Genomic DNA, 144,179 nt, shown 5'->3' with positions numbered 1-144,179 from the left:
CTCCTTGTATGTCCTTCTGAGCCCCAAAATGAACATTTTAGTGTTCTAAAGAGGGTGAAAGAAAAAGTATTTTAGAGCACCTGTGCTTAGCATGGGAGGAAAAATATTTTGAGAAGTACATCAAGGTTGAATTTGCTGCGACTGTTACTCAATCTCACAGAAATAAGTTTGACTTAACACAGTAGAAAGTCAAGATTCAGGAAGACTGAGGGTCTTCAGAGACACTAAGCAGCCTTGGTGATCACAGCAGATGAACTTCAAATCTGGAAAGGACAATGATGGTCTATGGAAAAAGAGAAAAGTTGGAGTTACTTCATGACTCTTCCACAATCCCAGGGAAACGTGTCTTCGTTAAAATTTCCTGGAAAATATACTCAGCACTCAAACTTCAGCTCAGTTTTTAAAGTTCTTAATAAAATTATCTGAGTTAGGAGCTGATCTGAAGAACAGCCTTCCAGGGAGTTTGACTACAATAAGGTTTTTATAAACCAGACTGAGATTTTAAAAATAAATTGGTTAATTTAAATCTGACTGGGACCAGCCTTTTGCCAGCCTCAGCAGTTCTGCCACACCTCAGGACCTTTTATCAAATCTTTGCCTCAGCAAATTTAAACGCTAGTTTAACTGCTGTTGTTAGTTAAATGACAGTTAATTACATCCTTGTAGCTCAGATTATTCGTTTTAGCATATGAGTAGCTTACATATTGGACAGGATGTATCTGAAATGTCTCTGGAAAAGCTGAGTCAGAGCAGCAGCTTTCTCTCACTGTGAAACCACCTTTGTGCCCCACCAAGGGCAAACCTGAGCACCCGTCAGCCCTCCAGTGCCATCCTCAGGTACAGGAGGTGTCAGCTGGGCTGGTCAGTGCCTTCTCAGGGAAGGATTGAGAAGAGCCCCACGGCACGCTGAACTGCAAAAGCACCGGAACAAGTTCCCTGAGGATGGATGTCACATCCCTTGGAACGCTCAAGGTTAGGTTGGATGGAGCTCTGAGCACCTGGTCTAGATGAAGATGTCCTTGATCATTGCAGAGTGTTGGACTAGATGACCTCTAAAGGTCCCTTCTGACCCAAACCATGCTGTGATTCTATAGGATTGGAGACTAAAAAAATTGCTAAAGTAGAATGCTCACATTAAATGGGTGGGGGTTTTCTTTGCTGCTATTATTAACACCATTACGATTGTGTCAGTTCTTCTCACAAGTACCAGACAGGAAGAAACCCCAAGTTGTCCCAATCCCTGTGTAAATTCCAATCCACATCTTAGAAACTGCCACTTAAACTTTATACTTAAATTACATTGAGTGATTGCTATTTAATTTGAGAGTAATGGTTTAAAGTAATTGCACTGCAAAACCATCTATGCAAAATATTAATTCATATTCTTATTTATTTCATGTGTCAGTTGGTTTTGCTGCCTTCCCTTCATCCAGTTTCATCAATAGTCTGGCGACCCTCAAAGACCATTTGAGAAGTGGTACAGCCTTGGCAAGGGCTAAATCCTAGCAGAAGACTCTCTGAAACTCACTGTAAAGCTCTCCCATTCTGTTGCTCCACAGACCCTGCTTCACCATCTGCCTCGCGAATTAGATTTTTTTGTTGCTGTATTTCACAGATTTAAAAATATGGTTATTATGATCCATAAACCAGCTTTCACAGAGATTATTAATTAAGTCCCAAATATTGTACTGACGTGCTTTGTGAAATATGTCTCCAACGTCAGAGCACTGCTGCTGTTATGACCCATCTGCATAATATTATCTCAGAGTGCTTAAAGGCCCCAAGTTTTGTGTTTGCTGCAGGGGATGGGGAGTTTTGTTTTGTTATCCCTTGTAGCAGTTCAAGAAGTAAAGCCTGGAGCCTTAAAGTCAGGTGGGTGAGATAAATTGAAACGGATCTTATTGCTCCCAAACACTCTCCTGGAAACAATGGCATCTTGACATTTTATCAGTCACTCATGCGGTCATTCTCAGCGGTATCAGCCAGAGCTTGAAGGATAGAGCCGTAAAGAAAGGATTGTCAGCCATAAACATTCCTCAAAACCATGAAAGCCACAAATGAAAGCTTAAGTAATGGAGGACGGAATACCCTTGATATTTCAACAATTACCTGCAACAACAGGCTTTGTTCAGAGCCCAGGCCATTTTTTTAAAAGCCTTTAGTTGTCATGGCCAGAATAGGATAGGGAGGGGGGAAGGAAAAAAAAAAAAAAAAGAAAAAAAAAGGAAAAAAAAAAGAAAAAAAAAAATGGAAAAAATAAAAAGAAAGAATAAGAAGGCTAAAAAGAGAAGGATTAAAAGCTCTACTGTGAAAAGATAAACTTGAGTGGCTGCATATTTGAGGAAGTTTATGGAAATTTTTCATTTTTTAAAAATTCAAGAGTTATTGCCAGGTATTAGAATTATTAGGCTGGTAGTAAGATACTTCTTTTTTTTTCTTTTTTCTCTGAGTGATCATTAGAAAAACTTTCATGCTGCTGAGCTGTTACTTGTCTGGTCATTTGTGATGTCAAATTACAGAAGAAAAAAATTACACTTGCAAGCATATGGCAATTTGAAGGAGCTTCAGTAACAGGCAGAAGCGAGCAAGTGGAAAAACAAAAGTGAATTCAACTTCATTAAATTTCAGGAAAATACCATATTTATGGGCAGGATTAAAAAAAAAAAAACAGTTTTAAATATTCTTTGTGTCACTATTTTAGCAACTTAGAGCTCATAGAAACAAAGCAAAATGTAGTGTTTGGTATCTAAGTCAATCCAAACTCTGGAGGCAGCAAACATGAAAGGTTAAATGCTCTAGAAATTGCATTTGTAGAGTTTCTCAACTTAGGAGATTAATAGTTACTCAAAGCAATGGATAAATATTAGTAAAGGACCATTAGCAGGGAAAAACACATCAGTGAATCAGAGCTCTCCAGCTTATCAGATCAATTTTAAACAGGTTTATCTTTTCCAGCACCTTAATGAGGAACAAATTGGTTTTTTACCTCTTTTTGTTTCCTGAGATTTTGTTGATTTTTTTGTTGTTTGGTATATCCAACCATTAATACAACTGGGTCAGTGGCATTAGAGTGCTAATTCCCTCTCCTTGCAAGTTCCTGAACACCATAATTTTACAAAAGTTTCCTTTCATTACTCTGCTCATGGTCACCAAAAATTTAAGAACAAATGGGTTACTATTGTTTCATGTTTCCTACAAAGGAAGAAGAGATCAAGTAACAAAATGTAAACAAACCCAGACATGAGAGACTAGCTATTTTTGCTTTATATATATATATATATATATATACATATATATACATAGACAATAGGAACAGCTGAGCTGAAAACTTGTACACTAGCATGACTAAGCCTGTGGCCAGTAAAAAAAGAATCATACCCAGTGCTTACAAGCAAATATTGAACCAGGCAATTGAATAGGAAAGCTCTGTTTTAACTTTTAGATCTCCATGAGCTTTTAGAAAACAAACAAAAAAAACCCAAAAAAACCAAAATAAGAAAAAAAAACCCCAAAAAAACCAAAAAAAAAAAAAAAACAAGCCAGCCAAACAAAAACCACAAAAACAAATTTTAGAAAAGCAGCGTGATGGAGAGTGATATTTAAAATATAATCCTTGCTAAAGCAACAGAATTCATTCATTATACTTTATTAATGGCAGAGCAGAGAGTATAGCAGGCACTCTCTGTTTAACTGCTCACTTGCTCATGTAGAAACCTGAGTTCATTCAAAATGCTCCAGGACATGCCTGTGGCCCGTCACTGTCATTCCAAAAAAAATGCAGGTCCCCATAAATCCTAGACCATTTCTGACATGGTGATGTGGATCTCTTAAACACCCATGATTGTCTCAGATGATTCAAAATACCCAGGGGAAAGAAAGTGGAATTAACTTGGAGAGCTAAACCATCTAAGACACACAGACATCTGCCTCTGGGACAAGCATCTCGTTGACTATTGACTTCTGTGGGCTTCAAATGACATTTGGCACCTAAGTGCTTCTGTGGAGCTGACTACAGGATCTTTTTCCCTGGGGTACCTCTGTCTGGAGTTCATAACATTGCTCTGCAATCTGAGGGCTGGGTTTTGCTCCTGACCAGCTGAGTAAATCTTGATGATCCAATACCCACCTCTGCTTTCATTTGGCATTGTATGAGTTTGGTGTATTTAAACTGCTGCCTGCAAGGCTGAATTTCTCTATGCCACTGTAAACGGAGTCCAGTCTCTTTTGGACACTGTCAAAGGCTGAGATAACAGATTCATTTCCACAGCCTTTGAATATAGTTTGTCATTTTGGAAGGGTGCTGGAAGCTGTTTATGTCCTGAGGGTTCTGTGAGATGGAAAGTAGTTACCTTGTGGACCTGTAAAATCTCATGGAGAAACTTGCCCTCAGCTCCACTTGAGACACTTGTATGTCTCCTGGAGGAGTAAAATCATGCAAGTCACTTCTACCCATGGACTTCAGAGACCAGGGACAGCTGCTCATTCTCCTCCTTGGCCATATAAACCTGTCAGGATCCTGCAAAAGTCTTAGTTTACATAAAGCATAACTTTTCGCCAAAAAATCCTAACATGTTTTCATATCAGCAGTTTATTTTATACATAATTTTGACATAGAAGGTCTAACAAGATAGTTCAGAAATCTGTTTATACCAATTTCAGCTGACAAAAAGATGAAGCTGCCCTTGTACATTTTTTCTTATAATCGGCATTGTCTGAGTTCTGCAAAGAATGATGTTAGGAAGTTTAGAAGTTTTCTAAACTGGATTTCTTTCAGATTCATATATTCATCCCATTTTCATGACAAAAAACATTCTTTTTGTGTGGAAACTTCATGTTTTTATAAGGATAAAAACAGAACTACCATGAGGTTAAATGTTGCAGTAGAGGTCTGAGCAAGTTGAAATACAAAGCAGCACTTCTACTTCCTCCAATGAAATATGCATTTCATCTTCCATGAAGACTTGTTTCTTGCTAGTCTCTGTCAGCAGGAGCCATCAACATAACAGTGTTTTGCTGACCTGTGAAAGAGCTTCTGGTAACCACTACTCAAGAGCTCCATTAGAATGGAATCATTTAAGCTGATTCTGTAACAATGCGAAACTTTTGTAAAATGAGGTTAGGAGGTTGATGCATTTTATATAACCAAATGCAACCATTTTGGGCCTGAACTTGTGAGCTGCTGAATAGTCTCAGCTTCCATTAACGTCACAGACATGCTCAGCATTTTATGAGATCAATATCAATGAAATCTAAAATCTTAAGATAATGTTTTAGTTACAGTAATAGCAGTGAAAGTGCATAGGAATTTGAAGGCATTTCCAAAATAAAAGAAACAAAACCTACAGCATGTTCACTTGTTACTGATGACAGTTTCTAGTTAAATCTTTGTTTTGTTTTGCGTTGCCCTGCCTTACCTTCCTTCTGCTTTAATCTGGACTACCTCCTAGAATACATAGTAAAGCTAACCTAATTCATGACTTAATATATTTTTTGCCACTGTTCCTCAACCAATCACCAAGTACATTAATTTATTAATAATTACTTGGACAGTTTTAGTTTTTAATGAGTACAACATAACACAGTCAGCCCATTAAATGTAAATGAAAGGGCCAGTAAACAGTGTAGATGAATCAGATCAGAAGTCTAGCCTGAAAAGAATCAAATCCAGTTCTCTGGGGTTTTTCTCAGGAAAGTTTATAATTTAGTCACAGATATAAATGCACTAAACCCTGTTGCAAACCTTGTTGAGTTCAGTTGCCTCGAACTGGAGACAAGTTCCACAGCCATATTCCTCTAACAGATACAAATTTTATCATGTTCTCCAGGTTAAATATATTAATTTCTAGTTTATCCTTATAAAAAAGATTGTGGGGATACTGTTAATGCTTATGGCATCTGAACCCATAAAAGTTTTAAGCTTTTTCTGGAAGATGTTCAAGATTGTTCATTCCCATTGACTGCAGCAGGCCCGAACAGAGTCCTCCAGGAAGATCAGAGCTAGGATACTTCCAAAAATTTCATCAGTGCAAGCAGAAAAAGCACTGCTAGGAAGCAGGTAAAATTATAGTTTGTGGGAAGTTATAAACCATTTCCCAAAAATATCCTTTCATCTTGAAACTTCTAATACTTGAACAGAGAGATCCCTCCTCTTTCTCAGGCTATTTATCATTTTTAGAGGCTATAAATTATACACACCGAGCACCAATTTTATACACCAACAACCATAACAATGCAGTTGCAAAACAGAACACTCTGAAGGGTATGTTCCCCTTTCAAAAAGGATAAGGAAGAATAATAATGCAATGCCTAGGTCTGCAGTAACGCTTTCTGTTCAAGGATCTCAAACTGTTATAAGGGAGCCATTAACCTCATTAAACACCTGTGAGACAGGAATCTAGCCATTATCTTCACTGCTTTCCATGAAGAGGAAGAGTGGGGAGGGTATCCTAACATTTGTGCACCTTAAGGGTAAGTTTTGCAAATGTTTTCCACTTTTGCTATGACTGGTTCAACTCCATCAGTTTTAAGCAAATTCAGGAGCAATATATTGATTGTTCCGAGCCAAGACAGATTACATGATATATAACATGCTGACAACAATGCTGGATAGATCAGGCTCCTAACACCAACTGACTGACTGTTGTTAGTATTGACATTAAGTTAATTCATTGGGAGGAAAAGTTGTACTACAGAAATCAAAAGTGCACATCACCACCTTTTCTCAAGCCAGGGATTAACTGATGGAATTTGGGATCTCCCATCACCTGGAAAGGAGCATGTTTGTCTCTCAGGAGAGCTTGCCACAGATTGGAAGTGGGGAGTCACCTCCCTGCCAAGGGGGACATCCTGAGTGAGGAGGGCTGAGTGGCATAACCAGGGCTGGCAGGATGCTGCACCTCTTTTCCTCCTGGATAGCTCTTAGCAATCACCATTTAGCTGAGTTCTGGATCACAGATCAGAGCTAACCTCCCCCTAGTCACTGAAGAGTGAGTGTGAAAGATCAGGCTTACACTCTTGTCTATCTGGAGAAGCCTAGAGCTGAGCTTGGCAGCCTGAGCTTTTATTACGTTCAGCAGCAATTCAGCAGCTTACGGAGCACTATTCCACCCACCCAAAAGACAGTACTGCAGTCTGAATGTAGAGCTGAATCCCACCCTGTTTTACATTGCTGCTGTCAGGCATCCTATTTTTCAGATACTGAGATGCCAGAGCTGGCCGTCTCAGTCTTTACCCTTTACAGTGTTTATAGTCTGTGTGACATTTTGACTCCTGCTTTTGCTTTATTAACAGTATTTTTTACAAAGTTTCCTGGAGAAACATGGCCAGAGAGGCTCAACTGCTTACCTGGGGTCATCAGCACAGAAACAGAATCCATATAATCTGTATCTTCTGCCCTCAGATCACCAGGCATCAACTCCACACATGGAAGAGCAGTTTTCCACCAACAGTTAGCTTATTTTCCGGATAGTCTCCTCTGAAATGCCTCCATGGCTGCCACCAGAGTCACATTATCTCAATTTGAAAATCACTCAGCTCCATTCTGACACAGCCACTGGCACAGGAAGGTCCTGCTATGTTGCTTATCTTCCAGCTTTGCTGCCTTTTCGCTTTTTAATATTACATCTAAATTCTTAGGAGATTACAGATGTTATACATTCACACAGAAATACATAAAATAATAAGACATTTCTTGGATAACTGAACAATTAAGAAATTTCAGATAGTACTCAGGAAGAAATTTCCAATTTTTGCTCTGCTTCTTAACCATTATGAAGGTCAGTCTTTGCTCACCCTTGCTACCAAGTATATTTCATGAAAAATGCCGAAATTGCCGCTTACACAAAATGTCTTTTACTTTACTTTTTTCACCAGCTTTTAGTTCACCAGCCTTTTTTCACCAGCTTTCAGTGAGGATATTTAGGGAATCTGAGGTTGACATCAGTTCCCCAAACTCCAGCACAGCCATTGTGGTAAGAGCTGAACATGCCATGAGTCAGAGCATCCCTGAAGTGTGGAACAGTCAGGTGAGACAGAAAAGTAAAGAAATGAGTAAGGAAATGTCCACAGAAGCACCTGGCCAAAGTTATAGGAGAGGTCAAGGGGAGAATGAAACATGGATCACAAAGCTCTTGTCTTCTACCAAGTGCTCTTCCCACAAGGTGAAAAGGACTTGTTAATTTAGCCTTTCTATTTCAGTACCTGTCATCCCATGAGACGGTCCTACCTGTTTTCCTGACTCATTAAATCGTTTTAAAATTCTTGAGGTTTCATCTGGGCTCTCAGAAGTCAGAATGAGATGTAACACAAAATGAGTCATGAGAAGGAAAACCCAATTGCTTTACCCTTTCTGCAATGATGTTCACAGGAAACAGGTGTCACCTGATGATTTTCTGGGAAAGACTAAATCATAGTTTTGCACTGTGCTTTTAGACAAAAATCCTTCTCTCCTTCCCACCCTCCAAGTGCATATAAAACTCAGAAGTGTGTAGTCTTTGCTCTTTGTAAATATGCCTACCTGGAATATGAATTCAAGTTTGAGCATGTGCTTTGCTTGATCTGGAACTCACTTTGCCAAGAGGATGCAAACAAGAACATATAAGTGCTGACAGTTCTCCAATGCCATTTTCACAAATCCTCCTCCAGAGACAGATAAATAATGAAAAGACTGAATGGGAAACAACACTAAAGCATCTCAGCCTACAGAACCACAGGATATGCACCAGACACACATGGATGAATGCTGAAATGCTGAGAACATTTAGTAACACAGATAGGACTTTGGGAATCCTCATGCTTGTCTAGGCTAACTGAAGCATAAATCTGGAGTAAATGGAGCAACAGTGATGCAAACTGTCATAACAGATTGAGAAACAGACTCAGAGTTCCTACTATCTACTTACATGATAGGAAAAATCTTCATCATCTCTATATCAAGGCAAATTTCTTGATATTCCTCTTTTGAATGCCTACTCTGCTATTATAGCAGTGCTAAAATGCAAAATATTCATCTTACATTTTCCACAGCTGACTCCCATTCTGTTAATTCAGTTATGCAAGGCTTGACCCAAATGATCCCTCTCTTGTTTGTTTGTGGTTTTTTATTACTTTGCTGATATTGGTAGGCAGTCTTTATGTCCAAGGCTGTCAGTGAACTGAGTTTGATCAGGCAAATCTTTACTCCCAAGACTGTGCTGCTGAATTAGAACGGTGGCGTATACTCTCCATTAAGTGCATTAAGCAAAACAGCATAACAGCATGCAGCATTTTAGACTTGTAGCCTACAATTTCCCCTCCTGCCCATATCAGGGAGATCTATTATCCTGCAAGCATAGGATTTTTCCATTCAGTGATCACTTCCTTTCCTATTCATTGCTAACATGCTATTAACTATTTCAGCCACTGCTAAGAATTGAGCTGATGTTTGCAGAGCATCTAAAATTACTTGAAGACTGTCTTCCTGATACTGTTAAATATTTCCTAAACTTCTTTATGGAATAGGGTTGTTTTTCCCTTATTTAGCAGGTAGATTTAGTTCCCTCTAACTGTAAGGGGACCATATACCACTGGAAATCCACATATGAACTCTGGAATATCTCAGATACATCAGGGTCTCCAAGTTTAAGAAATTAATGCTTGTTATTGAAAAGATTTACTTCAGCTTTCTCTAAGCAAAATCAGCTGAAGGTCCTACAGTCTTGTGCTGCAGTCATTAGGCTGTGTCATCCTCCTCTCCCCACTTAAAAGCTGCTTGGTTTCTCTTCTCTTCTCAGCCAGAGTGGTACTCTCATTCAAGACAATGACATCAATGGCCCAAGTTTCTGCTGTGGGTTTCAGACATAACACATCTCTTTCAGTAACCCAGTACCATCTTTTCGCTATCAAGCAATCCAAAGTTTTCTTTCCAATATGATACATGTTGTTCTATGAGAATTTTTCTGATTTTTATGAGAGACAGCCCACTTGGACACACCTTTAACAACAAGAGGCAGGAAAGGGTCTTAAGCCCCTTAAAACCAGCTTAAAAGGGAAATGCTTTTCAAAGAGCAGCTCTTCAGTTTTCAAATGATTCTTGTTCATTGTGCTTTGATTCTATTGACGCTGAATGCTCTCTTGCTATACCTCAGTGTGATATAATGGAAGGAACACCATGTGGTAGTCTGCAGAAAAGTCGATTAAACTAGCAGACATAAAACTGCAAACAGCTTTTACGCGTCACTAATGGACTGGGACCGCTTGGCTTTCACGATAGCTCAGAAAACCTTACACACCTGAGGTGCTGTAAAAATGAGTAACAGTTAAAAACAGGAAGAAATGTAAAGGACAAGGTGCAAAGATAGATGGCTTTTGGCATGAGCTGTTCAACAGTGTCAGACCATGGTCTGTTTACAGGTACAAACAAAATAATCTCTTCTTCTCACAGGAGAGCTGCCTTTATCCCAAACGTACCCTGGAAACTTGGTGATCAAAAATTTGACTATTATCAGAGTCCTTTTCCATCTGTTAAAAAGAGGCAATGGCTTTGGTCAACAGGGACATTTAAATTGCCGGTTCAATATTTGGCTAACTAAGGATGAGACTTGGGACTTCTCTAAGACTTCACAGAAACAATGGCCATTAAGTATGTTCCCACATCATGTTTAGCTCTGGCCAGTGCTGCCTGTCTTTCACTTCCAGACCCTCAAGGCTTTTTGCCTTGTCACTGTTGCCTGCCACATGTAATATCTACATGGTGTTGTCTCTCCTTTTAGATCTCAGGACTCAGAAGGACAAAAGTTCTGCATAATCCTTTTCTCCTCTCCTCAATATGTAGACATATGGGCTAATTCTCCAAGACAAATTTAACAAAGCAGTATCAGAGAAATGACAAATTTCTATAAATAATGCTGAATACTGCAAATGATATGCCTGAAAAATCACTCGATCATTAAACAAGAGAAGATGCCTTCTGTAAAATAAATAAACCATGAAAAGAGAAGGCAAACTTGCAATTTAATATTCATAAGGTCTGAACTGCTCAGGAAGATCTTGGCCAAATGTGAAGACACTCTGTGTGTCATGCACTTTTGACAGATGCCGTCCCCAAAGAAAAGCTGAAGCCAGGTCTGACACCTGACTCATACGAACAGGGAAGACAGAGAAATCTCCAATGTTGGCTCAACTAGGCAGGAGACAGCAGGGTTTTTTATGGCAAAATCTTTTGACTGTCATAAATTTTCATGCTCTGTACCTCGATAACATGATGAAAGGCGATGGATTAGATCCATTTGTCATTATTAAGAATCTTGCTCATGGTTGGAGGAAAAAAGTTAACTTGTAGACAGTATAGCTCAATTAAGTGGAAACTACACATCCTAAAGAAAACCAACCCTAATTGCAGAGCTTTGACCTAAAATGAATCAGGTTTGGTCTTAACTGACTGAGCACCAAAATGTATATTCTATTATTTTTTATCTTGCCATAGTAATTAATGTAAGAAATGTTTCATGCCAAGTTAACTTCGCCTGTAATGTCCTCAGCTTAAAGAAATTGGAAATAGCATCTCTGTCAGAGTGGTTGCACAGTGTTCTCATCCCCTGAAGGAAACCCGAGCTCTGCTGATTAAGAAGACTTCAGCTTTTGATCATGAGTTATTGGATATCGACCCATCATTCAGTCAGGGCTGCAGACTGACTGTCCTGAACTGAAAGGCTTGGAATCAGATCACATCCAGGGGGAACAGCTCTCCAAGCAAAACTTCCTTCTCATCTAAATCAAGTCTACAAATAGCAACTCACGTTTGTCAGACATTCATCAAATGTGACATGCTTCATGGAGCCAGGCCACAAAAACACAGGAACCTGTCATAATAACCTCATGCAAGACAGTAGATGGTCCTGATGCTGTATGACATGCCAGGGAGCAGATATCGTGTGCTTCCCGACCAGGTGAATGTAAAACTCAATCTTACAGAAAGAGAATTTGTCACTCATAAATGGAGGGGGGGGGGGGGGGGGATGAGGGGGTGAGGGTGGGGTGGGGAGGCGGGGAAGAAGACTATCTGATCCAATTAAAGTGTACATTGATTACTGTCAGGTTGCAGAAATGCTGACACACAAGGATTGATCCTGCTTGAAGATGGTGCATGAAGCAGCAAGCCCCAAAACTGGGGGCTATTGGACTTTCCAAACCCACAAGTAGCTGCTAAACCCAGGCACAAAAGCTCTCCAGAGTTAGATATCTCAGCCTATTTCTTAAAGCCATTACTGATTTGGGCAACAATTATCACTACTTTTGTTACTGTCCAATACAGAATGCTGCAATTTAGATCATCCTGCAGCAAGGAGCTGCCTGCAAGTCTCCAGGCTGTGCAAGGACCAGCTCCAAAGAAACACAGCAAACAAGATATGATGAGAAAGGCCAGTCAGTGTCTATCCAAGCCCAGCTAGCTTCAACAGGTCAGCAGGACTGCATCAAGGGGTAGCATAAGGGGAATGTTTTGAAATACAGCTGAAATCAACAGTGAGAGAAAGTAAAGTAAAACAAAGATCTTCAAAACAAAAAAAAAAAGAGATAAACTTTAAAAAAAACTGCCTCCTTTTCAAAATCAGGGAGTGAGAGAAAGTAGGTTTAGATTGAAAGAAGTTTCTGGCTGTGAGGGTGGGCAGGCCCTGGCACAGGTTGCCCAGAGAAGCTCTGGCTGCCCCATCCCTGGAAGTATCCAAGGCCAGGTTGGACAGGACTTGGAGCAGCCTAGGATAGTGGAATCCCCATGGCAGGGAGTTGGAACAACATGAGCTTTAACATTCATTCCAACCCAAGCCATTTTGTGAAAAATTCCATTCTATAAAACTCTTTTGACACCTAATGATTTGTTCCTTCTGAAAATTTTCCCTTTTTTAAGAGGACATTTCTTCCCTTCACCATTCTTCCTTTATATCCCTTCCTTTCTATTTCCAACCCCCTACTATCACATTTTTCCATAATGAAAGCAGAGATAAAATTAGGAAAATAAAATTAGGGATTAACGCTTTCAACAAAATTTTCACAACAAAATTCTCAAATAAGCAAATACTAATCTGTTTTGGAAATACAAATAAAAATTAAAACAAACAAAACAAAACAAAACTTAAAAATATTTACTAGAAAAATCCCATAACCAGTAATAAATTCATGTATTTTCTTGTCCTAAAAGAAAAGAAAGATGGATGGGTTTGGTTCACCCAGTGAGTGGTCCAAGGGCCCACTGTGTCCAGTTGTGTCACACCCAGACACATCCACAATACTCAAATGTGGAAATTTCTGTGCCATAGACAGTATAAAGTGATACCTACATTTATACTACTAAAGGTGTATCCACTTGGGTTAAATGACATCAATTTTCCTTGTGTCAGTTCATTCACCTTCAAAAAGGGAACTAATATGTCTTGCGAACACTTCAAAAATTCTATTTAATCCATTGACAAAATTATAGACAGAAAATATTAAAATACATGGACCTATCTATCTAATGTATTGATACATTTTCGATCAGTAGATGAAGTGATGCTATCACCAGAGAAATATTCCAATTGAGTGACCAGAAGGAATGTAAAACTCAGCCTTCCCGTGGAAGAATTCATGACTGCTGAACTTTGACTTACGTCCTTTAGCAAAATAGGTAATTGCTGTAGTAGATAAATGCTTATAGCTGACTTTTTAATGTAAAACACTAGATGTCCATAGATTGCAGATAGAAATTCTTTCCCTTTTGAGGTCAAGTTCTAAGTTAATGTGACAGACATTTCATTGACAGCCTGTGATGGTCAGAGCTGGGTAACAGTGCCCATCCAGTTTATGTACTGGATGTTGCTGTCTGTGAGCTTGAACTAACAAAAACCTCCCAAAACTGCAAGGCACCTTGGAAAAATCTGCACATAGAACTTCACACAGACACGTCTCTTCCTAATACAACACATAAGAGATCTTTTATACCGTGACAAAAAAGTGATAATAATGCCCCCTTGGATGGTTGAGAATTTGCAGCTGGAATGAGGTACTTCATGATTGATGCACTGCGAGGATGATGCTGTAAACAAAACATTTTTTTGTATTGCAAATAAATGGGTCTGCTAAGTGCTGTCTAAATCCCTCCAGGTACCTGTGGTCCACAGCTCTGAGAAAAATGGATTTGCAGAGCACTTAGTGTCAAGAAAGCCCATCTCTTGCTGCCAAAGGGTTAAGAGTCTCTCCAAATCAGAGGATAAACTCATTAAAATGGGCCATTACTGGAGAAAGAAGAAGCCCCAAGACTCCTTCCCCATTTCTGCGCCAGGTTAGCAGGAGGAACCAAAGGGCATAATACAGGTTTGAGTGCACATAAAATAATAGTAAACTCCATAAGGAATGAGGATTCCAAAGTAAATAGAATACTGAAAGTCAGCAGAGGCAAAAGTTAACTTAATATAAAATACTTGACTCTCAGGTAAGGCATTAAGAGGCTGTTTTGGCAGCCAGAACTAATAGCAGGCTTGCTGAAAGGGTATTGGCTTCAGAAAGAAGACAAATACAATCCTAATCCCTTTTTCCTGCCACACACTGGAGATGAGTGAAACCCAAGGGGGAAATTCTTATTACAGCAAATAGGTGCAAGTCCACAGGAAAAGTTAAGTCAACTTGACAATTTACAAATTTCCTTTCAAGCATGAAAGGTGGATGAAAACAGAAGGTTATTTTTAAATCCAAACAACAGCATTTTGTATGTGTTAATATCATTGCCAAAGAATAAGGGACATAGGAAAAGAGTCCATAATAAACCCAAGCTTCGTTTCACTGGCACAAAGCCAGGACAAAAGAACTTTTGTTAGACAAGCAGTATTAGAAAATCTAATGGCAGGAAGAGATATTTTTCCTTCTTCCCGTCAGGGACAGTGAGATCTGGCAGTTTATCCACAGCTTTCCAGGTGAAGATGCAAACCAAGGTAAAATCTGCTTATCCCTGACTTTGCTAGCTAAGGAATATACAGCACAATGTTCCTCAGTTTAAAAAAAAAAAAAAAAATTCCTTTACTGTGTGCTTCACATTCCTTCTGATTTATTCCTCTGCAGACAAAAGAGGATTAGGGATAATCAAAGTTTGCCATCAGCATACCTCTACCATTCCACAAATGAAAGACCTTGAGCTTTGTGGAAAATACCCATACTGTTAGGTGGGCATCTGCTTAACTCTTATGGACCTTTAACACGTGTTTTGAAATGCTCATGCATGCCAGGACCTAGCAGTATTAAATCTTGCTTTTGTAGGTGGAAAAAATTGCAATCCATGCTCTGTTACAGTGAATTGACCGTACAGATCAAATTATATCCTACCCACTACATGGAGACAGATACACTCCTGAATCTTGGGCTCAAATGCTCCCAGCTCCCTTCTGGCATCCAGCAAGGTGCACTTCCACTGTTCATTTTGGGGATGGAAAATAAATACCTCCCTCTCCAAATGCATTGGGGTTTGGGTGTACAGCAACAGAAGTATGAGAGAGACAATGAAGATTGCACCTGGGACAAAAATAGCTAGTTTGGGGATGAAATGCTAAATGTTAAAATAAGATCTTTCTTTGATGTTCCAAAAAGTGGTTGCTCGGCTTCTTTTCCCCCACTGTAGATCCAGAGGTCTCTTCCTGTTGAGTGAGGAAATCAAAGCAGACCACTCTGTCCAAGTTGCTGTATGAGCTCTAAGCACATGTGGCTGCTATGAAAGCATGCTTGACAAGGAGAAAGGATCTGATGCCGAGTAGACAGATTCTGGGGGAAAAGAAACTGCATCTCAGACACTGGAAGAAAGAATTTTACCCTTATAGACCATAGAGAAGTCAAAGGTATGTGGTACATGAGAGAATTGGTTTGGAAATTTGCTCTGTTGCTTCTCACAGAGGTCACATGGGTGGAGAAACATGTCCAGTCCTAAAGGCACTCTGTGAACTTAAGGTGGAAGCTGTGCAGACATAATTCCCTGGAGGGAAGAACATAATTAAAATTCTGAAATGGAAAACATCACACAAGTTCATAACCAGACAACACTTAAATGTCTCTGCCAGCAGATTCTCTGTATTATTATGAGCTACCTCAGAGAGCAAAAGAATTTCCAGCCAATAAATACAAGAAAAATGCTCAATCACAACAAAATGCTACAGGAAATTTCCACACCAAGGGAGGAGTCTAGCAGTACTTTTCTATTATTTTGCTCCATATGACTTATAACTTAATATATGTACCTTAGCTAGTATGATTGGGTCCAGTGTGATATAGAATAAGTTAATTACATAACTGCTACCATGAATTGCACTGCAATGCTATTGGGACCTAAGCTCCTACCCCATGAAACTTACCCCAAATCCCTAGTTAATTCTTTTTGTAATACTGCTCTTTGACAGCACCTAATTAGAGGATTGTTTGGAGAGAGATCTATATCTGTTGCATATATAAATATTCAGATAAATAAACACATAAGTATCTATAGATGAATATATCAATATCTTTACATGGAGGCATTTGAGCCAACATAAAAACATATCTTCTTTCCAGAAGTGTCAACAAACACTATGGAACTTCCCCATCAAACAAGATGGGGACTTCTGAAAATTTCAGTTGGTTTAAGATTCTTAAGATTCTTCAGATTCACCCTCACTAATTTTATCAATTTAGTTATTTGCTGTAATTTAGGTTTTGGTCACCCTTGCATTTCTCAACAGTTGAAAGAGAGAAGGAGATGTTCTTTGAGAAGACGACTCTGCTCTTTTTTTGGGTTGAATCCCCCTCTGGAGGTGCCTATTTCATCCCTGCCTAAGCAGCCAATATAGGATTACTTCTTACTTAGCATGCTGGGTTAAAAAATTGAAGTTGAATTTGGTGCCTAGTTCCAAATTCCTTGATCAGCCAAATAAAACAATGTTTCCCCTTACTAGGGGCAGATCAGTAGAAAGGTGTTTGAAGGCAGTGAGCTAATCCTGGTTGGTTCAGTGGTTGACCTCATCTTGGAACAGGCATCTGGAACCAGTGGCATCAATCCTAGAGGTGTCAGCCCAACATGACTGATGTCACATGGTTATGTTGCAACTTTTTGACAGCTGAAGTCCCATGGGGTGCTCCACTTGCTCTTCTTTTATAAATATAAGCATGTTTCCTCTCATCAGGGTGAATCTCAGATCTCTTAAAATTCAAACCCAGAAAGTATGAAACATTGTGGTTTGGGTTTTTTTTTTTTTGTTTGTTTGTTTTTGGTTTGTTTGGTTTTTGGTGGGTTTTTTTCAATCTCTTACAAGTCTGTACCTATCATTTAGGACAGAAAATTATTAAAGTCTGAGCTACACAACCAGGCTCCATCACAAATAATAGAAAGAGGCAAGTATGTTCAGAGGACAATTAATGCCCAGGGCCAGTCTTGATTTTGGTAAAGTGAAAGTCATTTTGGTGAGGGTATGAAATGTAGGAATGTCCTTCAACAGTGATAAATAGAAGGAGAGGTGTTATGAGACAAGAAGAATGAAGGCAACAGTACAGCTGCTAAACATCTGAGCTAAGGGTGTACATGCTGGAATTCATCTCATACAACTTCATCCACTAAAAAGATCATTGCCAGGTTCAAGTTAATCTAGGCTCTTTTCTAGCTGATGGAGAGAGCATGACTAGAGGGCCACCTGGTATCTCCACTACTGGCAGCCAAAACACTCATGGCATGTGCCAGCACTTGTCATCAGCTTTAGCAAAACCCTGATAAATAGGTGGGTGGCTTACTTTTAGTCAACTTAAATGAGGTGAAATGGATTCCATACCAGATATTTCCTGTGGAGGCAAATTCTCTTTATTTAAATGTTGAGTTGAGAACATAGTCCTGCAAAAAATTCTTCTGTGCTAGTGGCTCAGGAAGTGTAAAGCCTGGAAAAAGAGTATTAGCTGACCAGTATAACCACTTGGATATCATCAGCTATTTACTGCAATACAACTACAACTGCACTAAACCCAGTCAATGCTTTTGCTTAAACTTAATCTGTACTTGGCTACATTTACTTTTCGGTGTTGGACTGAAGACATCAAAAGCAAGAGAATTTCTCTCATCTCTGTAGTTTGTTCTGAGAGTTAATTCCCTTCTCCACTATAAATGTGCACCTTTTTTCCCCATTTGAATTTGCCTGGCTTCCAGCCACTGACTCTTGTTAAGACTTTATCTTGAAGATTCAAGATCCTTTTACAACCCAGTATATTTCCCTTAGGAGGTAACTTACACATGGTCAGAGAGGAAATATATAACAGAGCAAGGAACCAAACCTTACACTCTGAAATCTCTGGATAATGCCGAGATCATCATCTCATCCACGCTGCTGACAGCACTTTGGAGAATGGGGATGGATAATGGTTATTAATGCAGCATGCAGAAAGGGTTTTTACAGGTAAGACTGTGAGAAAGGACAGTGTTACCTCTGTCTTGTCCAGTGATACACACTGCATGCGGCAGCTGGGACACCACAGAAGAGAGCTGGTTATACAGGACACAAAGGTCTCAGGGAGACAGCAATGTATGGCTCTGGCCTCTCTTGAGACAGACTGTTTCCCACATTTCTGCTTCGAACTGTTTCTAACCTAATAACAAATGTCTGCCTTGACTGTACTCTGACTTTCATGAACCAGACAAGGTTCTTTGCAACACTGCAAGTAGCAGGTGCTCCTGAGCCTGACATCCCTCATCGTCTTCCTCCAGCTGCCCCTCCTGGTAATCTGAGGTTTTTGTGGCCAAGACACATGAAAGGGCACACAAGTTTTATGGGAATTGGCAAAATTCACATATGAGAAAGCACCTTCTCCTTCCCTGGAGCTTCACCTTGATGTTGTGAACTGAAGCTCTGCTCTCTGTCTGCTGCAGCCCCATATAAAAAGAAAATTGTTTCTCATAAATTACTTCAGAAGTGCACATTGCATGTTAATTGTAAAATAAGGAGTTTAAATTCATTTCATTGAGCACAACATCAGAAAGAAAATGAGCCAACTGCAGTAGATTATTTTTGTTGGATAGGTTTCAATCATCTTTACTGATGCCCTTCATTCTTCTCCTGATTACTATCACTAAAAACCCCCATAGCAAATTTCATCTGAGTATCTAAAAATAGAGATATTTACAACTTAGCTGTTTTTGTGTCACAGTTTGCCTCCCCCTTTCCTCCTTGCATTTTTGATCAGACTTATTTCAGAAATATGTAAAACATCCATGCAAAAACTATGTACGGAGAGGAATCTGGGAACATCAGCACCTTCTTTTTCATCTGTACCATAGCTGGCCAAAATTCAGCTTATTCCCATTTGCTCTGCCCAGTGTTGTCCCTTGAGACTTTTTTCTTTCAATTGCTTATATGAACAGTGCCTATTGACATTTAGATCTAGCCAGGTTAGCAAAGAGTTCCTAATTAAATGGGTTAAACAAACTTAGTTTGTTTTCACACACACACACACACACACACACACAAAAAAAAAAAAAAAAAAGAAAAAAAAAAAAGAAAAAAGCAGACAACACAAATAGTCCATTCCTCAGGCCTGCAGAAGCAAAGACAATAGATGGGGCAAGACAGAAGGCAACATCTTCCTCAGCGAGTTGCACTACTTCCAGTAGATGAGTGATCAAGGCAATAGTGAAAATTCTCATTCAGAATGAATGAGCTCTACTTAGTTCACACCATGGAGAAGTCAGCTGATAAGCTGGATGCAAAACCAGCAAGTTCAACAAGTCTCAGAGATGGGTGTATGCCACCCCTGTGTGTTTGATCTTTTGTTTGACATCTCAAAAATTAAGCAATTCATATTGAAGTCAGAAGTCTACATGCTGGGCCTACATGATCACTCTATAGGTTGCAAGTCATACCTTAAGGCACAAGATAACTTGAAACTTAGCCCAGGCTTGTTTAAAATTCAACTCAGGTTCACAGAACTACAACCTCAGTTAACCCTATGAACTTGGCTCAGTTTTAGGGTTTGAACAGTCCGGTCTAAACACATTTAACACACTTTTTCATTTTTTCAAAAGCAGCCTGGGCAACAACTGAAAGCCTTGGGAAAAGTTCCTGTGCATAGGAAAATAGCTAATGCATCAAGTTATGGTTTCTTAATGGCATTCAATTAACACATCACCGTTGTTAGTTGATTAAAAATTAACTGTGAATACACATTTAACATTTAGTACTTACAAATGTTCCTTGATTTATTAAAATTGTCAGGAGTTAAGGAGTCTTGGGATAAGCAGAGAATATTTTCTTTGCCTATTTTGGTAACTCTGTAATGAACCAAGCAGCTTTTAATAGAGAATTCAGACTTGTTGAAAACTTTTCTGTAAAGTACCTTATAAATCATTCTTCAGATATTAAACACTCACTTTGCTGTGTTCATGCTATTTGTGAAAGTGTGTATTGATGAGCTGCTGTTGCACTGGAAGTAACCCCCTACTTTAGAATTGCAAAAGAAGGGACTGGTTTTGGAAAAAAGTGCAGATGAGTTTCCTCTCATCTTGTGTCTGCCAATGAGAAATCTCCATGCTCACTTTTTGGGTTGCAGTATGGGAACAAATGCCACCACGGGCCTTTTGGCGCATGGTATCCCAGTGCCACAGCTACACCAACAAGGCAAGAGGTGACATTCCCAGTTGGGAATGGTGGTTAGGAGCAAGCAGATGGAAAGCCATGCTCAGGAGAAGTACAGCCAGTGCTGGACATGACGCGCATCGTCCACACAGAGGGTTTCCAATGACTGCCAATCCCACCCCACCTCTGATGGGACTTACAGGACCACTTCTGGCAGACCCATCGATGCAGCCAGCCTGTGTTCCTTGTCATCTCACTCTGGTGTAGCTCCTCCATGTGGGATCTCCCTAAATTTGGACATGTCAATACTGATAATGTATACTGGGCTGGCTCTGACTGCAACATGCAGTTACTGCAATCACATGTTCAAACAGACATTTAAGCCTCTGAAGAAATATTTGTACTCTCAGATGTGGTTAATGTGTTTATTGAACCAGGTCCAGGCAATGACAGGCATGAGGACACTGCAGAAATAGAAACAGTCCAACCAAGAAGCAGCAACAGTAGTGCAAAGACCTCAACATTTCAGCTAAAAAATTCAGGGAAAAGAGGGCTTTCCTCCTACCTGAGCACTGACATTTCAGGTCTGCCTGCTTTAGTCCATGATCATGCCTCTCTGATAAAGTGACATATGGATGCAGATCACAAAAACAAGACCCCTACAATGTGAACATTTGGTCACCCTGCTCATGAGATGCTGACAAAAATCTCTTAAACACAAAAGCTTACTTCAAACACTAATTTTCTGTCTTTGCTCTTCCACATTGATCTACTCCAGTATAAAACAAGAGGGGGGGAAAAATGAAAAGAAAGAAATGAAAAAAATGAAAAAAGCAAGCTTGGGAGCACTTTTTATCACATTCCCCTCTGACTAGCTCCTTGGGAACACAGCAGTGTTTTTCCCTAGTTCTGAACCTAATGAAACTCTTGTCATGATGCAGGGATTAATCTGATTATTTATTATTTGCATTAGGATGATACCATCTGCCCTTCCTTCCCCTCTCTTCTTTTCCTCCCAGAATGATTAGGGATCTGTGGTGTTGAGCAAGATGGGCATTGTGTGAAGAAAAAGCAGTTACCCCTGTTTCAAGGAAGGGAAGTGAGGTGGGGAGAATTTAGTGATCTAGCTGGGGTTTGCTGAAGCACAGTCAAAAGCATCCTATCCATTTCTGTGGGCTGTATATCAGGTCCTATGCACAAGCCTGCTCTGCACAGAATATCACTGTGAGACAGAGATTTAAATTGGCTCCAAAATAGTCGAATGTCTGCACTGCAGCATCACCACCTGAGGAGAGGCTAGTTCTGGCTGCTCAAGCAGACTGGTCATCCCAGCTTGGTGCTGGTAAACTGAGGTCCTGCAGCCTCCTCACTCAGAGCTGGCTCAATGTACAGCACAGAAGGCTGTATCAAACACAAATAATCAGGATAACCTCCCTCAACTAGCACAGGAAGCAGTAAAATGAGAAAATAGTGTTTTCAATCATAATAAGTGCTCTACCACCATCCTGCCTCAAAGTGTATCTGCCATGCTGACAAAACAGGGTTCAGGATGAATGGTAAATAAGAACATTATTTTCATATTTTTCTGCTCTCAAATATTCTGCTATATTGAGTCTCTTACCAGGTCTAAAATTCTAGTTTACGAGAGACATCCGAGAGAGGACCTCATCAATGTCATTCAGTGTCTGTCAGGAGGTGTCAGGGGATGGACCAGGCTTTGCTCAGTGGTGTTCAGCAACCAGACAAGGAACAATGGGCACAAACTCATACACAGGAAGTTTCACTTGAACATAAGGAAGACCTTTAATCTAAGCATATTTGAAAATCTGTGTCTTGTGTGCACTTAAAAGTGAAGTGTCTGTGCATATCTGACACCCTTAACAGCTGAAGTTACTTCTTGGGGTATTATAGACACTGATGCCCCAAGAAAAATCTAGCACTAATAACAACCCTTTTTGCCCAGTGGGGATGCTGACTTTCACGTGGTTAGAAATCCATGAGCTGATGATTAGTCTCCACAGACATACCCTACTCTACTTAGTAGACTGGTCTTGTTTTGCCACTTGCTTACATGAACCACATGCTGCTGTTACCAGCATTTACTGCTTAAGTCTGAGCCTGACATTCTTCAAGGAAATGAAGGGAAAGGGCTTACTCACCCCAATGCTCTTCATGTAACAAGTATGACAGAGCTTATATGCCTCAGAGACAAAGAAGGATCTACCCAGGCAACAAGAAAATTCTGTCAGAAAGCAGGTATTTGTCAGCCTGTGAAATAAAAGTCTAATCTCTACACACACAGAGAAGCTCAGAGCATAATAATGGTGAAGGAGGGGTGCCCAAATAACTTCAGGGAAGAAATGAGCCTCTGCCATGTCCCTAAGCAGCATCACCCCACCCTGGTGAATAACAGGAACTGGTCTCTGAAGCACCTCAGAGACAGAGAGGGGTCGGTACCCAAGGGCACATTATGAGGTGCACCAAAAGATGCTTTTGGAATAAGATGGAACTCATTGAAAATTTGGGAGAGGTAAGAAAACTAAAAACATAGGAAATGGAGGATCAAAGCAGTTTGGGACAGCCAAATATGGGGAAACCGAAGGAAAAGGGAATAAAACCAGTCAGCTATGTGTAAATAGTTACATAGCATAACCATAGCTAGTGCTCTTGTCTGGATCCTCTGGGGGGCGAGGGGGTGTTTGTGATGGTGTGTGCAAGGTCTGTACCACCCTGGGCTGCAGCCTCCTATGTCCAAGTGTCAGCAACATGAGGGAGACTGGGATTCACTGGTAGCTACTGGTCAGATTGAGTGTCTGAGCCCAGCTGCTGATGGATCCACATTTTATCCATGAGTGTTTATTTTGCACAGACTTTCATCCTGACCAGCCAGAGAGGAGACATGATGGGGTTTGGGTGCTGACTGTGTGTGTGCAGAGTGTCTTTGAGGAGTGTGGATCTGGATGCATCTCTATATAAATACATATGTGTACCTGCAGGGAATACACACTCTGTCTCCATACTCATGGGACCTCTGGTGTGGATCTGTAGCAGTCTCAGCTCTCCCAGGCTGCTCAATTTGGTGTTTCCCTAGCATTATTTTAAGCCACTAGAAATGTAGGTGTGCCCTATGCAACAAATCTCAGTATTCAGAGTCAGACTTTTTGGAGGTTTGGATAAGCTACTATATCGTAATGCACTGTTTGATAAGCTTTGCCAGCCAGATCTGAGGAAAGGAAGGAGAAAAGGAGGTACCTTTGGACAGTCCTGCCAGGCAGATGGACAGGGGAGCTTTTCTTTTCAGTTGAATGATCCCAAGCACAATTGCAGGGAACAGTTTATGGTGCAAAAGGAAAGATAATAAGAATATAATGTGGAGGAAATTTTCAGATTAACAACTGTCTTCTCACTCTCTCCACAGGCTGATATTGCTTGGTGCTTTCATTTTCTGTTACACTTTACATCCAAGCAGACTATGATGTCTCTTGATGAAGGCATGAGACAAAGAGCAGTTGGGTGCCTAAATATCTCTGAATATCTCTATGGACATAGCTCTGAAGACCCTGAGCATTCAAAATTCAAAATGGGGTTAGATTCCTCCAGCTGCAGAACAATAACTTTTATAGCCCTTTTCCCCAGACAGTCTCAAAGCCGAGAGTTTGAGACTATAATGAGAAGTTTAGAGCAATTGAAGTCTCTTATTTCATATTCATCTGAATGAGGACAGCCTGGAACCTGGGATATCTCACTTTTTCGTTTAAATAGCTAGACCTTTTTTATCCATGAAAGGGGCCTTGAGTAAAGTGAGGCCTTGTGCTGAACTTGAAGACATCAGGGATAGCTCAAGTTATACCTATCAGATTCAGAGCCTTAACTTTGCCTAATTTCTGGATCTCACTGGGATCTAGGCAGGAGTTAGCCAACCCACTGTTCAAATTTAGGGGTGCCCAGGGTATGTTTCCAGGGTAAAAGCATAGAGACCAAGAGATTTATTATTCCCATGGATTAAACAGCTGTAAGGTGGTATGGTTTGGATGACAATTTGAGACCATCTTTGGCACCAAATTTCTTGTTTAAGAGTATTCCTGAAATGAATTTACGAGCAACAGAGCAATGGGCTGTGCAGGCACTGTTTGCAACTGGAAAACGTTTCATCTCATCTAGTTTTTCCCAATACTTTATTGAACCTGGGGTCCTTTCAGTGACATAGGTAAGCAGAAGGGACTCCTGCAAGCTATGCAGCATGAATTACCTTCTCCATGGATCTGTCTCTCCCCTTCTCCTAGAAGAAGGAAATTGGATATTCTTCCTAAAATAAGAACAGGAAAGGAAAGATGGACCTTTCCTGGCACCACACTCTTTCTTCTCACAGCTCTGTCCCAACTGTCACTGAGTTTAAACTACAGAAAACTCTGGGAAATGACCACTCATTCCAAAATCTTATTCTATGATTGGAGATGTTCACTAGCATGATGCAGCTTGTTAATTATGAAGCATTAAACGTACCAGGCCAGATTTTGACATCTTGACAATGATGGCAATCTTGTATACAAATAGTCCTGCTGTAATAAATTGGACTATTTGTGTAAAGGGATCTACCCAAGGCTACAAGTGACTCTGTGAATCCAAACCTGACACCTAATATTTATAACAGGGGGTTAGATGACTCAGGGCTTCGTAACAAAACACAGAGTTTTTCAGCCTCCGGCCACATGCTTTAATCTCACCGCTGTCAAGCGTGACAAAAAGTCAGCACCACATGACAGCTGTTCAGAGACATCCTAATGAGCGGGTGATGTTGGAGGTCCCAGCAGACATCACCCCGGGAAGCAGAGCTGCGCCCCAGCCCCCGTGCTGGCAGCCGCAGCGGAGGAGCGCTGGCCTCTGGGTCAGGGTCGGAGCATGTCGGGTGGCACAAAGAAACTGGTGCCGCCACCGTCCTGAGGCATCTGCTCCAGGAGAAAGGCGTGTCTCGGAACTCCAGGTGCGGCGAGGATGCAGCACCCCATCAGCATGCACGAACAAAAATAATCTCTCCCCCTACCCAACAACTTTGGCTCACCAGTGAGGCCTAAACCATGTATTCTTCAGAGAGTGCAGCAAACCCGGAGACCATAATTAAAATATGTTAATCTACACTGGGCACTTACCCATGGATAAACACTTCCATTTGGCACAGTTTCCTGCAACCTTCTGAGATTTGTGACTGATCTCAGAACCCCACTCCTTTCCTTTTTGGCATTTTTGGTCTTACTTATGAGCCAAAATTAAAGAAATAAATAAAAAAAATAAAATTTGAAGTGAAAGAGAGAGAAGGGGGAAAATGACACTTTCATCCTCACAAGCTTTGTAATTCCAGTTTGTTTTTACTGGGGGTGGGGGAATGCTGTCGCTAAGCTATGTGTTCATTACAGCCAGGGGGAAAAAATGAGGTTGGCTCCCAGTTTTGCTTATGTTGTTAAAAAGAGCCTCTGAAGCTGCAGTTCTGGAACAGGTCTCCTCTTTCTTTGAAAGCATGCTGTTTGATAGACTGTCATTTGTCCCCTCCTTTCAGAAGAGCCAGCTGGCAGCTAAGTGCTAAAGCCAGTGACTTGCATGTGTTTTTCTGACATTTAACAAATGGGAACAGCTTGCAAATCTGCATTAACTCACTCTGTCTCACAAATAATCATCGGCTACGCGGTGTAGACATTCGAACATTAGCGCAAACACAAAAGGGAGCAGGAGTCTGTGGGAAAAACAAGTTGGCAAATAAAAGATGTTGCACTAAGGGACAGATAAAGCTTTTTGGTTCAGATGGAGGGTTTGGGTATACTTCCTGAAGATGGGGGGGTGGGTGGAGGTATGAGAAAAGCGTGGTGAAGGGAACTAATCCTCTCCCTAGATCCACAGGGTAAGTTATCGGATTTGCACCTGAAATTATAGTGTCTTTATCCACCATTCACAAGTGTTTATCACTGGAGCATTTTTATTCTGCAGCCTCCACCTGATACAGTCTGAGGAAAATATAAAAAGTGCACCCAATGCCAAGTTATTTCCTCATCAGTGTTTCTGTGCGGGAGCTTATGGATGCCCCCAGTTGTTTCTCTTTGTAAATTAACATAAGAGTCTGCTACTAGCATAAGAAATGCTGTGGGATTGTTCTTGTAATACAGGAACATGGATAAATTCAAAACATCATCAGTTCTGAGGCTAAAATATAGCAAGCAAAACATTACTTTCTAGGCTTATGTCAGAGATTTGGACTTTTCCCTTGGAAAAAAATATATACATAATTCCTTTAGCCTCTCTGAAAACTATAACCACAGCTTTCAGGGAGTGAAAGACAAATCCAACTGTTACTTCATCTTAACTTCTCTTTATTTCCCCCTCCTGGAGGCTGAATACACTCCATGCCCAAGCAGCAATGTAGACATTTTCCTCTGGTGTAAGAATACCCTTTGTCTTTGTTGGTAAACGCTCTTACAGGCAATGGGGCCAAACATAAAGTGTAAAATTATGGGAGAACCTCACATGCAGACCATATGAGTTTATGGTGATCATCTTCCTTTGAAATAACACTCAAGCCAGGACTCCAGCATTTAGACCAAAATGCCTCTCTTATGTAACCTAAGTCCTCCTCCTGGGAGTCATCACAGAACCATAGCACCTGCAGGTACAACTCTCAAGGCTATGAGTAGTGAGTTGCACTGCAGAATTGATCCCCTTCTTGGGTACAAGAAAACCCCTACAGCAATGCCTGAGTTATGATTGCCAGAAAGTACCTGATATTTTTGAGTACAATTATAAATTGTTTTCCCAGTGGAGTCAAAATAATTTGCACTACTGGTAGAAGGGAAGGAAACACGCCTTGGCTGTCTAATCTAGCACACCAACATTTCAGAAAATGGTGTTCACAAAAAGGGTGCCTGCACCTGTATTTGTGACATAATTTAACCAAGATGGTATAAACTATATGCTGTACTACTTTGTCCCTGAATTCTCCTACCTCACACTAGCTGCAATTTAAAATATGGTTTACATACAAATCTTAACTAATCTCACTAATGCCAAGAAAAAGAAGCCCAGGACCAAATCTTGTGCCAGCTTTTCCACTAGGCCTGTAAGACCCTGTGAGGACACAGCCCTTCTCTAGAACCTGCCTCGTGTGTAGGTAAAGCCTTAGTGTACTCAGGACATTGTAGACAACTGAACTCCTCTTCCACTGGGGGCAAAAGCCCCCCCATACTTTTCTGGGTGTGCAAAGTCTCTCCCAGAAAAAGCAGCAGAGTCAAAGGTGTTAGATGGCTGTATCTCCCCTCACCTGAATATCTGCAGGCAAGTTTTCTTGCAAGTTAAAGACTCAGGTTTAATTAAATCAGTAACCAATCTAGTGGGTAGCACCCTTGCTTATGGCAGGGAATTGAAGACTCTCTGAGGTCCTCCCCAACCCAAACCATTCTATGAGTCTAGGCAAATAGTAGTCATTATTTGTGCTTAGCTATGTTCCTCCTTTTCCCCCACCCCCCCCAATATATGGTCTACTAGTGAGAAATCATCTGGTCATTCCAATCAGCTACAGAAGTTCAAGACTGTGATAAATTATATGCACCACCTCTAATTATTCTGTCATCTGTTTTCTCTCAAGTACTGGGCAATTTCGATGAAGCCTTAAGTAGGGAAATCAAGTCATACTTCCTTGTCACAGACGCACTGTATTTTGTTTGCCTCTCTGAAATATAACACTGCTATTTTTCCTGTAGCATCCATATTTCTTTTCACTACTTCACTCTACATCCTTCTCTCTCTCATTCCTTCTCTCTCTCACAACACTTGGCAAGCTTATTCCTGAAAAAATGTCCATCTGTAAAAAATAAGCAGAACAATAACACCTTGTAGGCATGATGTAAGTGTTGCTTGGGTTTTATTTTTGTACTGATGGTTACATATTTAATTAAAGACAGTCCTGGCAGCTTTGTAATTGCTTAAAAGTATTCTAACAAAAGCTTAACTGCTGAAGTGAGCAGAATTGCATATTCCTTCATTTTTCTTGCTCTCCTTTAGTGCCTTCTGTGCAGTGCAGCAGTGAGTGTATGATTTCCTATTGTCCTAGAACAATCTCTGCAAAACTTTACTTCTGATTCCCCTCCCAACCTCTGCCTGTTCATACACACATTTTCACATCTACACGTTTGTGTGTGCTCAAACACACATCTACACATTTTCTCTCTGGAGTGGTCCCAAGGGAAGATGTGATTCACTTTGTACAACCACCTGAAGTCAGTGAAGTTTCACCATCATGGATGAGTTTGGTCCCTTCAAGCAAAGCTCTGTAGTGGTTGCAAAATATATACGAAACAATCCAAAAGGTATTCTCTTCCAGATTATGGAGCAGCAGATCAGGCAGACAGATGGAGCAGCAGGCAGACAGGAACAGATAGTATTTTCTCTCAGAAAAAGAAATGGCAAATACTTCCATGGCTGAGCTCAGAGCAGTGTAGCTTTGGAACAAATATTTTAAAGGAATTTCAGGGGCTTGGAGGCAAGTTGCAACTACAAAAACAGATGTTGCCAACTGCAAGAAAGAGGAAAGTATTCTCAGGCATTCTTGTGCCAGGTTCAGCTCCTTGACCCTTTTGATGCCATAGGGCACAACTGGCCAAGGGATACAACCACTGTGTGACTTCTAAAGATGCTGGGGTGTATCTTTATAAAACACCACGGAACAAAACAAAAACTAACCAGAAGTTTGCCTCTGAGCAACCTTCATCCTAGAAAATAAGTAACTCCCAGACAATACCTGGACAAAACCAGGAACTGTAGAGTAAAGCTTATGTTCAAAAGTTTTACACATGGTCTCATTACCAAAGTCAAACTTTTCAGTGCAAAGCTATTATGAAAGAGCAAATCTCAGTGACGAGATCAATTTTAGAGTTATTCCTGAAACCTTTTTTTTGTGAAAAATGTTCCTGCTCACAGCAGCTGCCATAAAACTAATGAATGGACTTTGCCCTCCAGGAGAACTTGTCCTGTGCTCAAGGAGTTTTAGATTAGGCCCAAAGCTGTTGGTATTCTGTGATCAAGTTTGCCATGGAAAAGCAAAGAAATATGAAGCAGCAGAGACTGACCTTTCCTAAGGAAAAGTTAGGCCTAGGTAAAAAAGTAATTTCATACTAACTCTTTGGATCATTTAACACTTTATAACATTTTTAGATGCACATTTCCAACATTAATGTCATTCACAATTGTTTGTATAAAGATATCACAGGAGTGTTTGGGTTTGCTTTTGTTGTTGTTAGGATGGGGTTTTTTGTTTGTTTGGTATGTTTTTTTTTGTTGTTGGATAATCAGAGACACCAAACAAATATTTGGAGGGTTTAGAGCTCAGCGACACAGAATACCTTAGAAACAAACCATTTTAGTCACTTTTAGAAGAGACCTAGTGGCATTTTTTTTTTTTTAGAGAATAAGAATCAGCCTAACCTTTCCATGTACATTGAGCAACAGTATCGATCCACAAACCTCCAGGGACAGCTTATAGGCAGAAGAGGTCAGGAAGAAATGCTCCCCATTGCACAGCAGGGTGTTCATCAGGAGGAACCACCGAGAGACATTTGTTATTCACGATTTCCAGGAAAATCTCACTGACCTCTCCTGTGCTACTCTTGGCTGTAAAAAATTTATGTGGGGAATGAAGCCAAACCAAAGCACCAGATTAAACTACTGAGCCTGGGTCCAAATGGGAGAGGTTACCCAGAACAAACAGAACAATGGGTTTGAGTTCATGCTAAAAAGTCAGACTGAAAGTCCAAAATCTGCAGTCAAGTACACCCTTAAATTTCCAGGTAGCTCCTGCAATATCATTCTTATAACTGGAAATTCGTCTGCTAATTACTTTTGGAAATAGACTGTTGTTTCTGGAAACTAGAATGGGGAAAAGAGAGCTGCTGCAATTGAGCTGTTGCTTCTTTAAACCTGCTCGCTATCTCTTCCAGCCATTCCTCCAGAAAATGTAAAAACTGGGAAAAAAAATCAAAAAGTAACATGCAGACATTTATGGCTGTGCAGGCATGTGTTTGCATGTATGTGAAAGAGACAGATGGGGAGAGGATTCCTGACTCAGAAGTGTGATTAAATCCAAAGCAGGTTGATAAAGGATCTACTGTAGTAGAGTGTATTAAAAAAGAGAGTTATTGTATCTTCTGAACTGATCAAGGTGATAAAGTAACTGATCACAGAGAAGAACTGCTGGAACTGCACCCAATTCTACTCTATGAGTAAACAGAGTCCTGTGGCTCATTCAAGAGGCTATAAATTTAAGCTTAGTATTTCAGGTCTATATCTAAAGAGTGACAGAACCTCATATCTCCTGATTCATCCAGAAAGAATGCATCATCTTTTTGTACCAATCTAATCAGAAACACTTTTGCCACATCCATTTTTCTTTTTTAAGTCAAAAAAAGGCACACAAGAGATTTAGTTTTGGGTTTTCTTTTTTTCCCCCCCTTTCCTCCTGGATATGGAAAAAATAAAACCAACCTCGACTTTGCTAAGCCTCTGACACAGATACCCTCACTACACATCTCACAACAGAGCAACTCATTCCAATCCTGTGCTTTAAGTACCATCTAGTGGTTACAAACATATTTGCATTTCTGTTGTTGGAGTGTCTTTGGATTCAGATTTCTGCATCTTTTAAGGGATTAACTAGCCTTATCATTTTCTGAAATAAAATTAAAATAAACACTCTTCTATTTATTCTTCCCCTTTTTTAAAAGAAAATCTTCAGGTCTTTTTACTTACATCATCTCAATTCCACTGCAATATTTAGCAATTTCGGAGAAAAGAGGGCTCAAGAAAAATGTAAATGTGGAGTTTTTTTCTTTTACAGAGAAAAAATAAATGTCAACACATGATCCTGCATTATCTTTTTTTTTTTAACGATTTTTCCATTAAGAGTTCAACACATATGTCTCTGAATATGCATTTGAGAACTGGCCTTCAATTTGAGCCATTTATTATTTTTGAAAGTACTGCTCCATCTATCTGCCTATCTTATATTAATATCTCTCTTTGTGTGTTCTCCTTTCCATATTGCCTGCCATCTGTTACATGATCACTGAGAGATAAGCCTGGTTTGCTTGTTTGATTAGTTATCTTGCTTTCTATGTCAGTGGACATTGGTTAAATGTACCCATTGTGTTGCTCTCGTAATATCAGCAAAGTTACACCGTAAACAGGGAGATGTGACCTCCTCTTTTTCACCAAATCTATGAGATTCTCTTTCAGCACAAGGCTCCGAGTGCCAATTAAGTAATCATATTCAGTCCCCTTTAAACAATGGTTTGGAAGAAATTAGATTTTGTCTCATTCCAAAATAGACATTTATGACAGATTAAATGAAAATGTTTAAGACACCTGTCTTCCTCCTGATTACAAAGATTGCTTATCAGTACAGGTCAGGTTCCTTGCCGTTGACCTCTAGTGACAGTCAAACTCCCCAAAATAGAGCCTACAGGAGACTCCTCTGTCTGACTGGCAGTCCAGGGCAGGAGGGTGCTACAGCAGCTCAAAGGGCCTGAAATCAGGAAAGATGAGCTGAGTCCACATGTGCTTCATCTCTGCCGATGAGCTGTGAGAGCCATCAGTCAGTGCAGCTCGTGGAGTGAGGGGATGATGCTGTTCCAGCCTCCAGCACTGCTCTAACAGCTTCCCAGGAGCCACAGGCAGTGCTGTAAGGACAGCCTAAACACCAGCCTGAGCATAAACATCTATAGGTGTCTAAATCCAAGTGTTTTATTTACAGACAATACCCCACTCAATACTTCAGTCAGCTAAAATTTGGCAAGACAAACTCCACCACAGAAGGTTACTAATTTCACCTTGTAAGTCTAACTGGCAAGTGATGTGAGAAAAATAAAGACGATAAAACATTTATCATTCTCACACTGCCTCAGCATGGGTTATTACCCTCTCTGAGTTTGTCCCCACAAACATTCAATTTGGTGTTTGTCACAACTGATGGAGCAGGATCCCATAAAGAAGGTCCTGCAGCTGATGGAAAATGTTTCTGTCCCTGGTTCTCAGACCCAGCTCCTTAAGCCCTTTCCCCCACAATGTAGATTTCCAGACATATTTGCATATAGCCATAGTCTAACTGGAACTACCAAGAATATGTGCACTGGGAGAATTCTTATATGACAGTTAAAAAAGTCAGTTAAGTTCCTAACTGAGAAAAACACCATTTAACTACTTTCCATTTGACAAAATTTAGAGATTCCCTCCTTTTCCTGAAAGAATACTGCTCATGCTGCTTGTATCATACATCATAAATTGCTGCCTAATGTTGAGCTGTGAATTTTCATCCTAGAAGTTCTGCTGGAGACATTTTGACATGAGCACAAGATTTATTCCTGGGCAGCCAGCAGATCTGACATCTGTGATGACAGATATTCTTTTTTCAAATGAGTATAATGACACTGGAAAGAACAGGATCAAACTTAATGTCCCTGAAGTATTTTTCTGTGAGTTGCAGATGTACCTGCATGCAGATTTCTGAGGAATCCCCATCAGAAGCAGAGGCATCACACAGGGTTATGGGAGCAAGAAGAATGTGCACATTTGTTTCATCAGACAAATGCATTTTGCCCGCAGGGGTGGGGAGGGCAGGAGGGTGGAATGTGGAGACCTGGACAGCAGCTAGTGGAGAAATCCGGCTTTTATAGGGGAAGATATGGCACATCTGTGGGCTACAGCACATTTCTGTTACGTTATCCAGAGTGAATAGTTTATTACGTATCATTACCTCCGAACAACAGATAATCAATTTGGATGTGTCCTTATTTACCTGGACAAACACTGAAAGGCTTTGCAATTTAATGGCCTAACTGTTTGTTAGAACAAATAGACCTATTCAATTCTGAGATCACAGTCAATCTGACGGTTTATAGCTGGTTGGTTTCTGCTTTTGAACTGTGAAACCCTGATTTGTTTTCAAGGTGTAAAATTAGCAGTAACATTTTCACATGCTAACGGATAAGTCCCTTATTGAAACATATGACTGCACTTGCTCACTGCAGAGTGAAAATAACCTTGCTCAAACACCCAGCACAAAGCCCATGGCCTGCCTGAATTTCACACAAGCCCTGAAGTGATACCAGGTGTGAACCAGCCCAGACATCAGCTGTCTGCTCAACAGTAAATTTCAACTATTAATTTACAGGTTGGAGCAGGAGGTTTCCCACTCATTATTAAATTATATTACTTGTATACAGTGTTGCAGAGTAGCAGTGGAGTGCTTGAAGCAAGCATGAGCATTTAAAACAGTGATTCTCTGAAATTATTAGCCTTGGTAAACACCCTGAAAAGGGGTGTTAAATCCTCTTCCATTGGTTTAGTAATACATTCCACCTTGTAATCACACTAGTGTAAATAAGTACAAGGTTAAAAAATTGAAGGAATACCTGAACTCTAACATCTGTCTAGACATCTTTGAAGCCAAAGGAGTGAGAACAGCATACAAGGAAAGAAAAAGCAGCAAGAGGCAAAAATGCATTTTACCATCTTAAAGCATCAGTTATTTTCTTCTGTTTAGTTGGGTAGGCCAAACTAAATTCTCCAAATCAGAGAGCCAAGATAAATTTTGATAATATCAAACCAGACTTCAGTGAGAGAACTGAAGATGGAGAAAGAAAAAGTCTAGCAAATTAAACATCCTGTAAATCTGGCAAGTGTGGAATGAGTTGCTGTTTCCAGTACAAACACCATGTCATCCAGCAATATCTCAGCATTAATCTACTTGAGAGACCTGCTGGAGTTCAAACCTATAAAACAGACATCTATTAGGATGCACTGAAAAATACACATGGAATGTATGTGATAGAGGAGACACTGTAAATACACAGTAATGCTCAAAGAGGATGTTTCAAAGTGGCAAGTGGGTGCCCCCAGCACTCTCTGTCCAGAGGACAGCTGCACATAGATATACAACTTATCTGCACCTATCTGCATTTTTCATTGCTTTTCTTTAACCAGAATACCATTTGTTCCATTAGAAAAAGTAATTATACATTATTAATATTACTCCCCTGCCTTGCTCTTGCCCCTTTTATTTTAAAGTCCAGTCTCTTTTAAAGTTTTTATATAAAACAGTTTCTATATTCCCCTGTTAATTTTAATACTCCTTCTCTGTAGCCACTCCATCTTGGATTTGTCTTTTTGTAGATATTAGTGCCTGTAAGTTTCTGTTGTATTTTTTTTTTGTACTTGCCTTTCCTCTAGTTGCATCACTGAAATGACTCACATACATCACACAACTTCTATGAAACACAGGTTTTTCCCCTTCCTCAATAATAACTGATTACTTCTCTTTTTAAATCAGAAATGGCTAAGTTACAATTCCTCCTAAGCCCACAAATGATAGCACTGGTATCAACTGGTTCAAAAGGAATCCTACCAGCAACCTGAAGGAAAGTTCACATCTGACACGTTTTTATTAAGTCCATTTACATTTTGGCTATCTCACCCTTGGCCATCTGAGATGGATTATTTTTTATTTAATAAATATTCCCTTAAATTCCACTTAAATCCTAGAAATTGCATATAACAATCTTCTGCATTGTGTGTTACTTAATCACCAACCTACAGAGAGCAGATGCCTTATTGGATATTTCACAAGCACCTCAAGGAGATGAGGTTTGTGAAAAGTGAAACACACACAACACACAGAACAAAGCTGCCCCAGTAGTTCTAACTCGTAGTGGGTATCCATGGACACAGGGTGCTTCACTGCCATATTCAATTCTCACTGATACCATTAACATCTCAGTTTAAAGACTAGATCACCTAATAATAAAGCTAACACAACCATCACTTAGATTTTCCCATCAAAGGGCTTCTAAAGCCTTACACTTTTTTGTTTCCAACTCTTCACATAAGTGGCATTTATCCATATTTTACTGCATTTACAATTGAAGGTTCTCATAAAATGGAAGTAAAAAAAGACACTGTGAATCCTTTTCCTTATTATCACTAACTCTAACATTACCATTGTCATTATCTTATACAAAAGAGAGTTCTTTGGCTTTTTATTAAGGCTTCTTTTGCCTCTGTATGTCTGTCAATGACATAGGACAGGCTTTTACTGGAGGTCCTGAATAAACTTAGATAAACATTTTTGGACCAGGATGCTAGGAGCATATATTCAGTGATTTCTAGGAATCCATCTTTAAATTAACCATGCCTTTATGGTACTAAAATTCTGCTTTTTCATTACTGACATTGTTTAATTGCTTTACAATCAGGGGGAAAAATTAGAAATAAGAAGAAGAAAGAAAAAAGCAGAAAATACCTGCCTGACTTAAACCACATTAAGCAGCATGGTGCAGAATATAACTTAACAGTCCAGTGAACTGTCAGTGGCAGAAGTAATTGGAAATTGGTGGGATAGTTCTCTATGTGATGGGGATAGGAGTTTTTCATGCCTGTTTTTAATGGGCAAATAGCTCTCAGGGCAGCTTCATATTCTGTCATTAATTTGTAAAGATCCTTTATAACGTAGAAAAGTTAAGATAGCAAAAAAAAAAAAAAATCCAATTACATGTTTAATGACTTGGCATTTGTGGTAATGCTATCTAGCACTAATTCACCTGTTAGAAAACAGTCTATCTTTTAGTCCCTGGGGTTAATAGAGTGCAAAAGCCTAGTCTTATCTGAGGGTGGGAGAAAAGTGAGTAATTTTTTCCTACCAATAAGAAAGAAAGGCAACGACAAAATTGATTATGAATTTTCAACTTGCTTTTTTGAGCTTAGCACTTCTATTTATTATTAAATACTTTTTAAAAGAAAGTAACAGGTTTCTAATTGCTGGTGTCTGACTGTTCCCCAGGATTTTTCAGAGGCATGTGGGACTTCTCTCTTTGTAGCCAACATGAGCACCCACTGGAGTGAGGCTTATACCCATATCATGTCACGGGACTGCAGAAGCGATGCTGCAGAGCCTGCCCTTGAGATCACGGCCTGTTTCACTTCCACAGAGAAATGGGATCTATAATAAATAGGGTTTGATCATTCAATAGATGGACGGAAGGATTTATCCTGGCCTCAGCTGCATGCTCATAACTACATTGAAATCAGCAGCAGATGCTTAAATAGAACTAAGAGCAGAATTTGTTCCACAGCAGCAAAGAAATACAGCTTATGCAAACATACATATTCATTTTCATGTCTCCCTTTATCAGTCTCTGCTTTATTTGCATCTCACCCTGAATAAAAGGTTAGAGAAGGCATTTGTAATGAATGCTCCCATTTTAAAACATTTAAATAGTCTGCAGTTTAAATTGAATATTCTAACTGACTGCTCTGGTGTGAATTTCTGAGTCCACTGAAAGGAAGAGAGGCAGCATTTTCTGTGTTTATGCAACAACTTCTTTGCTTAATACCAGATTTGTCTGTGTCACAGCTAAACCAGGATTAGCAGCAGAAATGCTAAATTATGTTAGAATTCATACACTTTGTCTAGCCCATGTAAAACATGAATATACTGTAATGTCAAACAAACAAACAAACAAACCAACCAACCAACCAATAAAAACCCCAACTGACATCAGTCTAGTGTCTAAAACTAGTTTAATGATAATTTCTGTCTAAGGCTGGAACACAAGCCCTGAAATCAAAACTTATCACCTCTGTTCCTAGCTCAGCTTGTGGTTCATCTGGCTGGAGATCATTAATGAAGGCTGAATACTGAACATCCACACTAATGAAATCCAGTGAATTCTGTAACCTTGGGTTTTCTGAGCAGGGACCTCCACAACTTGTACCTGAACACTTTAGGGTCAATTATGGTTTTGTCCTTAATGTTGGTTGGAGAAGAAAATATTGAGCTTCATATTCCCAGTTCCTGAGCACCTTTCCTCTGCGGCACAGAAGATACAAAATCCAACACACCCTGAAAAATTTGCACAAAATTTATCTAGTGCTTGGGGAATTAACACTTCCAGTGTGCCCTTTAGTGATGTGGAAGTTACACAGAAAATACACAAACCTCAGCTAAAGGAGGGGATTCACCCCGTTTAATATTAGCTTATAAACACTGGGTTTAATACAAATAGGCCATGTAGGTTCTCTTTATAAGCTCTCTGAGAAAAACAGGACTGCAAACAGTGGAACATCCTGACCTCACAAAATTACTGAAGGTGAGTGTGACTGTACTGCTCTTGAGTATTACTGTCTCCTTCCTTGGCTCTAATCCAAGGGGAGTCTAGCCCAGACTAGGAAAAGTTATGTATACCAAAACATGAATTTAATTTTAAAGAAAAATTAATCTTTTGTTTATGGCCTGAATCCTTATTTGGATTTGAACATTATGAAAATGGGAGTCTTCTGCAACTGGATGGATGGATGGACCTAATTTTTCTTTACAGTATGGTCAAAACCTGTATTTGTGGGATTCTATGTTTGTTATTTTTTTAAGTTGTTATTATTGTTGCTTCTTATTTAGAAAAACCTAAAAGAGATGTTCAGCTACTTTGCAGAAGCATGGGGTGCAGAGTCAAACTTGTTTTCCCTAAGTTAGTTGAAAGTGATGCGCTCTCATTCCCATGGCAAAGAACATTTCCTTTAGCAGCTGACAAATTTTTCAAGGTGTTTCTGCACATCCTGTAGGGAAAGCAAATTGTCATCAAAATTGAAAATTCAGAATATGGTTGTTTTTTTTTTTTTCCCTGAAGGTCCTTAGGGCTCTTGAAATGCTAAGTAGAAAACCGAGCTCAATGCATATGGAGGAGATTTTCATATTTTAAAAGTCAGACAGAGTGTCAGCCGGCAGATGCAGCAACTCCAAGAATCTTCAAAAAGGCAGAAGCAGAAAAGTTTACTGCTTGTTCGACGGTCACATTATTTCAGCCTGTGTTCTGCAGATTGAGAGGCAGATTGCCTAGGGTCAGAGGGTGACCCTGCCCTGCAGCATGAGTATTATTCATTCTTTTTTTTTTTTTTTTAAGTGCAAATTTACATTTGGCAGCAACCTGCCTCCTTAATGATGGATCAGCCTTTTGTGCAGGTATAAGCTCTGATTGATGGGGCACGGGGATAGGAGAGGAGAATGGAGAAAACAAGTTTATAAATTTGACATAAGATTTGAATCGCAGCAGGAACTCTGCCAGTCTCCTTAGGCATAAAATTGGACTGGCTGGAGATATGTACTGCATGTGTGATGTTTCAGCACTTATTGCTTTCATTATATCTTTACTTACTCAGTTATCAGACTACTGAACTTGCAAAATCTAGCAGACTGGGGATTTTTTTTGAAATAAATTTTATGATGAGGGCAGGGGAGAAAGAACTGATAACCCCAAAATTACACAACTACATGATAGAACTTGATCTGAGGTAACTGAATACAATTTACTTGATTTCACTGAACTTAACTTACACAGATTTTCTTTAGCTGATGACCTGACACAGTATTCTGGTTTGGGTTTAGCTTTTTTTTATTTTTAAAATTTTTTTTCCCCTTCTGAATTGGTGGTGTTGACATTTCATGTTTCCTATTATTATTATTCCTTCCCCTTCTTTGTTTTGGGAATTAAATGGCTTATTGACTAAACAGCATTAGAAAACTAAAGTTAATGGGCCAAACTCTTCCCTAGTGCAACTTAATATATTGAGTTCAAGTTATATAGAGATGAATGAGTTCAGGGACTCCTCCTAAGAGAGTTATTTCAGAGGCTTATTCTATAACAAAAGGGAAGTCCCGAGCTTTGTTGTCATTTCAATGAAAATTAAATGCTAAAAGAAGTCCAGTGCTTCATATGCAGCTGATGTGATGAAACCTGAGGGTACTGAGAACAAAATGGTAAAATCATACCTTGTTTTAATGGATTAGAACAAATATTTTACTATTACCAAAAATTCATTTAATTCATTTAATTCATTCTAGTTTATGTCTACCTATTCCCTGGAAAACTCAAATTGTAAGTGTAACTCACATGCCCATCTTCTCCATCATTTCATCATTTCATCATTTGAGGAGAGATTTTAAAAGACATGGAGATGTGATACATGGGGACATAGGTTAGGAGAAAGTTTGGCAGAGCTGGGTTCATGGTTGGACTTGATGATCTCAAAGGTCTTCTCCAACCTGAATGATTTTATCATTTTCAAACTCCATCAATGGCAACTGAGGACAGGGCTGACTTACCGGTATGACAAATGTCTCAGGAGCAAGGTAAAACTATGAGGATTGGGCTTCTAAAATTACCTAAAATGCACTAATATGGATTGGGCTCAGAGCAAACTGACTCCTATGGCTGTGTCAAAACTAAAAAGGCTGTTTCTTACCAGGAGCTAGCACACCTGTCTCGTGGTCTTAGTGGAGCTTGTAAAGTGGAGCTTGCTGAGACAGACTGAACAGCTGGTGCTGGTAACAGGAAAGGGTAGGACTGAGTGGGTGAAGAGATAAGAGATGCTGGCCAGTCCTGGGTTCATTTGAGCACAAGGAGTGATTTTGGACAGAAGGCTGGGGAAACAAGAGAGTTTGTTTACTCATAGGGTCACTTAATGAGAATAGGCTGGGCATATACTAAACAGTACTACTTAGCCATGGAATACTAGAAAAATATAAAATCCGGTGGAAAGTGAAACTTACTAGGTAAAATTCCACAAATCAAGGGAAGGCAAGAGGTGCTCTTTGCTAAAACTCCATCCTTAGCCATTTTTAAAGGAAATACAATGTGCTAACCACCCCTCCACTGTAGTTCTGAAAATCTGATCACCGCTGTGGTATTTGAATAGCAGAAACTCACTCTGCTGTACACCCAGCATGTAAAGTCTTTCTCAGGATATTACTAGAGGGAAAAAGGCAGTTGCCAAGTCAGTTTTGTTCCAGTTCATTAGCGAGCAAAAGTGATTATCGTCTGACAGATGCACTAAGGGTAATGTATAGTTCCTAGCTGTCTCAGTCCAGTTTTTAGCGGACAGATGTCCACATTCAGGAAAGATAAAACAAGTCTGAAAACATAGCTACTTTCAATAACTTTCCTAAAAGTCTTTACAAGCAATGTGGGGCATGGCTGGACATCTGATCAGTCCTCTTCCATACTGTGGTAGTCCCACCAGCAGAAAATAGATGGTGTATGAGGAATCAGTGTTGTCCTCTGGAAGATGGCATATATTTCTTGGTGGGATTGAAAGGTTACATATTTCTTTGTGGCTATCAGTCGAATGTGAACTGCAAGTGACACTTCTGCTTCAAAACAAGAAAAATAGCTCCATTCCCTCCAAAGAGAATTGTGTCAGCAGCAGACCTCTCTATTGCTCCCACTGTTTTCTCAATGCTTCACCTCATCAGACTTCTGGGAGCTGACAAACTATCAGACTGAAAAACACAACAGGGGTAGGGGAGATTCTAATGCATGAGCAGAGCAATGAAGAGCGTCAATCGCATGCTTGCTATATTTTTTCCAATGACAAGAATGGCATAATATCAGCAAGTAACTTAATATCAGTAGTAACTTAGCTACACCTAAATCTAGGTGCAGCTAGCCAGTTACTTACAGTTTTCATGAGAAAAAAAACAGATTCCTCCTGGTGTACTTTTTCCAAAGAAATTTTAAACACTTACATATGCTGAGTTAAATTGGTGTTTCAAGACCAAACACTCAGGTAAATGTTAGAGAACTATAAGAACCTGTTTCTGGGCTGTCCCGGGAAAGAAAGCCAGGCGCTTTCCCACTGCATCCACCAGAAAGAAGGGAAGACTTGAGGTGCTGCCAGACCAGATCCAGACCAAGGCATCAGGCATCTCTATGGGGATGGGACATTAGTCTAAGAGTGGGAATTGGCTCAGTGAAGTCCATGGCTGGGCCAGGCAGGGCTGTGGTAGAGCAGGAGACTGACTTCTATGGCATTGCTTGGACACAGAACTCCCTGAAATGGGGTCATGGGCCATAAGCAGGAGGGACTGGCCACCAGTAACTCCTAATAGTCCCTCATGACATTCTCAGCTTCACCCCAAGCCAGAAGGGACAGATTCTCCTTTTTCTGTCGGCACAATGAAGGTCAGAATTTACTTCACAATGCACTTGGAGCATCAGGAATCTTGACACTCTGGTTTGCTTCCAGAATGTGTTCCTGCTATCAACATATATGTAGCTGCATCCTAGTTCACTCCTGGGCTCCGCTGTGGCATGTATTTATTAGTCTCTTTAAGGAAGAAATCCAAGCAGAGTTGCCAGGAGAGTTTGCTTATGGGTGTGCCGCAGATCAGCAACAGGAGAAAAGATGTGTTTCATTTGAAATGCAACATTGGAATAATCTTGCCCTACTTCAAGAGGCCAAACCACCACAAAGTGCTCTCATGACATGTCCTAGGTCACTTCAAAACCTTCCCACAGGCAGTAAAACAATCCTTATATTGTATGATCACAGAACCACAGAATGGTTTGGATTGGAGGGGATCTTAAGGATACTCTAGTTCCAACCTCCTCCTCTGCCACGGGCAGGGCCACCTTCCACTACACCAGGTTGCTTCAAGCTCCATGCAACCTCGCCTTAAACATTTTCAGGGATAGGGCAACCAAGACTTCTCTGGGAAACCTGAGCCAGCACAGTCTTCTACTACATCTGGAACTTAGAGCTGGAAAACACACACATAAATAATCATATCTTCTGGCCAAAGGAGTGGTCACTGAAGCTTAGAAGACGGAAGAGATCAACCAGTTGGGATATGGATAGACCACTCCACTCTGCAGGGGCCAGATCAAGAGAGGGTAGCTGTGAGTCATAGGAACTACTTGACTCAGGGGCAACAGCCCATGGTGGATGCTTTTATCATTTAGTACAGATGTTGCCACAAATGGCAAGTGAAGGACACACAGAAGTGGCAGAGAATAAAACAGGAAAATGTCCTTATCCCGCTCTGCATCTGCTCCACAGGAAAAGGCTCCATTCAGCTTTACTGGCTGCAGGTGTGTGGCAGTACAGATGCCCATCACCTCCAGCCAGAACTGTGCCAGAGCACAAGCAATGGCCCTGGATGTTCATCACTGCCTCTTCCAAGTGCTTCGGGACCCTTCACAGTGAAAAATATTCTTCCTATCTGCCCCTGTGGTAGTATATGAGAACCTACAAATGTAAGGTTATTAATATCAGAAAGTTGTATAAAGTGACATTTCTGATTGAAATAGCATCTTTCTTCAATTTTACTGTCAAAAATGTCTCTCCTAAACATTTTTCTCTTCTTTTGCCTCACCTAATTTAGTTATCTAGTTATACATACTGGAATCTGAAAAAAAAAAAAACTTTTTTAAATGCCTTTTTCAGAGCCCTTCTGTAATTTTTTCCCTTAGCTTTTTCCTTTTCTTTTTTCTCTTTAAACAAACCTTCAATAATTATCTGAAAATGTCTGTTGTGGTGCAATAGAATGTGAGATTTTAAAAACTGATACCACTAATTTCATTAATTGAGAAAGAATCTAATTTTTCCTGACAAAAAAAAAAAATCATCACACCGAAACAGGTACACACATATGAATGTACTTATTTCTTGTGCACAGAGGCGTACATTGCTTAGCTTTAAAACAGTGAGTTTTATTTGTCTTTAATTTTTTTGCAGGTTTATGTTTTAGTTTTTCTTCACACCCAAGGAGAAAAATATGTTTTGTTTGTTCCTGTTATGGAAAGCAGAGATTTTACATTAAAAAAAAAAAAAAAAAAAAAAAAAAAAAAACCACCAAAAAAAACAGGGATGGCACCAAAGTAACTCACAAACAGAAGTCATCAAAAATTATGAGGCAGGCAACAAATGAATGGCAGCTGACAGGACTGCTGAAACTGTAAATGAGATCAGAGAGTGAAGAATGAAGATAGAAAAGATGGATAAAAAAATCACCTTTACTGTGCGAAAAATTTGTTAATTTAATTATACTTAAATTATGTTTTGCACTCATGATACACACCAGTGTGGTAGTGCTGGAAAGCAAAGACTATTTTAGTGATCCAGGTTCTGGGTTATGGATTTTTCTAGTTTCCTATTTGTTTTGGAGAAAAAGGAAGGAAATACTTTCTGGTCACAGTACCTGAGGGGTAAAAAAAGTGTTGAGGTGAAAAAGTCCTTCTCTTAGAAGCATTGCCCCTCTGCTTTGGCCTCTTCCCTCATAGCTGCTCACTTACAGAAGAGGACTAGCTGAGACATTCTTCTACATCCACCTGTAAAGCCTGTCCTGCTGTGAAAATGGAAAACACTGTTTCCAGGTGACAATTATTTATTTTTTCTTTAGTCTGAGCTGTGCTGTGAGAGAGGTGTATGGATGCTTCCTCAGGACCAAAAGTGTTTCAAGTACAGTGAGCTAGAGCAAAAATAGCACTTTTTATACTTTTGTTCAGCAGTCCTGAGAGGTTCAGCAGTTGTGCTGTATCATAAAACACAAAAACTTCTTTTTGTCAGTGCTGGCTATTTTGCCTACATAGAGAGAATAAGTGTAGAATAATAATAACTACATGCATAGTGTCTGCATTTGTCACTTAAAGGTGCTCACAATCTGTATTAATTCTCAAAACACTACATACATCATACAAAACCATGCATGATTTTTTTTTTAACTCATACATTAATTTATAATACTTTAGTTGTAGTTTCTGCAGTTTTTGTAGGTAGTTTGTGGCTGCCTGTGCCAGATGTAGTAGAATCATTGTGTGACCCCAGCCCTGGTGAAAACCCTTTTCTTGAGCTGAGATTATTTAATTTGTATGAAAACTACTTAATTAATCATAACGGAGGGGCTTTGCTGGAAAAAGTTATTAACCCTGAACATCTATGTATAAGTAATGGCATAGTTGCATGTAGCTCTGGGGGGAGCCCTGGTCTAGCGGAAGATATCCCTGCCCCTAGCAGGAGGTTGGAAATAAAGGAATTTTAAGTTCCCTTCCAAGCCAAACTATTCTATAAGGGTCCAAAGGAGGCCACGAGGATGGTGAAAGGTCTGGAAGTGAAGCCTTAAGAGAAGTAGCAGAAGTCACTAGGTTTTTAGGCCTGGAGGAGACTGAGGGAACACCTCATTGCGGTCTTCGAAATCCCATGAGGGGAAGAGGAAGGGCGGGCACTGAACTCTTCATTCTTGGACAGCAATAGGATCTGAAGGAATGGCCTGAGGCTGAGTCAGGGGAGGTTTAGGTTGGATTTCAGGAAAAGGTTTTTCTCCCAGAGGGTGGCTGGGCACTGGAACAGGCTGCCTAGGGATGGTCACAACACCAAGCCTGTCTGAGTTTAAGAAGCATTTGGGCAATGCTCTCAGACACATGGTTCCTACCATGTAGTTGGGGCATTCTGTTCAGGGCCAGGAACTAGACTCGATAATCCTTCTGGGTCCCTTCAAACTCAGCACACTCTGCGATGCTGTTGCGAGGCTCCATCCCTCTCCGCCCTCAAGCGGCACAGCAGCCATCCCGCAGGCACCGGAGCCCGCAGCCATCTCGCGGCTGCGCGCTTCCGCCACCATGTCGCACCCAGGCGCCTGGGGAGGAGCGGGGGCGGCCGCGGGCCGGCGGCCATTTTGGTAAAGGGCCGGCACTGCTCCTTCCTCCCTTACTCAAGATGGCGGCGGCGGCGCATGCTCGGAGCGCGGCCGGGGAGGCCGGCGCTGCTGCCCGCGGGCGCTGAGGGTGCGGGCCGGGAGCAGCAGCGGCGGCGGCCATGGGCGAGACCGAGAGGCTTTATTATGTGTACAGCTGCGACCTGGACATCAACGTGCAGCTGAAGATGTGAGTGAGCCGCGTCGGGGCTCAGAGGGGAGTGGTCGCTCCCAGGGCGGGAGGGGGTGCTGGGCCGCCCGCCCCTCGGCGGGGTGCGCTGGTGCCGCAGCCCGGCGGTGCCCGGGGACAGGCGGTGCTGGCTCAGCTCCGGGTCCCGCGTCCCTGCCAGCGTCCTGGCCCGCGGGGAGGCGGCGGGACGGGGCGGGCGAGGGGCCGGGCTGGAGCTGTGCTGCGAACGCGCGTCAGGTGTGCCGTGTCCTCAGGTGCTCCGAGGCAGCGATTGTGAGCGCTGGCTCCCATGGCTTCTCACCTGTCGTAGAATCACAGACTGGTTTGCGTTACAAAGACCTTTGAAGCCTATCTTGTTACATTCCCTACCAGGGACAGGGACGCGTTCCATTATCCCAGGTTGGTCCCAGCCCCGTCCAGCCCGGCCTTTAACGCTTCCAGGGATGGGGCAGCCACAGCTTCTCTGAAGAACCTGTGCCAGGGCATCACCACCCTCACAGTAAAGAATTCTTTCCTAGTTATTCTAAATCTACTCGGTCTGAAGCCATCCCCCCTGCCCCGTCGCTACGTGCTTTTGTAAATAGTCTTGCCCATTTTTTCCTGTAACTTCCCTTCAGGAATTGGAGGGCCACCACTGTGTCGCAGCTCACTCTTGAGTGTTAAGGGAAGGTGATAAACTGGTGACACTCTTGGTGCTGTTTTCCATGTTCCTGTGAAAGCATGATCTTAGTGGGATGTTTTACTGTAGCAAGATCCAGCTGCTGCAGCATGTAATTATATTCCTACCTGTGCATGTGGAAGCACTTCTGTTGAAGCTGGAGTTACCCTACAATGATGTAATTTTTGGTCTCTGTTTTTTTTTTAAGTTACTTTTCTTCATCACAGCAGTGAGAAGTTTGAGAAGTAGGAGTGGTGTGGTTGACTCTCAAATGTCGTGTACCCAATAGTGGTACATTGATGTTCCACTTTTCTGGCAAACTAGCTTGGAGAAGCTTGTTAAGGGTTGTTGAATTTCTGAACAGATGATGGTAGTGGAAGGTGGCCCCACTTATGACAAGGGTTGGAACTGGATGATCTTTAAGGTCCCTGCCAGCCCACACTGTTCTGTGCCATCAGGAGTCAGATTCATGTGACCTCTTTGATAGTTCATTCCACCAAACAAAATTAAAACTAGAGGGGTTTTTTTGTTTTAATATATAGAAGTGTATGTCAGCCTTAGGATGTGCAGTGCCAGTTCCGTGCAAGTAACTTGTTAATTTACTCTGAAATGGTTTTGTGGAAACAAATAGATTTTTGTTTGGTGGAGGATTGATCTTACATGTTTTCCCATCAGCATCACATCAGTTTTTTGGAGGGGTATTTTTGTGTTGGTTTTTTTTTTTTGTTTGTTTTAACTTGTGTGTCCACAGACAGATATCTAATTTGCATGTCTGTTTTCATTGTGGTATAGCTGAAGCCTGAGAAATTCCATCAATTCCTCTTAACAGTAACATTGTACGAAGTGCTGCATGGCTTTAACCAAATTCCATTTGAACAGTCTGCTTAAGTGAACTTTATTTTGTTGTGGATTTTGTTGTGGATGTGAGTGACTTCCAAAACCAGTCATACATTTCATAGATCTTAAAAATTTAATTATCATAGCTGTTTTGGGTTTTAGTTTTCCAAATAGTATTTGGAGCACATGTGATGTTTGTTTTGTCTATTTTAATAATAGCAGCATATGTCTTCTTATTTACTGTTGCCCTACTTGAGGTCTGTCTGAGAATCCACAGGTTGTACTAGAAGAAGTTACCTCCATTTAAAAGACAAACAAGTAATTCTTGCCTTCCCTGCTCCTCCCCTCACCCCCGCCTCAATCAGTACAGCAATACATTCCATGTTTGCTCAGCATTTCACATCCTGAGTTCCCCTCTGGTGTTTGGATTTCACTACAAGCAGTAGTGCAAAGTGAGAATAGCCTCGGTTCTGTGTAATCTAAATACAAGCTATCGAAATGCAATAGGATTTCTACTACAGATAGAATAAATTCTGGCTTACTTATGTTTTCTTCTTTTCCTCCTCCCATGCCCTCTCCCCCATAGAGGAAGTCTGGAAGGGAAAAGAGAGCAGAAAAGCTACAAAGCTCTCTTAGAAGATCCGATGCTGAAGTTCTCAGGACTGTACCAAGAGACCTGCTCTGACTTGTATGTAACTTGTCAGGTGTTTGCAGAGGGGAAGCCGCTTGCTCTTCCAGTTAGAACTTCCTACAAAGCTTTTAGCACTAGATGGAAGTAAGTGGCTTGCCTTTTATTTCATATTCGTTACAGGTAGTGGGGCACCAGGTGTTTATTTCTGTTAGAAAGATTTGTCTTCTGTTGTCTTCTATAAAATGGCTTATGTTTCTTCAAGTGTCCGTATGGTTAGTGCTATCCAGCCAGCACAAAAACAACCTTTTTGTGTAAAGGGTAAGTGATAAAATTGCATGTCCTGCTACTTTCAGTAACTTCTGGGGCCTGGAGTGATACATTTTCATGCTGTTCGCTGATAGTCTGATCCTTGCTACTCTGTCATCAACCAAAAATATTTTTTTTTTGGTCTGTAGCCTTTTCGTCATGCTCCAGACAGGTGTTTGAATGGTTAAAGCCCACAGGAAAACAGTGCATTTGCCCTAAGAATTTTTATTCAGAGGAGAATCTGGGTTGTGTAAACTTATAGTGAGTAACTTGAATTGTAAAGCTTTATGACTGATAAATAGTGTTTCTCTGCAGCTGGAACGAATGGCTGAAACTGCCTGTGAAGTATCCAGACTTGCCTCGAAATGCTCAGGTAGCTCTGACCATCTGGGATGTGTATGGACCTGGTAAAGCCATTCCTGTGGGAGGAACAACAGTCTCGCTCTTTGGAAAATATGGGTAAAATGTTTTTTCTTCTCTGGTGCACATTTAAAGCTCACCTGTGAATAGTAACGTAACGTGGGTTATGAGAGATAAGTTTTCAAATATTTTCTAAACTAGGTTAATTTTCTAATCAGATACATAGATGATTTGCTCCTGATTATTCCTGAGTGTAATTTCACACTTGCTGCAGTGTTGTACAAAATAAGTGTTCTCTATAACACCTTTTTTTCTTTTTTTGATGATCTACAAGCTTGGATTTTAAGATGGCAAGTGCTGAAATCACGTCTACAGCCTTGTACTGCATGGATGCCAGTACTGATTACTTTTAAAACATTGTTTAATTGGCTTGCAATTAGGCTGTGAATGCACTGTTATTTATAGGGAGTAAAATGTCACTCAGTAAATCAGCACTTTTCAGAGTTAATATGCTGTGATCCAATAGAGGGTGTGTTCAGTAAATTTGTGCATAGTAATACTAAGGTGGGAAGGATTACAGTAATAATCTGTGAGGTGAAAAATACCCTGAAAGAACCTTACCTAAGTGCGAAGGACACTGAAAAAACAGGTTGTGGTCTAAGGAAGATTAAGAGGCACAGGTACTTTTTGCAATTGATTGTTACCATATCCAGAGTGGGGAGCAGCTGCCCAGGAAAAGAGAGGAACAGACTTGTAGTTTAGAGTGAATCTTAAATTTTGTGTGGTTCAGCATCAAGGTGCTCTTGTACAACGTGTGAACAACATTGACTACATAAACAGTTTACAAGTGTGTGCATCATCAGAGACACTTCTCTGCCCTTTTCTTATCCTTTCCTTTTCTGCTCAGCTGGGGTGTATTCTGTTCTTTCAAACCAACTTCAGTCAAATTTCAGACTACTGGGAGTGTGTATCACTGAATGTCTAGCAAGTAGGTGGGGTGGAAGAAGTGTTATGCCTATTCAGGGTGAAAAAAAAGAACGTAGGAACATTTTCCTAGTATTTATATACTGCTGGAAAATGGGGAGAAATAGCCTGTTTTGTCTTGCCAGTGGATGAGAAGTAATAAGGTTAGACTGAAGTGCAGGAGAAGTTTAGATTATCTTTAGGAAAGCTGCTGTAATGATGCTTGAATGCGTAAGGTGACTGTAGAGAAAGGTTGTATCTTTCTCATTGAGGATACTGCTTTAATAAAAAAGGATGATGTTGCCTTAAGGCAAAAAATTGAACCTGATCAATTGGACTGTGCCCCAAAGACTGCTGGTAGCTGTTAAAGCATTAAAGCACAGTACCTGGAAAAAGATAAAAATAAACTTCATTTGTAAGTCTTACTTCCAGTATGTGGAACTTGGATGAAGTAGATGGAGAGAAACCAACATAAAATTTTTGAATTTTGAAGTTTTTAAAAGAAAACCCTTGTTGTAATAATCCATGAAGTGATGTGTAAATTAGTGGTCAGATGGTCTTTCTAATTGCTATTTCTCATTTTTAGTGGTTCGCTTTTTGAAAAATTCCTGTCAATTGTATTTACCTGAAGTTTTTAGAGTTAAGTGATCAACTCTTAGTGGCAAAAGTAATGAATACACTTGATTTCTTGGGGCATCTTTTATGGGTGGATCCGCACAAATGTGCAAGGTAAGCAGGGTTTTGCAGTGAAGGGATGCGGTCAGTTACCCTGCAAAGTTTTGTTCAGTGCACATTTTCAATTATCAATTCAATTTCAAGCATTGGTGGAGAAAGTGTTGTGTGGAGAGTTGTGGCATTGTTTTTTTGGTGTGGTTTTTTTTTGTTTTGGTTTGATTTTTTTTTTTTTTTTTTTTTTTTAATGTTTGGCAGCTCAGAAGGCTGCTTTATGGCCATTGACCTTCAAATGCAACTTAGGTAGCTTTTGAATTGATTTTTTTTCAACTGGCTGACCTAGGGTTACTGTTATAGTTTGCAAGTCAGAAGGAATACTTTCTGATTCATTACAAATAATAGAACTATGAAGGTTGAACTTTCTCCTCAGTTTGTGTTTGTACCATCCCACTGGCTTTGGGGATTACCCATTTTTCTTCCACTTGCCGAATAAGTTATCTCTGACTTCACAATTTTCTTCTAAGCTCCATGTGCCAATAAAATAAAGGTTATAGAGAACACAAGGGGCAAGGCACTTATGCAGTAGAGTTCAATTATGCAATTTTGTAGTTTTGACAAAGGAAGCAAATTCATTTTCTTGCAACTGCTGCTCAATTTTGATTCCTGACAGCTGTATTATTTTGAATTTACTGAAGTGATTCTGCATTTTTCCTTGCAGTATGTTTCGACAAGGAATGCATGACTTGAAAGTCTGGCCCAATGTAGAAGCTGATGGCTCTGAGCCCACCAAAACTCCTGGGAGAACTAGCAGTACAGTCTCTGAAGATCAAATGAGCCGCTTGGCAAAGGTAATGAAATAACAAGTAACCTTTAAAATGTATGTGACAAGTATGCACTTCACTGGAGAGAAATGACAACAGTGTCCAGTACTGTTTTCTCACTTCCTTTAGTTATTAAGAGATAGCTCTCTTCCTTTGTTTATTTAGGTGTTTCACAGGATTTATACAAAGGAGTAAAGCAGATCATATTTAATCGCTTCTGAGGTGTTTTTTTAAAGAACCTTCTACTACATGTAGCAGTCTGTTGGAGAAACTTAAGATCTAAATTCTTTGTAAAGAATGAAAACATGAGTGTGCCTTGAAGATGCTTAAAGCCAAAATTCCATCAGGTTCAATAAGAGCCTCTCTTAACAGTGACTTGTGAGGACAGTTGAGTTTCTTTCAGAGGTCATCCATTATCTTAGAGGCTGTCTGGGGTAGTGTTCAGAAGTGGTGTCATACCTGTACATTAGAAAGAGCGTGAATAGAACTGCAAAAATTAACCCAAGTTTCATTCATTTAAGCTCATGGATATGTATATTAGTTTTTTTGCCCTCAAGCTTTTGTTGGCAGAGTATATTCTTGCCATCAAAACTACTGGAATTGGTCTAAGTGTGTTAGTTACTGGGCTGTTTTACTAGATGATCTCTGATTATTCAGGTAAGCTTACCCCAAGCTTTCCAAACTGCTCAGTCCGCTTACTCCATGAGCTTTCTTCTTAATCTTGGTCTCCCAGGTTTTATGCAGACCTTTGTGAGACTCCGAGTGAAAGATAGAACCATTTTCTCATCTAGAGATTTACGACAGTGATAAACTAACTTTCATTTAAGAGTCTCTTTTTTTGTTAGTGTTGTTTGCTCTGAATTTATAATGGAAAGCTCATTAAAGCCAGTGGTACCCCATTTCTTGATCATAGTAAAATAAATGCCCTCTGGCCTAAGGAGTCTTTGTAAAGAGACACTAAATATCAAGTCTTATTTCCAGTTCATCTCATGGTTATATGATAGATGCTTTGAGTTTCTGAGAAAAGCTTTGAGAGTGTAGGCCATGCCTTTCATGTTAGTTCTGTTACACATACATTACCACTCACTCTCTCTAGCTCAAAAAGCACAAATAAAATAGAGTACTTCAGTCTTAAAATAGCTCATTCTGGTTTAGCCTGTTGTTTTGGCACTTGGAAGATGATGGCCCAAGGCCTCTGAGAAGTAGGATGGAATTCTTTCACATCCTATTTGAGAATTGTAGTTAATAGCTAATAGAAAGCTAATAACATCCCTGCCCCCATTCTTTTCTTCTGAAAGCTGTTTTGAGAGATGCTAATTTCTGAAAGAGGAGTGTTTTCACTGATATTTTGTTGTGGTCCTTTTTATAAAACCATTTTACCCTGAGATGCTAGGGAAATTAGGGTTTCTGGGTAGTGTGTCTATGGGAGCTTTCATTTGCACAGCTGTTCAGAAAGCACAGCTGGTTCTTGTGATGTGTCACTCCTAAGTAGCCGTTGTTCAAACACAATCAGCTTCAGTTCTTCTGTGACTTATTCATCAGTTTCTAAATGCTTTCTCATGCTACTCTGTGAAGGTATATTTAAATATACATGAAAGCACTAGGACTTAGGTACATATGTGGCAAGTCTGTGTGGGCTTTGTTGTTCTCGGATTGTTTTTTTTTCCTGTTTATTGAACAGACTCGTCCGGTGTTGTGCTATTGATTGATATCAGTACTGGAGCCCAAGCTAGTATCTTCCAGATAAGACGTAACTTTGGAGAAGAGCTTGTGAAGGTTCTTTTCTCCATCTGAAAGATAACTCCTTTCTTGACATGCCTCTGAGTTTGTCTGTATGTGTTTTTTATTGATGCATGGAATTTGTATAAAACCAGTGAATAGGTGGTCGAGGAGTTTTACCTTACCTTAAATAATTGATACTGTGGCAAGTCTCCCCTTTCATGTTGAGGTGCCATATGGTTGTGCTCTCACAAAACACTTGAATGTTGCTAGCAAAACTGCTGTTGATGAAAAAACCATGGCTTTGCATTCTGGAGGCATTGTGAATGCAGATTTTTTGTGTACTAAGGAATATTAATAGGAAGAGTATTTTAGCATTCTCAAACACGAATGACATTAAAAGGTTTCTCCCATGAGTGGTGTGTTAATTTATTCTATTTAAAGTATTCTTCTTTTTGATCCATTCATTTCCATCACACCTTCTGCTGGCTGAATGAAATTAAATAATAATAATGTTGAGATTACTATCTAAAAGGATGCATCTCACTTAGTAGCAAATGATGAATGCTTCTTTCCCTGAAGGGGATACTAGCTTCTCTCTTATTTTAAACTGTAAATATTAATTCAAGACGACAGTTCTTCATATGTATCTGTATGCTCACAGATCTTCCAGGTCTTGTATGCAGACCTAATTAATTGCTGTATTACAACTTTTTTCCTCTATAAGGGAGGTTTAAAGGTTTAAAATATTAATAATTTTCTTCTGAAACACACAAAATAACTTTCATTTTCTTTATTCTCTAGTGCAGTGAACAAGAAAATGAACTAAGGATTTGTGACCCAAGTTTTTTTTCTCCAAGATTTTGATTACACAAACTTTAGCCCAACATACTTGTGTCTGTACTGTTAAGACATCAGTTTAGTGAGGATTTAAGAGAGAATAATGAAACATTAAAATTAAAATAAAATTAAAAACACTTTTCTGTCTTCATAGTGACTTTTATTCTTAGTGTACCTCTAGTGTTGAGCTATGGAAGGTCTAGTGCACATATCTGACAGATTGTGCAACCTGGACATCTGCCAGTGTATCCCAAGTCTTAAATCTTCTGTGTTGTTTTTTTGTACTAATACCATCTCCAGTTCTGTGTGGAAGCAGCAGGCTGCTGTTGTGTTCTCCTGAATCCAGTACCTTCATTCCTGCTGTCCTGGGTGCCTGTATTACCTGTCCCATAGCTGGGCAAGGAGTGACAGTCAGTGTCACTCACCTGTTCTCATTCAGATGCTCACAGGTGGGCAGGCTGACCACAGAACCAAGTTAATGAAATAATGGTTGCAACCTTTTCCCTAATAAGAATAATTTTGAGGGGTCTTTTTGCTAGCCACTTTCTAGACATACTGATTTCTTTGAGAGAGGAAGGAACTTCATGTCTTCTAGTCCCTCTGCATCTCTTGCATTCTGCAATAATTACTGATTTTTTTTTGAAGAATACCTGTATTTCTTAGCAGCCAAAAAGGTGATCTTCATATTTGTGTGGTCTTCTGCTGGATAAAAAAATTATCATAAAAAATTCATTAAAAATTCTGTTAGTGTATCTGAAACTACAAGTAGTATGCTCGCATCTTGTCTTTCATTCTTAATGAGTCTTTCTTGTTATTGCTACAGCAGTTGGTAAACATAGGAATAAAAACTGAGCTACTGATCAGATGACTAAAGGAGAAAGCAAGCTGTCTATGACTTGCTCTAAGATCTTCAGTTGACCCAGTTGTAGTCTCAGTCTGGAAATAGCCTTTCCTCTTTAGGAAAGACTGACTACAGGCAGAAATATTCAGTATAGATTGTTTATTAAATACTTTATTTTTGTTTGACTTGGTGAGTTTTACCATATGAAACATAGTAATACAAAAGTGGGATGTCTTTTTTACATTACTTTAGTTGAGAAAAAGATCCCTGTTTTTGCTATGTTAAAAATGCAAAGGTGATGGTAATTACTATGGTCTTTGCTGGGATTGATATTTTAGATGGTAGACTTATTTTTATGGCATATGGCTGTTTACAAGGCATGTACTCTGTCACTGTGTGTCTGCTATACAAGGTGAGTACAGTTTTTTCAGTTCCTTTATTTTTTCTTTGTCTGATTTCATATTAGTATCTCTGTTATAACTTTGGTGTTCTTTTTCTTGCTCTGATCAATTTAAATGTTATCATTGTGGTTTTTTTCATACAGCTCACCAAGTCTCATCGGCAAGGTCACATGGTGAAAGTGGATTGGCTGGACAGACTCACCTTTAGAGAAATAGAAATGATCAATGAGGTAAGTCATTGTAGGGTCAGGTTTGGAATTTTTGGGGGGTTTTATCACGCTAAGATGAACCTTCACTTCTTTAGGAGACTTAACTGCTTGGTTTTATGTCCTTCAACTGCCAGTGCAGATGGTGAAGGAAAAAGTAATTCTTTGGAAGCTAAAAGTTGATTTTGCTTTAGCAATAATGAGAATCACAGAATAGATTGGTTTGGAAGGGACCTCTAAAGGCCATCTAGTCCAACCCCTGTGCAATGAGCAGGGACATCTTCAACTGGATCAGGATACTGTGGGCCCTGTCCAGGCTGACATTGAATGTTTTTGGGGATGAGGTTTCTACCATCTCTCTGGACAGCCTGTGCCAGGACCTCAGCACTCTCGCAGTAAAGTCTTCTCACTCCATGCCCTTGTCTAAAGTCCCTCTCCAGCTTTTCTGCTGGTCTCCTTTAGGCAATGGAAGGGCCTCTAAAGGCCCTGGAGCCTCTTCTCCAGGCTGAACAACCTCAGTTCTCCCAGCCTGTCTCAAAAGCAAAGGTACTTCAGCCCTTGGGGCATCTTAGTGGCCTCCTGGTCCCTCCATCAGGTCCACATCTTTCTCGTGTTGAGGTCCCAGAGGTGGATGCAGCTCTGCAGGTGGGGTCTCACAGCGCAGACCTGCTGCCCACCCTGCTGAGGAGCAGCTCAGCACAGAGCTGGTTTTGGGGCAGCCAGTCCACATGGCCAGCTTATCTCCAGCATTTCATCCACTATGTACACAGCTGTCTTGGCTGTTTTCAGCTTCAAGTGAACTTGATCACGGAAGATAGACTTTACTAATAATTTTGAACAGCTTGGAACAAACACTGTTAAGCATGACTAACTTACCTCATTACTAACTTACCTAGGATTTTAGGTTGTGATGGGGAGCTTTTTAGACATTTGACCTGTTTCTTGGCTTCAGACCTGTTCCACTTTATTTTTTTAATATTGAGTGCAGAGAAAAGACATTTGCAGTTTTGAACGACTATTTTTAAAAAAAGCAAAATAATCTGGTAGTTTAATTCCTAAATGAGGTTTTAACCCTCACTGACCAAAATCAGCTCAAACTGTTTAATTTCTTATACTCGTCTTGCACCAAAGATCTCTGGTTTTTCCTGTGCCCTGAGATCTTTGTGTCTTACTGGTAACTGGACATTTGGAAGTCAGATTCTTTTTTTAACTGAAATCCGTGGTTTCATAAGCCTCTCTAAATATTTCAGTATTTTTTAGAAATTAGCCTATCATCTTTTTTATCCCATTTTTTTTCCTTTAGCTTTTTTTCTTCACTGACAGTAAAATTACAGTGAAATAAATTTTTTAGACCTGTGCTTTAAACAGAGAACCACTTTGTCTATGGTGGAAAGCCAAGCCATTATGAATGCATTAAATGAAGTGAAATTACTCATTGTTAAACTTCTTCCTTGTTTCTCACCCAGATTTTAAAGTTCTAGGCACTTTTTCTAGGTAGAGCATTTAAAAAATGCATACATGAGCAAATCTTCCTCTGAAGATGAATAAGCTGTAAATTTAATCTTGTAGTCCAAGTTTATTCTGTCTCTTTTATGGTGTTGTTTTAAAGAAATTATTTGTTTTTTCTATATCTTCTGTTTTTTTTCTTTGATGTGCAATATTATAGGTAATGATTTAGACAAAAAGAACAAACACCAGCTACTCACAGGTCATCTGGTTATTCTGCATTGCATTTTTTTATACGTTTAGCCCACAGCTGGAAGCTGCTGATGAAAACAGGTTTTCATCTGTTAAGTGTGAATATGTATCACGAAGTGGGAATGTGAGGTAGTAAGAATGTCAGGAAAGAGGTGGTATGGTCTCAAGTAGTTCTATGAAATGATTAACTAAATAATTTCTGCAGCAGCTGATAACCTAATTAATCAGTTACAACACAAAGGAAGTAGGGTAATTGCTGTAGTGCGAATGCTGAAGATTGATGTCCTGCAAAAAATGATACACATCTGTGGTGGCTCTTTCCTCAGAGGGAAAAACGAAGCTCCAATTTCATGTACCTGATGATTGAATTCCGTTGCGTCAAGTGCGATGATAAAGAATATGGAATAGTTTACTACGAAAAGGTATGTGCCCTGCGCGCTTTATGGTTGTGTTTAAAAAGCAGCATATGCACCTAAAATGAATGGGTTTTTCTGCTGAGATGAAATATTCTGCTGCAGTAGAGCAGCAGACAGCTGTCAGTGGCAACTGTTTATGTACATACAAATCAGATAGTGTAGATGCAGCATGATTGCAGATGTCAGTCATTTGTGTAATAGAGTTCAAAACTACAGAATTTAACAAGTGTGAGTGATTAAAAACTTTCTGATTTATAGTTCTTTCAGTCATCCAGCAGTACTTTCCCAGTAGCTACGTAAAATTATGACTTGGATCCGGAGGATATGTACCTGTATTGAGTGGTAACTTTATAGAGGATGAGTTATTAAAACTTTGCACAGGAGCTCTGCAGGTGAACATTGTCTGTAAAATGAACAAATATAGAAGTTTAGTCTTTCATACTGAAAATGCTGTGGAGTAATTAAGTAAAAGACTTCTAGATTGGAATGTCTTGCATCTTTCCTTGCTGTTTATGAAACAGATCTGCAAAGCACCACCTTCAGTATTTTTCTGAAGTTAAAATTTAATGAGATGAAGGATTGACAGTGAGCTTAACAGACATCAGCATGGTATTGGAAGGCATTATCACTCTGTATTGTGGAAAGACCCACTGAGGTGGAAAAAGCAGTGTATCTGTCCTCTGGTTTCAAATGAAATTGTTTCTTAGATATTTCATAGTGTTTAGATTCATAAGAAGTCAGAAAGTTACTGAATAATGCATATTTTTTGGAATGAGATAGAAGGTAGGAAGAGAAACTGGAGTGCTCTTGAGACCAGAGGCACCAACTTTAGGCAACATTTATTCTGAGAGTTTTAAAAAGCTTAATTCATTACACAAAATGTTAAAATAATGCAAAAAGGATTATGAGTATTTCTGTGTACATGGCTATTACTGGTTGGCCTGGCCCAAAAGAGTTGTGACCTAACCTAAAATTTTTGAAGAAGGCAGTGAAAAATACAGTAATAAATAGCAAAATGCAGGATTAAAAAAATAAAAGATAAAACAGGTCAGAATCAGCTTCAACTCTTTGATATATTGCAAGTCTTGGAGTTTTTTGGCTTTCAGGAGTATTTTCTGAGGGCAGCATTTGGTTGGAGCTTTTTGGTCGGTTTTGGGGGGGGGGACAGTTGGTTTGATTTTCTTTTTGTGACTTTGTTTTTCTTTTAATTTAATTTCTTGGTGAGTTTTAGTGGTATGGATGAAAGTGGGTCTTATGCAGCTGTCTAGGTTAGCTGTTTAGCATTTCTTTTTGGAGATTGTAGTTGACAGTGAGACCTCTGCACATGTTTCAAATCTTTTTGCCTTTTAAGTAGCTTTTTTTGCAGTGCGTCTGTACATTATCCTAGAACTAGCAATTATAGAGGATTGTGCTGTTGCAAAACTGTCTTGTGTTATATATCACAATGAAACCTATAATGTGTCAGATTTCCCCATGAACAAAATAATGTTATTTACATCTGTGGAAATAAAGGAAAATACAGGAAATACTTGTCTGGATAGCATAGCAGGATATGATGAAAATATTGAAACTTTTTACTAACAGCAGCTCTTTACATGAGAACATGCTGTACCTTTCATGGGTGCAAACATCTGTGGCTTTGTGTCCTCTTGGCTCTTTTCTTTTTATAAATGAACATGGCGTTCCTAAAAATGACTTCTCTCTTACCTCCAGCAACCTGCCATTATAGATGAATTATTCCTGATTTACACATATGACTTCTTTTTCTTCCATCATTGTGTTTTATAGATGTGCACGATACAGGAAAGAAGATTCAGACTCCAAGCATCCATCTTTCTTTTAACAGATGTTTCTGAAGCATATTAAGAGTGCATGCAGTAGAATAACTATGAATTGGCTGCTCTTGCAGAAATAAAGTAATTGAATGTGTAATAGTACATGTTAGAGCTGTAACTGACTGCAGTTTGAAGGATTTGTTGTTACAAAGTAGCTTTCCAACAAGTTCTTGACCCTTTTCCGACAGCAGTGGAAAACGGTACATAAATTAGTGCCTGTTTTCTCAGTTTTGTCATGCTTCCAATTACAGTCTGCGGTCTGTGTCTCGGCCATCGCCAATCCAGGGCGCTGAGCATAATGAAAGAAGGTTCTGTTGTCACCTGCTTGTGACCGATAGTCAAAGTGGAGATTACTTGTCACAGTTTTGTTGATGTATTTGTTTTCAAGTGTTTAGGAAGAACGAGCCTGTTAAACAGCGACTGATAGGATTTGGGGTTCTTTGACTCGACATTCAATTACAATGAAGTGAGGTGGCAGTGTCTCTTTCCATGTTCTCCGTTAACTTCATTTAAATACAGTGTTCAAGACATGAGGGATAGGGTCTGCTAGTAATGACAACATCACTTTTGATTCTCCATTTAGGCAGAAATTCTGTGTGACTTATCAAGCACAAATAACACCAGCATTTATCACTAATGTATTTTTGTGCAGATTTCAAGTGAAACATGTCTTTGGGTAAATGATTGCACTGCTGCATCCAGTTCATTAAAAAAGATAAAGAAATTTGATTATCAGAGATCTTGCCTGGATTTAAAGGCAGAAGTACTGTCTATACCAGCAGTTGTCTGTCTTTTTCTTTTTGTGGGGGAGATGTTGGTTTGCATTAGTGTTACTTCTAATGGTGTTTTGGTTAAAAATTAAGATAAATGGAACCTCCTTATTTATTTGTGCACTGAAACTGAATTTCAGGCAAGTACAGGGGAATATTGCTGGTTTGGGAAATTCTGCAAATTTTGTGGACTGTCTTAAATGAACTGTAGTATTTGTATAAAGTCCTCCACACTGACCTTATTGTAGTGAAATATCTGCAGAGCTCTGTAACACAGCAGTTTAAAGCAAGTTAGTGTTGTTTGGTATTGATGTTGCTTTTGTTTCCTGGTGGCGAAATAGCAGGTCATCTCAGGTTCTGCCTGTGCTAGGAAGTTTTGCAGCCAAGAGGAGCAGATTCACTGAGGGAAGAGGCTGCTGAAGACCCAGTGTCTGCACCATGTTCTTGTGCTCTGGTCTGTCTTTCATCACATCCCACGTGGTTGTTGGCACTTAGAGGATGTCAGGGATTTCTGGGATTTCCATGATGTGAACTAAAGCTGTCTATATGGGCATGATCAGGAAAGACACTTCAAAAGTGTGCACTTGGTCAAATTCAAGTGCTAATTTAGGCACTAGTTTGGTTTAGTAAGTTTGTATGGTCAGAGTTGTGCTGCTGCACATGTTGTTCTCAAGGTATAATGGAGAATTACAGAAAGGTAGTTAAACAGTTGACATCCTTTACAGGACAGCTAATGTCATTGTGCCTTCTTGAGTATTTCATTAAGCAGTCTGTTTTAAAATGTTTGCTCCTGACACCGTAACTTGTCCCATGTATGCTTGAAAAACTTGATTTCATGGCAGGTTTTGGTTGAGCTTAAGGCTTTGTTCTGTCATACAGTGAAAGGCTGGGAATGGTTTTCCTGGTGCTTGAACTGTATAGCTAGAACTTGTTAGCTTCACTTTACAGCATGATCTGACTACATTCAAAGAGTTCAAAATAAACAGTCATTATCGTGATTCCTTTGAAAGGTTCCAAAAAGAGTTGCTTGCAATGAGTGTACAAATCATTCTTTTAACATTAGTCTTGAGAAAAAAAAAACTCCTTAAACTTCATTTATAAACATTTTGACATGACACACTGGAAGGCATTGCTTTTTTTGTATGTTTGTTTGTTTTGTTTGTTTTTTGGTTTTGTTTTGTAAGTAAAATTTAGACAATAGTGCTTTTGTCATTCTCATCCTGGAGAGTTTTGAATTTTTAATGTCTGGCAGAGATTTCTAACTGAGGGGTAAATGCTCCACTTTACCAGACTGAAACCTTTCCTTTTTCAGTTAATGTGTCTTGAAGTAATGATTTTATCATTTTTTTACTGAGGGAGAAATACAGCAATGGGTGTTACTATGGCTTACCCCTAGAGAATCCTCATGGGTTCTGGATATTCTAAAAAGTTTGAATGCTTGTTAGTAGCAAGTTAGTTGCATGTTGCTACTGATTCCCCTCCTGTGTTAAGTTTTCCATACTGGGTTTTTGTGTGAAGGTTCTAAACAGAGGGGAGACTTGTCACTGGGAGATTGAAATCTTGTGTTTCTATAAAGGCAAAGTCAGATTGCAGCCTTAGAGTTTAGAACTGGAAGATAAGGTATTGGTAGATAGAAATCGGTCTGTCGTCAGATGTGTTTATGAGAAGGATTCCTCCCACCTGCAACAATTTCATTGTTTTTTATATAATTTCACTTTGTGAAACTACTGTGACATAATCTGAGCGTTCTGCCTGGTGAATTGACAAAGGCTTAGTGCAGTGTGAATGCTGATCTGTCACTGTGACTCCAGCCCAGTCCAGACTACTGTTAGTGATGCAGCAGATTTTGTTATTATGGAAATACTTTGATGCTATTATTTCTGTGCAGTGAAGTCAGAGCTAAGTTCATTATTTAGGCAATATGCTTTTAGAGCAGAGATACTGTAAGCAAATGTCATCGTTGCCTCTTCAATGTTTGCAGGCATGCTTTTTTTAAAAGACTAATGAGCAAAGCAACCTGCTCATATTCTGGGACCATCATCAGCCACAGGCAGACTGTGTGTTTATTTCCCTTAACTAGGAAGGATATGTGTGTTCTTATTTTGACTTTTGTCAAAATTGTTGCTTCAGAAAGGCATAGGACACTAGTAAATGCAATTAAAAGTGTCTTTCTAAAGAAGCATTTTAATAATAAGAGAGATTTTACTGTAGCCAGCAGCACAAAATTCATGTAGTAGGAAAAAAAAATGTTTGTCGTGAGAGGTTAATGGCAATTTTAAACTCCTATATCTTGTTAGTGACAAATAATTCTCCGCATTGAAATAACCTCTCCTTTGAAAGTTACCTCTGGAAAGTATAAAAGTAAAGCTATGCCAAAGGGCATGTATGGTTGGAAAAGTACGAAAAAAAAGAGGATGGGGGCAGAAAGAAACCTGAGCAAGTTACCTCAAAACTTAGTTATTGTGGGAAATGTTGGTATGTCAAACAAATTTTATTCTGTTTTCAAATTTACAGCAAAATAAATGAAAACACTCAGTATAAATATAGCAGAGCACATGTTATGCTAAACTTATTTTGTTCTGAGTTTGACTGTTTTGTTCTGTATTTTAAATGAAATATCTTTTCATAGCTTTTATTAATGTTAGTTACCCTCTGGAAACCCTTGTGTTACAAAGCACAGAACCACGTTGCTGTGTTTCTGGAAGACAGAGTTGCTACTTTTGTAATGTGGTGGCAGGCGTTTATTTTTTTTTTCCTTGTGTCTGGTTCAAACAGGAATCTTCTGGTTTCTTCCTTCCTTATTTAGGCAGCGCACATTGGACTCTAACCATGTAAAACCTCTGATAGATCAGGTTACACACATCTTTCTGTGGAACTTTTAAGGTGTAGAACTTTGAGGAGATATTTTCTTCAATGTGGTGGTTTTTTCTAGAAAACTGTGTGGGTTTGGTGGAAATACAGAGCCTGGTTTTGTTTCTCTGCATGCTTCCAGAGGACACGTGACAATGGTGGCAAATTTCTCGACTCACCTGTGTGGCATCATAGTAGTGAGCTGTCAAGCTGCGTCTCCTCTGGTGAACTTCCATCTGTCTTGCAAATTGTTTGTCATCTGGGAAAAAGACAGACAAGAAAAATAATCTGTTTATTTTTTTTCCCTTTAAAACTGTCAGCAGTTGAATCATTCTTCTGCTCTAGTAGAGTTCACAGTGCATTCATATGATACATTTTCTCCCTAAAACTTGAGGTGTTTAATATGCCTTCAACTTTTTGTCATTCAGGATGGTGATGAGTCATCTCCAATTTTAACAAGTCCTGAAATTGTTAAGATTCCAGATCCTCAGATGTCTATGGTAAGCATGCTACATGTGGTGCCATCTCTATTACAGAGTTACTGTTGAACTTTTCATAAATGTAGATGAAAGCTTGCAATCTTAAATATTTTAAGATTCCAGTGGCAAGGTATATTTAACCAGTTGAGAAGTATCAGGGGGGTTGAATTTTGTATTTTTTTTTCTATTTCTGCTGCTGCTAGATTAAAATACAAGGATTGATTGAATGCATATGTTCACCTCCTCCTTTCCATGCATAATCTGCTTGCTTCTGAGGTGTAAGAAAGCAGAGACGGGGGATTGTTGGCAAAAGAGGTTAGAGGGTGGGAAGATAAGAGGGAGCTGAAGAAGAGGAATGTAGAATTTACAAACTGGTGCAATAACTCTTGGTCACTTCCTCTGTTAAAATATTTTCTCCCTACACTCTCTTGTATGTTGTCTTTCATGTAGACAGTGCCTAAGTACAGTTCTAGAAAAGATTTCCATTATTGTGGATGCCAATTCAGTGGAACTGGTATTGGCAGCTTTGGGAACCTTAATGTAAGTGGGCTTGTACTGGCAACACTGTTTGAGCACCGTGTAATCTAACACTGCGATAGCAAGTCTGACAATGCTGGAAACTGCCTTGGCTGCTGAAAACTCGTTGGCACTGTGGCTCCTATTGTGGCTCCTACTGTTGCTAACATGGTATTAACAGTGGGACAAGTTTTTGAGATGTTTTTCTTGCATACAAAGCTTCATGCTGCAAACATCATCCTAAAGAAAGTGTTTATGAAGTGTTTAGCACGTTTGAGTGCTGTCAATCATGGATGTATTGACTGAAATGCTTACATTTTGCAGCAATTCACTGAAAGGCAAGATAGGGTTTGTTAATGCTAAGTCAGAAACTGAAACAGACCCTCAAAACTCCCAACAACCCTCCACGTATTATTAAAGGATTTTTTTTGTAAAATAAATTTAAAAAAAGCCAAAAGATACTGTATTTTCAGATTTGAAATTTCATTTTCATACATTTTTCAAGAGACTGGTGAGTCTTCTCTGGATGGTTTTGTTTCAATAGTAATTTTCTCTGAAATTTAGTATTTATAAATATTGACTTGCCCTCTGCGTTTAGGAGAACTTAGTAGAAAGCAAACATCACAAACTTGCTCGAAGTTTAAGAAGTGGACCTTCTGATCATGACCTGAAGCCTAATGCAACTACACGAGACCAGCTTAATGTAAGTCAGTCATATGATGGCTAAGTTCAGTTTTATTAGGTAGGTTGGTAATAATATATGGTGACAGTTTAAGGAGAATAGAGTTAATTTCAGTTTATAGAGAATCATGAATGAAATGTTTCAGAGTGCTTAGACAGAAGAGCCCAACTCAGAAAGTAACGCAAGATATTTCTTCATTTTTTTTAAACCATTTAGGGGGGTTAAGAATGTGTATTTTGTGCATGTCATGTAGGTGTGTGTGGTACACTTAAAGCAACTGTGTTTGCCTGCACTGTCAATTCAATCAACTATGTAACTGAGAAGCATCACCATGATACCATAGCTTTGTGTTGGAAAGCTTTTTTTTTTTCTCCAGCTATTTTTGTGTTGTCAGTGTTGTGCTTTCTCACAGTATACTTTGTTAACTTGTTGATTTTGCCTGTTCACGTTTTTAAACTCACTTTCTGACTGTGTATCAAATAGATCATAGTGAGTTATCCACCAACAAAGCAACTAACGTATGAGGAACAGGATTTGGTGTGGAAATTCAGATATTACCTTACTCATCAGGAGAAGGTAAGTTGAGTTGTTAAATGGTTTGGGCTGGAAGGGACTTTGTCGCTTATATCAGTAATCTTTTCGAGGTCTGTGCTTAGGTAAATATAATCTGAATCTAGTTCTACCTTTGTATGAGACATTAGTTTTTGAAATCATTTCCTTTGACTAGCTTTCTACTGATAAATTGTCCAATCTCCTTTTTAGGCCTTGACAAAGTTCCTGAAGTGTGTCAACTGGGATCTACCACAAGAGGCAAAGCAGGCACTGGAGCTGCTGGGCAAATGGAAGCCCATGGATGTGGAAGACTCTCTGGAGCTTCTGTCATCTCACTTCACCAACCCAACAGTGCGGCGCTATGCTGTTGCCAGGCTTCAGCAGGCTGATGATGAGGTATTCACTGGTCTGTTGGTACATGGAAAAGTCAGCTGATCTTAGGATTTTTGATCTCATTGAGCCCTTGAAATGTTTGCTGCTTTTTATGACACTTTTGTGAATACTGATAAAGGAAAGCAAAAGATGATTTGCTGTGTTGCTATTTATTGTAAGGTTTTTGGGAGCAGTCTTTACATTATTAAGTATCACACATTGATAACTATATTAGCATGAACTGCCCATAGTAGCTGGTTTTGTTAAACAAGGTAAAACAGCGGTATGCTCTCACCAAAAACTTGTGTTAACCTGTGGAAGTCCTCTGAACTTAAATAGTCAATAGAAGGATTTTCAGCAGATCCATCTGGTGAATTCAGTATATCATCATACTCTTTTTGCTAAAGAAAATTAGTAGAAGATTATCCGTGGAAATGAGATCTTTCTAATTGTATACTGATTAGAATATGATGAGCTGTGATTATGAATAGAACCCACTTAATAGAATCTAATATGTTAAATATTAGTGATTTACATATTTTATTTTGACAGCTTAAAAAAGAAAAGCAAACCCAAGTTTGATTGTATTGCCATAACTCTTGAATCTTTGGCAATCAATGGAGTTTAAAATAGGGATATATTTTAAAATATGATAAATATATCATATTTTTTCAAGCCTACTTCAGTGGCCTAGGTCATACTGCTTTGACATTAAAAATGTACCTTTTAGAAAGTACTGGAAGATAAGTAAACAGAAGTTGAACAGTAAAGGCAACAAGCTGATTTTAGACAGCAAGTGGTTAAAAATCTGTTCTTTAATCTAAAACAGATCAGATATATGTTTTTTCTCTTAGATCCCCAGCTACACAAAGGATATAAAAAATAGCCCATAAGAGAAGAGAGAATTTCCATTGTTGATAACACAGTCCAATTTATGCTTGAATTTTCAGTTTTCTTCTTTTGAGACACAAACTTAAAGCTTTATTCTGTGGATGCTGGAAGCAATTAGGGCAGCTTAACTAAAGAGAATTTTAACATAGTAATTGCACCTGAATATTCACTAAATTAGCACTTAACTGTCTTTGAGTAACAAAAAATAGTAGAATGATAATTCAGTATCTTTTGGGAGTCAAACTGCATCCAGCACCAGTGCTGCTATATGGTACATTTCTTGTTTAGGGAGACTTCCATTTCTGTGTTATTAGAGATCACTAAATCCTGACTAAGTTATCTGTAAATTAGAATTTTGTAAACATCAGGAGTTCTAGTTTTCTTTGACTGACACTCTGATTTCACTTGGATTTTTTTCTTCCCTAAGGATTTGCTGATGTACCTGCTACAGTTAGTCCAAGCATTGAAATACGAAAACTTTGATGACATAAAGAATGGCCTGGAGCCTAGCAAGAGGGACAGTCAAGGTTCCATGGCAGAAACTATGACAACATCTGGATCTAATGCTCCAGAAATAGACAGGTAAGAAGCTTAGGCTTCCAGCAGAAAGGCAGAAATATGTAATGTTCCAAGACATCAAATTGTGTCTTCTTTTTAGAGGAGGTTTGCATATTCGTGATGTTATTTTATAATCAAACATTAGAAAAACCCAAGAATAAAAGCAAACCTAATGAATCCCGAACATTCATGAAATGTGTTTCCTGATTACACATAGTTTACAGAGCTAACAATGTTAAAATTGTGGCCTTTGCTCTTACTACACAAAAGGAGGAAAACATCTGTAGAGCAGGAAAAACATGCTCTTGCTTCTTTCTGTATTTGCAAAAGTTAAGATGTCTTCACTGAAGTTATTTGAGGTTCCACTCCCTGCTTTCATCACAGGATGTGGATCTTAAAGTCCAATCAATTTTAAGTGAAAAGAAATTTCATCTCGCTTCTGCAAAGGAAGCTGTAGGGGAAGATGTGTGGAAGCATACTTCTTATACTTGCAGGAATGCAAAAGAAAGACTGAGGTGGCTAATAAAGTATTAAGCAAAGTGCAGATGAACTTGGTAACCAAAATCTTCCAGATTTTTAGGATTTTCCGTCTTAAGCTTCTAATGGCTTGTAACACGAGGGTGTATTTTTTGTGTTACAGTTCTACAAGTTTTCAGAGATCTTTCTGCAAAGCTGTAAAAGTGGGTGTTGTGGGAAGGGTGGTGTGTTTTGAGTCTCAAATGATACTTAGTTCTTAGGAGAGCTATTTAATTACTTCTTTTCAGGTAAATTTACCATCTGAAAACTTTGCCTTGCAAATAAGCGTTTGTCTACTCTGTGTGGTTTCATTCCAAAGACTAGTGCTTGCAGGTGTTGTGTATTAGCAGTTTCATCTTAGAACATTTGAGAAAGCTCCTGAAAATGCAGATTTGCTGAATTCCTATCTATGTCTGCTTATTTTGAATGGAAAATGTAATAAAATGCAAAGTTTGTTTAAGTGAATGTCCTTCACAGGCGTAAACTGTATAGCTCTGCAGGCACAGATTTCTGCTGTTTTCAGGAGCTGCAGCTGTCAAAGTTGCTGTTCATGCAGTTTGTTCTGAAACAGGGTTGGGATGCTACCTTCAAAGAAAGGTAGCAAAGAAACTCTTGCAGTTTTCTGAATTTATTATGCTGTGGAAGTGAAATTCATTGTGATTTCCATGCATGTTCCCTGGCCCCTAAGCAATAACCTGGAATCATACCAATAACGTGCTTTCCTTTGTGTAGTTCTCAGATTATGAGTCCTATTCCACCTGTTTCCTCTCCACCTCTTACTTCTAAGACAAAAGAGCTTGCAGAAAATGAAAACCTTGATGTAAGTCACATTATTTACTTTGTATTTATTGTACTTTTCTAGTGGCCTGGTACTGTTTCCTGCTTTTATGTGTGAATATTTAAATCCTTTGGGTAAATCTGACTGAATATTTAAAGTGCCCAGAGAATACAGTTTTAAAGTAAATGCTAAGAAAATAGCAGTTGCTTAACTGAATTTTTTACAGGGTCACAGCATCCATCATCACAGCATCCAAAGCTGGGTGACTGGAAATTGAAATTAAAGTATTCTTCTGTAAAGGAGAAAATTATTATGTGATAGCAAAGGCTATTACATACTGATTAGACACTGAAACCTGCATATGTTCAGGGTATTCTAAAACAGTCTTTTAATAGCAAACAGTTATCCAAATATTTCAGTCTCTACAGTCTGTACTTTCTATTGCCGTATTCTTTGGCATGTCATCTTTTTTGAACCTAAGTGAGACACTGTTTTGATTTATTTCTGCTAAGGACTATATTCAGTTTATGCCAGAAGTAGACAAGTAATAGGAATGGGACTGGAGGAAGGGAAAGACAGAAGGTGAAGACATTTTGAAGGAATCTGATTTTAATCTGATCTGCGGGTTAATTGTCTTTGAATTAATGATCCATTCCCATTGCAAATTGTCCTATTTGAGTCTTAATACTGCATAGAAAATAAATCTCAAATTGAGCATATCAGTAAAGATACACAGATTTCTTGCTACCTGGACTATTAAACCTGAAAGAAGCAGCTAAATGCTGTGTATCCTATACAAATTTGTTTTCTTGAAATGTAGAACATCTTCAAGATTGTTAGATGCTCTGGATACAAAACTGAGTGGAAATCTGTTTAGAGTTGAATATTACGGCATTTACAGCAAGATGCAATTGCACAGGAGGAAATACTAACATAAGTAGAAATTACATTAAAGGTTTCTTTTTGGAGAACATAATGTGTTTTTTATATGTTGGTAAATACATTACTGGAGTAGCAGATCTTCTGCTTTAGTAGTGCTGCTGGATTGAAAGGAATATTTAAATTATTGTGATTTAAATATTAGGTAGGACTGGATTCAGATTTTAGACGGAAATATATTTCTCACAATTCTTATATTTACTTGGTGTTTTTCCTTAACTTTGTCTCTCTCTCTCAGATGCTTCGATTTCTTTTAACTTAATTTTTTTTTTGCTCTTCTTAAATCCCTTCCAGCAAGACCTTTGCACTTTCTTGATATCACGGGCGTGCAAAAATTCCACCTTGGCAAACTACTTGTACTGGTATGTTAGAAACTGTTTATTTATGCTGTATCAACATGTAATTGAAATCAAAGCTATAATGCCCAGAAGGATGCTCATCGAAAGATGACCTGTCTTGAGAGCTTCAGATTCTCAGTTTTTCTCTGGGTAAAATAGTAGGTTTAAAACAATATGCATTTAAACATAGTAATTTATAAACAGAGACTTATAAAATGTAGAAGTATGCATTACTGTTAGATTAAAGAAGGTGATGTCTAGAACATTGCATACAATGTCACAAAAAGCAGCCTAACTATGTTAAAAGTCATCATTCAAGTTACTTATGGTGCTGGGGAGGAGATAAAGTTCACCTTTGCTCTGCTTTGCAGTCTGTGTGGTTGTAATTTTTGTGCTTATAATGTTTGACAGTGTTGGCTGCAATACTGAAGTTTTGCACTTAAGTATTAATCAAAGGTGTACGGTATGAAGATTCATAAAGTTTTTGGGGTTTTTTTTGTGGTAGTCTAATTTTAGTTTATTCCATTTATGGTTATGAGCACAAACAAAATGTCATTGCAGATACATGCAATCTTAAGGGGCAACTTTAAATTTTAGTTCATCTATACTGTAGAGAGGTAGGATTGATTAGTTTAGGATCTTGTCTCAGCTCAGTGTATTAAAAGTAAAATTAGACGTCTAAAGTAGTAATCTGCAAGCCTTCTGAACAAGTATTTGCAAGTAGGAATTTTCTCATTTGAAGCAAGCTGAGATGAGTAGAGCTGTACTGTGTGTATTAGTGTACAAACATCTGCATTTGCACAACACTCACAGCTATTTACTTGCATGTACTCAAGTATTTTAAAAGGAAGACCTTAGGTGCCTTTTACATGGCTAAACCTAAGTGATATGATTCTCATTTGTAACCTCTGTAGCTGCATCAAATAACTAAAAATACTATTGCATATGATCATATTTTAGTGTGCTAAGGACATTAACCACAGGTAAGTTGTGAATTGAGAACTAATCGTGCTATTTGATGTAAAACATAACCGATGGTTTTTATAAAATTCTTGCAAGAAACCTGTAAACTATGCTGAGAGATTCCATTTATAACTTTCAAAGTTTTATTGTATTAATTATTTTTAGTAGGTTGAATTTTAAGATACTTAATTGAATGACTTATGTACATTTGCAAGCAGTAGTTACTTCTGTTGCAGTGGCCAAAGATAATGTTCAGCTTCATTAAAAATTACTATTAAATATAATTAATTAAAATAATTGCAGTCTGAATTGGTGTGAGTAGAAACCAAGTGCTTGACCTAATCAAATATTCTTCATTAAGATGTTGGTAGCTTAACTTATCTGTCAGCTTGACAGAAACTCTTCTCTTACATTTCAGCATCATCTCAGACACTCTGTCTACAGAAAGCTCAAATGTCTATAACTCTGTGGAGTTTTTGACTTATGACTTAAAAAAAAATAAATTCAGCAAAACAAATAAGAGTCCACCAAGCCAAAAACCCTAGTCTATTTATTCTTTGTTTTCTTTCCAGACATCTCAATTTCTCAGTGACAAAATACAAGTGTTGCAGCCACTGTATGAGCTGACGTAGCCATAAATCCTCATGGCTGCTGATCAATTGTATTTTTCAACTATCCAGACACAGCATGCACCTAAAATAATCAATGGAAAAAGTACAATAACCCTTGAAAATGGAACCTTCTGCTCAGTCACTTGTCATTGTAAAACTATCCTGTCCTTTAACAGTGGCCTCAGAAGTCAGTGCTGCTGCTTTTGTTGTCTCCTCTTTGGACATACAAGACACCTGCTCAAGTATGAAGCATTACTCTTCCTCCTTGCTTCAAGATAGCTTTGAGAAACTGTCCAGGGCTTTTTTACAAATGAAGATGAAAATGGCACGTTTCAATTCATTACTTCTCCTTTTCCTTCAAGTTTACGTGCAGATTTTGGACTTACTTTTATACACACATTCATGAGAGAACAGTCTGCAGTAACGCTGCATTAGCAAGGCTTTAGGAAGAATCTTTAGTTGTAGATTTCATTGGGGTTGTACACATGGAGTAAATTACATATGCCATATTCTAGTGGATTTAATGTGTTGTGTATTTATAGAGAAGCTGATCAGCTGCAAATGGCACACCTCTAATCTTGTCTCACAATGATTCTGTCATGAAGAGATTCTGCACAAGTACATAAGGAAGGTGTAATTCTTGCTGACATGTAATGTCCAAGAGACTGTTTTGAATTAGTCACTTTTGAATCAAAATGCAGTGTTTGTAAATTTACTGAGATGGTAATTTCTTTCCTTTTTTAATAGTATTTATTATATGTTTTTACTTTATTACATTTTTATTGAATGTTTTTGCTCGGTAGGACATACATTGACCAACAGAAGGAAGATATGTACGTACCTTTCAGTTATTAGCTACTTTTTCGCTTGTCAGTGCTGCAAGTAGATATTTAGACAAAAGCTTTCCAAGTGACTGCTTAACATCAAAATAAATTTTCAGTGCAGGTGTTCCAGGTTGTACTATTAAGTTTTGTATCCAGTTCATAATTTAGGAATGGAAACTCTGGCATGTATACTCTGCAGAGCTCCTTTAGGACCAATACCTTTTCTTCCACCATTTCTAATAGTAAAACAGGGAGCAGGTAGGGTGAGGTTCTCCTTGTATGGTAGGTGCTCTTGAATAACAAGTTTCCAGCCACTAAATTATGTAGCAGGTGGTATCACGGTGGAAAACATGCTCAGTTGTACTTCTTGCCTGGAGTGTTCATATGATTTGGACTTCAGGTGTGTCCTCTTTACACTTCACTTTAAGTGAAAATCCACAGACACTTTTTAGACTCTCCTGGTCCAAATGGAACTGGGGACTATGCAATTTTAAGAGATCAGCTGTTGGTTGAGCTGAAGATCTATCTCAGAGATCATCTTCATTTTTAGTTCCAGGTCTGTAATACAGGGCTACTGTGTTTCACTCAAATTGTGGAGCTCCAAGAGGATGGTGTAATTTGGGTTGTTTTTATGCCGCAGGTATGTAATAGTGGAGTGTGAAGACCAAGATACTCAGCAAAGGGACCCAAAGACTCATGAAATGTACTTGAACGTGATGAGAAGATTCAGTCAGGCTTTGCTGAAGGTAATGCCTCTGTCTGAGAAAGTCCATAACAGTTTGGGATAGTTCTTCCTTAAAAAGATTCAGGTGTCTAAGAGGATGAGTTGGGATTTTTTGTGTAGGTATGTCACATGCATTGAAATTTTATAAAAGCTTCCACTCCTATTCAAATTTTGAATTTGTAGTAAGCTGAAGAAACTGCCAAAAAGGAAAAGAACAAATATTGAGAAGTCTTTCTTCTCTTTTGTTGCTTGTTCCCATATATTAACATGCTGGGTCTGAAACATTCTAAAAGCCTTGTGTAATCAATGTTATTTATTTACTATTTATTTAGTTATTTTTTGTAAACTCTTGTCCTTGAGGCGCAAGTGGAGAGAGTCATCTGGAACTAAGAAACATCACTTGCTGTTCTGTGTTTCGGCAGCAGAGGGTGCTGGAGCAGCAGGGAAAAAAACCTAAAACAGCTGAAAAGACTTCTGAGAATTGGAAGTTTTGCTGTATAGTAGATATGCAGTCTTTACAGATTTTCATGCATCTCACACTTAATATTATTTCAAATTTTAGGGGGGTTCTTGAATCTGACTCTTGTGCTTCATAAGAATATTTTGCAGTTATCCATACTAACTTACTTTGGCTGTGCAAATTGGTTTGTCATGCATGACTGTTCACTGCTGAAACTGTTGAAGCAAATTGAGGTGCACTGTTAGGTCAGATAATTGATTGCCAGCTACAGTGACCATGATTGTGTTTTACAGAAAATACCTTTTGAATTGACGGGAAATTGATCATTATTCACTTAACCTCTTAAAAGCCCAGAGGTCTAGGAACAAAGGAATGATTTCTAGATCAAATAATTATAGAATGAGGAATTAATTCTGTTACTTTTCATTCTCATAGGGTGATAAGTCTGTCAGAGTTATGCGCTCGCTGTTGGCAGCCCAGCAGACATTTGTAGATCGGCTGGTTCATGTAATGAAGGCAGTGCAGCGTGAAAGTGGGAATCGTAAGAAAAAGGTAATTAAAGGATTGGAAAGCCTGTCTGTGACAATGGGTAGGAATGTTAGCCTTTTATTAAAGTTCCTTAGCACTGAGATCTGTAACAGATGTCCATTCTTCTGTAATAATTTTGGTCAACTGTGAGCAAACTTTAGAAAGGTTCTGATAGTTCAAAGTTCCAGAGTGTGTTCAAAGTTTGTAGATAGGAAACAGAAGAGGCCCTTATGAACACTCGTGGAGTTTTTTGGACAAAGAAAGATATGACAATAATTAAATTATTGTTGATACAGCTGAGCATTTTGTGGGAGATGTGGGAGAGTATCAGGTTATTGTCATGTGAGTGATATGCCAGGACAGATAGTGAAAATCAGATACCAGCAAGGTTTCATTTGTTCCAAGAGCAACAAAAACATGTTTTTCTATAACGTATGTGTTTATTAGAAGTCTGCTTTCTGTTGGGTCTTGAGGAAAAGGCTTTCTATTGTATGTTTCAAGAAGCTTTGTCCTTCTCAGCTGAAGTGTTTTAAGTGCATCTGACAGGTGGGTCTGGGAAAGAGAGTTGAAATGGCAGAAGGATTTCTGTTTGTGTATAACCTTTTCCGTTGACACACATCAGTATTTTTAAACATGGGTTTTTCAGTGTGATGGTTTCTTTAAATGTATGGGGTATATTTATGCAGAAAAATAAAGCACTTGTTAACAAAAAGTGAGGCAGCTTGTTCTGTGCATTGATAACAAAGGCTGAAAGAAGAGGAGAAGTTTTCAATTTGTGAGATTCTCTTTCCTGCTTATGCATTGGTAGTGTTCAGTTGTATATTCTTCTAAGAAATTTCTGTAAAACTAAGAAATACATGGCTTTTACTTTTAGATTTCAATCTAGCTTGCAGCAGTTAAGCACTAGAACTATTCCTAGCAGTTGTGGGCCTCCTTGGTGTCTGTTTGTGTCTTTTACATTCAGCAAGGGAAAAGGCTAGAGACTTTAATGTATTTGACCTTTACTATGTAGGACACCAAGTGTAAAGTACTCAAAAATTGATGTGTTTCTGGTAACTACAGATGTAGGAATGTTAAGTAAGTCTGGACATCAGATCAGTGCAAGCTACTGTCCATTGGGTTCCTTGGTGTTAGGAAATTCCTTGGTGGAACTGAGGGTTGTAAAGTTTCTGAGTTGGATTTTAATCAATTTCTGAAACATAACTAACATTTAATTTTGAGATAAAAACAAATCATCCTGTGCTTTATGTGGGCAGTTTAGAAGTAAGTTTTTTTAAGACTATCATATCTGGAACTTAGAAAATTGCTTGACTATACTAACACTAGATGGAATATTTCCTTTGTTATTCAAATTATGGCAAATAGAAGGTTTTGAAACTTTGATTGTACAGATAAAGAATTGAAAAAATTGAATATTTGTTAGCAATGCATGCTTTGTTTATGGATTTCATATATACCTAGTATGTGTTTTATGTTTTGTAGGTTTTTTTTCTTAAACAAATTTTCATTCTTTTAGAATGAGAGGCTTCAGGCATTGTTAGCTGATAATGAAAAGATGAATTTAGCAGATATGGAACTTATTCCACTTCCTCTGGAACCTCAGGTGAAAATTAAAGGAATAATCCCTGAAAAAGCCACACTCTTCAAGGTAAATGAGAGCTTCTGAATAGCTGAAATGCCAACATGTTTTGTGAATCCTAAGCTTAGAAACGTCAGTTGAAAGACTTAAAGGGACAGATACAGTCAAGGCAAAATGCAGTTGTAGCAGGCTACGTAAGTGGTTAAACAACAACTTATTTTCTTGTGTTATTCAATTTACATTTTTAAATTTCAAACAGACTTTTGTAAGAGTGATACAGATGATGAAGTTCAGAATTTCCCAGAAGATTGTTTGTGTTTTCAACAGGAGTACCACTTAAAGATCAAAATCATGTAAATGAAAGCGGGTGTGCTGTGTCTCATTTAGATCTGGGGGTCTATTCCATTGCTCATAGAGAGTGGAAAGCACTGTGGTGGTCTATTTCATGTAGTTGCAGTCAGCTGACAGGTAAATACTGTATCACTGTGTTTGGTAATTCCTTAAACCAAACTGTAGCTGCTGCTTGTGACCATGAAACAGCCAATGTACTGTGGAAAGGGCTGGAGTTATTTTGTTTATTTTACTGCTTGAAATGTAAGTCAGCTCTTGCAGTGTGAGTTATTACCTGTGCTCAGTGTTGTTGGACAATTTTATAAATTTACGTTCAATTCCTGTAGGTGACTGCAGTCTAATTTCAGTATGACCAAAATTTTCTGTACAAGTGGGGCCTGTGTCCCGGATGCCTTTGTTTGCCAGTTAAAGAATTCATGTAGGCTGCTATGACAGCCAGTGTTAAATCTAACATCTCTGATAGGTCCTAGATTTAATATGCACAGTAGTTTCATCAGAAACTACTGTTGACTGTGTTGTAATTTGAGTTTGCAAAAAATCAGAGATACTTTGTGCATAGTCTTCTACCAGTTTTATCTTGCTTCTCTCTGTATCTAGTTCCTTTGATGCGTAGGCTTCTGCAGTTGCATGCTCTTGCACCTTTGGTTGGAGGCAACATTGAAAAGATTTTCTTAGAAAAGCAAACTTTTGCTAACTCACATCATTATTTTGTGTGAGTATGATTTAAGAGTTAGGGAAAGAATGTGGAGAAACAGATTGCTGGAACAGCAACTAAATGTTTCCTGTCAATAATAATAGCTGAAGTTCTTCAGGACAAACTCAAGGCAGTCTTTTACATATTGGTCTTCTGTAGCTGTGCAAAAAATATAGGACCAAAAATGTGCCATGTAACTTGTTTCAAAATCAGAGATGCTTTTTCTCCTCCTAATTCTGACAGCTTATGTTTTTCCATTTAATACCTCATTCTGGGCTATGGGATAACAAACCAAATGGAATTAAAAAGGAAAAAGTTACTAATTTTTGGTGCCCTTGGACATCACATTAGCTTTTGTAGGACTGCGTAAAGAATAATTTTGTCTTTGCTTGTGAAACTTAATAATTTTGTGGTATTAACTTTAAAATGTAATCTTACTGCTAAGGATTAGACTCTGTACCTCAATTATTTTTGGTTTGCTGTGGAGGGAAGTGACTTGGTCATTTGTAATAGATTGTAACATTCATGTAGATAATTGATCCCTTTTGACCCATTTTATGTGGAAAAATTGTAAACAATTAAATGGGCTTTCTCAAACAATAGCGTAAAAAGGCGCTTTTGCTAAATAGATTAAGGAAGCAATTAATTGTTTAAGATGACTTGCCCCTAGGAGTTCTTTCTTGCTTATCCTATAATTGTGTCGCTTTTTGATCTGATCATTTTAAATTTGTTTTGATGTGACCTTTTGCATAGTGCTTCCTTGTTGATTGGAATTACATGCACACAGCAAAAAATTGAATACGTCTGTCCTTTCCTCTTCTGTTGCTGTGGGGTGGAGGGAGGGAGAATGTATCCTTGATAAAGAAAGGAAGGAAAGCATTAAGGTATTTTTCTCATTAAAATACAGTTACACTTTTGGAATTGGAAGTGGTACACTATAAATTATTGAGGCAATGCAAATACAATGCAAAGATTTCATTTCTGAGCTCCATTGTAGCAATGTGTTAATATGAGCACTGCTGTGAACCAGCTTAGTAATATATTTCCTTTTGCAGAGTGCCTTAATGCCTGCTCAGTTATTCTTCAAGACAGAAGATGGAGGCAAATATCCTGTAATTTTTAAGCATGGCGATGATTTACGTCAAGATCAGCTTATTCTTCAGATCATTTCACTCATGGATAAGGTGAAAATTATTCATCTATATCCTTGTCTTTCTGTTTTCTTGATTTTCCTTGTCAAAAGCAAGACTGTTAAACACTGTTAATGCAGCTTATCTTGCTGGTAATTCCAGAGTTCTCAGATCTCTAGGTGGTCTTTTTTTCTTTTGTGTATAGAAATGCAATTACCCTGTGTAGATTAAGAAAAAAAATACAGAATTGCCAAACAAGCTCTCACTCATTATCAGTTTCAGTGAAGAACAATGGAGATCAATGTCCAATACACATCCTTTTAGTAATAGAATCTGCCTTTCTGTTGCATTAATCTTTCCTTTTGTATATTGTTTTTTTTCCAGCTGTTAAGAAAAGAGAATCTGGATTTGAAGCTGACACCCTATAAAGTGCTGGCAACTAGTACGAAACATGGTATGAATAATTTATTTCCTAAAAATACAGTATGGAGAAGAATCTCTTCCCCCTTGTGTTCTTAGTGTGTAAGAAAGTCTTGTTAGAGTTTAAGCCATGGAAGTAAACAGTCTGAGTCACTACAGTGTTCCATAGGTGACTCCTGGATTTAGGAGTAAATGGCAATCAGCAGTTACCAATCTTTGCTGCTGGGCTTGCAGTGTGATCATGAATAAATAACCTAACACTTCTATTTGCATGAAGTGGAGGAGAACAACAAAAAGTCAAACTTTTCTACTTATAGATACATTCTGGATAAATATTTAGAAAGCCATCAACATACTTTAATCTTGAAAACTTGTGAAAACACACCTTTGGCAAGTTAATTTGGTGTTAATGACAAGTTGTTTTAAAAGTATTGAAGGCAGGAGATTGGAAAATGGGACCAAAAAAGTGGGGTTTTTTCCTATGAGAAGCAGTTGAATGACTGTGGAATAGTTCTGTCCTTTCAGAAATATGTATTACAGAGTAGTTTGAATGTTCTGTGCATTGAAGATTTTCTCTTTTGGCTGTTTTCTGTCATAGGCTTCATGCAGTTTATTCCATCAGTACCAGTTGCAGAAGTTCTTGCTACTGAGGAAACTATACAGGTATGTGATGGGGGAGTTGTAAATTGTCTACTGATCAGTGTAAGCTGAAGGTGTAGATCTTGTGCAAAAATCTTACTCTCTCAGCTGATTTTTTGATCTCTTAGAAGACAAATAACAGCTGGAAGCATTTGGGGTTTGTTTAAAAAGGTATACACAAATGACCACTTGAGTATCTCGTGTTCTAAAAGTAACACTATTTAAATAAATTACAGTGGAGTTTAGTTATGATACTGAAATCCTGGCTTTGCTGTAATGACGAATGGCAAACATCTGACACTTTTTGCTGCATGTTTTGTTTCAGAGTGTTTGTCTTTCATTCATTTGACCTTGTCAAAATATGCTTTGATTAGTTCTTTTCTTTTGTCAATGAAACAACTAAATAATTCATTCGTATAATTTCTGAAGCCTGTTTCCCCTCAAGAGAGATGTATAGGTACTGTAACTCGATTTTGTTAGCAGATTTTCTTAATTCTCATGGATTTGAGTGGAGGCACACAACTGAATACTGGCACACAAAACTCATAGTGGTTTCAATCCCAGCACACAAGCTAGATAGCAGAGCTCAGCTGGTTGAGCTAAATATAGCTGGGTAAAAACATACTAAATTGCTATATGAGGTGACAACCAAATAGATTTTTTTAAAGAAAATAGAGCATGTTTATTTGGATTTGATTTTTCACGGTGATTTTTTTTCTTTTGTGTAGGTGATACTGAAGTTTCCATCTTTCTGTAGCTCAGTAACTGTGAGCCAAAGCAAACTAGCTCTCAGCTCCTATAAACTACCTATGTTAAAAATAGAAAGATCTAAATTGTTTATAATTTTTCTTTATCATTTGCTTAACAAATAAGCTTACCAAATTCTTACCACATATAAAAAATTCTTGTCACTAATCAGTGACCAGCATCAAGTTAGATAAGTTGGGGTTTTTTTAGCTTTCCATATAGGTTGTGATAATGTACATCTGCACAGTCAATAATTTTAGAGATTATACAGTGCTTTCTTGACAATCCTTTGTAATCTTGGAAGTGTACTATTCATGATTCATTCCATTACATGTTTTTAAAATAATGTGTTTAGAAATGCCTATGAAACTGTTAATTTTCAATTCCTTAGAACATCATGTGACTGGAAGTAGGTGCCCTGTTGTTTCAGTTGCTATGCAGACATAAGGAGCAATTATTCCTGTGAAAGAATTTTTAATCTAAGTAGACAGTGCACCGGAAGAGTGAGATTTTCTGTGCAGAAACATGATAAAATAGCTGGGCATTGTAGGCCAAGGAAATGAAAAGTAATTGAACACTTTCAGGTGTTCCAGAAGTTTAGTTTACTCTTTTTGGAAATACTCATTTTGGGTTTTGCAGCAGTTCTACTAAAGATGAGTATTATATATGTAGTAGTTATATTCTATGTAACTACTATATTAACTATTGAAAAGATTTAAAACCAGTAATACGGTGCTGCCTGGTGAAACGCAGATCTCCAGGAGAGAAAAGGTGTTTTGGTGTTTCAGTGTTACTTACCTGTTATCAACAACCTTAAAATTGCAGTTCATGTTTTAGAAGTTCATTTACATAAGTGTCTTAGTTTTTCATTATGATTTTAGTAACTTAGATGCTGTCCAGGGGACTACTACACTCTTCTTACAGTGCTTCCTTAGATTGTGCTTACTGGAAGAAACTTTGCTTAGGCTTGGACTTAACTGAGTTTTCTCTTACTCAGGAAGGTTAAGAGGATTGTTTGGCCCTGCCCTCATTTCACAGGAAATTCAGATTTTCCGTATGATGACTTAGGCTCATTTTCTTTTTAAACTCAATAGCAGCAGTTGATTTTATTGAGGAATAGGGAGACATATAAGGATGCTAAACCATGTCAGAGCATGCTCCCCAAATGTAGTTATAAAGCAACACTGTTAATCCTGTTTTAGTTTTTGTTGACATGACCTAAACAGTTTGCTTTGGAAATATTGTCATTGTTTCTGATTAGTAACTTTTGAGTGCATTGTTAATTTTCGGAAATACTTAATAAAGGACACTGCTTTTCAGTTTCTGTGTTGAATATAAGAATATGATGATTGAGACAGGATATAAATAAAGTGATATTAAATTAGATCTTACGAGGTGTTTTGGGGGTGGTTGTAAGTTTACCAGGTTGTTATAATGGCCATGTGTGGTCTTGATTTAAATTTTCTTTTTTCTTAAAGACCCAGTTTCTTATTATGTGGAATAACTAAATATCTTCCTGGCATTCTCTCCAGAACTTCTTCAGAAAACATGCCCCCAGTGAGACTGGCCCTTACGGAATCAGCGCAGAGGTGATGGACACATATGTTAAGAGCTGTGGTGAGTTGCAATCTAACAGCTGGTAACTTCTTACATGAAGTCTGAAGGGTATGGTGGATGAGCTATTAAGTTATTTCAGTTTAGGTGGCTGCAGACAGGGCACTGTGCATGTACTTGCTGTCAGAAATGCAGTGAAAAGAATAATTTTGAGCTGGGCTTGTCACACACAAGACTGCTCTTGGTGGTTCTTCAAGGAGAGTATGAGTTAAATACTCTTTGCTTTCCAGCAGTAATCTTATCTCTGCCCTCTCTGTATTGTGAGTCGGGGTCTTCATAATGCAGGGACACGTAAAGCACTTACGTAATGATAAATCATCTGTATCAAAATTCTGATTGGTTTTGAAAACATTAGGTGTATTGGGAGCTGTGGTTACATTTGTATGAAAAGAAAAAATTGGTAGTGTATTTCTTGTTCAGTAAGCTGATGACTGTGTTAAAGTACCACAGTTGTTGTTCATAAAATTAAAAAAACCTTCATTCTAACAAAAGAAAAAAAAAAAAAGAGCATTCAGGTGTGACTCCACAGTATCTTCTCCTTTGCCCTTCTCTTTCTTATGGTGCAGTCTTTAGAATTTCTTCAAACTGTTGTGGTTAGTGGGTGAAAGCCACAATTAAAACAGTTTTGCTTTTTATCACTGCTGATCTTGTGAATGCTGCTGACATGGATATCTAGGCTCATATCCATGCCTAATACTTGTTTACAGTGGCCTTAAAATAGCTTCAGTTCAAAACATGTACACTCACTTAGTTCAAAATATTTCAGCTTCTTTTGAAATACCTATATCCCAGTATTGAACTAATTTAGTGTTTAAAGTTTAGGCATGTAATTATATTGTAAGAAATTAAAATCCCAACAGTACTGAATAAGTTCTAGAGTTTTAGTATTTCAAACGTTCTTCATAATGCTGACTTTGATTATTCTTTGCCAGCACCACTCCTGCTCCAAGTCTCTGTGGTATATTTATTGTTAGTGAATTAGAGCTAAAATAATTTAATATGCTGTTGTTAATTGTGTGGAACTTGTTTCTCGCCAGGAAAGGTACTCATACTGATGTTTACAATTTACTTTTTACAGCTGGTTATTGTGTGATTACTTACATCCTTGGAGTTGGAGATAGACATCTGGATAATCTGTTGCTAACAAAAACAGGTAATTCTTTTTTAGCAGTATAATTTTATAGCAACAGTTGTTTAATTTCTAATGTGTTGGTACTTTTTCATTGTATTTTCCTTGTGAATATAACCCACTGAGTATTGCAGACTAGATTATATTTTAAAATGTAAGTTGTATTGGCTCGTTTAAGGTAATATTTGCTCCATTGTGTAATAAGAAGATGATTTCTTAACTAGAGGAAATGAAGGAATTGAAAATAAAACTACTTCAACTATTATAATCACTGCTGTGGAATAAAAGGGAATTTCAGTTGTTTTCATTGAAAATGAGTTCATGTGTAGCTGCATGTGCTTCACAAAGTTTTGACAAATAACATTTCTTATAGGGGAATGTCTTTTTGAATTGTTGTTTGGCTTATTTTTACTTGCTTGCTTACTTTTGAACTACAGCTTCCCTAGGAGTTCTGGTTGCTTGAATACCTTCATTACGTAGTGGTGGAGAATTAAGAGTTGTGGTTAAGTGTTTATTGTGAAGTGAAACATTTATTGAATGAGAAACGTTTAAATAAAAAAAATGTTGTTTGGAAAAAGAGACCCATCCACGTGGAAGGCTTGTTAGTTACAGGTAAGGCTGAAGCATATACCGCTTTTACCCATAATAGTCTTGTCTGAAAGAGTAGAAAATTTACAGTTGGTCTTGATTAGGGTAAAAGGTCTTGCTCTAAGCTCATGGGGGAACAACTAAAACAAGTATATTTTACCTTATCAGTTTGAAAATATACAAAGTCATTTAAAGATCTGTCTTGAGAGGTCTCTCATTTATCTGTGGTGGTGGGTATAAGTCTTTCCATAGCAGGCTCTGCTTGCATGCTGATAGTAGAAATAGTTCAGTGTTTTGATTTGGGATAAAGTGCATCTTACCTGTCTGTGTTAAGTACAGCATGGTGGCTTTACTGTAAGGATTTGGGGAGTACAGCAGAGGGCAGTGCGCATCCATCGTACATTCCAAGTCTGACAACCCACGGTCTGCCGCAAAGTGAGGGCTGGGCTTTTGTGAGCTATCAAGGGAAATCCTTATGTTCCCCATGTTCCAAGTACAACAAAGACTTGCTACCAAGGCTTGCTTCTTGCTACTGAAAATCCCTTAGCCTTAGGTTAGAAGCAGCTAATTTCATTCTTCTCCTGAAGAAAACATCCTTCAAAATCAGACAACCCTGTATGCATCCTTTCTTGATGATATTCATGAACTGAAGTTTTCCAGTAGAGTAAAGAATGCTCGGTACCAGCTGTGGGTTCATATATTTCTTACCTCTTACCTGTAACATACAGATGTCCATGTTTATAATAGATACAGTATAATCTAAATATTAAGCAGTAGATACAGAAGTTCATAGAAACATATTGTTTTCTAAACATTAGAAATGTGTTTTTTTGCATGAGATGTTAGTTATCTAATGAAATAATTTCTGTTGTCTTTCATTACTCTTTCATGCCTATAGTTCTAGAAATGGAGTGGCTTTTTTGTAGTAGTACTCTTGAAAATGACATCTGGATTTTCATGTTTTTAAGTACTGTATCATTATACTTCAAGGAAGGCTGTAGAAGTGTGTTTGGAAGGAGATACGAGGAACCTTCAGTCAAAACATCTGTCAGTAATGTTAAAAATTACAAAAAGACTTGCATCAGTTTCATAAATGTGTCTTGGCTGGTAACCCAAAGACCACATTATATACTCAGTATTCCATGATATAAATTATTTATTTATTTATTTATATATATTTATTTTCTCTGAAAAATTTGAACTTTTTACTTCTCATGGAGACAAAATGCATTTTCACTTGGTCTGTGTTTTAAAATCTAATTTCTAAATCCATAGCAGATATTACTGTGGTTTGTGGATACACTTTCTCAGCTGTATCCTCAGGTTTAGGCAACATCAGTGCCTCCTTTTAGGATTACAGACTGATTTATATATTGAAGTTGGCATCTGATTTAACAGCTAACATTCCTTTTGTTGCTTTGGAAGGAAGATCTGGGTGGTTGTGAAGCTGGATTGTGATATACGAGGTGTAGCATGTTAACGTCCATGGAATATGCACTTTGCTATTATATTGCAATTACGCCATGCCTTCCCCAGGAACATTTTGTTCTGCAGTTCTTACATTCTCTGATTTGATTGTAGAGTCAGGATCTAGGTACTAATAAAATACCGAGATATGGATGTCTTCATATCTGCAAGGCAGTCACATTCATAACTAAGGACAGTTAGAAAGTATTTCAGCTTTCATAGGCAAGTTAGAGGTATCTTAGTCATTTCATCTTGCTTTGTAGACATGCAGAGGTTTCACAAAGGTCCAGGCTATGTGTAGATATTGTAGGATATCCTAGACGTTCAAATGGCTTTCTTGATAGCACTGCTTATGTGTGTTTCTGACCCACTTACTCTCACCCTAGTGATGACCAGCTTATCTTTCAGTAACCTCTGGTCACTCGCATGAAAATGCAAGTTCCCAAAGTACAGGGGCTTTGACCTGAGCCATACACTTGACATTGCTCTGTAGCAGGAGGGAAAATTGCTATGTGGATAAAATTATGTTATTAATATCTAAGAGGAGGTCAAAGACTCGGTGCTCAAAACATGTAAACGGCATTTGCTTTTGGCATCACGAGTAAATAGATGAAAGCACTGGTGGGCTGTCTTCTCATTTAATGCTTAGAGGTAGAACTGTGGTCACCACCTGACACCACATTTTTTTTCAGTCTCGGTTAGAAAGGGTTACCAGGAAAGACAGCAAGGACCTGAACAGATTCATATATGAATTACATATAATGACATGAATGACACCATGTGTTTGTACTTCCTGTATTTTTCCGTCAAAAAAATCTATCCCAGGGCAGGTCTGAGATGGTAGAAATGGAAAACCTGCACGATTCAAACATTCACTCTCTATCAATACTTAGACAAGTACATTGTTAAATACCTTTATTAATGTTACAAAATACTGTAGTATGTAAAATGCAATTTTTACATATGTTTTTAAATGTTACTGGTCTTGATAGAGGGACATCCTTATTTAAAAAAAAAAAAACAAACAAAAACTAATGCATACTTTTGTCCTTTAGATTTCTCTCTGGAATTCCATTTTCTGTGGTACTTATTATTAAAAAGAACATAACCTTTTAGCTTTTGATCTGTTAAAACACTTTTTCTTCTAGGTACTTTGAACAGCCTTTGTCATCTAGTTATAAATATCAGACCTGTTTCTTTCTTATAATGTGCCTGAATGGAATGTATTTTGAGAATGGACAGCTTGGGGAGGGGAGGGAGGTGAGTTATAATGCTTCAGACAAGCTGGGCTCATACGAGTTACATGGGTGACAGTGTTAAACTTTGCCTCCATCTGTTGCTGCATACTGACTTCAAAACCTGTATCCTGAATAAGTGCTTAAAAATTCACATTACTTTCATTGTTGTGTAATCTTAGAAAAGTTGTAAGATGCTGTTTATGAAAGTAAATTAGGCATTCTGATTTTTTCATCATGCCAGTGGTCTGTTAGCAAAAGAGAAATTTTGACAGTAACATTAGAATTTGCTGGGACAGCCAGAAAAAATACCCCATCCATCCAGTCATTTTCATTGAGGACTTTTCACCCCATTGCTTCAAATTTAAAATACGAATTTAGTTAAAATAATAACTGAATTGTATATTTTTTTACATGGGTCAAGTTAAAATAATAGTGGTGCCTGAGGGTTACAGAGGAGTAATGAAATTTTTGCTTTGGTTTACAGATTGTGTTTGGGTTTAATGCTTTTTTTGTTCTTTCCCAACAAAACAGAGTAGTTTGAAATCATTTGCTTTTTTTACTGTGAAGAGACAATTGCCATCAGACTTACTTTATTTCAGTAATTGCATCTAATTTGCTCTGTCCTCTGCATTTTAAGGTTTTCAGAGTTCTGTCTGGTTTTCAGTGTTTTTTCCTAACAAAATGAAACTATTTCTGTGCTGCTCTGTAGGCGCTTTCTCCTGTATTAAAATCTAACTATTAGCAGTGAAAGTAATGGACAGATCACCCTCTCCAGCTGCAGTCAGGTGTTACTGGCTATTGCAAGGACCAGGTATGAATTTTTATTCTCTACAGGTCCATGCATCACTTAATCAAAGATCACTGAAAGAAAGTCAGACGGACTTTGAAATCCCTGATACCCTGACTGGTAGTCAGAGTAACTTCCATGTTTTGTGCCATACCCATGAAGTCTCCAGTGGCCTTTCCTCTTTATTCCATATGTTAGAAAACCAGGTGTTGAGTGGAAAAAGGTAGTCAAACTCACAGAAGAAAATAATTAAAAAAAACAAAAGCTCAGAAGTACCCAATAGTATCAACTCTTAGATTTTGGATTAAATAATTTTATATGTGCATGCTGCTTAGTCCTGGAAGCTTCTCATCTTCTTCCAGTCAGTAAATGCTTTGTGTCTTTCTTTTTCTGCAGTAAAATAAACGGGGAGGGCAGGGTGATTTGATCTGGGTGATGAGATCACGGTGATTGATCAGGGTGATGAGATCTGTTTCACGTTGTCTTAAGTAAAGGCTGATTTTAGTTTAAATCATGACTGAAACAAACAAACAAAAAAAAAAAAAACCCTCACCTTTATGATTTAGCACTCATTTGGTAAGTCATTTTTAGAACTCATTTGAGTAGTAAACCAAAGTACAGGTCCAGTTTTGTCTGTAATTTATAAGCACATCTAAAGATTAGGAGCCCTTTACATTAAGACGTAATAAATTGGAAGAAGTTGGATTGTGGTAAAACATGATAATCTGACAGATGGAAGGGGTTATGCTGAGTGAAAATTGTTACATTCATTAATATAATGAAAGTGGAATAGTCAGTGTAACACCCTGATACAAATGGCACTTGGGATGATCACGTGAGAGACTTGCAACCTTTTTATCTTGGTCTTAAAGATATGAAATCATTGAGTTTATTACTTGATAAATTTATTATATATAGGCATAAATAAGAATATAAATATCATCTATTTTCAGTATTAAATATATAGCAAATTTAATTTGTCCAAAGCAGGCTTGTTCTTCACTTGTTCAGTTAAGTCCTGGAGGGCAACACAAGGCAGGTTCCAGTGTCAAAATCCCTAGAATTTCAGTGCTCCCTCAGGCTGCTCCTGGTGTAGCACCTTTGTGCAAGCACCAGGGAGAGCCTTTTGTCCATGTTCTGTGGCATGGTGTGCTGGTTTAATTGATCTTGGAGGAGCTGAATTAAAATTAATCAAGACTGTGTTTAGTAGACAGGTTTGAACGGTTTAAAATAGACTTATTTAAATGTGAGCTTGTACATACATTTTAAGTCAGCCTAAAAAACAGCTGAATTTTGAAGTACAGCTAGGAAACCTATAATGTTAATGCAAGATGGCCTCATCTTTCTAAGTGTCTATCACTCAATTATTGAAATATTTTGGAATGTTTTAGATGTATTTGTTACCAGTGTAAATTATTAATTATCATCTTTCATTTCTTACCTCCAGAGCAAACTGAAAAAAAATATTTTCTGCTACAAGGATTACTGTTTTATTCAAAATGTTGTCTCTTGACTCTTCAAGGTGACAGGTTTGAATAAGTGAACAGAAAGCAAGTCCCCAAAACTTTTCAGTTAAACATTTTTTCTAGCTTAATGATGAAAGGTTCTGTATGTAGTTACTTCAAAAATTTGGTGTACAAAAATGAGTTCTAAAAGAATCTCCTTTACCAGACCAGAAAGAATATATTTAAGGAATGTTTTTTAATATCACAGTTAGTTATGCAAAATGTAATGGTTGTGGCATTGATCAGTCAGCAAATACTTTTCCTCATGTTGAGGATACTTGTGATCTTTCTTTGAAATTGGACTGTCATGGAATTCATTTCTTGGATTGAAGAAGAATGCTTATGACAGATCTCAAAAAGCCTTTTCTATTGATACTACATTATTATCCAATGAAACAGTCAAAGACAGATGATTAACTGAAAAATATGACTGCTCCAATTTTTTTCCAAGAGCACATAGAACCTAATCTTATGAAATCTTAAATTCAATACACAAGCTGCAAGTTAAAATATCCCAAAGCAAATACACCCCTGTCTGTAATGATGCTCAGTTCCAAAATTCTGAAGCAAAACTCTTTCTTCTGTGCTGTGTTTGTCTAGATAACAATCATGCTAATAATTTTCTACCTTCTTGTTTAAAAGATCTTCTGTCGTGTATCTGCATGCATATCTGCAATCTCACCATCTTTTTGTAATATAGCTGTGGCATGGCTCAAGTCATTGCTTAAATTACACATTCCAAACTGAAAATACATTTGCAGAACACATTAAGAGACATTTTTCTGCTTAACATGGACAGTATTTAACTGAGTCAAGATTATTCCTAAAAAAATGGCTACCTCAGAATTATGGATTGTTTTACTTTTATTTCTATTAACACATCTTTTTTATGTATGTATTATATATTTATTCTTCAGTTAATCTAAATATTTTAGGTTTTTTGAAGTTGCTAGTGAACTGAAGTTTACCGAGGGAAGTTCAGTGTTCATTTTGCCACCGATAACATCTCACGTGTAGTTCAGTGACATTGGAAAGGAGCGCTCCGCATTCTCCCCAGTTCATGTGTGAGCATTATGGTGAGCAGCATGGCAGGCTCTTGATAGGAGGGGCAATTGCACTGTGCATTTGAAGAGAGGAGGCCTGTACAAGTTTTTGTTAATGCTGCAGAAGCGTTCTAAATGCAGTCAGTTGAACTGAGAATGGAAACATAGTGACCAAACGAGGTAATTTATTTTAGTACTGGAAAAGGGTATGACAAACTTTTCAGTGGATTTGAAATCCAGGTTCAAATTTCAAGTTGCAGATGTTTCTTCAGTGTATTTCAAAACCATTGATAATTTTTGACCCTACTTGAACAACTCAAAAGACTTTTGAAACAGCATTGAACTCATCTTTGGTGTTCAGTGGCTTTGAAAGGTTGTTTATAGGATTATGAATCTTACTTTCTCTTTGTTGTATTGGTTGTATGTTAAATTTATCATATTTCATGCCTCAGCAACCAAATGCAAAACACACATTGCACAGCTTTAATGTTTAAATTTGCTAACAAGTTATAAAGAAGGTGCTAAGAATTAGTAGTATCTATTACGTAAACTGAGCATTTAGTATCTACTGACCAGTTTCAGTATTGGTACAGTCTTCGTGAATGTATTCCACATGTTTAATAATCAAAAAAAAGCTTTAATTTTAAGTCAGCTTTGCTTCTTTAAAACCATAATTTCCAGTTAACAGATGAAGATAAAAAATACACTGTTATAAACCTTACATAAAATTTTCTGGGACCTACTTGCTATCTTCTTAATAATTATATCCAAGAACTTTTATTATGTGCAGTGTTTGCCTTTCCTTCTTTTGCAGGTAAACTGTTTCACATTGACTTTGGTTATATTTTGGGCCGGGACCCCAAGCCCCTTCCTCCCCCGATGAAGCTGAACAAAGAGATGGTGGAAGGCATGGGAGGCACCCAGAGTGAGCAATACCAGGAGTTCCGTAAGCAGTGCTACACAGCCTTTCTCCACCTCCGCAGGTAACAGCACTGGCTTTATGCCAGAACTCATGAGAGCCACTCTAAAGCAGGAGAGGACACCAGCAAATGAACTGCTGAAATGTTTCTGTTGAAAATTGAAAGCTTGTTTAAATGTGAACACAAGAATTTTTATGAAACAAAGGAATGAAAACATCGCAGTGTTGGTGTAATGTGGAGGGTGAATGTAATTGTTCAAGTTAAAGCCCTCAATTTTGCTTGTTTAATAACTTAAATAGCTTCATTTCATAACTCAAGTGGGATATTAAATTATATTTCTTTTCGGGTATGTTTTTGCCCGTAAGCTTCTTTTCCTCTGATTATTGATGATCAAGGAACTGTCATTTTAATTTATGTCATTACACATTTGCTGCTTTATCTTCCTCCAGTTTAAATTAGTGATGATCAAATTCTTTGGCTTGAAGATGACACACACATATGCTTAGTTCAGTTCAGCTCCTGTGGGACAAAAATTAGCAACTTGTAGTGACAATCAAGCATGTTAGAGATTTCTTTAAATACCCAGAATTGTGGCAGCTAAAAACTCTTTAGGCTCTGGTGTCTGTGAACCAACAGATCTTTCTTTTACATTTAGAATCAGCTTCATTCTTTTGCAGTGACTGTATTACTTACCCATTAACTTTCTGAGCCAAGTAGCTCATTTTTGTTCTGTTTGAATAGAGGAAGGTAAGCACTCCTGGTCTGTCCAGGGATTTGATTTAGCATGTGTTCAGTGAAGAGAAAAGATTTTCATTTTAATACCAAACATTACCTAAGAAAACTTTCAAGTATGTGTAAGAAATTGGCAATATGGTAAGCTTAGGTGAAAAGAACCTGGAATATGGAGAGCAGCCCATCCTACAAAATAAAATGCTGCATGTAGTTCTTTGATACAAGGAGGAAGACTAAAGAGTTGGTCTAGAAACTGGAGTTCTTAATGGGTTAAAAAGCCATTCAACAATTTGAAAAAATAGTGGCATGTTGTCAACAAGCAATATTTGTGTCTTCAGAGAGCAGTCCAACTTCTGAACTTTGCTTAAAGCTGTTTTGTAATGCTGTATTTATTTGTCATATACTTGAGTTGTTTTTGTTTAAACCTAGCTGTTTCAGTGGAAAGGTCTGTTGTGTCAATGAAAGATTGTTCATTGAATTAATTTATGTAATGATTGGCTACAAAGACCATCATTAGATGTATAGTATAATGGTAATTTGGGTATACAACTAAACTGTAACTCAAGATGGTTTTATTTTAATGTCTGGAATTGTAGTTGTAATTATAGTATCACCAATATTTGCTCACTTTATTGGAAAATAGTTTTACATGGTTCTGGATAAATACCCTTAAGGCTTTCAACAATACTGTATGATAATATTAAAATTACTGTAACTATTACTTTAAGCAGCTGGAACTAAAAATAATTAAGATTAATTTTAAAAAAAGAATAATTGGTTGTGGAACTTTAGTTTTAACAGTTCTGCATATTCACATACAGACAGATCTTCTGGCCAACTAGTGTGAAATCATAACCTCTGATAGCTAAGACCAAATGCAAACTCTGTCATCTCCATGAGGTTGTGCTTTATTTTAGTTACTTATTTCCCTGAGAATAACCAATTCTCTACATATTTCAAGTACTGTATTTTGGTGTATCAGGATTCCCGGTGGAATGGATGTTGCATAGTGAAAAAAAATACAAGGAATTTTAAAGCTACAAGTGAAAGAATAGTTTTGTCTGTTGTTTCTGGTTGTAAGCAGTTTGGCATATGATCATTATTGTATGTTCTTTACTTAGTTTGGGGGATTTTCTTGGGGAGTAGGAATAAGGAGATGCTTTCTACTTTCTTGAGTAACAGTAATCAGTCAAGTGTCTTTGTCAGCAGTGCTGTAGTGAAGGAGCAGCTGCTGCATTGTGAATGTGTTGCAGGGCAAATTGTGGCTGTCAGCAGTACTTGGGCTGTAGCAGCATCTTGTGTTTTCGTTATATGTGTTGAGCCTGTTTAAAGATGTTTAAATCCTGGTACATGTCAGCATTTCCTTTCCATCAAGAATTTCCTGCTTACACATCTTCAGCAGGTTCCGTAGTATCACAAAATGGTTCATTAGTCCCACCTCCCTGCTCAAGGAGGGTCATCCCAGAGCACATGGCACAGGGTTATGTTCTGGAAGTTCTGGAATATCTCCACTGAGGGAGACTCTGCACCTTCTCTGGGAAATCTGTGACAGCCAAGTATCCAGTCAAAACAAATTAGATTTTTTTTCCAGAGTGAAAATTGCTCTACATTGTTTTGTACCTTTCAAGTAAGGGTTTCCCCTGCATTAGTCCTGTGAGAAGCTTGCTCTTCAGTTTGAGTTACTTGGCATAGGTAAGGGCAGAGGAATAGGAGGTAAGTTGGAGTAGGGGAAGAAGCTGTAGTTTGGCCTGAGATTTCTTTCTCTGTGTGGGTGGGATTATCCAGTTGGCTGGAGTAGTTTTTCTCCAGTCTGTTCTCAGTTTAGTGACTGAGGTTGCAGTCCAGATCTGAGTGGAAACACTGTGCAATAAGTGAAGTGGAAAGCTGTGATGCCCGTTGGGAAGTGCTGCTCCTTTGGAAAAATTGTAATGCAGGGTCTGGATAGTGTTGTAAAGCTGGGATTAGACGGTGAAGAGAGAAGAGCAGAAGTGAAACTGTGTAGGATCAGGTACATATTGACTGAGTTTGGACTGCAAGGAAATATTTTGCTGTAATTTATTGTAGCTAACTGTGACATGACAATGATTAGGGAGTATTCATGCTCTTGAGAAGATAAATTTGTCCTGGCGAGTCCCATGTTCCACTGAAAGAAAAGCAGTATCCTTAAAGCATTTTAAACTTAGGAATTTTAACCTAGACAAGGTCAGCAGGGCCTTAGTTTGGGACTGCAGATAACTGTATACCTTCCTGTCCTTGTCTTCATAGTGGATGTTTGTAGCTTCATATTTGGTAGAGTATTGCAGAGTCAACACCTGAAATATTTGATTGGTTTAGGACATCTATATGCAAAGGGTCTATTGAAAAAAATAAATAAAGGAATGCTTAGAATCAAGCAGATGTTTGAGATATTAACTTGAAAACAAAAGCTGCTGTTCTCAGAAAACATAGTAATGAGAATTTGACCTTTTGTCTGATGTGGGTTCATTTCTTGATATATGAGACCTTTTCTGTGTAGAAGTAGAATTTTCTTGTTGAATTTCTTTAACAGTACTTCATGTTTAAAACAGAAGTTAATCAACCTTCAGTGCAGCTGAATCCTCATTGATTTTATAAGTTAATTTGTACTGAGTTTGAAGAAAGCAAAGAGTAATGTGAGAAGGATTTAGGTTTCAGTTTAGGTACTTCCTTAAACCTCCTTAGAACTAGGAAAACCTGGCTCAGATTTTGTTCTGGCTGTGGATGGATGTCAGCCATTCCAGAGGCCTTTGTAATGTAGATGTCAAAGATGAGTGATATACCTTGCTTGACAATGGTGTTTGTGTTTTTACAAGTCAGGCTCTTAACTCAGGTGATTCAGCAAAATCTCTCAGATGAGTTTGGGCTGTCAATTCCCCAGCTGTAAACTTCATGGCATGTTTGCCAAAGCTGTTGCCTGTAAGAAGGATCGCAGTTAATTTCTGAGTTATAGAAATGTTGGGGTGAGGGCAGGGGACCGATCTGCAGATAGTGTAGTGAAAAATTCTTCCTTAATTTTTAGGGTTTTTTCCACTCCATACTCCCTTCCCAGATGACCTTTTCTTGATTCCCCCCCAAAATGAGTATCTTTAGGTGATCTTATTCTTCAAGAATAACCGTCTCTTAACTGGTATCTAACAATGATCCCTAGACCTTTAAAATCTTTTTTTACAAGCCTCCATCACATAAATAGCTCCAATAAGCTGTAGTGCTTATAAGCTCTTATCCTCTATGTGGTTGAAGAGCAAAAGGGACTCTGAGACTTCAAATTCTGTGTCAGTTTGAAGGGAAAACTACTGACAGAAGGTACCAGTAATCTAGGAGGAGACTTCAAAGCACATACCTGTAACATTTAAGCATGTTTAAAAAGAAATCTGCTAGTTTCAGGCAAGTAGAAGAAAAATTGATTAAAATCTGTGGTGTCTGTTCCTAGCAGCAGAGCAACCTGACTGCTATATTTCTTAGCCAGACCTGAAAAAAAAGGTAGAGTTAACTTTCCTTCTTTTCTTTTAATTTGTCATAAAAATCATTTTCCTGACTCCAGCTCCCTGCCCTTGGGGAAGTGAAGTGTAACTTCTGAAAGAAATAAGTCACTGAGGATTTCTAGCCAAACAGTTGATTTTAATGCTTTTCTTATAATGTCTTAAAACTTTTATTGGAATGTGTTAGGTAATGTTAGTTCCAGATAATAATAAAGTGTCAAGAGGTTGGAATTAAGGTTTCCTAGTGAGATGTCTTTTTTGAGCAGTATTTACTTTGTAAAATACAGCTATGAACCAGACCTTTTGTTTAGTTGAAATACTTTGCACTCCTTGCAATTGTCAGCTGATATATATTCAGCAGCTTCCTAATAAACAAGTTTTGCTGCTAAGAATTCACTTTCTGTCATCTGTGAAGCTCCTGGTTCTCTTAGCAAAGCAATATTTCAAATGGTGAAGTCAGTAACATATTGTGTGTCTTAAAGGGAACTAGATCTTTTTGCAGAGGAAGGGAAGTTCCAGTTTGTGTTGAACAGCTTGAAAGTTATCCTCTGGAAAAGAAACTGACAGCTAATTTTCTGCAAGGGCAAAATGATGTTCTTTAAAAAAAATCATCATGAGTGTTTCCAACACCATTTTAAAGCCAAAAACTGTTCTCTGATTTGTCTTTTAATGGTTATAGATGACATTTGCACTTCCTAAGTGTACTGTGCTACCACTATTACTGGAGCTTAACTGAGGAACTGAAGACTTTGATCTGGTTAAATATTTAACTCATTAGGTCAAAAGCCCTTGCAGTGATTGGAAAAACAATTTTTTGTACTTATGAAGACTTCATCTCTTTGAATATATATCATGCTGCTGTATCACTTAGTAATAGAAAATAACCTTTGTATCAGTATTCTAGCATACATTTATCCTAACAGAGGTAGAAAATGTCGTTACAACTTAAAATATATGAAATCATAGTTTATATTTCATGTGTCTCTGAGTAAATGTTCTGATGATTTTAGAAAACTGTAACAAAATCAGAGCATTTTATTCAATTTTGGCAGTTTAAGAGATTTTGAAGGTTAAACTTTGATAGTGTGTGTCAGCATCTCATGTTCTTTAACATAAATACTTTCAATTATTACTAAAAATGGATCTCTGAAGCATTAACAGTTCTTTTTAAGATGATGATGAGTTCTTAAATTAAGTTGTTTACAAAATGTCTTTTTACAGTTTACATCATGTTTTACCTAATTTGCTCTTCTGCTTAGGTATTCCAACTTGATCTTGAATTTATTTTCCCTCATGGTGGATGCCAACATTCCAGACATTGCTCTTGAACCTGACAAGACTGTAAAAAAGGTAAATGTGAAGCTTTCATTGTCTTTCAGTGACCCAAGGCATCTCATTACGAAATTTTCAGTCACTTGTGATGATGACTTATTTGTGTCTCACCTGAAAATACTTGCTTCTATTTTATAATCTTTGAGCAACTTCTTTTCGTCATTGAAGTTAAAGAAAGGAGAGTGTACTTGGAGAACACTTAGCACATGTGCCTTATGAATACAGAATGCCTTTTCATCATCCATGTAATGCTGCACACTCTGCTCTAGTGCTCTGTTACAATGAGTACTTTAGCTAAACACAGTATTTCCACCTTGTCAAACTTAGAAGTGAAGCAGTCAACACTGACTGTATCATGAAAGATTGTCCCATCTAGTCTAGAAACCTTTAAGACATGACTGGTTTTATAAAACCAGTCTTCTTCTAGTTATAAAACCAGTCTACTGAAGATCTAAAACCAGTAGGCTGGTATATCTTCATGAACAAGAAACTTCTGTTTATTGGGAAGGCAGACTTGTGTCCCATAATTCTAACTTTGTCCTTTATACCAGCTTCAGTCATTCTTCTCCATTTGGTGGTTGAGCAATAGTTGACATGAAAAATACAGGATACATCTCCATCTAAATTTCATTACACTTATATTTTAGACAAATGTTGGGTTTTTGTAACACAATTTATAGTAAAGGGCTATCTGTTTTAAATCTCCAAAAGACTTTGTGGAGCCTGTGTATCCAATGGAAATTAGTTCACTGTAATTTTTATTCAAGTGGTGGATTGTCTCTCAGATAGGCTGTTCTTCACTGTTTTCAAGAAGCTATGATAGCAGAGATTCAGAATCTTAAAATAAATATTTCATGTACTAATATAATTTCCTGAAAGAAAACTAAATTGTGACTTGCACAGATTTTTCCTTTTCTCTTCAAGGATACAGGTTTCCTATTTAGAGTTTCTTGGTTTCAAATCAATACTAAGAGCTCTTGCAGCGGTTCAGTTTCATGTCCAGGAAGCCAAGCTAGTCAAAAGTGCTATGTTTTGTAGTCAAGATGACAATCTTCACTCAACTGTTTTCCTGAGAAAATGACAGCAAGTTATTTCTTCTTATCAATACTCAAACCTCACCTCTGTCCTTAAATGCCCTAAAGATTGAATAGATTACTTACATAGAACATGGGAGATTAAAGCCTAAAGTAGGCAGCTGAAGTGGTTCAATACCTGCCAAGTTCTGGTAGTAATTACAGTTTTGTAGAGACATCTACTTTTCACAGAAGAGACCTTCCCAACAGTCTGCAAGTTCTGTCTTAAGAATTTCATCTTTATAAAGAAGATGCATTTGGCTCTGCCTAGCCATTGGAAACATGAGTGATACAGTAAGGAGGGGGAAGATCTTTTAGATTGCAAAGTCTACTAATAAATGCACCATAAATCTAGTAAATTTTGAAGTATGCATCAAAAGGTATAATGGGGCTAATTTGGGGTAAGTTTGTGCTTAACTTATATGGTCATCAGAAGCACAAACCAGTGGTTTCATTGAACTTCAGAAGTGCTGATTCTTTAATGTTTGCACCAATAAGTTTGAGACTTATGACACATTTTAATCTTACTCCTTACTGGTCTAGGGTTCCCTGTCATTTGATCACAGAATCCCAGAATGGCTTGGGCTGGAAGAGATTTTAAAGATGATCTCATTCCATCCCCCTGCCATGGGCCACTTCCACTAGGATAGGTTACTCGTGTGACAGTGTTGTTCATCCTTGCCTTGACTTGGTTCTTGTGAGCTCTGATATTCTTTAAAAAGAGTCTTCTTATACTTGCTGCTAATCAACATGCAATATCCTTGTTTCTTAACAGTATCTTGGCATTGCATTTTTGGTGGAAAACTCTAGAAATGCTGTCCAAGGGTATATGCTTTCAGTAATTAGTGATAATAGGATGTTGGCTGCTGTAAAATACTTGTAAAGGATGTTTTTAATATAGCAATAGTTGAGTAGTTCAGACTCTTCTAAAACTCTTTTACTCCCTGTAAATTTCCAATATAATTTTATTGACTTAACAAATCAAGGTATAGAATTGAAAGCCGGAAAGTCTTCTGTACAGCTGAGATGTATGTTACAGTTCACTTTTGTACAATAATTAAAAATCAAGATTATGTAAAGCATGACAGTATTGCATACATCTGGAGATCATGCAAAGCAGCAAAATCTAAAAGGAAATTCAGAATCACAGAGTATTCTGAGTTGGAAAGGATTCACAGGGATCATGAAGTCCAGCTGTTAAGAGAGTGGTCCATGTGGGATCAAACCCACAACTGTGGCATTACCTCTGCATGCTCTGACCACCTGAGCTCTGAATTAGATCTGTGTGGTTATTTCTAAATTCCATTACAAAGTAGAAATAACTTCTTTTCTTGCATGAAAAGAACACGAGCTTAGTTGTTACATGACAGATCATTGTTAGATTAAATGCAGCAGTTAGTTATTAGGATCCTGAGCTCTGGCAGTGGTGCAGCTTGGTGAACTGTGACTTTTACCCTCATGGGAGATTCCAGGCTGTCCATTCACAGAGGCTTTAAAATGTGAAGCAGTAAGGCAAATGTTTCTCCTAAGGAATGCAAATCACTTTGAGAGGGAAAGGTTCTACTTCTCTGGGTTCTTTTAAGTTAATTTAGAGTGTGCTTGTTCCTTTAAAGAAAAAACAAAACCCGCACAGTAAGGTATTGTCAGGAAGATAGCCAGATTGTTCAGCTCTCTCAAGTTCTGTTATCTTATATAAACTTTTGGTTTTTTCTGATAGCTCAGCTGTTTCTGAACCCTGTTGACAGTTTGGTCTTTTTGGTTCAAAGTTATCCTTCAAATAGACTCCTTACATTTGTGCAAAAATAATACAACATCCCGAGATCCCTTAAGAGTGGGTAAGCAGAGGAGCCTTCCATTAAGCAGTTGTTTGTTATTATGATCTGCTGGATCCTTATGACAATGTTCAAAGCACCTGTAAAAGTAATTTTTTCTTTAGTTCTCAATTTTTCATTTTACTATTTTACTTTAAAAAGAAAAGAACAGAAAATAGCTTTAAATGGGCTAGGATCAGAATCATCTTAACCTGTTATATAACAGTGAATAGGTCATTGGTGTTTGGGGTTTTTTTTTAAATAATGTGCTAGAAAACTTGTTTGGGGTATTAAATACCCGTTAGCCCACCTGAAATCAGTTATAAGCTTTGTTAGAACTAATAAAAGTAGGAACAATGTGCCTTGCCTCTCTTGGGGTGAGTGGCAAGTTGATTCAGTCATTTAACAAGGTAATACTGTACCTTGTTGTAGAAAAATTGAATAAATGCTTTCAGCATCTCAATTGATTTTTATTTTTTTCCTTAAACCTTTAACAAAAAATCTATATATATTTCAACAGACTCAAATTAGGTAAAGATCCATTTTGGACTGACCTGCAAAATTAAATTACCTTTGATTTGTGAGACAAGTCAATAACCATTTCAACCAGGTTATCTTTGCAGAAGATAAAGTTGGAGATTTACAAATGTTTCTGTGTTTAAAAGGTGTCCTGGTGAAGAGTAGAGGTGAAGTTCATAGCCAGCATTTTCCTCATTGGTGCTGAAATGCAGCACTCACGCTCACTTTTGCTTTAGAGGCCTGGAGCCAGACAGGCTCTGGGCTTACAGGCAACAAGGTAGGTTACCAGTATTTCACTTTGGATTAATCTGAATACTAGTTTGATGATTAAACTGCAAGGAGAGTAATTTCCTTTTTTGTAACACAAAGGAATGCTTACCGAAGTAGTATATATATTGTATATCTTATAATGCCTATTGAAATATTACAGTGCAGTTATTTTTATCAAACAATTTGTTTGGCAAAAAGATCTTTGATACTGAAACTTTTCAGTAGGTGTAGCTATACTGCAGTCATGAAATAGGCATGAATCATTCTAAAGGTTATTGCTAAAGAAAGACTTTTCTTTAATGGCCACAATTTTGCTTCCTCAAAGTGAAAGCATTGCAATGTTAGATGGTAGTTGAACTCCCAATCTAATCTTTGTCTTCCACCAATAGGCAGGAAGGTGCTTTGCAGGACGTGTCTGCCTGCTGGTAACAGAAGAGTGTAAAAACTGCATTCAGAAATAATTTTTGTATTCCCCTTTTCTAAACTTTCAGCAGATAATCTCTGGTGTTAGAGCCAGAATGAAGGTTTGATTACAGTAATCATGAACATATCCTAAATAAAACTAAAATTGGCACCTATCATGTGGTAGTGATGGCTAAAATAAAATCAGTTGAAATAAAATGAAGAACACTACTTTTAATTTTCCATGTCTTGATTTGTTGTATTGTCTCTTGTCATTTCCTGTAGTGTAGAGGTGTTTGATAATGAGATGCTCATTAATGAGAGAAGTTAAGAGAAGACATTGGAAGGAGTTTCTTACTTTTAGTCATAGAAGGAAACCAAGTAAGATTGTACAGAAACTTCAATGAAGCATGTCTTCTTCTGTGAGGCCTTGTATGATTTGTCATTACTTTTTTTTTTTAAGAATTTCATACTGACGTGTTGAATGAGACCTTCTAGAAAAATCTGAGTGTGGAAAATATTCTTACAGACTGTAACTACTAACCTGAGGAACAAAAGCAGACTGTTTTGGGGCTTTTTTTCCAAATTATTCTCTACCATCTAATAACAGTGGGACATCCCAGGGAGCTCACTGACAGAATGCAATTGTATAATCAAGCTTAAAATGTAACAGAAGGTATATTGTCCAAGTGTTGTTTCTGTCCAAAAGTTATGAAATGTCTTGGGAGAAACACAGATTGAGTGAAGGCAAAATTGGAACAGTAGCTTATGTCATATACAACATTCTGTAAAATTAGACTGCACCTCATTTACACGGTCTATTAGCACAGGATGGTGGTGTAAGCACATCTGGGTGCTCTGTTCCTGTCCTCCCTGAAGGAACTTTAACAATCTTCTTGAACAAAAGAGAGCAAACTACCCAAACTGATTTACTTACCAGAGAAAGATGGCAATGAGGATAATTTTTTCATGCTAGCATGAAAAGAAACAGAAACTCCTTATGGCTTCACCTGAATATACAGATTTAGAGCACATCAGAATTTGGCAGTACGTTCTTACTGGCTTTGCATAGCATTTGTTTTCAGAAATTAAATCAGTGCTGACCCTAATCATGCATTCTCACAGCTAAAATTGGACTGAAAGTGAGTCAGCATTGACCTGAAAACAAAGCTCTGTTTGAAGTTTCACAACTATTCTTGAAGAATGTATGGAAAACTGGTTTATGAACCAGCTGAATGCTTACAGTGGGTATACACAGTATCACTCAGTGAGTTTACCAAGTATTTATAGAAAAATAGGCTAGGACTTCCCAGCTGGAAGAAAAGCTTGTTGTACTTAATGACTCACTTCCCTCACTCCAGTTTTGATCACTACTTTCCACATAGGAAAACCTGGAAAACAGGGATTACCAACTGCATAAAATTGTCTCCACCCTCAAACCCAGAGAAATCCTTTTCAGATTCTTGGTGTTTAGTTTTATAGTAAAAAGCTTGTCAGTTTTGACCAAAAAAAAGTAACTGCAAAGCTTAAAATTAGTTGTCTTTTTGATTCTTTCATCTCCTTTTGTCCTGTCCATACTATTTATAATGAAAGCTGTCAGTATAGTGTGCTTCATCTCATGGTTCATGACACCATCTCCTACTGCCACTCTCTGATTTAGGCTTTTCTGAAAACCTGGCTCAAGTATGTCACAAAATGGAATTAAATAGAAAAGTAGCAGAGGATTCTCCTCAGTTTGTGTCTCCCTTTCTTTGGCCTCTGAGATAATTGCCTTTAAATTTTCCACTCTTCACATATGCTTTTCCATTTCTCAGATTTCAGGTAAAAGACTGGGCTGAAATCATTATATTGACTTGTCAATGCATAACTATTAATACAATGAAGATATCACCACACTCACTTTTTTTCCTGCCATTGCTCCTTGCTTTTCCATTTCCAGCACAGCTGCAGTGCTAATTGCTAATTGTTGGGCATTGTAAAATTAGCCAGTGCTATAAATTCTAAGTAGTAATGACTAAAATCTGGAGTCAATTATGTAGCCAGTTTTGCGTAAGGAAGAGGTGCACCATCACTCTTCAGATGTAGCTAATGGATTCAGCATTGTCACCTCCTAACAAAAAAAAGCTTTTTATTTTTCTACTGGAAAGCCAGATGGTTTCTATATGTCCTTCATAGCAGATTTGACCTTTAAATGAGAAATCATCAGGGACCAATGATTCATTGGCAGACAAAGGACTCAGCAGGCATTAAAGGACAGTGTCTAATTGACTGAGCTCTGTTTCAGATGTCCATTGATTAAAGAAGGTGCTGCAAAGATGCTGCGTTATAGGCGAGGTTATTGTGAGCACCGAAAGCACAAATACCTGGCTCCCATAAGCAGGAGCTTAACTGCTGTTTGTGAAAGTAGCCCCATTCATTTGGTACCACCTTTGGATAGACACAAAAAAGGATGAAATTATAAGAGAAGAAAGTTGTCTGTCTGTGGGCTGTAATACTGACAGCACCCTACACTGATGGGGGCTCACCCCCCTTGATAAGAAAATTATCAGTCTAATTGTTTGGAAACTAGCAGAAAGCGAGAGCGGACCTGTTTCTTTCCTTTAGCATTAAATATGTCAAAGTAAATTATTTTTATTTTACAGGTATAAAAGCTGAAGTAGAGATGTGACTGGAGGTACAGAAAGTTTCTCAGCTACCTTGTTTCTAAACCTGAGCTAGTTGTTCAGGTTTTTTTTCCATCTGGCTTGTAATGAAACTCACACTGCTTTCCCCCTCCCCTGTGCTCCCTAGTCAGCCAAAGGATAATTGAGAGTTAATTCCCAAGTTAGTGAAATGGAAGGAGCTTTCTAAGTCGGAGCTCGATAAGCCTTTTTAGGCAGTGGATATCAAAAATAGCAGTATTTGTTAAAAGGTGGTACTAGGAAATCTTCCTGAGGTTTATTAATGCCAGTAGGAAATTTACAGGAGAAGTAAAGTCACTTTTGCTTGATCAGAGTCGGTTTGTTTCAGTAGTATTTTCCTGCTGCTCCAGGGAGGTTTATGCTTTGTAAAAGCATCACATTGCCACTGAGCTTATTTTGCTTTGGCAGACATTCATCTCTCTGTCCATTTGGGTAATGACACTGCAGCTGCACACCCAGCTTTTTTGTTTCTAGGCTGTTGATTTTTCATGCATATTAATTAATTTCAAAATACTGAAAAAATACAGAAGTTGGAGTAAACACCAAAACATGAACCAAGTGTAAGAATACTCTTGTGCTCTTGTTGCTTTATATCAGTCTCTAGTTGATTGTAAGTTTTTGGCCAACATGATGAAATTCTGAGCTGGAACAGTATCATCTTTGAGTACCATAGTGGCTGAAACCCCATTTCTCACAGAAGTTCAAATTAGAGATGTTGACTAACGTCTTTGTTATCTTCTATTAAAAAAAAAAAAAATTGAAGAAGCCTACATGGGCTTATTTAGAAACCACGTTTTGTTCTAATTGAACCCATGGAAACAAAGACTGTTGTCAGAATAGTCTCTCAAATGAAGTTTTTCATGCAAATAAAGCATCTGAATGGTTTGTGGTGTGAGCTGTTTGGACTGTAAGCAAGAGGAATAGCAGGAAAGTATTTACTGAAGAAGATGAAATGTGATAAGGATGAAGCCAAGCACTTAGTGCCAATTTCTGCCTTATGAATATTGGATGCTGACTACTGTATTAATCACAAGGCAAAACAGTAAAAATAATTTTTTTAAAATAATCTTCTTTCTTTTTTTTTTTTTTTTCTGTTAATTGTTCTTTGTCTCATTTTAGTAGTGCTTACATCCAATGTCTATTGTGAGGCACTGGAAAAGGAGCTGAAGTGGCAATGAGCAATCCCATACTAGTGTGATAAAATTGCATAAAACATAAGCAGTGTTGCTTAATGTTGCTGGAAGAATAAATACTAAAGCACCCACCAGCCTTGAGAATTGAGCACCCACCAGTCTTGAGAATCAGTCTGATTTGTAATTTGTCTGAAAACTAAACAGGATTAACTAAGGGTTCTCATGTGCACATCTTATTTGTCACCTTAAAATATATTACTACTATCAGTAATTCTGAAAAACAGAACTATTAGTATCCATGAAATATGGATTTGGGGGCTGCCCTGAAGATTATAGAAAGTTTCCACAGAATTTCCAAAGTTTGTCTCAACCTTGAGCGTTAAGTACCTAATCCATTTTTGGTAATGTTTTACGAGTGAGAAGATGCTTGCTAGTGAAACATTCCTGAGTTTAATATGGTAACTGTCGTCCATATTGTACAGTAAGTCTGATTTGAGGACAAAATAAGTCCATACAAATCTGCTCTTTGGTGGAAGGGAGAGGGCGGTCTTGACTTCGAGAACAGGACGTGAAAGTGCAAGTGAAAGTCTTGGAACTCTGCAGGGAAGTGCACTCACCTACAGTAGTACTACTCCCAGCAGTGTTTCCATATGATTTCTCAATCCTAAGCCCATCACACTTCCAAACACAAAATAGCCAAAGACAGAAGCTTAAACTTGGAGAGTCATTCAACTGAATGAAGACCCTTGCATGCCCATTTTCTCAGATCTTTAATTACCATTCTAAATAAGTTGATTAGTGTTTTCTTGAATATTTCATCTCTTCTTTTTGTCATCCTTTTTTTTTTTTTCTACTTTACACAGCTCTGTGGGGCTTACTGTGAGTTTTCTAAGTTTTCTGTGGAATAAGCTTCATAGGACATCTTTGATGTCATCTTCTAAACAATACTCATTTTAGTTCTCTCTTCAAGGAAAAGAACAGAGTCTGAGTTTATAATCACATAACACTGCCTGTTATTCTGATAGATGCTGTGCTCTTCCCGTGTGAGTTAGATTTTTGGGATAATCATGCTGTGAAGTAGTGTTTCTTTCTTTTTGTTCCTGTAAAATAATTTTTTCCCTTCTCTGACTTTCTGTCTTGCTAAGTTCCCATCTTCTGTGTGATTCTGCTGCAAGGGATGATCCCCTTAGTTTTTCATCAGCAGCAGTTAAGCCACAAGTAAATTACACTTAAATGCTTGTGCCCTCACCCTTACTCTCCCATATTTTCTTCTGAACTGTCCTTGATATTCTTTTCCCCTTTTAATTTTTGTCATTTAAAACACATAAGCAGTATCAGGGTAACTGACAGAATTTCCTTAAAAACTTCAATCCTCTTGTTGTAGATTTGATACTACACTATCCTCTGTTCAGGAGGATAGAAAGTGGACAACTTTAGTTTCAAGTTGAATGTCAGTATCTTGATAGACTATTCCTACTTATTCAGCCTCTTCATCCTTGGAACATTCAAGTTCTCCTCTTGAGATTTAGTGTTTCAAAAGAGTATTTGTATATCAAATGTAGTTAAATGTTTCATTTTCTGGAAACAAAGCAAAAGTTCAACTAGATTCATCAAACTTCTTTTTTCTCTGTTTTACATATCCTGAACTATAACAATGCACTCAATTTAAGTATCAAAGCAGGAGCTATAAGTCTGCAGGTAGGACATCTTTGATGCCTTCATGGTGGTCATCATTCATAAATGTGTAGAATGAGATAATTGTATATCTCATCCATATTTCCCCCCCCCCAAACTCACCTCTGTTTTTAACACCATGCAAAAATCTCTTCCTGTTGACCTCATCTGTGAGAAACTGTCAGCTTTTAGAACTCATCCCACACTGGAACTCAAGAAATTTCAAATAAGAATTACTGTTGCTTTCCTACAGGAGCTACAAGTCAGTGTGTATTAATCTTGTTGCTGCTGTTGCAGCTCAAGAGGTAAACTGTAATTTTGCCTTGTTTCATCTCATCTAGCTTTCACCAATCAGTTTTAATGCAGGGCTGAAAAACTTTCAAGCAAAGACTCAATACGGGGCATCATTTGATCCTTCTGTTAATTGCAAACTGATTGCAAGATCTAACCATGGGTGAATTTCTTTGCACATATATCAGTGTGCCCAGTGTGTTTTGTGGGAGGTGGGTTTAATTAGTCATTCATTCCATAGAATGGAGCTGCATCTTAATATAACTAACTGCAAAAATTCTGAGAAGGTCGTCTGTGAACAAATTAGAAGATTGCCAAAGTATTTGATTACTAAAGTTGTGTGAAAGAGTGTTAGGGTGATTTTATTTTTTCCTTTTTTTGAAACCAGAGCTAGTGATTTTGATGAATTCTCATTAACATCACCTTTTCTGTGAGTACTAAACTAGATCTGAAAGAAATCTCTGCTGTAATTTGGGGATGTATTTAAGCCTTTGCATAATTGCAAGTATGCAAGTAGTCCATTAAATTCTGTTGGATTCTACTGTGTGCGTCATTCACTGTCTAAAACTTGTGATGTGGGAGTTAATAAACTTCCTTTTCCTCTTGTTTGTTATGAAGATGAAAGTTCTTCATAACAAGAACTTCTTGGAATAATCTGCTGAATCTCTTACTGATAACATGCTTAATTGAAAGTTTGAACTTCTTTGGCTTAATCCATTCTTTCATATTGATCAAACATTTTTTGAGAGGAAGTTGAGGAAAAACTCACTTTATACTTACTTCAAACATATCAGCAACAGAGTTATAACAGTTATTTTGAATGAAGAAACTTTATGTTTATAGAACTCTTTTCCAACCTAAAAGATTCTGTAATTCTATAATCTTCCCATACTGTTCTGGCTAGCTAAGGCTTTTTATTACAGTGCTGAAGGGCACTGTTTTGGAATATATTGCCTTTGAAAGGAACACACAGTTATACTAAACTGAAATCAGTTAACACTCAACTGAAATCTTGGTGTATTTTTGCTGTCATAAAGAGGGTTGTTGAGTATATGGTATCCTTGGTGCATACAAATTAGGACATGAAGGTAGTATCACCTCACAAATTCAACCTTATTATGAAAACTGTGGAAATAATTTGGCTCACATTTTTGTCAATGGCTAAAAAATAGTGAATTCATGGAGAATGTTCAGGAAAAACTTGACTCTGTCTTACAGCCACAGCCATGAGAAGGTTAAGAAACAACTTAAATAATTTGTTCTTTGCCTACATGAGAGATTTCTGATTGACAGCTCTTTAATATAAAAAGTTTTAATGAGCTCAACTGTTTGAGATGGAAATTGGACAAATTCAGATAGCAAATAAGTCACAGTTGTTAAACAGGACAATTAATCATTGAAACAATTTACCTAGGATGTGAAACATTCTGACTTGGCATAAAGATAGGGTAAAAGAGATTGTTTGATACCATTTTACCTAGTTCATTATGCAGGAGGCTGAAATACTTGAATATGATGGTCTCCACAAGAGCTTGAATTGTTAGAGATTTATCTTTATGAAAATAAAGCAAATGACTACATGGCAGTAATAAATCTTCCACAACGAATGTGAATTTGCTGGACAATTTACATACTGTTACCAGCACTACTTTGCAAGGTAACTAGTACTTTAAATGATGGCCATAGTATTGCTTAGGCAGTGCTAGGATCTATCTTCATCAGAAGAGATTTCTAGGAGGAAGAGGATAAAACCAGGCTCAGTGGAGTTAGGGCTGGGCTCTGGTGTGTTAGGGAAATTTGGATCAGTTCTAAACTATTTTCTTAGAATTACTTGGAAGTCACAGAAAGGCATCTACTGCCCCTTCATAGATGTTCTTGGCATTGCCAAGATGGAAACTGGAAAATATAGGTATTGCTGTATGCGTAATTACTGTGCATTCAGAGCATTCAGGTTTTAACTCATGTACAAGTTGTGAGTACTAAGCAGAATGTGTTACTGGTACTATGTTATTGTCAAAAGAAAAAACCACGTAAGGGGTAGCAGTGTCTCCAACTAAGTGTTCATGTCCAGTGGATACAGTTAATGAAATTCTCTCTTACATACAGAGGTCAGTTTTGATGGAGTTGATTTGGTCACACTTTCCTCCCATTCTGTATTCTTTACTTAACTGCCTTAGAGTTTCTGAAAGAGAAACGTTACCTGAAAGTGGTTTTAGAGTAACAAAGTGTTACATCCTTTCTGAAATTATTAGGATCATCCAGACTCTTACAAATTTGCATTTAATATGTGAAGCTGTGTGTTTTTTCTCAAGCGGCATTTCATTCTCTAGAGAATGTTGAATGTTACCTCTTCTTCTCATAGCATTTCAGTCCTGCTTAAACTTGGATTTCCAAGTGCTTCTCTTGACTTTTTGACCTTGAGCTTTGAAATTGTTAGTTTGAATTAGGGAATTGTTTCTAGCTTATTTAAACATTATTTTTTATTAAAGAATTTTAAATAGGTGTTTTAAACAACATTGTACATTTCCAAAAATCTGCTATAGCTTAGAAGTAAGAGAGAGATTCTCCTCTAAACAGCCAAAATCACTGTGTCTGCTTCTGTGTACACTGATAAAATAATGCATGTTTTTAACCATTGAACTAATTTTAGCCATTTCTGCTCCCATTCCAGGTGCAGGACAAGTTTCGTTTGGACCTGTCTGATGAAGAAGCTGTCCATTATATGCAGAGTCTAATTGATGAGAGTGTCCATGCCCTCTTTGCAGCTGTTGTGGAGCAGATACACAAGTTTGCACAGGTGAGGTATTTTCTTGTCAGCTGCTGATCTGTGTGGTAGCTGAGTAAGGCAAGAGGTTGTGAGTGGTAGGTTCATCACTGTGTGATGTTTTAGTTCATTTTACTACAAGATGAAACTGTTTTAGTTCTAAGGATTGGAGAACAAGCTTGTAGAGGTCCTATAAAATATTGTGAAGCACCGTAGCAATCATGCAATGTCTTGCATCTGGGACAAGGCAACTTCTGACACCCATCCAGGCTGGGGAGTGAACAGCCCCAGAGCAGCCCTGCCCAGAAGGCCGTGGGGGTGCTAGGGAGAGGCTGCACATGGCCCGGCCATGGCACTCACACCCCATAGAGCCAAACGTGTCCTGGGCTGCATCCAGAGCCCCGGGGGCAGCAGAGGAGGGAGGGGATTCTGCTCCTCTGCTCTGCTCTGCTCTGCTGAGACCCACCTGGAGCACTGTGCCCAGCCCTGGGCTCCCAGCTTGGGAACTGCAAGGACCTGCTGGAGAAGGTCCAGAGCACTTCAAAAGTTACCAGAGGACTGGACCACCTGTGTTAGGGAGACAGTCTGAGAGAGCTGGGATTGTTCAGACTGGAGAATAGAAGGCTCCAGGAATACCTTACAGCAGCCTTCTTGCTGATGATCTGGGTTGACAATAGATTATTGCCTCTGTTACTTTTATTACAATATACCCTCTGTGAAGAATGAAGTGTTTAACCCAACATCTTATACTCTGTTCTGTATTACTACAATACACACTAAGACTATGAAATACTTGGTACTCATATTTAATAAAACTGTGTTTACAAAAGCATTTCTGCTTTGAATTTCCAATTCTTTTTTTTTTCTTAAAACTATCTGACATTTAGTTTGTGTTGATCAGGGATTTATGATGTTACGCTGTTTGCCTTGAGTATTAGACCATGACAAGAAATGGAATTAAGAGAAAAAAATTAAAATGCTCTGAAAAGCCAGTCATTATCCTGGTTTTTAATTGATTCTTTCTTCAAAAGGCTAGTCAAATTCTGTTACGAACTGAGGAGAACTATTGTTATGGCTATCCATTTTGCTAAAAAGCATCTGTTATTTTCTTGTAATGTAATTTTCATTTATGTATATATTTCATTAAGGTGATGTTTTATGAGATGTGAAAGAAGGAAGTGTAATTATATGGAAATGATGCAAAATTTGTTGTCATTCACTATGGATTACTTTGAACTTTGGATGGAGGATGGTAATTTCATAAGACAAAGTGAAAAATGCCTGGCATCTGCCTTAGGGTTCAAATAACATTAAAAAAAAAAAAAGGTATTAGAAATATTCAAGATTGAAGTTTTAAGTTTGTCGAGTATGTGTGTAGACCTTTCTTTTCATTACATACTGCCAGTCACTTTTTTTTAAGACCTGCCTTTTTACTTCATTGGCCTTAGGTGACTGCCACACTCTCCCAGATAATTGTTACTGCATTTGTGAAAGTGTGTTAAAGGCTTGATTTGGGTGACCTTTTCTTTTTCCATTCAGGCTTGTTTTTGCTTGATCCTTCTTCAGTTTTTAACCCTGCTTTCAAAATCACAGGACAGATTTGTTCAGAATATTTAAAAGTACCCGAGAATGTTATTGCATGTTTCTGTGGGCTGGGGCTCTGAGCAACCTGGTCTAGTGGAGCTATGACAGAGGGGCTGGGATTAGTTGATCTTTAAGGTCCCTTCCAACCAAGCCATTATGTGATTCTGGCTCCCAGGAATGATGTTCTAAGCAAAAAGCTGATACACATTCCAGCAGGCACTGATTGCATCTTCCATTCCTATTCTTGGGTGCTAATATGCAAGCCCACTGGTGTATTACACTAAGGATACCAAATAAGCAGATGTGACAGCCACTACTGTAGGCCTGATACAGTTATCTTATTCTGTGGTTTTTACCTCTCCAGCTGGCCCATGCTGAATTTCATCACAGGGATATTTTCCTGAGGCTCTGTGCAATCTTTGTGCACTGCTGCAGAGTGTGCAACCTGTGTGCTTTTAGTTTTCCTTTCTGCTTTGGGCATCTGGTGCCTAGAATGAAAAACAAGTGTCTTGATTTCTAAGTGCTAAAGGCATCTCAGGACTCAGTGTGATGTTAGTTTTGGAGTTCCAGTTTCTGTCTTTATTTGCACCTAAAAAATTCAGACTTGCAATAAATTTTCTCCTGCAAAGATACTGGATTGCAAGTGTGAGGAGGATGCAAAAAGAATAGACAAAGATTAATCAGCAGTTGACAAGTTTTAATAATCTGTAGTTTATTAATGTATTTTTTAAATACTTCAGAAAACCCAATGAAAAGTAAGTGTAATTAATGTCTATTCTCTATATTATGGTTCTTAGCGATATTTATTACTTCATCAGTCAAAATCATTATCCTTCCTTTTTGTCTGAGGCAGTCTTAAAAATTTGCTGCTGTAGTCTTCATGGAGTCTGCAAATCGTTAAACAAATGAACAATTAATGGGTCGTGAATTTGCCGTAAAGGGGTCATCTTACTCAATGGCCAATTGAAGCTTTCAGCTCCTTCATCTATAATTCTGTATTGAATTGCCAGTGGCCTTGTTCTTCATAGTATTATAAGTTGTCAGGAAAAAAACCCAACTCTACACAGGTGTTATGACACAAGTGTAAACAGCAGATATGGCCTAATGCCACACAATATTTCATTTCAAATGCTGTTTAACCCATTTTCTGTTTATCAGTAGATATTTATTCTTTTACTGCCTTCAAAATAGGCCTGTGAGGAATCTGTGCAGTCTACTGCAGCACTTAAGAGCTTTTTAACAAGGCTGGTTATTATAGTAACCATGGTGTTTCAGTGTTCTATATGTCACTCTGCATTAAGTAAAGCTCTCGGATAAAGTAGTCTGGATGTTTTGGAATCAGCTCAGTATTGTTCTTCTGTAACAATATTCTAAATTGCATTCAGTTTACAGCTGCGTTATGAAGCCTTTAGTTTAATTTCTAATGTGTCTCTAATCTATTATTTTATCAGATATTTTACAGACCTTTTCATGCACTGCCTGTCTCCTTAATGGGTATTTTAAAAAGTTGTCTCAAAAGTAAATAAATTCAGCATTTAGAATAAGCTAATGGTGTTGTACAATAGTTCTCAAGAGGAGGAAAAGGTGCATACTAATTTTAGTTGATACTAATGAAGACTGGATAGCCATTTTTCCCTGGAGAGTCATTTTCATTTTAGCAGCATTATTTATTTCTGCAGAGGAAGGAAACAATCTACAATTGAAGTGTCTAGTTTCACATTTTATTTCTCTTGTAAATTTACAAATCAAGTCAGTTGCATTCAGGGCTGAAATGGTAAGCAGTGATTAGGAAAGTGAAAGCTTGTGGGATACAAGGTGTCTCGCCTAAACTGTAACTGTGCAGTTTTGTGGGTTTATTAATGCTTGGCTGATACCTGTTTAGGAGCAAACTCAGTTTCAGGTGTAGAAGTTGCATGGATTTAGACTATCTCCAGGCTGTAACCCCAGTGCTTCTGCATCAGAGAATGCAGGCACCTCAGCACAGGGCTTCTGTTTTTCTTCCTCCTGGATGTCAAAATAAGATAGGGAATGTCTACCAGCAGGACTGTGTATATTGGATACAATAATTTGTCAAGAGGTATATAGAGTTGGCTTCTGCTTTCTTCCTTAAAAGGTTGTGAAAATCATCTACCCTTACACATTTCACCATGTTTTTAAATACAGTTCAATTTGTGCATAGCATTTGTTCTTTGAGAGTAAAGCAGATTGAGTAATCTCTGTGCTCTTGTGTTTTTTTTCTTTTCTTTCAGTATTGGAGAAAATAAGCTTTTTGCCTGCTCATGGTGGAAACAAGTGAATGCTCAAAACAGAGACTTTCTCAAGCCTTTGTGGACTTAACCAAACAGTTTTGGAAGGCAAAAGCTGCAGATTTAATAGTGAAGAACTGAGAACTCAGAAGGTAGAGAAGCTTTCTGAATCTCTGTTCATTAAAGGTTTAAAACCAACCATTTTTTAAAGGAAGATGATTGTTTGTACCATCCTTGGGAGCCTCAAAGGTTGAAGTAAGCAACTTCCTCTCAAGTCAAAGATAACTGGAAGAGGTTGGATTTAATGGTGTATTCTTGTACGTGTTAATATATTTTCTTATTTAAAAATAGAAGTAGATACAAAGCTAAAGCAGGGAAGCTACAGTTTCTCGGTGCAGAAAAACCCCTCACAAAACTATGGTAATCTTCTTTCATCCCTCCCCACCCACTTTGTTCCCTGAATAAGTTTTAAGTGTAATTCATATGATCCTTTATTTCCTGCCTTAGGCAGTGTTATCATTTAGAATGGACAGTCATTTTTTGCCTGCTTACAAAAGTGTTTTTAAATGCTGATAAGTTACCCCAGCTGGAGGCAGCCAATTAAATGATTGCTAACAAGCTCAGCAATGGGAATGCACTGTGAGCAGTTCAGTATTTCACGCTTTAACTCAAAATGTTTTCTGTACAGTGATTATATATTCTTCACTCTAATAAAAACCTTTGTTGTTGCAGTCTTGAGGTGTTCTGTTTTGTCTTTTTAATCTTACTTGCTGAGACATGGCACACTAGAGGATTAAGTTTGTAACTACTGTCTTTTTGCAAGGATTTTCACTTCTCAGTTTACTTGATGCTGGAATAATACCACTCATGAAATTACTTTTATGCCACATGTTGAGTTCATAATGAATCTGGTTTGTACGATCAATAATGTAATTAGCTCTTCATAAATGTGTGGCTCTCTTCAAAGGGTGCTCTAATAGTTCTGTATTTTTTTAAATAACATTTTAAGTCACGAAGAAATCCTTCCCAATTATAAAGATAAGAGGGACTGATTTGAATGTGAATCTGACTGGTATTTGTGAATCAATTTTGCTTTGTGCTTTTGTCCCTTTTTTCCCATGTAGGTATGACTTAAGAACTGCATTACCCTAGTTGCTTGGTGCTCATGTTGTCTAGGAACACACAGTGCTACAGAGGAGCCACAGTATCTTTAGCCTCCCTTATCTTTAGCTCATTCTTCTTTGGAGAAGTATTAATGATAATTTTCTTGTGATTTGTTTGGTTTTTTTCTGTCAGACTTATATATTCCTCAACTGCCTCTGTTTCGCATGAATTTGTTCTATGTGCGGTGCTTTTTGGCACCTTCCAGGTATAAATCTGAGAGCCTGGACTTCTCAGGTATTCAGAGAGAATTGTGAAAAAAAACAAGGTCTTTTTCATTCTTTTAATATATTTCGAATGTGCATCCTATGTGCTCAGACAACTTCTGATCTTTATGAAGCAGTCACACTTCATTTGACTTGAATTCTCATCTCCGACCCCAGCCCTTTCAACTGTACATATTGTAGGATTTTTCATCTATTTCTTTTGAAGAAAACTTCCTGTTCTTCCTGCTCAAGTCTAATTACGAAGGATATGGGCATGACCCAGTGTGTACCAGTTGACCAGACAGGCCAAGGTTGTCTCCTTATTAAAACCCAAAAGACATCATCAACTCGATCCTACAACGCATTTTACTTTGCAGAGATGTTTATAAACTGTTAAATATTGACCTTTATAAATGCACGGTTGTTCACTATGTCTTGTGTTTTAGAATTAGCCTGTTCATATGCTGGACTATGCAACAGCCTATTATAACTGTACTCTTAAGTTATAAATGTTAGCATGTGAACCCAAGTCGAATGTGATTACAGCAGGTAAGGCTTAGGAAGAGCCAGACTTCACTGTCCACTTTTTAAATGGAGACTATCAAGCACAAAAGGAGAAAAACTTGCTTGAATCAGTGGAAAATAGTCCAGCCAGTGTGTTCATCTGTGTTTCTGCATGTGGAGTGACTCTGCATATATTTTCAGTGTATTTTCCAAAGAATTCTGTAAAACAGTGAGCACTGACAAGGCAACTGGAAATGTCTCTCATCCAGCTTGTGACTTTTTTTAGGCTGATTCACCTGTTCTGTTCCTAGCTCTTAGGAACCCCTATAGAATGAAGAACAGGACAGCACTGAGGCTGCTACAACATATTAGATGCAAGTAGATTTATAGTTTAAGCCTCGTCTTCTAAATACCAAGTATTGTTCAAAATTTAAAAACACGAATAGGTTTATTTTTTATAATTTTATACAAAGGTCTGACTGTTTTGTAAAATCTGATGGCTCTTAGCACCTCATGTGGCATAATTTATTTAAAGTGAAACAGACAGTTGAAAAGAAGAAAACCAAACAAGCTGGGTTGCTATGGGGAAATAAGTTACTTTGTTTTAAATGAAAGATTTTTTTTTTTTTTTTGTTACCAAAATCTTTGACTTGCTGGAGTAAATATGTATAATAGATTATCTATCACGGCTTGATACCGCTGTATAATACCATGAGTGTATGATGTGTCTGTTGTCTCTAATAAATTTGGAATCCCTTGAATAACTACATAAAGTTCTGTCTTGAGGAGTACAATTCTTAAAGGTGAAATCCTTGTATATTTCACAAAGGCAGAACCCCAGTCAGGTGAAGGTAGCCACGTGAATGTCAGACAGGAGTTTAACCCTGCACTTCTGTTTGTGTGAGTGCATAAACGGAGTAAACACACTCAACACACAGCTCTGCAGTGAGCCTGAGGGAGGCAGTGAGCTCCATCATGTGTACTGGAGCATGGTGCAGTGTGCAGCAGGAAACCAGGCTGTACCAGGTGTCTCACAGAGTAACTTGTCAGAAGTCACCCTCTTAAGTCTGTCCGGGAAGCATTACAGAGCAGAAGAAATAAAACAGTCAGTAATTGTGCCATGGACTTATTTTGACCAGCAGTTGTATTTTATATAACTTGAGATAAGAAGTACAATAAAACTACTTTGTGTGTGTTTTATTTGCCTTTCAGCATTCATCTTGGTCTCATATTGATCTTTTTTCTTACAGAATCTGTAGTGGTTCTTTGGGATTGAGGGTGGGAGAAGCAAGTTAAATAATTTCATTTTTCCTTTCCTACTGTAGACTGTCCTTTGTTGTTTTCAACTGCCACTGCATCAGGAGCAGAAAGTACCACAGTAAGCTTTTCTTTTGAGGGTAAAGAAGCAATAATTGCCAAAGTAGGATTTTTGGGGAAGTCAGGGTATGGGAGTGAAAAAGATGTGAATGTGCTCTGTGCTTTTAATACAAAAGCCCTTTACTTTTGGTAAGAAACATCCCTGTTCTTACAGACAGTTACCTGGTTTTGTTGTTCCTGTGCAGTTTAAAATAAAAAGTGCTTTTGCAAGGCTTTATAAGAGTAATGACTTTGGAAAAAGGAAGGCGAATGGCAATTATAACACACCCTTGCAGAGTGTGTATAGCAGAAAGAGAGGTAGTCTAAATAGCCTGCCTTTTGTAGTCAGGAGAGGTTTTACTCACAAGACCTGGTATCATCAGCAGATGGTAAAATCCTGTGGTTATTATGAAGTATCTGGTGCCTACATTTAAGGAGTCTTGAGGGAGTCATTAGAAACAGACTGCAGGTGGATTGTGTTAAAATAGATTTTTGTAACCTCTTCAGCTGATGTGATGATTCTTTGTAATAGTGAGGCTGCTCAAAGTGTGATATTGGTGCCCTACTGTCCTTCTGTCATTTAGATTGGACCCTTCAAGGGTGAAAGAAATTTCATTTTGGAGGATAAAATGCCCAACCCCTGTTGCTTCCTGAGTATTAACAGTGAAGTGTTTCACCTGCCTGGGTTCAAACCTGAAACACCAAGAACACTGCTTGGGGAAGATTCCATAGCTCATCTATACACAGGCATTAATCACTTCAGCTGTGTGTGGGACAGTCCTTTCCAAAGGGAATTAAGCTATACCTGGGGAGTACTTAAATTCCAGATAAAACACCTCTGTAATTAGAAACTGTGCAAAACTTTACCATTTGGAATTCCTTCCCTTGATAGAAGAGTGACCTGTTCAGTGGTGAGGGCTCAGCAGGTGGCAGTTTACAAGGGTCAATGTTCATAACCTGCAGTGTAGAAAAAGTGATGTGAAGGTGTGGCTGAACCGCTGTGGGTAGCTCTGGAATCCTTTCTTCCATGGTCAGGCAATTCACTTTGGTCCAGCCTGCTGTCCTCACAGTGACAGTCAGATAATTCCACTTTCTTTCTCTTGCTCTGTGTTTAGATTTTGATTGGATCATGTAACAGGTAAATCATAAAGATACACATTCCAAAGTGACAAACAAACTGCTTTGTCTCTACTTCATCTATTAAGTGGGAAGATAATTTGCCTTTTTTGGTGTGTTTTCTTTCACTGGGCATCAGAATATAAAGGTAATTGTAACTAAAGGGTTTTCTCTCTCACATCCAACTTAACATCTCTCACTGACTGCAGACTGAAAAACTTGTGCTACAAAACAAAAAAGAAAAATTAAGTAAGTTTATTTTCTTGTACAGACATGTATGAACAGTTTTCTAGCTGAAATGATAGGAAGTAATTAGGTGGAATCTCTGCTTTTGACAAAGCATCCACAAACTTCGTCCCTTTGAACTTCAGGTGGGGTAACCCAAGTTCCATATCTAGGTGCATGTATAGAGAGATGGTTGTGCATCTTGCCTACCTGATGGTGTAGCATCTTGTCCTGTGTCCTCAGGGCAGGGACAGAGCTTTTCTTCTTTTCCAGTAAATACTGGATTGGGTTTTTTTTCCCTTATCTGGTGATGTCAGTTATACTTACTCTGTGCATTCAGCTGTCCTGTCATTTTTCTAATGCTGTATTTTCATTAATTGACATACAAGTGAGAGATTTCTGATGAAAGCACAGCTGGTCTAGTAGCAGTGTCTATTCCCTGAAGTGGGCAGCTTCCATTTCAGCTAAAACTTGTTTTCTCTCTTTGCCTGTCCCTGCTGGGAGCCATTTTTATGCAGATAACATCCCTGATCCTGCAGTGACAGACTCAGGCGCTGAGTTTTCTGACCCCAGGCCAGTGAAGGGCAGACATTGGTGCAGTGATGGTTGTCGGAGTCATTCACCAACCTCAGGGATGAGGACGTCGCTGGCATGGCAGGAAGCTCGCTCTTTAAAGGAATGATTCAGGTGACGTCTCTGGTCAGGTTCTCTTTTTCCAGTGGAAAGCACAGCTGCAAACTTTGGGACAGTGAATGAGGTTGTCTTAAAAGCAAACTACATGGCAGAGACCTGGCTGTGGAGACCTGTAAGACCTGTGCTTGTTGAAATCCTGAATGTGGGAGAAAATGTGGTTATATAGTTCAGAGGTGTTATGCATAGTTAATCCACAAAATTTACTAAAACCTGTAGGTGGTGCATTTTCAAGGATACTGGCCCATATTGCATTTATCTTTTCCAAGTTGCAGTGTGCCAGTTAACAAGGTGCTCTGTGGCATCTCACTCCAAACGAGCAGATGACAGGTCTCAGCTCCTGTTCTGCTTCTAACTTGACAAGAGCTACTTTTGAAACGAGAACTGAGAGGCTCTGTGCTACAATCATGGCATGTTGTCCATTGGCCTTGAAGATTTTTCGCTTCTTGAACTTGCATTTCCCTTCCAGCTCTGTAAACTCAGTGGTGCAGAACCCATTTTTAACTTGTCTCACACAAAAAGTACCACAGCTTGGGGCTTTAATTTGAAATGGATCTGGGAAGTGCCATTATAACTTGCCAAACAGCAGTGTGTTTTGATTGCACTTTGTGCTCAGACTTGGTTCATTGGCTTTTGTTTGTTCCATACCTTAAAAGCTCAAAGGTGCCTGAAGAAATGTATTTGCTGGAACCCCTGTCCCTGTCGAACAATGTTCTGGCAGTTCCCTCCACCTTTCTGTCTTAGAAAGCTCTAGTAAAAATAGGGAAAATTCATATTTTTCTGTGCTTTCATTGATTAATTAATCCTACAGTTCTGTACATACACAAGTAAAACTGAACTGAATTACAGCAGTTTTTCAGCTTAAGCAAGCAATTAGTCACAAGACACATTGTCAGGCCTTTTTATCAGCGTCCATGTTTCCTGCATCTGTGTTGTCCCGCTTAGTGTGCACCTGATCCTGATTTAATATGTCGTTACAGATAAATTATTTCATTCAGTGAAGAGATGCAGAAGGATACCTAAAAGCTGCATGATTTTTTTCTCATTTATCACCACATGAAATGCAAATGGGGCTGTATAAGAACAACTGAGAATTATGAGTCCCAAGGATTATCTTCTTGTTTACAGTTTCAGACATATAAATGAGCAAGAACAACTCATTTAAAACTTGGAAATCAGCATAAATCAGGATGCCTACAGCTCAGTCTTACATCTCTATTATGTGTGTATACAAAAGCCTTGCTTAGCACATGCTTTTCCACTATTTCATTATTTGGTTGTCCATGTTTATGTCCCTGGTCATGTACCTACTAACGTTCCTCAATAGTTTTAGTTCCTCAATAGTGTTGAGCCTTCTGTTCAGTCGTAAAGGTTGTTGGTTTTGTTGCTCATACTGAGTTCTCTTGTAGCCATTGCCACTTTTCAGTCCTGGGGTTGGTACTGGGGCAAGGGCACGCACAGCTGTGGGGGTCAGGTTACCAGCTATCCTGAGTTTTGTGACTGCTGTGTCAGCCTTGAATTAGACTCTCTCTGAAGATGCAGTCACTGAATGCTTGAATACAGTTGCACAAAATAACTGTGATGTAGGAGCATTAAGGAGGAACTGGGGGCCATTGCAGTTGCTACCACACTGACACAGATTTGGGGCAATTACCCCTATTTTAATTATACTAGATTAAAGCTGCCAGTTGCATGCATGTTGTGATCCTGTATGTTTCAGCATCCACAGGATCCTGTTCAATTCTTCACTACCCTTGGACAGCTGCTCAAGAATCTCTTCTTCCCATTTGCCTTGCCAGAGTAGGAGGTAAGGATCACCATCCTTAGCTTTTTATTTGAATCACGGATTAGGATTTCTAAAGGAGATTTATTCAAGGTAGGTCCCTGATTTAACCACTATTCTTCCTGGACTGTAGGTATTGCTCTATGGGAGCATGGATCTAGCCATGTTTTCCATATTGTCTTCGTCACCCTGCCATGGCAGTCTTGGCTACCTCAGGCCATTTCAAATGGCGCTATGTGCTTCATTTTAGCCAAACTGGATCACGCCCATATGCCTGCTTTAGCATGGGCTGATTCTGAAATTACTAAATTCCACTGACAATGCTGAACACATTTCCATGGACCATGCTGGGAACTTGAGAGGTACTTGTATAAAGTCGAAATACACATGGCAGTTCTGCTTTCCTGCCAGTACTGGCATGTTCCTTGCAAGAACCAAACAGAGGGTTGTAGTATTGTGTTGTTCAGTGGTAGATGTAATCTCAAGTTCAGTTACGATTTTCTATAGCTTATTCCGGTATCTCCCTAATGTACTGGTTCTGTCCCTGTTGCCTCCTCCCTCCTCCCTGTCAATCTTGTTACTCCTACGCTCAGTTTCCTTAAAGAATCCATAGTTATCCCCTCAACCCCTCCCCAGTGTCCTGCCCGTCACTCGACAACCCGTCCCACCAATCCAGAAACTTCCACTAGAGACCTCGAGTGATAGGCTTGGGCACTGGGGTCCCTCCCCTGAAGTACCTTTATTGGACCCCTTGAATGTCAGTATTCCTGGTCCCCATGCCCCCAAGCTCTCCCACTGGTTGGGGGGTGATCTCCTCCCCTGTTTCCACCCCTGTTTATATTGTGTTGCACAGCCAGTTCATGGCTTCTGTCAGTTGGTTCCCCTGCGTTGCGGATCTCTCTGGAGCTCTCCTCCATAAACCTGGACTTAACCCTTGACTGGAGTCAACTCTTTACTTCCACTGTCATCGCAAGTGTCTCACACAAGCAAGGCCAGAAACCTTAGCCTCCTGAGCAACAGGAGAGTGCCCCCTGCTGTCCGCTGTGGTTCTCCTGTGGTCACGGAGCGTTGGAATGCCAGCTAGCAAAACTCCCTGGGTGACCAGAGGGACACAGAAGAGAGGCTGCCCCTGAGCTTCTGCCGAGGCTTTCAGGTGGCAGTAGGTGCAGCAGCGTGGGTGACACTGCAGCAGGACACCACGAGGATCCCGAGGTAAAGAGTTGAAGGAGAGGACATTCGTATTCAGTCCAATGAAGCTTTATTCAAAGGATGGGTCCAGGACAAGTGACAGCAGAACAGTGGTCCAGCTAGAGTTTTTTAAAGGAGGCTCACCTAGGGGGTGAGAGCACCACACAGCTGATGGGAAAACACTTGGGGAGGAGCATGGAATCTAACAAGACCAAGACAGGGGAGGGGAGAAGCCTCTACGACAAACCAACTGTTGGAACCAGAATAATTGACATCTAACATTCGGGAACAAAAGGGGTGGATCTAGGTTGATGGACAAGGGAAGGGGACAGCACAACTTGGATTGACAGGTCCATACAAGGGCAGGAAGGGAGGAGCAGGGAGACAGGCACGTTGAGTGGCAGCTGAGTGGCGGGAAAACTTAGGGGTAAACAACTTGAGAGAAACCATTCTGAGGGGACAGAACAGTGGTACAAGGATCAAACCATTTTGCTTAACTAACATTGAACCACTAACTGTTCCAATTGAAATAACTTTAGAGTTCATAAAAACACTGCCACAGGAGCGAGACAGGAGCCTCCGAGCAGACACACAGAGTGGCACAGCGACAGAGGGTATTCCTAACTGGATGTCCCAGCCATGGGAGGTTTTGAGAATTTCAAAAGAGTCAGATCCTCGCAGTTGTCAGCAGAGAGGCTCAAGGTACTGGGCCATCTCCATCTCTAAAGGAGGTCATAGCCACGGGCACAAAGACTCTGACCAGCAGAATTCACTGTGAGGCGTGGATTAGGTGTGCATCCAGGCTTTAATTTGTTTCACTCAATAGTCACACACGCGCTTTCCAAGAGGAGTCATAGGGAAAGGGTTAATCCTATCACATTTTCATCCAGCTTGTTCCTTTTGTTTCTGTGAGCCTGGAAGGTCTTTGTTTCCATGGGCCCATCTTCACCAGAAATTGAGACCTTCACATACAATAAAAGAGTACAAGCCCCATCACTGAGCACTGTGATACTTTTCCTATACTCAAATACCCATGGACGGGGCTTGGAGCAACCTGGACTAGTGAAAGATGTACCTGCCTGTGGCAATGGATTGAAAAGACATAGTCTGCGGGAAGCAGCTGGGAGGCAGCTTGGAGGAAAATAAGGGCAGGATGCCCTGGGAGGATACTTATGTCAGGTTAGGAGCACAGAGTGGCACCACTTCCCAGGCTCCCTTGTTAACTCATGGAGATGTACCAATGTCAATCAGCCGTTCCCCACTCCCCGTTCTGGAAAGTTCTACAAGCTCTGTATTGCCATTGGTTCTCCTGCAAATTCCACCCCTGTTCCCTTCCCTCATTGGATGAATGTATGTCACTCCTCCTGAGCTTCCCCTCCTACCCTGTTCCCATTGGTTGTGTAGTACCCTGGCCCTGCCCCTTTCCCCTTTGGTTATAAACCCTCACCCCTCCTTAATCTGGGCTCTCCGGTAGCAGAACCTTCCCGGCAGGAGTTGTGTCCCTCTTTGCTCCTGTTCCCCTCATCCCCCGGACCCTCAGCCTTCCTTCCCAATAAACTCTATTGGATCATCTGCCTGAAGAGTCGTCCTTCTTCCTGGTGTTGTCTTTGGATACGCTATCCGGGACTGAGTTCTTGGGTGAGCTGAAGGGGCTCCTCCCGGCTAGATCAGGGTCGCTTCTGGGAAAGTGGGCATCCCCTACGACTACCCTCAGGAACCAGAGAGCTCACGACAGTCTTTAACATTACCTCCAACCCAAACCACTCTGTGATTCTGTGAGAGCTATAATGAGCAGTCTCCGCCCAGAACCACAGGAGATGGTGGTGTCCCAAGAAGACAGTTGCAGCAGAGAGCACCACGTTCTAGAAATGCCAACTTCTCAGAAGCTGGAGCAGAGTCAAGTGTACTTCACACAACTGGGCACATCGACCACGCTTAAACCACAGAGGAGATAATTACATGGCCCCAGAAAATCAAGTAGCTGTTCTCTTACACTCAGCTTGGGCTCTGAATCTTCCCATAGCATCCAGTTGCCATGACAGGTAGGCTTCAGATGTACTTTCTCTGATCTCTCTTATTTACCTGTTTCCAAGTGTTTTGTAAACCTTAAAATAGAAAATGTCTTCAGTTTCTAGTAGTGGAGAGATGCCAGACGAGGCCTAAATTATTAACTTTTCTGAGGCAGAGATTTGCATGAATTATGTCAAATTAAACATAAATTTCTATTCATATTGCAGTTTTCAAATGTCTCTGGAGGATTTTATTGGTTATTCCTTTCATATTTTCTTTAATTCTATAAAATACAGCATGACTGAGGATGAGAAGGAGGATTTTTTTCTTATTAACATTTATCTGAATAATTGAAGAAATTAAGTTTACTTGAACTTGAAATAATTTTGGTGACTTCCTGCTGGCACAAGAAAGGACAGACTTCATCCCAGTGCTCCATGGCTATCACACCAGTTGTTTTCCATTTCACATATATGAAGAGTTCTGCCAATCTCCTTTGAATCCTATATATCTGGCATCAAGTATCAATTATCCAAGTGGTTCTTATTTCATTTGTTGCATCCATCTGTGTTGTCTTCTCTTGACCTTTTAAATCTGCAAGCTCTTCTGAGCAAGGATCATATAATTACATTTGCATTGTGATTATTGCCAAAGGTCTAGAATCAATGAGTGTTCCTATAATGTAAATAGTTATGGAAGAAACTAGCAATCCAAGCCCAGATGACAAAGCATTTGTAAATAACGTAGCTAGATCTGGATAGTTAAATTAACTGTAAAATCAGAAGGAACACTGGATAGCTGCACAACAGCCTGTGAAGAAAATGTGTACTTGCACATTTTCATTTTGATCATCCTGAAAATAACAGAATACAGAAATTAAAAACTTTAATTAAAATAATTAAAAACAAAGAAATTTGTTCTCTAATTCACAGTGAGAAGAGTTGTCAACTATTGGTTTTAAACCAAACTGTGTAAGCACAGTAAAATTTTCTTATCTAGATTTCTACACTGCAGCAAATGACTTCTGGTGGAGAACAAAACAGGTAATATATTCAGAGACCTTAGCATTACACAATATAGAGCTGGAAAGAGACATCCAAAAGTTCAGCCTGAAAAATGTTACTGTTAAGGGGGCAGAAATGCCTTCCTGTGACTGACTTCCCACCCTGAAGGCACCTGCTGGATTGCAAAAACAGTTATCCAAGGTTTATTTGCAACAAAATGATCGAATGATAGAATAATTTGGGTTTAAATAGATGTTTACAGACCATCCAGTTCCACACCCCCTGCCGTGGGCAGGGACACCTTCCACCAGATCAGATTGCTCAGAGCCCCATCCAACCTGGCCTGGGACACTCCCAGGGATGGGGCAGCCACAGCTGCTCTGGTTGACCTCTGCCAGGGCCTTACCACTCTCATTGTAAAACATTTCTTCCTAATATCTAGTCTAAATTTACCTTCTTTTAGCTTAAAAGCACTGTCCCTTTTCCTGTTGCTAGAGGTCTAATAAAAAGTCTGTCCCCATCTTTCTTATAAGCACTCTGTAAGTTTTGAAAGTCTGCTCAGTGGAGCACCACCATCACCATAAGGAAAAACTGGCTTTTTGCAGGTCCAACTGCTGAAATGCTTATTCAGGTAAGAGATTCCAGAGTTTTAATTCCCAAAATAATTTAAGGAAAAATCTTTTCATGCTCAGCAGCAGTCCAACAGCAACTGAACATTAGGATTTGTCAGAATTGGAGAATGTACAGAGAACATCCTCATGCTGCTGCATGTGTGCATGTGCATCCACACACTGAATGCAAGGAAAGAAAAATGGGTGTCACATTCAAAAATGGACTCCAAAATGGACTGGGCCTAGAGAATAGGAAGATGAGTAAAAAGCATAAGCAAGGGAAGAAAATGCCTCCTAACACAGGACCAAGAGCTGGACCAGGAAGCTTCAGTCTAGGAAGGAGATGAATGAAGATGTGAAAGAATTCTTTAAAATCTGCAATGCCAGTGTCCAGTTCTGGGCTACCCAGTACAAGAAAGAAAAAAACTTGCTGAGGAAGTTCTCCTTTCACTGTAAAGAGAGGCTGAGAAAGCTGGGGCTGCTCAGCCTAGAGAAGAGAATGCACAGGGGCATCTTACCCATGTGTATAAACAGCCATTGGGAAGGAATGAAGAGGAGGGTCAGACTGTCCTCCACAGTGACCAGCAGCATGACAAAAGATGTGGAGGTGGTCAAATTTGGGGACAGGCTGCCCAGAGGAGCGTTGAAATCTCCATCAGTGGATGTGCACAAAACCCAGCTGGACATCTGCTCCAAGTGGCTCTGTTTGAGAAAAAGAGTTGGACCAGGTGGTCTCGACAGGGTCTCTTTATCATAAGCTATTCTGAAAATCCAGTGTTTTAAGGAAAAAAAAAAAAGCAGTACAGAAGAAACTACTGTACTTTCCTTAGTGAACAGATGGTATCAAAGGGAAATTAACAAGACAAAGGTTGGAAACAAATAAAAGAGCTTTTTATACAGTGCATAACTGAACTATGGAGCTCTTTATCATAGTGTTTGTGAATGCTAAATAGCAATTAGATGAATGCATGGAAGAAACATTCATCAAGGTCAATACAGTGTTACCCACAATTCATGGATTTCCCTAATCTACAAGTCATTGGAAACTGAGAGAACAAACAGAAAAAATATTCATATATTCTTACCAATGTGGGCTCAGTCTTCTTTTGACTTTTGTCACAGTTGAGGACATGACATGACAGCTGACCTTGCATTGCTGGTTCTGTGTTTAGAAGTAAAATGCATGTGCATTTTGTAATCCATTTCACTGCAAATGCTATGGGGAAAAGAAATTTAAAAAAAAAAATAGATAAACCAGAGTTTGTCTTAGAAGAAGAAAATGTGCCCTAAGATGCAAAAGAAATTATTTGCATAGAGATCAGGTTTGTTCAGCACAACAGTTCCATTCTCATATCTGCTTTTGATGACTGCCAAGGCTATTTAAAAATTTCATATTTCATATATAATACAGGAAATTCCATACTGAAAACTATTCAAGCATAAGTGACTATTTAATATGCTTTTAAGAGGCTTGGTCTACTTCTAAAGTATAGAAGTTTAAATAAAATTTCTTAAATGACTTAATGTCAGACAGGAATTAGGAAGTCTGATTTTTGCAAAACACAAGAGTATATTAGGAGACTGAAGATTTTCCTGTTTAAAAAAGTAAATCTCACAGTTTTATGGAAATCTGAAGCACATGCTGAAGAAATGTTTTATCATAATTATTTTTTAGGCAAAATAGGGAACAAGAATTTGATTTGCATAAGCCAGAAGACTGGCTATTTCTGTAACGGACTACAGCTGAGGAGACTGAACCCTAGGGCTTTTCTTTAGCTTTGATTATGTCAAAAAAACAAGTTAATAAGCAGCTACACCACTGGCTTGCAGTGCAGGGAAGAAAATGTTTGGGTAAGAGTTTTCATATTTCCTTTCTGGCTGAAGACCTGTGTGCTCAAACAGAGAATAATAAGTAGATGTGACAGGATTTTGTGCAAAGATTCTGAACAAGGTTGAAAATGTTGAGAAATTGGACAGTGTCGGGATTAATTGAAGTCTGGGCAAGCAAGTTTTCTCTTGAAGATGAGAGCAGCTGAAGCTGCCTTTGAACTGATGTCAGTGGGACACTGTGATTAAATACATCTTGTTTTTAAAGCACTGCTGATCCTTGTGGAGCAGTGATTATGAACTAGATCAATTATGCTTCGGTATTCGTTAAGGCTGCATTTTTTTCCTGCTGTTGCCTTCACTCCAAGTCTTTGGAATGACATGGTAGAAAAGGAGGAACTCAGGTTACTAACTCAGGAGGGCTGATAGTTTTGTTTGGGTAGGAAGAATCCCATGGAATATCCTACCTCTTTCTTCCCCCAAATTAGTTTTGAGTATTCCACCTTTAGGTTTTGGGGTTTTGGTTTTGTTTTCTTTCTTTACTTTTCCCCCTTCTCCATATCTGCCTTGGGTGAGTACTGACTTCTGTGGCCAGCACCTGAGCCTGATACATGCTGTGTCATTAAGCTGTTGCGAGCTTCATCTGAAGAACTGAGCACAGGTGTAACTGTTCCAAGTCCCTTTGTCTGTACTTTGATTGCTTTGATAATATTCTTCAATTTTGTGTGATGATAATTAAAGAACATTTAAAGCACTGTGCCCAGAAGAAACATGTAACTGTGCTGAAAGTGGGATAAAAATTTCCTTAATTTAAATGCTGAGACTGTGGGGAAAGAAAAAGGAGGAACTCCTTTAAGGGCTTAAAACAGCTTTTAAGCAGAATTTGAGTGTCTGTAGTGCTGACTCCACCCACTGAGCCAGATCACTTTGACAAATCTCTCAGTCACTCTCTTTGACATTAAAGTTTGTGCCTCAGGTTGAACATGATATAATGCCTGTTTTGCTGGGTTTAAACACCGCCAGCACTTAAACCAGGGCTCTGAGAGCAGGTGAGCCTCTCAGTTTGTGGCAGCCTCAGTCTGATGGGTTTGATCTGAAGAAAAAAGAAACAAAGTCAAGAATCAAGACATCACTCAGACTTTCACCAGCCATGTTACAACAGTTGTCAGATACTGATGAAAGTTCTCCAGAAGAAGGAGAGCCAAAGCCTCTGTCCTTCCTGGGCTCCAGGCCGACATCATTTCCCCGAGTACTGCTTCTTACCACAGGCTGTGATTTCCCTCAGAAATCTCTGTACTGAGTAAAGTTCCATCATACTCCAGGGACTAGAGCAAGGACACGGCCAGAACTTCTCTGCGTAGCATAATCCCCCAAGCTGCTGGAGTCCTCATTCATTAGAGCTCATGAAAGCAGCTAGTTTTGATGACTGATTGATATTAATTACCTCTAGGATATAATCCCTCCTGTCTCTGACTATTTAAATACTCTTCTGAAAAGTCATGTGAGAAAATGAGGAAAAAATCCCTCTTGGAAACTGCTTCCATATCCACTGTTCTTAACCCATTGGCTGTTAATTATTCACTGTGTGTGAGCTCACATTGTACCTTGCAGAAAAGGCACCATGAAAGATGTTATAGATCGCATTTATAAACACAAAGAGCTTTGTAAAACCACTTTCAGTCCATAGTAGTCAAGACAAGCCTACACTACAGTGAGTCAAATGCCTCTCAGATGATTTGGAAAGACTTATAAGACTCAGCACACAGTGATTTTGTTCTCTTTAATCAATTTTCCACAGAGGGACACACTATGAATGCAAACCCTGGCACTGCTGACAAACAGAACCAAGCATATTGAGATTTTCTCCCTTTCCCAAAAGAAGTCAAAACTACAGATACAAATTTTACATGTATATTTTGTTAAGGTTTGTTTTCAGCACAATGTTTTCAACTGGTGGAGCTTTTTGATTAGCTGAAATTAACTACAGTATATGGAAATTATATCTGCCACAGGAAAAGACCCAGAGTGACACAGCAGGACATGAGAGGCTGCTCTGGAAGAAAAAAATTTTCCCCTGAAGGCAGTAGAGCTCATTTTGGGATTCCACTTTAATCATGTGCTGTGGTCTCTCAGTATGTAAAAAAAATACCCCAATCAAAAGGGAATTACTGCCTGCAGATCACACGGTCTGAGAGACATGAAAAACGATGCGCTGCTTCCGTGGGGAATGATTTACTGGCTCAGCATAGGTCCCCTAGAAAAAGGGCTTCTATAATTTTGTTTCTTCCTAAAGGATGAGGAGAAGACACCTGTGCTGTGGCTCAGAATACCTGTTTCAGATCTTTCTCATAGTGAGTTTCTACAGGAGATTGTCTCTAGTATCAAACCCACTTTAGGACATCCTTTTCTTTCTGTTGTCCCACGGCTCATTCTTGCCTCTGTGTTACACTGTGAGATTGTGTGTGATGAAATCATACAAATTAACATGAAACACAGTGAAAAATACAGGGTTCTCCTGAATGGAGAAACTGTATGAAAGATGGTTAACTGAGAGAAGTGATCAATGTAGTTAAAGCACTTCCAGGTCAAAGGAAGATATGCCTTGTTAACACTTAAATGAAGATAAATCAACCCCTGTACACTGCTTAGAGCCCCCAAAATCTGTGCTGTGGGAGAAAAAAAGTTCCCTACATGTTGAGGAATGCACATACCTGCTGAGCAGTACTATGCAAGGAAACAGAGACCACAGAGCACTGTCTTTCCCAGCCCCCGGGGAGTATCTCTGTATTTTGGAAAGGCAGCTGAGCTTCCAGAATAAGTCCAGTTCTGTATGCATGATCTCACTGCCTTCTAAGGGCTTCCTGTGAAGGGCTGAAATGCTTTGGAAAAATTTCGTTGTGGGCTGAGGGTGGTTTAGAAGTTTGGTGCCCATTCATCCTGATGTCTAGTCTTTTAATAGTCAAATAGCCTAGTGGAATAAATGAATGGCAGAGAAACATTTAATGAGATGGATTAAATTCTTGGAAACAAGAGGTTTAATAGCCATTAAAAGTCATCAAGCTTTTTTATTTGCCTCAGGCAGACCAGCAAAGTTATTGGAGACTGCTGTGGAGCTTGAATTAGGTAAACTGAAGCTGTCTTCTAGGAGACATACACACGTGAAGGGAAGCGAGCAAAATCAGAATCAGTTACAAAAGGAGAAAAAAGACAGTGTTGTCTTCGCTTCCTTTTAGGTACAGATCAAATCCAAGGGGGCATCTCTTGGACACCCAAAATGCTGCATTGGAACAACTGGTTCTTTAAACATTGGAAATTTGAAGAATGGAAGAGACTGGTCTGCTATAGGGTGGTCACTCAGCTGAATTTTCAAATGGTGACAGTATTTCTTGTTTTAGTTTCGTCTCCTGAAGCTAGGAGGATTACAAAAATTTCTGGTATTCATTCTCTTTTTAATGATTCTTGCTGCAGACCGCAGCTGTTCTAATCAGCAAAGAAATTAATACCGTCTCCTTTCTTGATTAAAGATTCATTTCCGTGAAACATACATTCATAAAATCTCTTTGTGACCTCCCCAGTCCACCAGATATAGCTGAAACCAGCCAGCAGCTTCAGCAGTTATACTGTGAGGAAGCTCAGATGGATGAAAAGTAGTAACATATACCTTCCAGCACTGAAAATGTGCTCCTTAGCTTTGATGTCTGTCAAATAAAATTATGCTAGCCAATTCCTCCTCTACCAATCCCCAGAATACAGGATATTAAGAGCTTGAATTTTATATGAAAAAAAAAATCTGAACCCAACATGGTGTCTTATTGAAAAATGCTGTTTTATCACCTTAGATCCAGGGGCAAAACCATCACCTTTGATAGAAAGCATTAGCACTCACTTCTCATCACCTCTACTGAGTAAACCACTTCATTGCTGCCATTATATTTAAAACAATCCACATTGTCTGTACTTCTGTCTTCTGAGTATGCCCTTCCCATTGTCCTTCAGTCTCCCATTGAAGACCATGGGGCAAATTTGGGCAACACTTTCATGTGTTCAAATGGAAAATATCCATGATAAAGTCTGGACCTATCCCCTGCAAGATAATCCTTGTCTACATTTTATGGCAAGCAGCTTGAGCAGTCTGAGCCTGATGAAGGTTTAAAGTCCAGCTCTGCAGCCTGAAGAGCTCCTCAGCTTTACAGACAGCTCGGACAGGGCAAAGAGCTGCACTTGGCTGGGATTACACAAAGTTCAATCAAGGAGCAGCAGTTACAACAGCCTTGTGCAGCTTTGTGATTCGGGCTTCAAGCTTTCCAGTAAAATCACTCTTTCTACAGCCTTGATGGTCTGTGGTTTCACCTCCCTCACAGAGAAACCAAGTTTCAACATCTGCAGAGAAGCTTGAGTGGCTGTAGGTAAGGCAAGGAGGCAGAGGATGATCCCTCCAGCCAAGGCAGTGATACCGTTAAGGGCACAGCAATCTTTCTCTCCTGGAAGTGATGGAAAAGCTCCATAATGGAGCAGACATTCCCTGAGCTGCACAGATGCCACATTAGTGCTACCCCCAGGTGTGCAGTGGGAGCTAATTGAGGCAATTGAGCGGGACATCGGAGCGTCGCAGGAATCGCCAGCCTGGCACGCGGGACCCAGGTGTGCTTTGGGAACAAATTGGATCAGGGACCGAAGGCAAGACGAGGCTTTGACGGGGAGGCAGCAGGCTTGGGAGGGAGGAAAGAAGAATAAGTAAATCAGGGAGTTTGGTGCAGCAAGGAGTGGGGGTAGTGCTGAAAATAAATGCACTGTGTGGCTCAGTGCAGGGCTTAGAGGGCACTCAGTAGGATTTGCTGGAACCCCCCGATGATGTATGGGGAGAGCTGTTCCTTGCCCAGGCTCTCTGATGCTCCTGCTGCTGATGACGCTGCTTCAGCATGTGCTCAGCTGCAGCATTTGCTTCCTTCCATGAGAGCCCAGCGTGCAGTCTGAGAGGGGAGGAACAGGCTGGGGAGCTCCAGGGATGTGTGTGCTCCACGGTGCCCATTTTTGAATCACTGAAATTAGAAAAGACCTCTAAAATCATTGAGTCCAACCACTGAACCAGCACTGAGCTGAAACCTTCCTTGAGCAGACGGGATATGGGTCCTGCCTTTCCGATAGAGGCAGCTGGCTAAAGGACTCTTTTCACGCCAATTTTAAAGCATTTTAACCTTTCCTCCATTTTAAAGGCAGTCTGCAGGCTGCTTTGAGCTGCTGCTGCAGAACAGACCTGTCCTCCATCCAGGAGGACATGGAGAGCTGGGCACAAAAAGGGCTGGGCCCTTCCCACCACCAATGCCAGCTTAAAATAACATACAACCCACCCAGGGGTAGTATCTCTTCTAGTTAAATAAATTTAGCCACCCAAAAACTTTGCTGGATCAGGCTCCTGTTGCTGTAGAATGTGGCAACATCTGCCTGGAGACTTTTTTTTGGTCTGTGGAGTTAGCAGCTATAATCTTTGAGCAGTTTTTAGACTGAGCAAATGCTCTGTGCATATTAAGCTGTTTTACTGCTTCTGTTTTCTGATAAAACTTAACAATGATGTGAAAACAGTGTCAGTTCTGAGTTTCCCATGGAATTTGGATTGTTCTGCCACCATCTGTCTGCATTACTGACTTTCAAAACTGTAGGAGATAAAGACTGATAGTTTATCAAGCCACCTTTCTGATGTTCAGCTTTCTGGCAGACTGATGAAAATGTGTGTTGAATCCTAGTCTTGTCTTAGAAGCAGAGAGTCAGCCCTAAAAAGTGAAGCTGAAACAGGGAAGGTTTAAGTTGTATATTAGGGAAAGAAATCTTCTCCAAAAAAGTGGTCAGGCACTGGAACAGGCTGCCCTGGGGCAGTGGTAGAATCACTGTCTTGGGAAATGTCCAAAAATTGTTTAGATGTGGCACCTGGGGAGGTGTTTTCACGATGAACCTGCCAGTGGTGGGTTAATGGTTGGATTTGATGGTCTTAGAGATCTTTCCAGCCTTAATGATTCTGTGTTTCTTAGTAATAACTATTCAGTAATGCCCTAGAAAAAGCTAATGAAGCAGTTCATACCTCAGTGCATGGGGTTTTTAATGGCTCTTTATGTTCTTTAAGGGAGAAAGTTCAAAACCAAATACACCCAAAAAGGCAGGGAGAGAAGGTTTTCAAGAAACAGTGGTTTCTTGGGAAAAAAAAAAAAAAAAAGTTCTGTAGGGGATATGATGGCACTGTCTTTTTAAACTGGACCTTTTACATTATTTCTAACACCCAAATATCAAGAAATACATTCAGCTTCTCATTCATCATAGGCACCTATGGTGCTGGCTTGATTACAGACATATGAAGTGCTCTGGGCTCCATACTTTTAGTTTACAGAAGACCCTGTAAAGGTGAGTTTTGTGCTGTTTTATACAGGAGCGGACTTCAGAGGGTAGGATTTCCAGCCTGCCTTCTACTTTGTTGTTTAGGGAGGCACAAGAGTGCTTCCAGTAATAAATTGAGCATTTATCTAATTCACAGTGATTTTCATAGCACCTTGTCTTGGGTCTTTAAGTGACTCTTCAGAGTTCCACATCACCTGTATAATTTCTTCTTATCCTCATTCAAATTCTGCAAAGTCAAAATTAGATTAGAGACTCTAGTTTCAAAAAACCATTTATGTACATTAACTCAGGGAAATAAAACCCCACCACACAACACTTTGGCACTAAGCAAGGTCCTAACTGCCATGCAATCTCATTGAGCTGAATCTGTCCTAGAATTTGTTCTCCCCAGGCAGAATGGGCACAGCAAACCATTTTGTCTGAATGGTTCCCCTGGGAGTAGTTATATCCTACATATTTTTTTCTGCAGCACACGAAGTTCCCTGCCATCCCTTCAGCCTTGTTGATAGAGCTGCAGTTTAAACCCGGTCTGTGAAATTATTTGTGTTAAAACAAACAGCAAAACCTTATTTACTGCATCATTTTTGTTTTTGCCTTGTTCAACATCACTGTAGACTCTGTTGTGCTGGTACAGCAGATGGAAGGGTAAAGTGAAGGGGAAAGGGGGAAAAGGAAGAGGAAAGGGAAGAGGAAGTTTTCTTTAGAGAAAGAAACTGAAGGAGTGTCTTTACCTCCATCCCTTTTTGCTGTGCTCTTTTCTTTCTTGATAGGCAAGGGTTGGGGCTTGGCACATCAGTAATAGCCAGTTCCCTTTCAAAGGGAAAAAAAGGTGCATAGTGACCCCCGAGTTAGGAAGGAAGCAGAGGAATGCTGTGTAGTGCATGCATTTTCCTGGCACATATGATAAATTTCTTTTTAATACCCCTAGCATTTTGTAATTTGAACTGCTGCCTGCTATTTGTTTTACTTTAATCTGTGTCATTTCTCTGTGTTTATTATCTTCCTTCCCACTGTCCCTCAAGTTCTGCATTTTTATCCAGCCTCCTACGGTATTAGCAAGCCTTTTCATGAAGGGAGGACTGTGCTTGTGGCGAGAGAAAACTTCAATAAATTACCCATGCAATTTGTAACTGTCAGAGTACAAAATACAAAGTACTTTAAAAAAATAAATAAAACAAATGTTTGCATTTACATTCCATACTGGGAACTTTTATTTTCCACTAAAACTAAACCCTTTATCTAAACTGTCAGTGTTATAGATGGCGCCTTTATATATTTAAAGATTTGCATAGTTTTTATCAAATTGATGCACTTAACTGATTTAACATTCCAGTCAGTTATTTGGGAAGGGGGAAGAGATAATATTTTAAAAGAATATGAAAAATGGATTGCCTTTATTCAGGTCAGTTCATTAATCTGTCTTGCATTTGTTCACTTCAGACACTGCAGCTCTTTTTGGTGTTTATTCAGGATATAGTATCTGAGAGATGCATTCTGGGATTGCTCATCCATCTTGGTTTTCTTTATAAAAAATTGCCACTCCTCCCATGTTTGTTACCAGAAGTCCACACATGGTGCTGAATGCCCTGACCAACACTGAAGATTAATTCTGGAATCACATATTGAAGCAAGGAGGTTTGGGTTGGGTTGGTTTAGTTTGATTTGCTTTTTTGGAAGCCATATGTTAAAGTTCAGCACTGCATTTTCAGATCCCGAGATCAGCTTTAACCTGCTGGCTACTGTGTGTTTTGTGACCATTCTGCACAGATAGTGCAAATCTACCATTGTTCTCCAAAACTGCAAATTCCTCTCAGCCTAACTCAGTCTGTCAGAGCTGCCTTTCCCTCTCCCAGCGTGGGTAAGGCATGTGCCTACAGAGTTCAGGCAGCAAGCCAACAAAATCCTGATCCATCACTTTTACAGTATGGGATTTCTTATGGCTGAACTCACTGAACTGATTTACTCAGCGAGCTCAGGAACACCAGGGGTGGTGCAAGTGGGACAGGGTATTTCTCTGCGGCAGTCCCAGTCCAATTTATCCTGACATGGAGCAAAACCTTTGAACTACCTCAGTCTGTTGATACAGCAGATTTTTACACTGAAAGTGCCCACTTTCGTCCCTGGTGGCTGGAGTGCAATAGTTTGTTTAACAGTCTTAACTAGAGAAATTATATTAAGGAATATTCAGTCCAGTGCACTAAAGCATAATAAAATTGGGTAGCAGGAAGGCTAGGTCAAATAAATTCAAATGGAAAAGAATGAATTCAGTCAAGGTGTTTAAGCACTTTGTAAGCTTGGCAAAAAAGGCGGTAAATTCACAATGGAACATTTACACCAAGACTGGATGTCTTACTTAATGATAAGCTATAGTTCAGCTACCAGCAAGTTATTGGGCTTGATAGTGTTCAGTTAGGGAGAAAGAAAGAATAATTCCCTCCGCCACAGTAGGTGAAATCCTATGGCCTGTGTTAAACAGAAGGTCATGCTTGCAGAGGGCTATGATCAATTCTCCTTTGAGCTCTATGAATCTCTGCTGGTAGGTGTTTTAGGTTTCCATTTGTTCTGTGTTTTACTGAATACGTGAAAGGAAGTCCCAGACCTCTGTATGTGAAATTGGCTGCAACTGTATTCGTCTCTCAAAAGCTCTCTGGCCTTTGAAAACATACATCTCAATACAAACACTGACAGACTGCAGTGTCATCTAGGCACTCTCAGGTTGCTGAAGCCGTAGAATTTGGGTTACAATATTGAAAGTTTAAATTCTATTTCTGACAAAAAAGTGGTGACTGGACACAGGTTCTTTCAAATTTTGAGTTTTGTGCCCCATCATCCAAATGAGTTTTGGACCCTCAGTATTAGGCAGCCAGGATTCACATCTGGGAGAATCCAATAACAGAGGAAATGCAGCAGAGAACCCACTGTAGGCGCGATGTGTCTGGAAGCAGTGGGCATGTATGCCCATGGAAAGTCCTACTCTGGGACTCCTTTATTTTTTGGTTTGGTTTTGTTTGGTCTTATTGTTGTTGTTTTTTGGGTTTTTTTGCTTTTTGGGGGGGGTTTCTTTGTATGTTTGTTTTGGGGGTTTTTTGGGTTGGTTTGTTGGGGGTTTTGGGGGGGGTTGTTTGGTTTTTTGTTTGTTTGTTTTAGGGTTTTTTGTTTGTTTTTTTAAACCTCATGAAGTGAGTTTCTGTTCTTCTACCTGATACTCTGTGTTATGCCACTCAGGAATGGGAGTTCAAACTCCACCTGGCTGAGCTGAGTGGAGTTTATCCTGAGCACTAGGCATCATAGAATCACTCCATATCCTAAGCTGGAAGAGACCCACAGGGACCATCAAGTCCAACTCCTGAACTCCCGGCCCTGCACACCACCATGTGCCTGAGCACATTGCCTTGAACTCCATCAGCCTTGGCACTGTGACCATTCCCTGGGGAGACTGTTCCAGTGTAAGAGGGACCAATCTGATTTTCATTTATGCCTCAGCATATGTTTTACTCTTAGAGAGGCTGTACACGTGCTTGCAGCCCTGGTCCCAGGAAGACTTCTCCCGCCAGTCACTCAGGGCAGACAAAGCCTCCGTGAGAAGGAAGCCCGCCATTTGCTGGTGCCGCAAAATGCCCGGATGCCCGCCAAAAATGCCCGCCAAAAACGCCCGTGAGGGCGGGCTGTGGGAGGAGCCTTAGCACATAAGACCAGCTGACTGCGACACACACGGGGACATTTTGTTTGAGCGTCTCGGCTGTCTTGCAGGGTCTGCTCCGCACTTCTTTCAGCCCCCCCCCAGCCCCCTCCACCCGCCGATCTTTTCCTGCCTGCGGCACTGCTTCCCTGCTCCATCATTCCCGCGAACCATGTCGCCATCGCCACGATCGCTGCGCTGTGTCCCCGACGGGGCGGGCGCCGCTGCAGCCATCCACCGCAGCATTCCACTGCAGCCCGCCGCTGCAGCCATCCGCTGCAGCATTCCACTGCAGCCCGCCGCTGCTGCCATCCCCTGCAGCATTCCACTGCAGCCAGCCGCTGCAGCCATCCCCTGCAGCATTCCACTGCAGCCAGCCGCTGCAGCCGTGCCTGCCGGGCCCCGCCGCCGCCGGCCTGCACGCAGCCGAGCCCGCTCGCCCCCACACCAGCCTGCAGGCGGCCAGCCTGTCGCCGCCGCCTGCATTCGGCCGTGCCCGCAGCCACCGCGCTTCGATCCAGGGAGCTGCAGTGCTCCAGGGCAGCCCCCGTGGCCGCGCCGGCCTGGGAAGGGACGCGGAAGGGACGCGCCGCCTGCCGCTGCTCAGAAACCGCTCAGCCCGCCGCCGCGGCTCGGCAAACGCGCTGTGGTTCGCAGCACACGCGCTCTGCCCGCTAAGCTGGTGAAGAATCTTTTCCTGATACCCAGCCTAAACCTCCCCTGACACAGCTGCAGGCCATTCCCTGGGGTCCTGTCCCTGTCCCCACAGAACAGAGATCAATGCTCGCCCGCCTTTCCCTCACAGAAAGTTGTAACTGCACCGAAGCCCCCCGCCTTCAAACTTCTCTCCTCCTGCAGAACAGACCCAGCGCTCTCAAGCACTCATCACATGGCTTCCCTTCAAGGACCTGCACCACCCTCGTGTCCCTCCTTTGTGCTAATGGTTTAATATCCTTCTCGTATTGCAAAATCCAAAACTGTCCCCAGGACTTGAGGTGATGCTGCCCCGGTACAGAGCAGAACAGGACAATCCTTTCCTTGCCTGGCTGGCAGTGATATACCCCCTGCCTCCTCCCTCCCCAAAAAAATAACCCAGATGAAAGAAAGCCAAAAAATGCTATAACATGCCCTGCCACAAACCTAACCAATCAACCAAACCCAAAACCACATATGCACAAAAAAACCCACAAAGTCAGCACACCCATGATCTCCATTTCAAAATTACCATTCCCCCTGTCTCCGGTCATGAGTGTAGTCTGTCATCTTCCTGAACTTCCATATGAAGTCCAAGTTCAGTATGAAGTTGGAATCAGAGTTGAAATGTTCTTCTGTCTGCAAAGCTGGTCTTTGTCTGCAAAGCTGGTCTTTTCCTGTTGCCCCAAGGTTTCACTGGTCCGTGAAAATACTAACCAAAGGACTGCATTCCTCTTTCTGTCTTGCTGACATTCTCCTATGAGTATTAATGGCACTGGAGGATCCCCAGGCATTGAGAAAAGTGTTATTGAGCTCCCATGCCCTTTTGTATATAAATCCTTGACATGGGAATGTAGCTAAATCATGTAATGATCTTTGTTTTATTTTTTTTTCAAGGATAAAAATTGCTCTCTCTCAAGTGCTAAGAATTCACAATTTCCACCTGAGAGGAAACTAGGGGCTCCAAATTGCAACGCATGGATTTTCTTTTTTAAATATTATGAATATTAAACTTGATCTCGCCCTTTTTGGAGTGGGTAAGGGCAGACCAGTGCTGTTATCCAGCCTCCCTTAAGTTACTGTACCTCCTGCTATTAACTGTTTTTTTCATAGAAAAGTGGGTTTTACTAGTTGTCAAGATTATGTGTAGCAAATATAATGGCAATTACAACATGTTATGGCAGCTCTCAGCACAGGGCTGCAGTTCCAACGTGGGCAAAATCCCCCACTGCTTTCTCTGCCACAGGAACAAGCATTTCATCCACTTTCTTACTGAAATTAATCACTTGACAGCAGCAAAGGCTTGCGACTGGCCTCCTATGACTTGGCTATCTATCATGGATTTCATTTAATATAATAGTACAAAATCTTCTTGCATTCAGATCTGTTTTGATGTTTGTTTAGGAACTTCATAAGCTATTATCTCCCTGGCACCTGATGAAGCCATGCAGAGTTTGGGAACTGCGGGTTGGAATTGCCTGGTCACAGCTGTGGTGGCCATCCAAAGTGCTTGTTACCTTTGCAATTAAACTAAGCTTGTCCTGCCCCTTTAGCCCAGTTTGCTGCCTTTTTATCTCCTGGTAGAGATGAAAAGTAATCTCTTTGACAGATTGACACAGAGAATGTGAGACACACCAGGGCTGTAGCAATTCTGTCATGTGATGGATACTGGGGTCTGGGAATGGTTATCTCCTCTGTGTGTTTGCTAGGTTTTGGTTGTTCCTCCCTGGAGAAAAACTCCTCTGGAGTTTTTTGACCCAGAGCAAGTCTGGAGTGTAACGGCCCCTGAAAAGGCAGGGCTGCTTTTCAAGTAGGAAACTAGCTGTGTACTACCTGTCTTAAAAGGTAGGTTGTCTGTTGGATTGTCCATAGGAGGCATTGGTGAGGCGGTAGTTTCATCTAAAGGTAAAAACCTTTAGATGGAACACATGGTTTTACCCCGCTTATGCGGCATCCACTTTAACCCAGAGGGCATAGACATGCATGTGTATCCACATACCCAGGTGATTAGATGGAATGGTCTTTGCGTCTCCCATTACTCCAGATCTTTGATCAAGACTGGTGGGCGTTCCTCCGCTTTGAGTTGCTGATGCTGGTTGAAGTATCTCACAACCAGCGGGTCAGGGTTTGCAAAGGAGCAGTTGAGAAAGTTCATGGTACAGCATGGAAAGTACATGGAACAGCACTTTGCATAGCCTCGACTGTGGTGAGCTGACCCAGACGTCTTCTCTCTGATGGTTGAGGACTCTCTTTAAGGTCTGATTGTCCTTTCTATTACTGGCTGGCTGGTGGGGGAGTGTGGAATGCTCCTTCGATAATCAGCCCCCCCCATTCCTGCAGGAAATTACCGAACACCTTGGAGGCATTGGCCAGGCCATTGTCAGTCTTAATTACCTTTGGGATCCCCAACGTGGTGAAGGCACCAGGTGTGTGAATTTCATGTAAAGATACATACCAATGTTCCATTGCTCAAACACAGACAGACTAGTGTGTTTCCTCAGACAAAGAGCTGCTTATTATAACTTGATTAATGCTAATGCCACTGTCCATTATGCTTCAATATTTTCTTCTTCAATTTTTTAGCATCCTTCCTTGACATACACTCCCATTGCTTTGGTCCACCTGGTGTATCATAGATAGGAGTATCTATGGAAACAAATATGTCGTCTTGTAAGGGATTATTATACTGCTCTAGGATGCGGCTCATGGAGGCCACAAAGTGGGCATTGCTGTGCCACAGCCTCTTGCATTGCACTCCATGGCACAGAGCCGCTCCCGCTGCCAGCCACTCATGCCCCTGGCCGCTGCTCTCTCTGCACACAAATGAGACTCTTTGTTCTGTATGTGTGAATTTCTTTGTCATGGGTTAATGCTGGTGCAGTGCCAGTGCCCCCATGAAAATATATTTTCCTCAAATGGCTGCTGTGAGATGTGACCAGAAACAGAGCAGAGCAGGCTCAAGCTTAGAAATAGAAAAAACCACAAAACTTTATTAACCTACACTATAATACAAGGAACACACAGCGTTCAGAACGAAAACATTCCAAAACATTCTTCCTTCCCCTACCCAATTTCCACCAAAGCACAGTGAGACAAGACTTTGGATTCTCAGTGAAGTTAGCACCCCTCGGATAATCAACTCTCAGTTCTTCAAGGGAGAGAGGACCATTGTACTATCGTCTTCCACAGGAACCACACTTGAAACCTCTTAGGTTTCCATGTTATACACCTGGAGGAAACCTGCCATCATGACATCCTCCTTTCATGTACAGTGCTCTGCAGGGTTGCTGTCTCTTCTTGGGCCGGTGCCGCCAGGCCACCTTTAGCTCCGAGAGCGTCTCCTCCACGAAGCTGTCTGGTACCGCCCTCAGCCCACCTTCCGCCCAAGCCCGGATGTTGTAATGAAAAAGCCTCACCACAAAATAAAAGGCAGGAGGGCTTCTTGCTTGCTTGATCCAGAGAGATTTATTGAGGGAAAGCAGTAGGGAGCAGCAGGGACACAACCTTCTCTGAAGGGGAGCAGAGGCAAAAAGCCCTGACAGTGGGCGGGGTCCGGGTATATGAACTCAGAGGGAGGTAGGAGGGGTTTAAGGAGGAGTCAGGGTGGGGTGACACAACGTGAACCAATAGGGAAAGGAGGTAGGAGTGGTTACAACCTTGGAACCAATGGGGAACAGAAAACCAGGGAACTTTCTAGAACAGGGGAGTGAGAAGTGGATGACTGACATGATGACTGACATGGGAGCCTGCACTATACATTTGTGGACTCCCAAGGCATTCTCCAGCTTTCTTCCTTCAGACCACCTCCCACACGCTTCCAGATCAACTCAGCCACCAGCTCTTGTTGCCGTGTCATCCTTTTGGATCTATGGTGGCTGAGGAACACCCACTCTATGATTAAGAGGGGGTCCCTCGAGCCTCGGTCCTTAGGTGTTTTGGCAGATGGATCCCACTGAAAAATCAACCCATGGAGGTGTGGCAGAGTTCCCAAAATAATGAAATTGAAAGGCAAGTCTGGATGGTGTCTGTGTGCTTGTCTCTGTGAGATGGTTTTCCGTACCTTTTCCAAGGCTGTGACGGCTTCCTGGGTAAGGGTCCTGGGAGAACTAAGCTCCTCTCCCCCTTTCAAAAGGTTGAAAAGGGGGGCCAAGTCTTCCGTAGGAATACCCAGCCAAGGTCTTACCCAATTCAAAGCCCCGCACAGCTGGTGGACATCCGCTAAAGTGGACACTTTTGGGTTAATTGCCAATGTCTGTGGAACAATGGTCCGCTTTGTAATTTCCAGGCCAAGGTATTTCCAAGGTGGCATCCTCTGAATTTTTCCTTCCTGAAGCTCAAACCCTGCAGAAGTCAATGCATTGATTGTCAGGGCAAGAGCATGGGTAAGTGTGCTATCGTTAGGAGCAAAAACTAAGGTGTCATCTATGTAATGTAGAATGATGGAATTTTTTGCTGCCTCACGGACAGGGGACAGCAAGGAAGAGACATACCGCTGGCAGATCACAGGGCTGTTCTTCATGCCTTGTGGCAGGACTCACCAGTGGTATCTCTTCCTTGGGGCTTCTCGGTTGATGGTGGGAACCGAGAAGGCAAAGCGCGGAGCGTCGTCCGGGTGCCGGGGAATTTGGAAAAGCAATCTTTGATATCTAAGACGGCCAGATTCCAATTTTGAGGGAGCATGGTTGGGGATGGCATCCCTGGCTGGAGAGTGCCCAGGGATAATATTCAATAATATTGTTAATAATATTCAATTATTCAATAATATTGTTAATTTGGCGGAGGTCGTGGAGGAGGCACCATTTGTCTTTGTTAGGTTTTTTAATAACAAAGACTGGGGAGTTCCATGGAGACGTGGACTCCACGATGTTACCTTTCTTTAGCTGCTCTTCCACGAGTTCCGTGAGTGCCTGTAATTTTTGTTTGTTGAGCGGCCACTGCTCTACCCAAATAGGTGAATCTGATTTCCAAGTCAATTTTTGGGTAGGGCGCTCTTCAGTGGCCGCTACTGAAAAACCTGAGGAGCCTTAGGTAGGTCAGTTGTGGCTCCCCACTGGGCCAAAACGTCTCTCCCCCACAGGGGTTCCGCATAGTCTAAAACGAATGGGCGAATAGATGCCAATTGCCCATCCGGCCCCATAATTTGCACCACGCTCTTCGATTGTTTAGCCAATTGAACACCCCCAATGCCCTGGACTTGCCCAGCAGCGTTTTGCAATTCCCACTGTGACGGCCATTCCCTTGCAGGAATGATGGTCACGTCTGCCCCCGTGTCCAACATTCCATTTACACTCGTTGACTGTCCCTTGTTCGTGAGCTGGCAGGTGAGCCGAGGCTTTCCACGCCCTAGTGTCTGTGTCCAGTTCACGTTCAGGGTCGGAGGTGAGTTGTTACTGTGCGCCTCCTGCTCACAGTGCCAGAACTCCGACAGGGTAACAGGAATTGCCTGCGCAATTATTTGTTGCTTAGGCAAAAACACAGGTGGGTGAGCACAGATGACTCCAATGGCGAATTTGTCCGTGTTGGCTGGCAGCATTCCCGGAATGATAGAGATTTCCGGGGGGGTGAATTTTGTGTCTCCTACCACAACGCACTTACATCCTACTTGAAACCAGGTACCTGGTGCCTGAAGCGCGACCATCGCGAGCCTACACTGTGAGTCTGTGATGTTGAGTGACTCAGCCAGTCGCAACCTGTAAGGTGAGACACAGGAAGATATTGTCAAGATTGGTAAAGTCTCCATAGGTGTGATTGTCACGTCCGGTATATTAGAAATAGGTAGGGTGCGGGATTGGGGTCCCCTCCCTGAATTCCCCTCATTAATGGTGTTATCTCCCGCCTTATTTGTATCTGCGCGCAAGGAGGGATTGCGCTCGATACTCAGTTTTTTTGTTGTGCACCATTCCCTTCCATGAATGCCGCCTGCCTCCTCCGAAACTCATAGAACTGGTTCCGCAGGGGGCAGTCGGGCATCCAATGGCTCGAGTCGCCACACAGGTGGCACTGTCCCTGGCTTGGCCTTCTTGCTTGAGTTGGAGTTCGCTGCGCGGCCATCACGTCTCCGCCGAAGTCTGCCGCCTCAGCAAAGGACACCCGGCGTGTTGATGGTCTTGCTCTGTGGTCCTCCCTGAGGATCGATGGCACCTTTCGTTGGCAGACCTCGATCATCTTTTGGATGGTGGGAGGTGGATCCAATGGGAGACTCAAGATAGCAGCCTTGCAGGCCGCGTTGGTGTTTGCGTTGGCCATTTCTACTAAGATCTCCAGTCGGGCGCTCTCCGCCTGGACCTGTTGGTCAATGGCCCTGCGGAGATGCTCGACAAAAACAATAAACGGTTCTTCCGGCCCCTGACATATCCTAGAGAAGGTGGGCTCCTGGGTGATGGAACGGAGCGAGAGGAAGGCCCTTTCAGCCACCTTCGCACTCTCCCGGAGCGCTTGACGGGGGGTGACCCTGGCTTGGGTTGCCCCGTCGGCCCAATTCCCAAGACCGACCAGTAGGTCGGTACAAACCGCTTCACCACTGGGAGTTGTGGCAGTCTCGGTATTCTCCCACAAATCCGGGAGAATATCCCTTATACCCTTTTTCCATGCCTCCTCCCACACCAGGAATTCGGTGGGATTGAGGAGACATGAAAAAAGTGTCCGCAAGTCCGCGGGTACCATGTTAGTTTCTAGCAAAGAGGCCCGAAGGAGCCCCCGGAAGTATTCACTCTCCCGGGAAAACTCCCTCTGAGCCTTGCACAACTCCTTAATAGTGGAGTGGGGGAATGGGGTCCATTGCGCCCGGGTGGGCCCTTCACCTTCTTTTTGATATGAGACTGGGGCCGCAGTTATTAAAGGCGGCACGCCAGTGTCTAAATCCCCCCGATCCCCACCCCCGGAAGTCGGAGCGTGGGAACCGGAAGGCGGGGCGTGGGAACCGGAAGACCAAGGGGAGGGGCCAGGTGTGGGAACCAGGGCGGAGCTTTGGGGTGGAGCTGGTGGAATCGGCTCCGCCTGAGGGGTGTGCACAAAGGGCAGGGTTTGGGAAGAGGGAGGAGAAAGGGGCGTGTAAGAGGGTGGGGGGTTGGGAGAAGGATTAACATAATTCGGGGCAGGGTTATGGAAAATAGGAGGGGCGGGGAAAGGGTTGGCGGGAGAGAGGAAGGGATTATGGGAAGAAGGGTTGGTGGCGGGAAAAGCCACGAGACTGTCGCCATTTTGAGCTCCATGGGAGCCATCTTGTGAAAAGGTCTGGGGGCTGCCGCCCTCCGAGACTGCAAATCTAACCTTGGGACGAACAACCAGGGATTTGGGGGAAAAGGGGTCCGGGGATCGGAAAGAGTCCTCCGAAGTCTGGCCAGGACTCCGGAGGTTGGGGGTTAGGGAACCCTGAGGAAAGCCCGGGGGATGACAGGAACCCGGCGCGGTGCTCTCACGAGCTGCTCCCCTCAGGATCCCTTTATTCTTAGGGGGTGGAACGAGGGTCTGGGGCTCGGGGGTAAGGAGAACAAGAACCGGGGGGTTGTTGTTCCCTCAGTTTCTCCTTTTCTCTCAAGGCAGTTTTAATTTGAAAACTCCAATAAACTAATTTTTTACTTTTGGCTCCCCCCTTAGACTCCAATTGTGATAGTTTTTCGCCAACCAAATTCCAAAATTTAATTTCATTAACTAATTTAGGGGAGACCTGTGGAAACTGAGCGAACAACCAAACAACAAGGTCTTTCAACTCCCTTTTAACAATTTTAACATCCCTCCCCCCAAGGGTACCCACAACTTGGATATAAACTCTTTTCTGCTGAGCGGAGAGTTTAGCACCCATCTCTGTTCAGTAACCGCGAACCTCTGAAGTAAAACAGAAAAGAATCTCAACAAAAAAACCCCAACCACCAGCCCCAACCTCACCGGGTCTAGGGCGAAACCTAAAACCCGACCGGACGAAACCGGTAGATCGGGCAAGGGGCATCTCTCAAAGGTGGGGAGCTGGAGATACTCACCTCTGACCGGCGGGGACTGGGAAAACCTCCAGAGGTCGAGCATCATCCTGGGTCGGCTCCAGGGTGCAGGAGTTGTTGACCCACTCCCTGTCTGGAGCGCCACTCCTAAAACGGGGTCTGCTCACAGAGAAGGGTGGCTTGACGGCCATGGAGCGAGTGGCAATCCACGAAGAGGAGACGAAACTCCCTACGCGATCGTTGACCTCCTGCCGCGGGGTCCGGCGATGTTCTCAGGCCTCATGTTGGGCCCCAAGCTGCCGCGCTGCTGAGTCGAAGTCCTTCTACTCCCCCAGCGGTGGGGAGGAGGCGGCACCGGCTATCTGGGAGCACAGCAGCAGCCAGCAGCGGGGGGCACTACCCTCATGCGCCGGGGCGTCTGGGCAGCGCCTTCGACAGGCAGTGGCAGCGGTGTGGGGAGCGGCTAAGAGAGGATGAAGCTATGAGAAAAGAGGGTCTCCACAAGTGAATGCAGTCCACAAGGCTTTATTGTCCCTGGGGGGGTTCACGAGGGAAGACCAAGAGGAACAAAGAACACCGGTATATAAAGGGGTTGGCACACAGACATTGATACATTACACGAGCCAATGGGGGAAGACTACAGAGTGGGGTGATATATGACTGACCTGGACTAAAACCAATGAGACACGGACTGGGGAGGGGCCCGGGGTTCCCGTCCAATCACCCTCAGGGAAAGGGAGAAGTTTCTGGAAGAGTGGGTGGGGTTTTGGGAGATGGACAGGGCCCGAGAGGAGAGGAAAATGTAACAAGTGGGTCGGTTGTCAAGGGAACCGGGGTGGGGACACGGGCTTGGCAGCTTGCCCAGAACTGGAGGGAACCAACTCAGGAAGAGGGGGAAACCAGGGCTGAACCATCAATAGGGGATTGGGATTACAGAACATTACAGACTGGGGAGAACATTACAAAATGGGGAGAACAATGCAAACAGGGAAAACAATACAAATAGAAGTGAATCCTCACCACAACAGGATTTGAAATCTTTTGTTAAATTTCTGTTAAAGAATTTTCCTGATGTGAGTAAGGAAAACC

The 144,179-nt window shown here is 39.7% G+C and overlaps 1 protein-coding gene across 3 annotated transcripts; it reads left to right on the top strand.

The window, feature by feature from the left end:
• The first annotated feature begins 45,119 nt into the window (after positions 1-45,119).
• Positions 45,120-111,450, top strand: PIK3C3 (phosphatidylinositol 3-kinase catalytic subunit type 3). Of its 3 annotated transcripts, XM_038123957.1 has the most exons (26): positions 45,120-45,304; positions 47,386-47,574; positions 48,052-48,195; positions 50,450-50,579; positions 54,497-54,583; positions 56,584-56,679; positions 62,557-62,628; positions 63,058-63,147; positions 63,722-63,826; positions 64,289-64,381; positions 64,568-64,753; positions 66,048-66,202; positions 67,427-67,514; positions 68,706-68,773; positions 71,788-71,893; positions 72,767-72,883; positions 74,376-74,507; positions 76,539-76,667; positions 76,998-77,067; positions 77,632-77,696; positions 79,952-80,036; positions 81,112-81,186; positions 88,605-88,773; positions 94,199-94,289; positions 106,797-106,922; positions 110,723-111,450. In XM_038123957.1, the coding sequence occupies exons 1-26, from the start codon at positions 45,237-45,239 to the stop codon at positions 110,735-110,737; spliced, it is 2,751 nt and encodes a 916-aa protein (XP_037979885.1). In that variant the 5' UTR covers positions 45,120-45,236; the 3' UTR covers positions 110,738-111,450. The 3 variants fall into 3 exon arrangements, 2 of the variants coding, with proteins under 2 accessions (XP_037979885.1, XP_037979886.1); XM_038123958.1 differs by lacking the exon at positions 63,058-63,147 and having other exon boundaries at positions 45,121-45,304; XR_005255212.1 differs by lacking the exons at positions 94,199-94,289; positions 106,797-106,922; positions 110,723-111,450 and adding an exon at positions 81,600-81,774 and having other exon boundaries at positions 88,605-88,726.
• The last annotated feature ends 32,729 nt before the right edge of the window (positions 111,451-144,179 follow it).

Source organism: Motacilla alba, chromosome Z, assembly GCF_015832195.1.
Source record: "Motacilla alba alba isolate MOTALB_02 chromosome Z, Motacilla_alba_V1.0_pri, whole genome shotgun sequence".
Lineage (NCBI taxonomy): Eukaryota > Metazoa > Chordata > Aves > Passeriformes > Motacillidae > Motacilla > Motacilla alba.
This window is presented reverse-complemented; position numbering and strand designations above follow the sequence as displayed.

What these genes read in the sequence shown, in the direction of transcription:
- PIK3C3 (XM_038123957.1), top strand. Translation starts at nt 45,237, where the DNA reads ATGGGCGAGACCGAGAGGCTTTATTATGTGTACAGCTGCGACCTGGAC. An exon ending in CAGATCCTCAGATGTCTATG is followed by an intron (nt 62,629 to 63,057) that starts GTAAGCATGCTA and finishes TCTTTCATGTAG; the next exon opens with ACAGTGCCTAAGTACAGTTC. An exon ending in CTACTGAGGAAACTATACAG is followed by an intron (nt 77,697 to 79,951) that starts GTATGTGATGGG and finishes CATTCTCTCCAG; the next exon opens with AACTTCTTCAGAAAACATGC.